Consider the following 144,179-nt stretch of genomic DNA (forward strand, 5'->3'; position numbering starts at 1 on the left):
AAATTTCATAATCTCAGACAGTACACTTTATCAGTGACTGAGTATGAGCGTAAGTTTTATGAGCTCATGTCTTTTTCAAAGTTCGGTGAAAATTCAGCTCAATTGACACAACATTTTATTAGAGGTTTGAATAACCATATTATTGGGGGAGTTAAGGTATTTGAGCCAAAAACCCTCAAGGATGCGGTGCATTAAGCTATCCTTGTTGAGCAAAGTGTCAACCTTTGTCAAGGTGGTTTTGTAGGAGCGCCAACAGCATCAGGATCTAAAAGCAACTACAATTCAAGTGGTAATAAGAAGTTTTCTTTCTCTAAGGGGAAATAGTATTAACAGCAGTCTTAGCAGATACAGCAATAGAAGGGCTCAAATTTTCAAGCTCAAGGTGGTGGCAAAGGTTCTAACACCAAGAACAACCGCAATGCTCAACCTAATAAATAGATTCAGTCCAATTAGCTTGCTCAGAGTAGCCAATCTTTTGTTAGCAAGAATAGTCGCCAGCAATCTAATGTACCACCTATGGGTAGAGGATCTGGGAGAAATACGAAATGATTTTCATGTGGTCAGATTGGACATTATGCAGCTGAATGTCCTCAGCGAGCACCTCAGTTTTTGGGACCTAGACCTACCGTTTTAGAGCCTACAGTTGGTGATGCAGGTAGAGCTCATAGAGTCTTTGCAGTAGTTGATCAATGTCAGGCAGATCATCAGGGAACAGTGGTTGAGACCACAGGTGCTATTAGAGGTATATCTCTTTCAGTATTGTTTGATTCAAGAGCTACAAATTCATTTATTTCACCATCTATAGTTTCTAAGTGTAAGCTGGATGCGGTGAAGCAAGATCATGGTTGGCAAGTGGAACTAGCCACAGGCATTAAGGTCTCCATAGATTCTGTAGTTCATAAGTGTGGGCTTAGCTTAGGAAACTTTGTTACGGCAGTGGATCTTTGAATCATACTCCTTGGTTCCTGTTATGTGGTTCTAGGCATGGACTAGCTTGGATCTCATAGAGCCAGTATAGATTGTAGAAAGAAGGTTATTATGTGCCAAGATGACCAAGGGAATGATGTGCAAATAGTTGGGATACCGAGGCCTATATCTCTGCAGATGATTTTTGCTATGCAATTGAAGTGAAGTTTCCGTAAGGGATGTCAGAAATTTACTATTATGGTAAATGATCTTGATGGGGAAGATCCCATGAGGAAGACTTTGGATCACCCAATTTTGCAGGAGTATGCAGATGTTTTTCCAAGTAAGATTCCAGGCATGCCTCCAAAGAGGGACATTGACTTTAGTATTGATTTGATTCCTGGAGCGGAGCCTATCTCTAAAGCTCCTTATTGTATGATGAAACAAGAATTGGGTGAGCTACGTCTTTAGTTAGAGGAACTTCTGGCCAAAGGGAGCATTCGACCTAGTGTATCACCATGGGGAGCTCCAATGCTCTTTGTGAAGAAGAAAGATGATTTTTTGTGCCTTTGTATTGACTACAGATAGTTGAATAAGGTGACTGTTAAGAATAGGTATCCTTTGCCTAGGATTGATGACTTATTCAATCAGATCAAGGGAGCTATAGTATTCTCCAAGATTGATCTTAAGTTAGGATACCACTAGCTTCGCATTAAGGAAGCAGATATTCACAAAATCGCTTTTTGAACCCGCTATGGGCATTATGAGTTCACAGTGGTACCTTTTGGGTTGACTAATGCTCCATCGGCTTTCATGAGTTTGATGAATGGTGTGTTCCAATCTTATCTGGATAGGTTTGTACTCATGTTTCTTGATGACATATTGATATATTCTAAGATTCAGAAGGAGCATGAGGAGCACCTGCGGTTGGTTTTGCAGTGTTTGAGGGACAATCAGCTTTATGCCAATGTAGCTAAGTGTGAATTCTTCAAATCAGAGATTCAAAATTTAGGGCATGTTATTTCAGGTGATGGTATTTCAGTGGATCCTAAAAAGATTCAGGTGATAATAGATTGGCCTACACTGACTAATGTGTCAAAAATTTGTAGCTTCATGGGTTTAGCTAGTTATTATCGTAGATTTGTCCAAAACTTCTCTAGGATAGCACATCCTATCACTTCTCTTTAGAGGAAAGGAAAGAAGTTCGTATGGATAGAGAAATGTGAGGAAGCTTTCCAGAAGCTCAAGGAGCTTTTGACCAGTGCATCGATTCTAGCTATACCTGATCCAGAAGGTGATTTCATGGTATGTACAGATGCTTCTCTTGAAGGGATTGGGGTAGTGTTGATGCAGAATGGATGGGTGATTGCAGATGAATCACACAAGCTCAAGGATCATGAGTTAAATTATCCTACACATGATCTTGAGTTAGCAGCAGTAGTTCATGCTTTGACTAGATGGAGACATTTGTTGTTGGGGCACAAATTTGAGCTACACAGCAATCATCGTAGTCTTCATTACATTTTTACTCAACCTAATTTGAATGCTCACCAGAGGCGATGGATGGAGTTTCTATGCAAGTATGATTTTGACGTTAAGTACATTCAAGGTAAGGAGAATGTGGTGGCAGATGCTTTGAGTCGCAGGAGACATGTGGTTTCATCGATGACCCTTAGTGTGGATTTGAGGAGTCAGATTCTTCGAGCACTTCCTACGGATTCCTGGTATCAGGAAGTGAGCAAAGAGATTGATTCAGGGAGATCTCTGGAAGGTAAGTTTGCAAGTTACGTTCGAGAGTCAGATGGTCTTTTGAGACATTTGGGGAGGATTTATGTGCCATCTTCGGATGAGCTTCGCACCTTGATACTAGCAGAAACCCATCGTACACCTTACTCAGCACATCCAGGTGTCAAGAAGATGCATGCTGATTTGAAATGTTTGTTCTTTTGGTCTGGGATGAAGTGAGATATTGCTGATTTTGTGGCTAGGTGCCTTGAGTGTCAGAGAGTTAAGGCAGAACATCAGCACCCAATTAGAATTTTGTAGCCTAATCTCATTCCTTCTTGGAAGTGGGATATCATCTCCATGGATTTTATAGTAGGATTACCTATGACAGTCCGTCGTCATGATGCTATCATGGTCACCATTGATCAATTGACTAAGGTGACACATTTTTCATCGATTAGGTCTTCCTACACAACAACTTCTGTAGCTAATGTCTTTATGTGTGATATTGTGAGGTTACATGGTATTCCTAGAAAGATCATTTCTGACAGGGATCCTGTATTCACATCTGCATTTTGGACATCGCTACAGCATGAGCTTGGAGCGCAGTTAAACTTCAGTTTGGCATATCATCCAGAGACTGATGGTCAGATAGAGAAGGTGAATTAGGTTTTGGGGGATATGTTACAGATATATGTGATGGATAGGCAGACACATTGGGAGGATTATCTCTACCTGGTGGAGATTGCTTACAACAACGGGTATCATAGTTCTATTGGCATGGCACCATTTTAGGCATTATATGCATGTCCTTGTTGTACACCATTGAGTTGGGATAGTCTTGAGGATCGCATCCTGTTGGGTCCTGAGATGCTTTGTAATATGGAGCAACAGGTAGTGTGTATCCATGAGCACTTGACTAAAACACAGGATAGGCAGAAAAAGTATGCCGATGCTCATAGGACTGATAAGCAGTTTGTTGTGGGAGATAAGGTTTTCTTGAGAGTGTGGCTGCGAAAGAGTCCAATATTATATGGAAAGGGTTCTAAGCTAGCACCTCGCTTTGTGGAACCATTCAAGATTCTAGAGAGGATTGGCCCAATTGCTTACCGCCTTGCTCTACTGCCCAGCCTATCTCGTATTCATGATGTTTTCCATGTTTTAGTACTTCGATAGTATATTCCTGATAATGTACATGTTCTTGATTCCAATGCATTGCAGGTAGAGGATGGGTAGCTGGCTTTGGAGGCGGTTTGTATTTTGGAGTAGCGGGAGCTGACCCTCAGGGGTCGAACCATTGAGCAAGTAAGGGTCCAATGGGACCCTACTGATGATTCTTTAGCTACTTGGGAAGATGCAGCTAGATTGAGGGAGTTATATCCTTACTTGTTTGTAGGCTTTTAGGAGTAAGCCTAACCCAAGGGGGGGTGGATGTAGTGCCTACCCTCGTTCACATCTTTTCTGGACATTGTTGTTGTTATTATCAGACTATGATCGACTAGTTTTATGTTGATGGTTTAGTGGTATTGTTTTGACACTATCAGACATTATATTATGGATTCAGTGGTTATATGATGAGATCACTTAGACTTTACATTTCATGCATACATGATGATCATTATATTGTTTCCAGCTATGGTTGATGATTAGTTGATGGTTATTATCTCATGTGTTTTATTATGGATACTTACCCCATACTTGCATGTGTATGGTGTGCATGTTTTCTTATTGTATAGCATTTTTGATGTGGTTAAGGAAGGGAGTCATAGTCACCTGCTTAGTCAGGATCTACACAATGCACCACTTCCTGCCATTGTCTGTTTAGCTTAACATTATATATATTGTATGTACATGCATGGTTTTTTTGCAGGTTGCAGGTACTAGGTATCGACTTCCCTGAATTGCCAGGATGAGCGTACCCTATTACACTATCTCAATGATAAGAGAAGGGAGACAAATTCTCAAGTCCAAATCCCAAACCCTTAAGCGAATTGTCCTAATGAGGTAGGACAAGTATCTAGATATTTTACCCACTGAATGTGTCGGATGACATGATTCGTGATTTTTAACCCTTTAGACTAATATTGAGTGATTTTCTCTATGATGGGTTTTCATATTTAATCTTGGAGGTCTATGGTGAATTTTCTATTAATTAAGTCTTAATAAATATATTTAATTAATAAATTAATTATTTGAGAAAATTAAGATAAAATATCATGTTATTTTATATTTTGATTATAATTAATTAAATGTGAATTATTGAGGAAAAATGAATTAAATAAAAGAAGATTAGAAATTAAAATTAATAATAATTATAAAATAATAATAAAAGTAATAAATAAATAAAATAATAAAGGTTACAAAAATTAAAATGAAAGTTATAAAGATTAAAATGGAAGTCATAAATATTTAAATAGAAATTATATAAAAAGTAAATTGGAGTTATAAGCTTGCATGGGAGTTAACGCACTTTTCTATTTCTCATGTGTCAACAACATGGGGGTTAGTGCATCAATTAAGCACATGGTGTCTACAAGCCGATGGCTCATCTTGAAAGTTGGAAAAGACCCATGCTTAGTTGGTGACACCTTCCAGCTGTTTCTAGAAGCATTCTAGATGTTTCTTGAAAGCTCTTTATATTCAGGCATTCTTAGAAGCTTAGACATAGCATTGGGAGTGCAATTGGAGCATTGGAGGACTCAAGAATTCTGAAGAAGGAAGGAGCTTGCTCTGCGGATTTTTTGAGGAAGAGCGATTTAGCATCAAAATTCAGGTAGATTCTTGTGATTTTATTTATGCTATTTCTGAATCACGCATTCCCTATCTTCTTCGTGTCTTCCATATGTCTTCTAAGAAGTTTCATATTTTTGTGCATTATCATAATGGGTAGATTAAATTATTTGAGAATTTTATAAACATAGATCTGAAAGATCATGGGGCTAGGGTTTAAATTTATAGTCAAATCCATTAGGAAAATTAATTGATTGAATCTATAATGCAAGTATTTTAATATTCTTAAATTGTAGATATAATCTTTGTGGAAAAAAAAAAACATACATGTTTATGTATTCAGATATGCATACATATATATATATATATATATATATATATATATATATATATATATATATATATATATATATGTATATGTATATGTATGCATTTATTATGAATCTAATACAAAATTTGAATATATATATACATACACACACACACACACAGAGATATATATACATATGTATATATATATAATTAACCGAATGAGCGATTGATAAATCGCAATGGGGAAAACTTAATAAACCGCATCGCGATTTATATCGCGTGGAAACAATGTTAAAAATGTATATATTAAAATTCCATGGGCACGATTTGTACCTCATGACTACGGAAGGCAGAGGCTTGCCGTCGCAGGTCTACGGTGACAGGGGTACTTGGTACCCGCTGTCGGCGCAGTGCCTGCAACCGCAGGTACTACGTACCGTAGCAAGAGTGGGCGGGGGGGGTTAACTAATAATATTGTTATGTATAAACGTTTATGTTAAAAATTTTGAAACAAACATTATAAGAAATTGATTCTCATATGATATATGGTGTCAATCGAAATTGTTAATTCGATTTTATGAAACGTAATAACTATTTATATATTTACATATGTATGTATGTATATATATATATATATATATATATATATATATATATATGTATATGTATATGTATATGTATATGTATATGTATATGTATATGTATATGTATATGTATATGTATATGTATATGTATATGTATATGTATATGTATATGTATATGTATATGTATATGTATATGTATATGTATATGTATATGTATATGTATATGTATATGTATATGTATATGTATATAATATGTAAATATGTTATTAATAAATTTAAGTTATTATTATTTGACAAAAGATTTATATTGAAGGTTTATTTTCATAATGGTGACTCTTTAATAATTTTCAACTATTAAGATTTAATTGTTTTAAATTATTAAGAATTGATAGTTTGATGGGGGAAGTATCAAACAAATATTATAATTGGAAAATGGATTTTTAGTTCTTTTAAGTTAACTTTTATTTATCCAAAACAATACATGTGTTCCTCTATCCATTCTTCAAACTTGGAAACATAAACTGAGATCTCTACATTTATATTCAAGTTGTAAATTTGGCAAAACCAAAACATGTGTTTGTATTGTGTATTCTTTATGCTATTGTTTTGGGTTTTGGTTTGACTAGTGTTGACCAGTATAGGACATCTACCAGAGGCTTGGGGGTTATGTGTTTGTGATGTCATGATGATGTTTTAATCTTGATCTTTATAAACCCAACCATGGTTATGTGAAGGAATGCTCTATGTATTGGATATGATTACTGATTGTTATAGTTGAGATTCTTATGTATGAGACACTTGACTTAACCATTATTTTTGCTTATCGATCAGTTATCCTTGGTTATTTTCTAGTCACCATGATGGGACCGAAATGTAGATTTATTCTTGATGATGTCATGATGTGACATGTTTGACTCAACCATTTTTGGAGTCTTTGATCAGTATAATTGAGATATATATTTTGGTTATTGAAAACCATTGGATACTTTGATTATCAGTGATACTTCAGTTGCCAATAGAGAGTTGTTGTGTTCATGATTTTCTATGGATGTTTGCTCATGGGGAATTGATGCTTTTATGCATATTTGATGATTTTATTATGGATTATCTTTTGTGATTTTTTGAGATTTATGATTCCATGAGCATTAGGGTAGGATATCTGCATGTAGGAATGGGAAGTGGCTTGCAATGGGGGTCGGGGCCCTAAGAGGCTGCCAGGGTAACTCATTGTAAGTTGGATTAATAAGTGATAACATTCACACCTAATACTAACTGAATGAACCTAAAAAGATAAGTGTTTTGTTCTCACCCATGCCTTGAGTGCTTGTACAGGCTAGGATGGGAGTAGTGAGACACATGGTTGTGACCTTGCATTCTGTAGTATGCCTCGTCAGTATGAGAGGATACTAGTGGCTGCATGAAATCATTATGGACCCATGGAGTTTAGCTAACTTCCAGGGTAACTTGTACGTGATAATTGTGATGACACTTTCCTGCTTGCATAGTAGGTTCCTACATGTCATTGTGTGCCTCTGGGAATTAGATGTCAGATTTTGTGTTTGGAACCTTTGAGTTGGTATACTTTTAGGATTCCTGGACTTATAGATATTTGTGCTATGTGATTTTGATAGCCTTTTTGGGACTTGAGATTATGTCCTTAGCACAGTGGGAGTGGTCCACTTAGGTACCACGCGGTCAAGTGGTAGTGTATTTTCCACTCTTATCATTTGAGATTCATTGAGACATCGTGGCTGATGCGTCCTTCATGATGGTACATATGTATCCTTTTCATTGATGATTAGCATATGTTAGATGATTTTATCTTATGCTTTCATTTGCATGATAGATTACTTTCTACATATGATGTTGTATATATTAGGAGTGACATTCCTATTATGTTAGTACCGATGATCTCTTTGATAGTTTGGAATGTTATCCATTGAGGGATGGCTAGGATCCATGATGGTCTAATGTTGTTATTAATGGTTGGGAGGAACTGCTCACTTAGTTTATTATGTTTGATCTTTATGATGGATGTATATGACTTCTATGATGATGTATCATGTGTATCACGTGATTATCTTTACTTTGATGTATCATGGATTAGAATAGGATGATGTACCTTATTCTACATATGAATATTCTTTGAGCTTGTCATACCCTGTGACATGTACAGTGGATGATTGGGTCTTTGAAATGTAAAGTATAAACATTGGACTTATCATTATTGTTTCATATGGATGTTGTACTAGATGGATTCATGTATGTAATTCAACATTAAGAGATCTTTAAAGAATGTAATCTGTTATGTATGTTATGTTTACTTTCAGATGGACATTGCTATTGCTTCCGTTATTGTGCATAAGTTATACGTGGTATTTACTTTCATGGAAAATAAAATGCTACTAAACTTAGTAAAATTCTAGGTTAAATTCTTTGGATCCCTTGGTGGGGCATTACATAAGGTTAGGTATATATTTTACTAAATGCTTAGTACAATCACATATAGAGTTAGGATCCAAGGTTTTCAATTTCATTTATATGACACTTAGTATTATAGTTAGAGTTAATAAGTGGTAAAATGTAACACTAAAACATGGACATGGTTAAGGTAAGTACAAGATTTAGGTATAGTGTTGAAGTATTTGGTGTAGAACTATGATCAAAATTGGGATATAGGTTTTAAAAATGACTTGAACTATGTGGAAATTTTTTAATCATATCTTTTTCTTGAAAGGGGAATTATAAGTCCCAACACAACTATTTAGATGATGTAAAATGTCTGAAAAAATAGATAAGAATCAATTTAATGGAAAACATTTCTCCATGATTATGTGACAACGTTATATATTGTTAAAATTTTAATAATGCTAATGCAAGTCTTATTGCAATGATTACAAATTATAAATATTCCTATCATGAAGGACATCTATGTAGAATTATGCTTTTCTTTGTTAATTAACATATTTAGTAGCCATATCTATTGAGGATGCCTTTTATAAAAATAAAATTTATTTTTTCTTGTTCTCTTCTTCATGAAAGTTACATAGAACATTGGGGAAACTAAAGTTCCAATACAAGTAATTATAAGAAGTAAAAGTTAGAGGCTAGAGACAATAATGAACTATATACATAACATTTATCGGTAATGGTGTAAATACATGTCACATTCTTCATTGATTAGGACTGCATTGTGACCTTTATTTGAATAATGATTGTGAAAGACTTATTTCGTTATTGAGTGAAACCCATCCACTTTTGTAGTTATGTCACACATAGTTTTTCTACATTATTTCCATTTCTTCAACACAATCAATTGGTAATATTGCATTCTCCTTATCTTTAATCATAGTTTTTCATGACTCTTTAATTATTTATAGGCATTTATCAAACTCAATATGAAAGAAATCATTTGAGGCCACTAAAGTAGTCAAGCTAGTATCAATATGTTTTATTATTTTTTCAATGCATCCATAACTCAAATATTAACCTACAAACTTATACACAAACATCAACATATAGAAATAATCAGAATTAAAAAGGTATTAGAAACTAACATAATTTCTTTCAAATGAATAATGTTCAAAATAAGAAAAATCAAAATAAAAACTATTTTGAATGAAACATTTAGATTGTAATGTTTGAAATATTGTGGCATTGCCTTCCACTTTTGAAACATTACAAACATAAACATTATACACATGTTTATTTTATGAAAAATACTTAAATCAAACACATATGTAATCTAATTAGAAAATGAAAAAATATAAACTAAATATATGATTTGTCCATCTTAAATAAGTTATTAACTTTAATAAAATACAAATTTCATTGATATGGTGAGATTTCCATCCACATCAATTATAACATTTAATTATAAAACATGAAAATTTAAAAAATTTAAAACATGCAAATGTAAAACTACTATGAAATCTACAATTCTAAATCATGCAAACCAAAACCATTTTGAAATATGCAAATCTAAAACTAAAATATAAATATAAATCTAAAACCAATTTGAAACATGTACATTAAATACATGCCAATGAAAAATATTATCAAATATATAAATCTAAATATAAATCAAACATGCAAGGCTAAACTATTACATAGAAATCTAAACAATTTTGAATGCAATTCTAAATCTAAATGAAACTAATTGAAATTTAAATCTAAATCAAAGTAGAATATTATAGCTAACTTTGATAATAAATCTATATCTAAATCTAAATACATAACTAAATCTAAATCTAAATGTAAAAGTAAATTATAGAAATTAAAATAAAAGTAGAAATCTCACCAACAAACAAGTTACTCCAAAACTTCAATCTACTCCAATAATCTCCACTTCTTCTTCCCTCCAAAATGACAAAATGAAAATGAAATGAGGAGCCTTTACTTATAACTTGTGAGAGGCTCCTCATATCCCCCAATGGATGTCTCTTCACATTCCATAAATTTGTTTCAACTTTCACCACTCCCCACAAAAAAAAGAAAGCATAAGAAAAATATACGTAAAAAGAAAATGTTTCGTATTTAAAATTTTAATGAAATTATTTCATTCCTATATTTTTGGGTGTTATTTCTCAGCCCTATTTTTTTGAAACCCTATTTTTTTGGGTCCTATTTTTTTGGGCCTAATATTTTAACCTCTATTTGACTTTCTATTATTTTGGGATTACTTAATTATTTTATTATATAATAATTTTATATTTAATTTAAAATTGTGTAACTGCTCCCTTTTCTTATACAACATAAGCATTTTTATTTATTTTTTATTGGTAAAAGGACGAAGCCCTATTTGCTTATCTATAATAGAAAATAAAAAAAAATAAAAAGAAAGAAAGAAAAAAGGCTGGGGAGAATTACATATAAAGTTTTGGGCTTCCATTCAAATAGGCACCAGTAGGTAAGAATGAAGTAAAAACCCTCTACTATTGTCTAGGGCAAATGTCCTATATATGTATATATATATATATATATATATATATATATACAATTTGAAAGGGCCATACCCTAGTTTAGATTTATTCAATGTACCCTTTATTTTATCTTGTGTTTATCTTGGTCTAAACACAAGTTCCTACTTGGGGATGAATCTTTCATTGCCTTTATTCCTTGTATCACCATGCTTTCTATTCTCTATCAAGTCTTATCACTTACTATCAATTGTTAGTATCATTAGTGCATCCTAAATCTTAAATTTGAAAGAAAATTTCTTTGAAATGAATTTTAGATTGTAATCAAGGGTACCATTCTAGTAATTTATTATCTGGTTTTGAGTTCATTTGAGTTTGGTTCTAACAATATCTAAATGGGTCTAATATGATATCTCATTTGGGGGTCAAAACTTGAACCTACTTATTGGTAGTTCTTAGCTTCTTTGGATTATGTACTTTTAATTAAATAAGGTTTAAGGCTCCATTTTCTTGTGCTTATTGATGTTATCGTGAGTTGGTTTCTTCATAATTTGTTTCAAAATTGAACAAGGAGTTGAGTATATTTTAGGAATCATTTTTCCCTTTTGAGAGGTATAGCAGATTCCTAAGGTTTAAATTTTATTATTAATTTTAAGAAAGAAATCTACTACTACAATTTATCCATGTTTACAAATGAACTAAAAGTGTTTTTTTCTTTTTTTTTCTTTTTAAATAAATATTTTGAAGGTAAATTTTAATTTAAAAGAGGGTTTAATAACTACTAGATGTTAAAATAATTTCAAAATGGTGACAAAAATACTCTATGAAAAAAAAGTAAGGATGGCAAGAAAAGCAATCCTAAACTGAGCAAATGTTATTTGCCCTAACAGGGTGAAACCTTCTTCCATTCTCCCAGTATCCTCTTTGAATAAGCTCTACAATGGTCAAATGCAAGGCTTGTATCCCTCGATCAAATAAATCCACCATCCTGGCTAATGAAAGGAAGGTGTTTCTTGTGATAGATCCAATTTCAACACCCTAGCAAAGCTTCTTGAGGATAGAAACAAAGAGATCAAAATAGGGCAAGGAAAAGCACACATAAACAACAAGGATGAAGAAAGATGGAAACAAGTAAGAAATAGGAAAAATAGGAGAGACAAGACCAAACCAAAACTAATGATTTAGGGTCAAAAACATTGAGAGGCTAGAAACTATGTGAAAAAGCAAGAGGATCTTTTCAACAAAAAATGATACGCTTGGCAATGAATAAGTGCACCCATTATGGAACTAGATAAAAATAGCCCATTAGGAAAACACAAGCCAATCATAATCTCATCAGTAAATAGCATCCCACTAGGTCATAGAAAAGTTCAATCTATTCAAAATACCAAAAGTAGGGCTACGTCTAGCAAGCATCATAACCCTAGTTTATAGCCTCCACCTCATAAATGACTAAGTGATAAGAAGGATACTAAAAGTCAAAATTTGCCCCATCCAAGGTAAATGTAACTAATTGTAAATCATTCTTAGATATACTAATCATTAGTGATAGGTATGCAGAATAAAAATGGAGGGAATGTTCAAAGTTGGGCATATACACATGCTAGAGTGGACTAAGGAAGTATCAAACAAATCTATTAAACAAAAAGGAGAATATTTGTAGCCAAGAGGTATGTATTAGTTGTTAGAAATAGGGAATACTAAGAGGGGGGGTGAATCAGTATTGTACAAAAAAAAATTTCCAACTAAATATTATTAGTTACTTTGAACCATGCATAAAAAAGAAGATAAGTAATGTTGAATAGTAATAATAACCATGCATAAAGAATACTCATAACACCACATTTTGTTAACTAGGGAAACCCTAGCCAAGGGAAAACCCTAGCGGGGATAATACCCACTAGATAATATAATGATATATATTCATAGTTAGAGGATGGACCTTGTTAGGAGTCAATGAGAAAATTCAATATAGAAAGTCACTGTTAGGAGTTGTAGTACAGTGGATGCAAGAAGAGCTCACTACCTAAATATGCACTTCCAATTACAACAAGTGCTCACTGCCCAAACAATTAATTAGTCCTCAAGTATATAGATGTTTTACCTTCTTTCTTGGCTAATCTCTGACCTCAACTTGATCTGAAATCATGAAATTAGGTTCACAAAATTTTTACATATCACTTTTCATATTACAATTGCACATTACTTTACTTCGCTAATGAATTTGCAAGATGTCTTTGTATAAATTCCATGCCTTTTCACAAATTTTTGCTAGGTCGGCTAAGACCAGAATATCCTTTTCCAACTTAAAGTAAACATCTAGGATGTCGGCCCTAATTGGTCAAGTAATTATTTTATAAACAAAATAATTCCTTTCCCTTTACTTATGATGTTTTGTTTGACTGGTAAATTGTGAATATCTCTTTTTCATACTATCCATACTAGTGTTTGAGGTTATACACATCATCATTAGCATGTATACTATCTCCATCTATCTTTGCTAGTCATAATATGATGTCAAAAACATTTTACATATAAAACAATGTACTGTTGTAAACCAATTTCATACTTAGACAATTTTATAAGTACCAAAAGCTAAGTATCTTTATTACCGAGGTTTTCTACAAGTACATCATGTGTTGCCATTAATGATAATAATTAGATCACTACATAAAGCCAATTGTCAACATTAGTACCTTTTCAAATTCATCAATGTATATACACTACAAAATTAAAGATATTAGGAACAAGCTTACTGCAATATCAAATTGTCATTATAAAGGTTTTTAAGTAAAAAATTTAGCGTGTGAACCTTATCGCAATAATGATAAAAGAAATCTAATAACAACATGGTTGGAATGTAAAAATTTCCCACCTAGAATTAAACATTACAAACCCTTGCTAAAATTGGGAAATCTCTTGGAAAATTACTAGGCATTGAATTAGATTATGATCATACTAGAAAAAATAAAATTTTAATAGAAATAGAGTCAGATCAAGGTATATTTAAATCAAGCAAGCTAATCACAAATGGATCCATCTATGAGTCAAAATTTTCAAAATATGATGGGAACATAAAAGGAAACATTAGACCAAATGTAAGCATAGATTACAACATTTAAAACTTAAAAGAAGCTCTAAGGAGTATCAGAAATAAGGAATTAAAAGATCAGAGGGAGAAGAAAGAAAAGGATAATAAGGGTTTAAAAAGTAGGATGGAATTGTATCAGCAAGGGAAGTAACTAAGTAGAAAAGGTATCAGAAGGGTAGAATAAAGAACAAGGAATAGATGGAAGTAACAAGGAAATAGAAAGGAAAATAGAAAATCTACATAAGTTTCACCAAAAAATTTATACCTTAAAGGAATGTAAAAGCTACCTAAAAGATAATAGTATTCTGGTAGAAGTAGAAAGGAGTATACATGATCTGAATAGAAAGACTCATGATATACTACTCCTCCCAATAGATATTGAAAATCATATTATTCTAAGTGAACAATATGACCTTGATCATGGTTCTAGAGCATAGCAAATAGAGGAAGGAGGAAACAAGAAGGAAACTAGTAAATTAGAACTAAACAACAAGAAACTCAGGGATACTATCATCACTAATTCATTACAAGAAGAATGAACTAGTAGAAGCCAAAATTAGACACAAAACAATAAAGAAAATTCAAAAAAAGTAAAAGAAGTGTCAGAATTTCAAAAAATAAAAGGGACATAGAACATGGAGGAAAATTCAGTAACAAAAAATAGAGTTAAAGAAGCTAATAAACCAAAAGAAACAATAGAAAATCAGGAGGTTGGAAATGCAATACTAGCAGCTAATTCAAAGCACTAGAGTAACATAACTATCTAAAAGAAAGAAAAGAAAAGAAAAGGAGCTACAAATTCTAGTAGACAGTGATAGATGGGAAAGTTATCTTTTGGAAAGAAACAAATGTAGAATCAAGTGACTCAAAAGAGTATTTGATCCCACTAGAAGTAAAAGCATTTATAGAAGAACAAAATCAGGAGAATAAACTGATATCTACAGAGGAAAACATAGATACAAAGTTTATGAGAAACAACTAGAAATGGGAAGAATCTGGAATTATACATGATAAACCTATATCACAAGGAGTAGAACAAGTCAGCAAAGAAATAGAACAAGAGACCGATGAAGAAGATAATGAAATAGTTGAATAGATCATTAAGGAGTTAATAGATGAGGATGTAGAAAAGGAGGAATATATAGACCTAAACAATAATAATAAAAACTATTGACAACTTGGGAATCTACATTAATTAGGAAAGTTTTAGTATGCCTAAATATGGTAAATAGAAAATGAAGATAGGAAGAAAATTATTAAAGGAATTAAGAGAAGTAGATGGTCAAGCTAAAGAACAAAAAAAGATATTTGATGTTCTCAAAGAAAGGAAGGGGAAGAGCCTTCCCAATGATCAATGAAGATCAGAACATAGAACGCTAAGGGTCTAAACACCCTTGGTAAGAAACAATTTCTAAAACACAATCTAAGCCTATTCAAGCTAGATATAATATTGATACAAGAAACTAAATTAAATAAAGAAAAAGGAGACAAACTAAGGAAAAGATTAGGAAAATGGAAAGTAGAAAGGAAAGAATCAAATGGAGCATCAAGTGGTATGGGAATCATATGGAACATGCAAACAATAGAATTTTAGAATCTAACAATAATTGGATGGGGAGTAAGGTATTTAGAAATAAAAATGATCTCCAACTTATAGTAATTAATGTATATGGGCCTATACAAATAGTAGATAAGAAAAAGGTATGGGATGAAATCAAAATATTCATGAGATTATATCTAGATGTAAATGTGGTAATTGATGGAGATTTTAATGTCATTTTGGACCTAAGGGAGAAATTTGGAGGATCCCTAATGATTACCAAAGCAATTATAGAATTTAGGGATTGGGTCATAAATAACAAGTTATTAGAAATCACAACTAGTAATGCAATTTTTATTTGGAACAATAGAAGGAAACATTTCAATCACATAGCACATAAATTGGATAGATTTCTCTTGAAAAGAGAACTAGCAGATTTTGATTTATCTATCTCAGCCAAGATACAACCAATAGCAAGCTCATATAACTACCCAGTTAAAATTGAATTCAAAGAACCTAAAAAACTAACAAGGAATCCTTTTAAGTGTGAAAAAAAGTGATTTTTAGATAAAAAAATTCATGAAAAACATTAGACAATGGTGGGAAGAAGGTAAATTTATAGGATCCAAGATGTGTTGCTTTCTTTCAAAATTGTAAATGATAAAAGAAAAAATGGAATAAAACACACTTTAATAATATTTTTAAAGAAAAACTGGATATTGAAGTAGAACTTAAAACAAATGTAAATGATGAAGTAATTAAAATGGTATGGATAATGAGAAATTTAATAAAGAAAAAGAACTGTTAGCCAAGCAAGAAAAATTTTACCTAAGGAAGAGATTTTTTGGAGGCAAAATCTAGCGGGAAATGGCTTGCAGCAAGTGATAGTAACACAAAATTCTTTCATTACAGTACTATACATAATAGATCCATAAATTCTATTTCACAAATTAAAGACAATGTAGGAAATATGGTAAACAACCCAAATAAAATAGCTGAAACTTTTGTTTCATATAATGAAAACTTATTTAATAACTATGATTTCTCTAATTGGATAGCATAGGAAAGAGTACTTTAAAAAATACCAAAAGTAGTAATAGAAGATGATAATAGAGCTCTGAATAAACTCTTTTCTAAGGAAGAAATTAAAATAGCCCTCTTTAATCTCAGCCCAATAAAATCTCCAAGGCCGAATGGATTCCAAGCATTTTTCTTTCAAAAATGTTGGGATATCCTATGAGAAGAATTATGGAATGCAATTGAGGTTGCTAGAAATGGAGGATTAATTCTTACAGAGATAAATCATACATTCTTTGCCTTAATACCTAAAAAATCAATAGTAGACTCACCATCTAATTTTTCACCCATAGTGTTATGTAACACTATTTATAAAATTTACACCAAAGCATTAGCAAATAGAACTAAAACTTTACTCCCTAGGATCATTTCTGATGAACAAACTAGATTTGTACCCAGCAAATCAATTTTGGATGGGATATCCATAATTTGGGAAACCATCCATTCAATTGCTAGTAATAAGGAAGCATGTATGTTTATGAAATTAGATATACAATAGCCTATGATGTAGTGGATTGGAGAATTCTATGTAAATGTCTTGAAGCATTTGAATTCTCCTATCAATGGATCAATAGAATCTTTAATTGCATATCCACACCTAAGATATCCATATTAATCAATGGTACTCCAAAAGGTTTCTTGAATATCTCAAGGGGCATTAGCCAAGGTGACCTCATTTCACCTTTTCCATTTATCATTATGGCTAAAGCCTTAGATGATCAATTCAAAAGGCTCAAGAAAAAGGTAAAATTAAAGGAATTATGGAGACAGATAATATTTCCAATATCACCCATCGGCAATTTTCTAATGATACTATTCTCCCCAGAGTCAGTACTAGGATAGAGATTCAAGATTTTAAGAAAACCATCATAGATTATACTATTCCCTCGGGTTAGAAAGTAAATGTGAACAAGTCAAAAAATTTCTTTATTAATACTACAAGAGATATGGAAGAATATATTTGTAATTAGATGGGTTACAAGAAAGGCTCCTTTCCTTCTAAATATTTAGGGACTCATTTAGAAATAGGGGCAAGGAACAAAAAGGATGAGAAACATTATAAATAGAGTTGAAAAATAAATAGAGTCATGGAAAGGTAAATGGTTAACAAAAGTTGGTAGAGAAACAAAAATTAAATATATTCTTATAGCTACACCTACCTATCAAATATCTTGCCTTCCATTACCCAAAACTATTAACAAAAAACTAGAACAATTACTTAGAAAATTCTTCTAGAGTGGAATATAAGAGAAAAAGAAACAATAATTAATAAAATGGGACAAGATTTTTCATTAAAAAAATAGAGGTTTGGGTATTAAAAATCTCTATTGGAAAAATGAGGCACTGGGAGAAAAATTAGTATGGAGAATGTATCAAGAAATAGAAAGTAAATGGGCCAAGATTCTATATAATAAGTATCTTAATCTAAATGATCCTACTTCTTTGTTTAGGATGAGGAATACCCTAGAAATTTTAGAATCATGGAATATGATTAGATGTTGATCCATGATTAGAAAATATGTAACCTGGAATTTGGATAGAGAAGATGAGGCTCTTTTTTGGGAAAACTCTTGGGATGAGCATCCCCCTCTCATCAATTCAAACATACCTGAAAGTTTCATAAATAAGCTTACAAATCTATGGAGCCCGAAGGTCTTAAACTACAAAACTATTATAAAAATCAATGGGGAGGATTAATGGGTATGGAAATCATTAGAGAATGTAGATATATCTCTGTAAGATAAAACCAACTTAGAACATGTTCTCAAAGAACATATAGTGAGTTATAAAAATTGGGATGATAAACTTATCTGGGGTGCATTCAAAGAAGGAAAATACAAATTTAAGCTAGGAGACAATATCATTATCAACTCTCAAAGGTGGGAAAACATTAACCCTCCTTTGGAATTATGTTGGAATGTAGCTTCCCTACCTAAGGTTAGAACCTTTCTTTGGGCAAGCTTCCAAAACTAAATCCTAACTACAAATTGCTTTATCAAAATGGGATTCAAAGGTACATCTAGATGTAGCCTCTGTAAGGTTAACTATGAGACTTTTGATTATCCTCTCTTCAAACTACCCCTTTTCTCAAGAAAGTTGGAAATGGCTTAGAAATATGCTCAACTAGACTTCTCCACTTCCTGAGAATCTATCTTGTCATCTTTTAGGTTGGCCTATTAGGAATAAGATGAGTATATATGACAAACTTTGGAACATAAATCCTGCAATTTTAATGTGGGAAATTTGGAAAGATGGGAATAGAAGAGTCTTCAACAATTTAGAATTTAGCATGAAATCTTTTCTAAATAAGGTTGAAGCATCTATTACAGAAGCTATGAATAGCTATCTACATAAGATAGCAAAAATTGAAGGGACATTTTCTGAATTATGAAATAAATTGGAAATGTTCAATTAATCCACCACTATTAAATGAGAAAAGGGATCTCAAAGTGAGGGAAGAAAGTGAATGGGAACTTTGATGGAGCATCCAAAGGAAACCTTGGTAAAGCAGGAATGTGATGCATAATTAGGTTAAAAATTGGAGAATGGATCATAAAATGAACCAAACCCTTGGGTATTGCTACAAACAATATAGAAGAATTAGAAGCCCTTTGGGAAGTCTTACATTTAATTCTAAAAAATAAAATATCTAGATTAATTATTGAAGGAGATTCTCAAATCATTATAAATGTTATTAGAAAATGATAGACACCAAACTAGTTGATGAATTCCAAACTTGAAAGTGTATTATGTCTAATAGATCAATTTCAAGAGACTAGATACCAACATATTTTTCATGAAGGTAATATAGAGATAGTTGAGTTATCCAATAAAGGAGTCAAGGGGGAAGATTACATGCTTCAATATTCTACACCCTTCCCTAATTTAAATTGGATTACTTTATATCCTAGGCAATAGTTAGATATGCTAAATTGATTAGAAATAATTTAGTAGATCAACATTTGTCCTAATTCCTCTTGATTATGACATGCATCATCAATAGAGGTGCTATAAATCAGGGGAGTACAATTGTTTAATCATTCAGAGGCATGGTAATCATGTTACATTATTGCCCTCTTTGTGCCTGCTTGTGAGTATTTATTTCATGAGGTGTTTTTCTCTTTTCACATTTTGGAGTTTTGTGCCTTTTGTATTGTTGCCCTTTCTTCTTTAGATCTCTTCTTTTAAGCCAATGTGTGTTCCTTTACCTCTATTTTTCTATGCAACTATGGAGTCTACTATTTCCCTTTTTCACACACTTGAAGTTAGGACTATGGAATTTAGAGGATCTATTAAAACAAAAATATGTTCAATTAAATCCTTAACCCTATAGATTATGTGTCTAGGTTCATTGTTGCATGGGTCATAGGTGAAAATGCATTCAATTATGACCTCACCTGGAGGCCTAAGAGTTCTATCATTGGCTCTTTTATAGGTTTCCTTGCTAGGGTAAACATTGACAAGGGAGAAATCATTAGGCTTTTTTATAATATTTTCAACCCAACATGGTTAGTTGGACTAGAAAATGTTGTTTTTAGCATAGACCAGAAATTGAGAATCTTGTTTCTTGAAGTGTACATGGCATACCCTATAGGTGGTCTTCCACTTGTCAATATATCTAGGCACTCATCTCTATATATTAGAGATAATATTTAGTTCTTCTCTAGCTGGCCCAAAAAGGAGGCTAGTATCAACTTCCTCATTCACTAGAGAGGAATTAGAGAGGACCCAAGTAAGGAATGGCTAGTAAATTTTTGTGTATGTTTGAAGCTTCCATCAAGACAAATATCTCTTTTGAAGACCTCAACAAGCTAGAATTCATTTTTCCCAATTTAATCAAGTCTAGGAGGAAACTTATGGCTTATATTTTTCCACCTAGTTCGAAGGTAGATGATGTGGACAAAGCAAGAGACATCCTCATGGTTTGTAAGAGGAAAGAGGATGAAGCTCAATGCTAACCCAGGTTGGTGTTCTCTATTTTGGTGTTCCTTTCTAGCTTTTTAGGTTTTATGTTAGGGTTAATATGTTTCTTTGTGTATGCCTCCTTTGTATCTTGTCTCTAGGTTCGTCTATGTCTTTAAGGTTTCTTTTGGTGTTTCCTATCCTTGGTTTGGCTAGATGCCCCTTAGGTTCCTTTTGGTTTTCATTTTTGTCTTTTTGGGCCTACACTAGATCTCTATAAATGTAGATAATACCTATCAATGAATATATGTTGTTGGTTTAGCTATTCTTGTTGATTTATTTACTACTACTTTATTTGGTTTTATTTTATCGATTATTATTGATGAGGGAGGCTTATTTAAAGTATCAAGTTGCTCTGTACTGATGAAGGCCTTGTTAATTTAAATAAAGCTTAGGGTTTGTGCACCTGGTTTTGAATGCATTATGGTTATCAATATTATTGACTCTTTTCCCCTCTACTTATTGGTAGTTTGAATTTTATGAAGTTTTGGCAGCTCTAGTGGTTACTCTTGGCAAGAATTCCCCCATGTTTCAAATAAATATTATAACCATAGATAGGTAGTATGCATGGCCTCATGAAGACAATTGATCCTTTTGGTAGTTTAGAACTTCACATCACAAATTCATAATTATTAGGAACTCTATGCTAATAATCAAATGGATCAATGAGTATTATAAATTAATGCATTAAGTTAATATAAACATTATTGTTTTGAATACTTTTCCTTCAAACAATTGAGCTAGGTTGGAATTTTGAATATCTAATCCACTCTAAGTAAAAAAATTTATATGTTTTGAGAAGATAATTAAGATAAGGATACATTTAAAGCATACTATTAAACACTTCTGGTAAATTCTATCAGCGTAGATTAGGACACTTTCTTGTTTGTCACTTATGCCTAACATTAGATAGTTTGAATTTATGTAAATTAATTGATAATTATATTGTGCATTAACTATTAATGTGGAGTTTGAAGCATGGTTAACTCATGATAGGAAGGAAATGGAACCATTATTAAAGGGTTATGTTTTGAAGAGCCTTCCAGTTTGTTGTTTGTTCATCTTAACTCCTCCCATTGTTACTTTTTGTCACTTTGATTTTGGTTACTAATTTTTGTTTTTTCTTGTAGGTGTTAATTAGATCACTACTCCATGGTAGGATATTCGATGCATAAAGTTTGGAATCTAGCCTATCTTCAAGCACTCGGTTCCCTATTTCTAATGAATTTTCTTTGTAATTAATTGATTCATCAAATTACGTATAAATCTAAAAGAAAGAGCTTACATATATACTAGGGTATGCCCCTTTCAAATTTCTATAATATAGGACTTCAATCCCGAGAAAGACTAGAGGTTTTCTTACAATGTTCTTTACCACCAGTGCCCATTTGAATGGAGAACTCTATAATTTCATATTTATTCATCTAATATAATACAAGGCTTTGACCATTTACCGATAAAAAATAAAAACTACTAGATATTAATAGTAGAAGGATTTTAATTAAAAGGATTATTTTTCCTTTTTTATTTTCAATTGTGTTCATTATTATAGAGATTTTGATGTAATTTTCTTTTCCATTCTTAAGACCTTGAGAACCTTTCATTAATTTGCTAATTGTAACTTTCTTTATTCCTTTTGGCATTTTAATGAGACAATTCTTTATTCTCACACTTTATTAATTTGATTTTTGGACAAAGGTTTAAAAAGCTTACTTATTCTCTCATGATTTGATAGCTTGATTAATTATTGTAAGTGTTTTCTTTAATCTTTATTTTTGGATTGCGTTTGTTTAATAAAATTTTATTAAAATTCAATATTTTAATTTTCTTTTTACTTTAGTTTCCTCCTCAAGATTTTATATCTTAAATAAGACTAAGCTAAGAGTTATTTCTCTATCACTATTGAGGATAAGGAATAAGTGATAAAGTAACTTTCACTAGTAGAAATTTGGCAAATAAATGACTAGGTGACTAAAATATTTAGTCACGTGACTAATATTTTTGGTCACATGACTAAAATAGATCAAATTTTACTAATTTCTTATAAATAAAAAGTATAAATGATTAATTTGGTTATCAGGTAAAATTATAGCTGAATAATTAGTCACACAAATAAAAATAACTAAATAAATGACTACTTTTATGACTAAATAGATGAATATTACTCCTTTAATAATATTTCATGTATGTATTTATGTTATTTTTGTATTATCATTTAAATAAAATATGATTTTATTCTTCATATATTTAATACTATTAATATATTACAATTAGGTGCAAATACTTGTAATCACCCCTTTAGGTATAGTAAAATAACTGTTCTCAATCTAAATAATTAAATTAAATTAAAAACTAAACCTTATTATGCATTCATTCAATTTTGTACAATTAAATTCATTATTTAAATCTTTATTCATTTCATTAAAAAATCATTAATTTGATTTAATTCTAAGTTTAATTACCTAATCCTATGTTAATTTAATTAAAAGAACCCATTCTCTTTTAATTAAATTATATAAATCCCCTATTCTAAAATGCACATTAAAATCAATTTCTATAATAAAATAAAATGACACCACTTAAGTGCACACTTTTGGGAAACTTCCAAAACTCTAAGCACATAGATCACCAAACATCCAATATCCACCATTGCTCATTATTGCATCTCAACCATTAACATATTCATATAATCTATAAAAGGGAGACCTCTACCTCATTTCAAAGGATTCTAACTTTGTGCTATTGTTGTGCTATTGTTATGCTACTAGTTTGCACAATGATTTTTCTTTGAGCTTCTTAAAGATTTTAAGCATTTATCTTATTCTTCATTTCTTTGGATGTAAGATTAAATAATATAGATTAAACTAGGATAGATTGTAATATTTCATCTTTGTTAGTTTAGTCTTGATTTTTTCTTAGCTTTTTTTAATCATTTTTCTCATGCATGCATTCATGGACTTCATAGGGTTCTTGCAAATCCATTGCATGTAACTTCTTTGAATTTTCCATCTCACTATACACTTTCCAAATCTCTCATCGCTCTATCGAAGATCACATTTCATATCAAAATAGGATTTTGAAAGATGTGATTAAGAAGTTGTACAATATTTTTCAAGGGTTTAACTAAATATATCTCTTAGATATAATGATCTTCAGAAGCATCCAAATTTTCTGATATAATACAATGGCATGGATGGACACAAGAAGATATAGGAGGAGCTCTTTTTAACAGTGTATGCCCTTTTTTTGATGGTTAGGAATAGGAAAGATGGATGAACTAAAAAATATATAAATATAAATTTTAGATCTTGAAATCTATTGCTTTGTGTGTTATTTTAACAAACTAATGATTAGATTTCAAAAGATTGTAGATTGCTATCAATATTAAGCAATAATAATAACAAAGAGGCCAAATTGGAAACATTTTTTCCTATTCTAATAATTAGATAGATACATTTAGAAACATTTGAATGCACATTATAAATATTTTCATCATAGACAAAAAAAAAAAAAAGGAAATATTTTTCATAAAAAAATTATAAATTTTGCTTTGGTAAAAAATATTTTAAGTTGAATGATTTGTTAACAAAATCTTTTAAAATTTGACAATCTTTAATAATCATTAAATTTAAAAAATAGATTAAATTTGTTAAATTTAAGAATTTTTAATGATTTACAAGAATAATAGAATAGAAATATTCTCTTTTATATAGAAAACTAATAGAATAGTTTTCTTTTAAAATATGTAATCATGTGCATATAGAAAAAGTAAAAATGAAAATAGAAAGATTCCATTTATATGTAAAATATCTTTAGATTTTAATTTTAATGTCTAAATTTAAAGTTTCTTCGAAACTTAAAATAAATAAAAAATTATTATTTAATTTACAACTAATACATATTATACTTAGTTAAATTGTACTAATAACTATATTATACATTACATCAATACCAACTATTTATATACATAATATAATAAATAAATAAATAAGTAAAAATCGTGAGATTAGGGTACAACTCATGCTTTCCCTAGTATATTTTCCAAAGGAGCAACTGTTAAATCCAAGGATGTAGGAATGAAATTTTCAGCAAGCGTGAATTTATGAAAATTTTAGTTCGGTTTTTTTCCACTTTTGAATACGTTCTTCAAAGGAATGGTCGTTGAATATGAATATCTATTGAATTTTAGTGCAACTGCAGGGCATGATTTAAATTTAACAAATCAGATTGAAATGAGACCTGGAAAACTTCTTTATCAAGAAGTCATACAAACAAGAAGAAGAAGATTTTTTATAAGTAACAGAAGTGAGGATAATGATGTAATTACTGGTGAACAGGCTACGATCCATTTTAGAATAAACCAAAAAGAAAGTAGTCTGTGCGCTCTGATTTATGGCACGGTGAGACAATGAGAATTATAGGTGCATCACAAGGATAGATGCTGCGAGTGAATCAAGGAAAAAATGTAGATGAATGTTTTTTATTTATGTATCTGATAAGGAGGTAATAATGTTCAAATATGATGCCCTAATGTGATCTTGTATGTTTTGAAGTTGGCGAAGAGCATGGAGGCGAAGCGGCACTGAACTTCAACTCAAATACTTTGGAGAACTTACAAACCCACCTTTAGAGACAAGTTGATAGTTGGGAGAGAGATTTCGGACATAATTCTGATGGGGAACCCTAAGATTACCAAGGATGACCTAAAACCCCACTTTCATTTGCTTCTTTGCCCCTTGAATTAAGCTACATAGGTATGTGCTAGTGTCGTAGTAATGCTCTTTCACTAGTGATAACTGCATCTATAGGACTACTAGAGGATGTGATGACTATCCCTGTGTAGGTTGCAAGGTACAATGAGAGCATGCAAGTGTTTTAAACAGTTTTTAGAATTTAGGTGAGTGTTTTTTCTCACTTGTATGATTTTTTTTAAATCAAAAGAAAACATTAGCTATAAGAAGGATTTCATCAATCAATCATTATAGAGAACCTGAATATTTGTATGAATTCATTAGCAAAACTTAGCCAGTTATGTATAATGAAGGCTATTTGAGTGAAAAACTAGGAATTAGTGACAATAGTTTTTCATTCAATTGAATTCAGGCACAAAGGGTGGAACTTTTGGCTCTCTACTTCCATGGAAACAACAGAGAATCCATGGAATATTTTGAAGGTAAAGATTGTAGCCTTTTTCAGCTTTCTTGAACGTCTCGCTTATCTCCATGCCATGAATCATTGTTGTTAGTAATAATCAAAGGATTATTTTGAAAGCCTCTATGGTGGCTAACCTCATAAGGGATCATCTTTTGTGGTCATGTATAGATTTTGGTCAAATCCTACCAAATAATGCCTTAAATGGACCGCTCTAATTTCAGTTTCTTTTTGTTAATAGACGAGGGCCTAGTACAGGCCATCATTTAACTAGAGAATAGAACTCCTTACCAGCAATCTCATCAAGCCATTATTTACCCTCAAGTAGTAGGATCCATCAGTGAATTTTAATTATTTATATCCAATTATAGATCCTAATGAATATTACCGTTTTCTTTACAAATAATCCTCACCAGTGTGAGGTTCTAATGAAAGTTTCATAACAGATTTAATAATTTTGTATTTTACATATTGAAACAAAATGAAAATTAAAAGATTCAAGAATTAACTGCATGTAGACTTTGATAAAATACAATGATGATTTGGAATTGAGATGATGTGACTCCTTAGATCAATATGCAATTAAGGTTTAATTTGGCAACGCTTGATTGTGAAATCTTTAAAATTGTTTATAGTTATAGGTCATCAACTCAAAGGAACTCATGCATTGTATAATGGGTTATGTATCCTAAAGATGACACTAAAATGTGTCCTTCCATGTTGAAAGATGTGTCATTGAAAGGATCAGAGCCTGCAGATTTCCAAAAAATCTACACTAGTATTATAGATGAAATTAATTGGAACACCCTAACTGGCCCACTGCTCAAGTGTAGCCTTAACTCGTGCAGTCAATTTAATCACATGTCCAACAGACTGGGAGTGAAGGTGATTTGTAACAATAAAATAATTTAGGCGCAACTCATAACCCAGTACTAGCCAGTTTCATATCCTATTTTTTGGAATGCAAAAGATACTATAAGCTTATTATTTAGACCAATATCCCATTAAATGATTATATTATCCTTACTTTGATTATTTCATCATCTTTTCATAGTCTGCATCAAGTTTTAAAAAGGTTTCTAAAGAAAACAAGAGCTCTGTAGAGCTAGAGCCCCACCTTATAAAAAGGTAAGTATGACACAATGAGATATAAATGATTGCAAACAATGACAATAGTTACAAACATTGAAAATATAATATTACCAATATCAAATTAAATATTTGATAAAAGTATCCAAAATAGAAATTCAACTAAATCCTTTAAAAATAATAAATATTTTGATCTATTTTTACTTTTTTCTTAAATCAAGAACATTAAATGTTTTCATATATTTGTACTTTTTTGTAAGCACCACTCTTTAACAATGCTTATTTTTAAATTTTTTAAATTTTTTTAAACATCATTCTTGAACAATGTTTATTTATTGACTAAACACACTACATGTGCATTCCCATGGTTCTATCATAAGAACGATTGCTTACATTTAAAGAATTTTAAATGTTGTTGAATAATATTCTTATTATAATAAATTCTTGATTTTATTTATTTATTTGTATTGTTTTTCCTATTCGAGACGAATCAACAGAAAGCGAAGAAACTAAAATTGTTGTAGGAACTTTGGTGATGAATGGAATATTTGATATCATTTGAAATGTCCATTTTCATTTCTTTGTAACCCTCTCGATTTAATTTGTAAATTTGGATTGATTTTATTTTTACCAAATCTTTCTTCCTTTTTTAGATAGAAAATCTTCACATTTGCATGGTTAATTGTTCAATTCAAAACTTTGTGGCAAATTAAATGCATTTAAGTGGACTAAAAAATAAGCAAGTAAACGTAAAATTAAGGAGATAAATGCTGCAATGGATGAATGGATACACAAGTTCATATGAGGTACTTTAATGGAGGAGATAAAATTTGATGCAAGAGACATGACAATGCTTCTAAGAACTAATGCTTGGTTGTGCTGCCTGATAAGAAAACAAGGGACTGAACATTTAGCTATTTATTAGAGCATGTCCAGGCTAGCTCGGGAAAAACAAAGATGAGCCACAATGTTAAGAAAGTGTAAAAAATTACAATTGTTATAACCTCACATAAGACTCCATCTAATTAAAACAAAAACCCATACATATTAGGTACTTGCAAAGATTTTGCATACATCTAAAATGTCTATAGCACATGTTTCAAATGCAGATTTATTACTTTTACATTGCGTGCATATGATTCAAATAGAATAATTTAGTGCCTGCAATCAACTTAAATGTAGAAATAGAGAAATGGGCTAAAATAGTGCCTCCAAAGGGAGCTTTGCGATCAAAGAATGCAAAGCTATGATGTTACAGATATTTCTGTTGGAACAAATATCATTTTGACCTACATATTTAATTAAATCCCCATGGTTTAAACAAATTGAAATTATTAATATAGTAAGCCTACAATGTTATAAATAATAGATCGTGATTTTTTTGTACAAAAAGTTGAGAAATAAAACTAAACTATCATTAAATTTATCTGAACCTTCATCAGTCAGGCTAACCATAAACAGAAGATGCTATTCTTTGCTTCAAGTGTTGCCTGCAGCAAAAATCTCATCCCAGTTTTCTTCAATCTCAATTCCTCCACATGCAAGAAAACTTATTGTGCAACCAAGAAGTCTTTAATGAATGATAATACTCCTCATCATGAGGAATGAAAGGCTCTTTTATGAAAATTGTGATTCGGGCCCTTGCACCACCCATATGAACCTAAAAATGAAGTAGCTTTTTTAGATAAAATAATAATAATAGAGGATCTCTAACTTTACAATGATAACAGGTTAATGAAATTTCTCTATCTAGCCTAACATCCTCCTTTCATAAGTGATCTTTGACAAATGTTGTAGCTTGTGCCAAATACAAATTTAAGGCAATCTATTAGCATTATAGGCAAGAAGGAAAATGAATCAGTTATAGAATCATTCTTAAAAATAAGAAAAAATAATAATTATGTATTCCCTGAATACATCGTATTATTCTAATACATACCAAATTTAAAATAAGTAGAAAACACAGAATGATTGACCTAGACAAAACCACACAAAGACAAGAAACATTGATCTAGATAATACAATAAAAAAAAATGCATGACCTTCTCTTACAGCTTCTCAGAAATCTGTGAAATATTGTGTGCTCAATCTGAAAATTTTAGGATTTTCTATAATAGATGCTAGTTTCTCGATTGATGTACTCTTAGTAGATATTACTTAAGGAAAGTTAGGAGGGAAACAATTTCAAAACTTAGGATTATAACACCACTTACCAAACTACTCTTTCCTTGCTTTCCAAACAACATATCTTGTTTTACAATTAGTGTTGATGTAGACAACCACGAGTCATTGTCTACCTGGATTTTTGACTCAGAAACTTAGATTTCAATATCAATTAAAAAACTAGCCATCAAACAAATGTGCATTATACCTTTCTTTAACAAAACTAAGAAGTTATTTCCATAACTAGGATTTTAAAATCCACTAAAAAGTCAATTCATATTGTGCTAGTAGATAACTCTTTCAATTAATATTGTGATAGTACATAACCCTTTAGTATGAGGATTGCATACAACTCAACATTTACAAAACTATGAAGATATCGATGTAGTAATGACTCTAGCACTTCTACACAAACTTATTTGTTTTCGATAATAGATCTACACATGACTCTCGAGCACACTACTCTCGATATATCTCTGTAACTTAAATTGAATGCCCAATATTCAAATTAGCAAATAAACAACCCTTTTATACCAAATTCGCATACAGAATGTTAATGAGAGTATTTTGATCTAACCCAGTCACTGAAGGTTTTCGTGGTGACAAGATTCTCCAAATCTCAAAATTCTTTAGAGACTCGAGGATAATATATTATCATATGGCATTTCCATTTATAAGATGAAATATAAAAAATCTTGCAGATTAGAGGCAAGCTAGGATGTCTCACTATAGGGTTCCGCATTGCAAATATGGTGCAAGGGGCCTAATCTACCTATGGATCCAGTAGAAGACACCCACAATGCCATTATTTCCAGGGTGTTTTGTGCTCCGCGTCAAGGCATGAAACAAGTCAAATGTGGGCCTCTAAAATTCCTTCATTGACTTGCAAGATATAGATAGATCACTGCTTCACAGGTCTTTGGAGGAATGCAGATTGTTATGAATTATGTGCAAGGCATGACACTGTCTACAAAGCTCAACAATTGAGAGAATGCCAAAATGTATGATGGATATAATGCGGAGTTGAGGGAATCTATGATGTTGTAATCAGTGTTGGTTGTATAAGTTGGATCTAGGCTACAGAGAATAACTTGGGTGAAAAGAAACAACATTTAGTAGATGCTTCTACAAGAATAACACAAATGACAAAATATTTATAAAATCTTGAAAGAAAACAATGATTTATGCAATGTATTTCGTCTGAGCTGAATTAAAGCTATTTGCAGGAAAATAGATTCATTTTCATGGTAGACCCTTACCTTGTTGAGAATTCCTCTTAATGGAAGGATTGTCCTACTTTACAAGGTTACATTGAATGGTTTTCATGCAAAATGTGGAAGAGCACAATAGCCATGTGAAATGCTATAAGGTTGCTACCTGTTCATGATGTTCAACTATATGGACTATTTTAAAAAGAGACAAGTGAATTAATATGAAGCCACCATCTATCAAATAATTATAAATACGTGTATTGTTAAACAATTGTCCAAATGTTCCTAAGTAACTTTTTCTATTTTTTGCAATTGAAAAATAAAAAGAACACCGGAAAAATCAGCACTGACCAATCAGAAAATAAGAGTTAAATGACAAATTATCGGCTTTAATGAAATATTTTTACAAAATATAGGATAAAAGAATTACACATTTTTTCAAAAAATGAATTAATTAGTGAAAGCGATATGAAAACTTTAGTCTCTGCCTATAAATAGGGGGGACTAATAAAATGGTACTAAAGTAAGGCTCATCATCTACTCTAGGCTTCTCAAGATCCTCCAACAAAAGTAGCTATGATGCTTGTTTTCCAAAGGTCTTCTACTTTGTTATTTCTTATGTAGTAAAATAGTGTACTCTCAGTAGTTCCTTCTTTGAAGAGACTTTGACAAACTATTGCAGGGAGTGGAGATCAATAATTAATGGTAACCACTAGCTAAGATCCTAGTTTATGTCCTTTATATTTGACATTAATCAATATTTTGCAATTTTTTCTTATTCAATTGGCATTGATTACCTCTTTATTAATCATTTTTAGCATAATAGTTTGTGCAACTTGTCTATATTCTTTTCATTATTCAATTAAGATTAATTAATTAATAAGTTTTTATTAGATCTGGGTCATTCCTTAATTTTCCTATTGTATTACTAAATGCATTTTGCAGTAGTTCATCTCTTATCTAGAATTCTTATTTATGAAATGAAAATGTTAACTCCAAATCAGAAATGTTAGGCATAGCACCTAGATATTGAGCTATAATTTGGCATTTTCTACAAAGGGTATTTGCAAATGAAAGTTGGAACTGAACTAATAAAACCATGCTAAAATAATAAATTATAATAATAACAAATTCCAGCACAATAGTAATGAACCGTGCTACTGGCCTTTGTTGCCTTCTAACATGAAAATTGAAAATTGGCAACAAGTAAAAAAGAAGTGAACCATATATGATATTTTCATTCTTTATTGGCATGTATTGGCTAGCTAGAGCATTTATAATTATTTTATAGTTTACCTGGCTTAGGACCAGTCAGGACAATCTCTTCCATCAGTCATGAACTTATAGTTTTAACTTTCCAACATGTTAGAAATATTAATTTCTACTCTAATCCATCAATAAATGATTCTAAAAGTTTAGGTTAGGTTTAGGTTGTTAGCTATAGTAGTTTCCAGAATCTTGTAGATAATTGTCATGTCAACAAATGTCAGAGATATCTAGAGATTATAAACTTGCCTATAAAAGAAGTGTTGTGTATCCATTTTCAGTCAATCAATAAAAAGGTAATCAAATATTATGCTGCAGCACATTCATTGTGTTTCATATTTTACTATGCCTCTGCCCACCTAACAAGTGGTATCAAAGCCAAGTTAAGAAGAGGAGTTTGAAGGATTGTGAAGGATTGTGCATAAGGAGGACTATAGCAGATAAAGTTATTGTGAGATCTATTAGTTTCTTATTGCCCTATTAAGGGTTTGTTATATATGTGAATTTTGTTTATAAGTTTCTATTAGGCATGGCTTCAAGGAGTTTTCAGGCTTCAATTCCTATGTTCTCTAGAAAGAATTATGATGATTGGGCTTTTAGAATGAAACTTATATTTGATTCATATGAGTTATAGATATAATCTTAACTGGTTATGCTGAATCTATAGATGAGTCTGCTTTAAATGCTAATCAAAAGAAAAAGCTTGATGAAAATAGGCAGAAGAGTAAAAAGGATTTGCAGATTATTGGACAAGCTTTGGATGACTTAGTTCTTGGAAAAATAAAGCTAGCAGTTACAGCCAAGCAAGCTTGGGACATTCTTGAGAATTCATATGAAGGTACAAGTAAGATAAAGATTGTCAAGTTGCAAGCACTTAGAAGAGAATTTGAGAATTTACAAATGAAGGAGTCTGACTCTGTAGAGAAATTTTCAGATCATGTTATAAATGTGGTTAATCAAGTAAGGATGAATGGTGATGAACTTTCTAACTAGAAAGTTGTAGAAAAGATTTTAAGAAGTTTGCCTCCTAGATTTGATAATGTTGTGGTTGCAATTGAGCAATCTCAAGATTTAACAACATTTTCTATAGATGAGGTTTTTGGATCCTTGTATAATCATGAAGATAGGTTGAACAAGTGTAATGGTAATTCACTGGAGAATCCATTCAAAACACAACTGACAATTAGCAGAGGCAGAGGAAGAGGAAATGTTGGATTTAGAGGAAGAGGAAGAGGTAGAAATTATTTTCAAAAAGAGAAAGGAGTCCAGATTTGGGAGGAAGAAGAAATCAATACTCTTATTCAAGGGGAAGCTATAACAACCAGACATCACAAAGGTATGATAAACCAAATATTCAATGTTATTACTACAAGAAGTTTGGACATTTTTTAAATGAGTGTAAAAAGAAACAAGCTGATATGAGTAAACAAAATGCAAATTTTTGTGAGAGTAGTTTTGAGTCATTGTTCATTACTTGCAATGTAGCTCAAGAGAGCACAAATGATTTTTGGTTTTTAGATAGTGGTTGCAGCAATCATATGATAGGCAATGAAGAGTTTTTTGAAAGTTTGGATAGATCAATTAAATCTTAAGTAAAGTTGGGAAATAATGAGATAGTGGAAGTGAGTAGAAAAGGCACAATCAGTGTTATAGCAAAGCATGGTAAGAAAACTATTTATGATGTATACTTTGTACCTGGTTTGAAACATAATCTTATAAGTGTGGGGCAGCTTAGCCAAAAAGGTTATAGAGTTATTTTTGAGAAAAATTTGTGCACTATAATTGATATGCCTCCTAGTAACATGGTGATTGCAAAGGTAGAAATGACAAATAATAGAATGTTTCCACTTTGAATGAAGAGCAATATGTCTAATGAAGTTGCAGCAAGTTTCAATGTAGCAAGTCAAGATCAAACATGGATATGGCACTTGAGGTATGGTCATCTAAATCTTAAAGGATTATCTTTATTGCAAAGAAAGGAAATGGTAAGAGGCTTACCCCCAATTGAAGCATCAGTAAGTTCATGTGAATGTTGTATTTTGGCTAAACATCATAGAGAGAGTTTTCCAAAAGGGATGTCATATAGAGCAAGAGCACCTCTAGAAATTGTACATTCAGATATATGTGGTCCAATGAAAATGCCATCATTAAGGGGAAGCATTTATTTCTTAACATTTATTGATGACTTTACTAGAAAGACATGGGTTTACTTTCTTAAATACAAATCTAAAACTTTTGGAGAATTTAAAGAATTTAGGGCTTTTGTTGAGAAACAAAGTGGTTTACCTATCAAGGTATTGAGATCAGATAGAGGAGGAGAGTATAAGTCAAATGAATTTTTAGATTATTGCAGGGATCATGGAATCAAAAAACAATTTACTACCAGTTACACACCACAACAAAATGGTGTTGCAGAGAGAAAAAAATAGGGCAATAATGGAGATGGCAAGGAGCATGTTGAAAGGTAAAAAATCTTCCTAATGAGTATTGGGCTGAGGTAGTTTCTTGTGCTATTTATATTTTGAATAGGAGTCCAACAAATATTGTGAGGGACATGGTTCCAGAGCAAGCATGGAGTGGTAAGATTCATAGTGTTTCTCATCTCAAAGTTTTTGGTTGTATTGCATATACACATGTTTGTAAAGAAACTAGAAGTAAGTTAGATGATAAGAGTGAGAAATGCATTTTTGTTGGCTATGATGAGCAATCTAAGGCATATAGGTTGTTTAATCCTAGCACTAGAAAATTCATTGTGAGTAGGGATGTTGTATTTAAAGAGGATGAAGCTTGGGATGAAAATATAAATACAAATGTTACAGGTGCTGGAACAATATCATATGATGAGAAGGATAAAAAGGATCATGAAAATCAAGAAGATCAACCAAGTGAGCAAGAAGGAACTCCACCACAAAGTCCACAAGAAGATCAATTAGAAAATGAAGTTGAGCATGGAGAATCTTCAAATTCACAAGTAATAATTCAAACCCTATACTTGCACAACTGAGATCAAGCAAGAAAACTAGAAGGTTGAATGAGATTTATGATCAAGGAAGTAAATTAGATTTGTAATCAAATTTTTCTTTATTTACTCAAGATCCTATATATTTTGAAGATGCAATTAAGGAAGAACATTGGATTAATGCAATGAATGATGAAATAGAATCAATTGAGAGAAATGATACATGGGAATTAGTTGATTTTCCTAAGAACAAAGATTGCATTGGTGTAAAATGGGTTTATAAGACTAATTTTAAAGCTAATGGAGATGTAGACAAATATAAGGCAAGGTTAGTTCCTAAGGGATTTTCACAAGAATATGGGGTTGACTATAATGAGACATTTGCACCTGTAGCAAGACTTGATACTGTTAGAATAGTATTGGCAATTGTAGCTCAAAACAAATAGATGGTTCACCAAATGGACATCAAACTAGCATTTTTGAATGGATATTTGGATGAAGAAGTCTATGTGCAAAAACCACTAGGATATGAAATAAGAGGACATTAAGACAAAGTTTATAAGTTGAAGAAGACACTCTATGGATTGAAGTAAGCTCCAAGAGTCTGGTACAGCAGAATAGATTCATACATGATGGAGCATGGATTCAAGAGAAGCACCAATGTACCTACATTATATACCAAGATAAATGAGCAAGGTCAAATTTTGATTGTTTGTTTATATGTTGATGATTTGATCTTGATAGGTAATCTATCTATTGACATGTTTAAATCAGCAATGAAAAGAGAATTTGAAATGACAGATCTAGGATTGATGAAATATTTTCTTGGCATTAAGTTACTCAAAATGATAAAGGAATTTTTATTTGTCAAAGTAAATATGCAAAAGATATTTTAAAAAGATTTAGATTGATAAATTGTAGTCCAGTTTCTACACTTGTGGTAGTAGGCACCATATTAAACAGAGAAGATACTAAGAAAGATTTTGATTCAACTATATTTAGAAGATTGGCTAGTAGTTTGATGTATCTCACTACTACTAGACCAGACATTATGTATGGAGTGAGTTTAATCTCTAGATTCATGGATTCACCAAAGACCTCACATTGGTAGGTAGGAAAACAGATTTTGAGATATATTGTAGGAACTATGAATCATGGCATGTTGTATTCTACTTTAGATAATGTTCAGTTAGTTGGATATATAGATAGTGATTTTGCAGGAATTACTGAGGATAGAAGGAGCACATCTGGATATGCATTTCATCTTGGGATAGGTGTTGTAGCTTGGGCATCAAAGAAGCAACCTATAGTAACTCTCTCATCAGCTGAAGCAGAGTATGTAGCAGGAACAACAACAACATGTCAAGTAGTATGGATGTGAAGGTTTTTGAAAGACTTAATGCAAGCTCAAGATGGACCTACTACAATCTATTGTGATAACAAGTCTATTATTGCACTTTCAAAGAACCATATGTTTCACAAGAGGAAAAAGCACATTGACACAAGGTATCACTTCATTAGAGAGTTGGCTAATAGTAGAGAAATTAATCTACAACATTGTAGATCAGACGAGCAACTTGCAGATATCTTCACCAAGGCCTTACCACAAGTACAGTTTGAAATTTTCAACGAGGCTCTGAGAATTGTAAATATTAAATAATTTTTGCAATAGTTGATAGTAGAAATTAGGGGGGAGTGTTAGAAATATTAATTTCTACTCTAATCCATCAATAAAGGATTCTAGAAGTTTAGGTTAGGTTTAGGTTGTCGGCTATAGCAGTTTCTAGAATCTTGTAGATAATTGTCATGTCAGAAAATGTTAGAGATTTCTATAGATTGTAAACTTGCCTATAAAGGAGTGTTGTGTATCCATTTCTAGTCAATCAATAAAAAGGTAATCAAATATTGTGTCACAGCACATTCATTGTGTTTCATATTTTACTGTGCCTCTGCCCACCTAACAAACATTAGGTAGCCCACAATTTCTACATGTAAAGGAAGCTTCTCATAACCATCCTTATTTGTATTGTCCTCTCGTTAAATGTATTTTGTCAAGGTGAAAAAATGTAGTTGAGTTAGATAAAGAAAGGTTACCATCAATTAAAGATAATAATTCTATTTATGTGATCTCTACAATTATATCCTCTAATTAAGGAAGAATAGACCATTAAGCCATGACCTCTCAATTTCAACGGATATTGGAATAGGATTCCTAAAAAATAAACTATGAGTTTCTTTATGATGTCATGAGAACCACTGGTATCATCATAAATTGTTTCAAATTTATTCATTTTTTAAATATAGATGTAAAAGCATTCAACTACATTTGTTGTTGATCTTGAAGTTCTTGCAAGAGAATTTCCTAATGTTTATACCAAATATAGACCTATAGAGTCCAATACATGTTGAATCATAAATCTACCAATTTTTCAAATCCCAAATGTATTAAAGGAAAGGGCTTATATTCCCTTTATTAGCCTATTGTAAAAATATGATTTTCCTCCATTTGACTTTCGAATGAGAAATATTGTTGGAACTTGGATGTATCTTAACTTAAACTCTATCATATGAGAACTATATAGTTGGACTGAATCAGTAGAATAGTAATTCATCTGTTGCAAACTATTAAAATCAATTTGTTGAATCAATTTGTCTAGAACTAACTTTTCTATTGACATATTTTCAAAATTAGTAACCACATTGACTTATATTGTGTTTGATATGATTTTTTTTGAGAAGGGAAAATAATTGAATGATTACCTCAAGAGAGCAATGTTTCTTATAAATAAATTATAAGACTTTTTAAAATAGAAATAATTAAAAAGTGAAACAAAATAAAGTTACTAAATTAAATAAACTTATTTTAAACAACTAATATTTCTATTTATGTAACAATAAAACTTTAATAATTTTGGAATGAGAGGGTCATTCCAAAATCTTAATTTAAATAGGAAACAAAATAGAAATTTGTGGGTTATAAACCATTTATGCAGAAAAAATTAGGGTGACACTATGGTTTTTTCTATTAGCTATAGAGAGATCAAAAAGAGAAATACACAGTTCACTGAGAATCAAAAAAGAGGCACAACCTCACTCTAAATCCAAAGTAGCAACTACACAACTAGAATAGGCCATATATAAAAAGAACATAACATAAAAAATAGAGGAACTAGTGCAAAATATCAAAATAAGTATCCACCCATGTGGTCCAACTGAGTGGGCCTTCGATCCAAACAATATTCTTTCGCTCCTAGGTCTAGAACAACATAATGATCTCCTCCTTTCTGGCATTATGATTCATCCTAATCACTTGGTTCAGTCTCTAGCATGTGTGCTCAAACATTCACAAATCATCAAGAGTCCTTTTCCATTGATAGCCATGCTTAAGCTTGTAAAAGAAGAAAACAACTTGTTCATCTTTGAGAAACCCTTTTAGCTTATCCTTTTCAATCATCATGGTAGTTTTAATTTGCAAGAAGATTTTAAAATATGTGAGTTTATGATAAAACTCAGTAAGAACCCTTGGCTTACCTTGATATTTTTCCTCATTCCTACATTTCTAGATCTGCCAAAGAATGTTAGAAGACACCATGTTCTAGAAAAAATTAGCATCCTTACTAAGACCTTTAATGTGACCAGTAACAATTTCAATTATATTCACATTAATAGGATAAAAAATACCCAAATGGCTCCATATTTCTTTAGAAAAGAGGCAATTAAACAAGATATGTCTACTAGAATCAGGAAACCTACATATATTACATATATCATAATGTTGATTATCTCTATTAATTGGAAGTCTATCAAGTAACATCAATCATTTAAAACATTGAATTTTTGGCTCAACGGGACTTCTCCAAATAGTGTCCAGAAACTTATTCCAAGTTTTATTATAAAAAAAATAGTACCAGACTTTGTTAATATGAACAATAATATCTTCATTGTGATAAATGATCTTGTAAATATTCTTAGCTTTAAGCTTGTCTAAGACAATTCCACCTGGCCATTTACATTTAAGATGTCTATAAGAATCAACATGGGAGACAGAAGGAAGGTCTTTAGAAGCTTGTAATATTAAGTTATAAGTCTTTTTATGAGACTAAGGTAAATTAAACTTATTCTTGAGATCTTCCCAAGGAATAAGTGTATCATGTTCAAAAATATTAGCAAATTGAGTAATACTAGATTTAGCCCAGGACTTGGTAGAACAACCCTAGTAGAGAGCTAGGGGTTTGTCATTCATACTCAAATTCCACAAAATGGATCTCTCACCATGAAGTTGATTATCATTATAAAAATCCTTATTGGTGATAAATCTCTTGACATGGTCCCAAGCATGCCAAATAGATTTGAAGATGGTAGGACCTTGAGCAATAACCAAGAATTTACCAACAATAAGGTCATAGAAAGGGAGATTCTTCCAAATCTAGCATTCTTGGGAAAACCTCTCTCAGTGTTGTGTGTAACAAGAACTTTCCAAGGACTATCACCCTCCAAAGATTGAAGAATCCACTTGGCAGAAAAAGCTATACCTTGTAATGTAAGATCTTTTAGCCCTAGCCCTCCCAAGGTCTTATTAGTATGACACCAATCCCATTTAATAGCATGAGTTTTTGTTTTGCCCTTGCCATCAGACCAGAGAAAATGTCTGATAGCCTTTTGAATTTCAACAATTTGGTAATTGTTGAACATCCAAGTAGAAGAATAATAAATACTATAAGAAGACAATAACTTTTGAAAAACTTGAATTCTCCCAACAAGAGATAAGGATCTTTTATGATATTTATTAACTTTGTTCTCAACCTTAGCCTTAACCCAAGCCCACATGTCCTTAAGAGAACAATAAACTGAGTAGGGTATACCAAGATACTTGACAATTTTATTAGGACCTCCCCATTGAAAGTTGTGTTGAAAGAACCTTTCATTAGGTTGATCATCTCAACCCAAGAAAATAGATTTAGCCTGAGAAATGTGAGCACCCGAAATAGTACAAAACAAATACAACCTAGTTTGTATATTTTTAAGGCTATTATTAGTGAGCTCAAAAAATAGAGCAGTGTCATCAGTAAAGTGGCTATTTATAAGCTTATCATTATTAGGAAGGTACAAACCTCTAACTTCTAGGGAAAGGGTGTTATCTCTAAGAATATAGTACAATACTTCAGCATCAATAACAAATAAAGCAGGAGCCAAATGGGTAGCCTTTCCTAATAGACTGACCAAGAGGGAAAGGGTCAAAGAGAGATCCATTAATTTGAATCTAAACACAAGCATCTTTCAAAAGAGTTTGAATAGCATTACATAAATAAGGAGGAAAACCAAAAGATTGCAACATCATAATGATAAACTTCCACTCAACTCTATCATAAGCTTTCTCAAAATCAAGGAGGAGCAAAACAGAGTTCTGATATGAATATTTAGCCCAATCCATGGCTTCCCAAGTAGTGATAAGATTGTCCAAAATGTATCTACCTTTAATAAAACTCATTTGAGTATTACTAACAAACTTAGGGAGAATATGAACCAATCTAAAGGCTAAAACTTTCACTAATATTTTATAAGACATATTAAGGAGACTAATAGGTCTCCAGTTCTTGATAAGAGTCTTATCCCATTCTTTAGGAAGGAGTTTAATAATAGCCCTATTGATCTCAAGCCTGAGTAAGCTAGCATAGAAGGCCTCATTATACAGATTGAACATATCTTTACTAATCCAACTAAGATTGGCCTTATAAAATTCAATAGGAAGCCCATCATGCTCAGGAGCCATGTCATCCTTAAGGGCTTTCATAGCCCCTCTAATCTCATGAATAGATATAGGATTAGAGAGAGAAGTTTCATCATTAGAGTCTAGTTTAATAGGAATAATAGGTTTGCATTTTATTCTAATTTCATCAGCCTCTAGAGAATTTTCAAATGAGAAAATTTTACTATAGTACTGAGAAAAAGCCAAAGTAATGCTTTCAAGGTCTAAAATTTCTTGATTGTTAATAACACGTTTATCAATAGACTCTTTAATTTGATTCTACTTAAGAAGGTTAAAGAAAAACTTAGACCCATGATCCCCATGCTGAAGCCAATTGACCCCAAATCAAATTTTAGCTCCTTGAATTTTTGTTTTTTGTTGCTTACTCAAGGCATCTTTGATTAAAATCACCTAGTTCATGAGATCCAGATTGGAGGGGTCAGCCTAAACATTATATTTAGCATTTTGAAGTTCAAAGTAGAGATTTTTTTAGTGAATCTATAATCTTTGGCACACTTTTGACCTATGGTTTGAAGAAAACATTTCCAAGCAGGAAGATTGGCCTTCCACCTGTCAATCATGGAAAACTACTTAAGATTAAAATAATTGTTGTTTCTAATTATTTGAATGGCACAAAGAGCATCTTCATCCTAAAGAAGTTTAGAATTTAACAAGAATTTGGTAAAGGTGGGTTTATGTAGAACAAGCATAGAATTAATATTAATACGGGTGAAGATAGGATGATGATCAGATAGGTTGGTGGCAGTGACCAAGACAATGTTACCTTTACTATTAGGAAGAAAAGAGAAATAATCCTTATTACAATAAAAATGATCTAATCTAGAATTCATCCTAGATTGACCTTGTTGGAAATTGCACCAGGTGTGCCATATTCCAAAATGTGCATCCTTATTATTAGCAAGTCGATCAAACAAGTTTTTTGAGTTTATAAATTTAGAACAATGCATATTTTCATAATCTTTCCATCTGAATGGATTGCCACCAATTTTTATCAATTTGGTACTCAACCATGTTGAAATCTCCTCCAAAAAGCCAAGATATATCAAGAAGAGTGGATAATTAGTTCCAAAGGGGGATTCTGTCTTTAGTATCATTAGGAGAATAAATAGAACAAAAAAAATAGGATTATTATTAATGTTCATGATAAACTAGATAGTCCTTTGACATGAAGAGACACCATTTTTAAAGATGAGCATCCCCCATTTGGGATTAACGAGGACAAGAATTCCTCCTTTACCCCTGATGTGATTAGTGAAAAAATTAATAGCATCTTTCCAGATAAAATTAAGGTTGGTTTCAAGATTGAAACCAGTAGCTTTAATTTCTTGCATCATAAATAAATCAATAGCGTTAAAAGAATTTAATAAACACTTAACAACATACTTTCTATCTGAAGACTCAAGCCTCCTAACATTCCAAGATAAACAATTCATTGAGACACATTGATAGGGGTATGGCATGCATCTTCAATAGACATTATGGGACTACTGGAGTTATCCCCAAATTTCTTAACTATAGGTTTTTTTTTTACCCAGGTGGCCTCCCATGTCTTTTTGTGGTAAGGGTATCTGATCTGGGAGCCTCATCAGAGTCAGACGATTCCATATCCATGTTAAGCACATTCTAAGACAACTTGGTAGTAACAATAATTTTCAAATCATATTCATCATCAATTTCCTTAAAAAATTTGGGTGGTAACTTTTGAGGATTCAAAATGGGTTTAACAATTTTAGTAATAGGGGTAGGATACTCAATCATATCGATACACGAAGAAGGAGCAATGGTAAGAGGAGTAGTAGGTTTACCATTAGGATTCTTAGGTTTAGGGTTACCAAAGGTATTCCCCTTCCTCTTCTTCCTATTCCTAACCACTATAAAGCCTTCATCAAGATAAGGCCCCAACACCATCTCTAGGGGAGGTAATAGAAGCAAATTGGAAGGAGGTGCATTCTGGGCAACAAAAAAGGTGTCAAGAATTTTCTTAGCAAGATGACTAGTAGATGATGAAATAGCAGAGGGGTTAACTAACAATATGGAGTTGGATGGAGGAATAGGGCTACTAGTGGATTTAGTAGAAGACATTTTGATAATTGGGCAATCTCTTCTGTGATGACCCACTTTCCTACACAGAAAGCAAGCACTTAAGCCACCTAAAATTTTGATAGGGCAAAAAAAATTCTCATTTAAAACATTAATAGTAATATCAAAAGCGATTTCTTTTCTAGGAAGTAGCAAGATGAGAAGCCTAGTATCCATGTGGGGAACAAGTCTAACCATGTCATCCATCCAGATAGTTTTGCCCAAGGGTTCCAATAACTATGATAGAAAATGCCATAGAAAGGGAGGGATATTTTTCGCAAGTATCCATTTAGGAGCTTAAAGAGCTAGAACTTCCTCATGGATGGCTTCAGGGGTCCAAGCCAAAGTGTGAAAAGAGGTCAACCCTAGTGACCAGTACTATTTTTTCAGAACTTCTTTTTGGGCCTCTTGATTAGCAAAAAAGATAACAAATAAGCCTTTTTGAATTTTTCTAAAAATGATATGTGAAACCCTAACTTAATGTTCTAGAAATTATGGAACCAATCAACCAGAAACTTATGAGGAGGGCACTTATCAATTTCAACCTCAACAAAAAATATAGCAGTGTCATTAAGTCTATTTTTCTATTTAACAATTTTGGTAATCATTTCTGAATTAGGAGTCAAGGAAAAGGGTACCGAGGAAGCCAAAGGATTCTTACCATCATGGGCAGCCTCATTATGCTCAAGACCTGCAACAAAAAACCTTGCTTTAGTGTCGATGACCCTAGTCAAATGAGCAACTACCTTCAAAAATGTTCTAGCTTTGAAGGTAGTGTTAGAAGCAAAAGTAAGACTGCCATTAAAATTGGCAATAATAACTTCTTGTGTTGAAAACAACATTATATAGTGATAGGTATTAAATGCCAAATTTTACTTTAAATTTTTAGAAATACTAAAATTTTACTTGTTAAATGCAAAATGTTCTTCCATTATGAATTTTTCTCCTACAATACCATACAGATATGTATTGGTTAAATCAGTCCACCTTAACAAAATAACAAAATTCTTGCTACCTAAGACTGGTAATCCCATCCTGAATTTCTCTTACTAAGGGAAAATTAAACAAATATTTTAGACTGTGGCAAAAAAAAAAAGTATTTGACAAATCATGTGTGTCCACCTAGATCTCAAAGTTTGAAACTAGGTAAGTTATATAAGACTTTAATATAATTTTCACACCATACATGATCTATATGAGAAAAAAGGATAGAATAAAGTTTAAGCATAGAACTATTGAAGCTCTCCATTAGCTAAAAAATGAAACATTTTTAATGGAGTTATTATTTCTCTCATAGCGGATATACACATTGCAAGTACAAGGTCTCCAATACATTGCAAAAAAAAGAAAAGGGAAAGCATGTACCCATTATCAAATCAAATGGTTTGTCAATTAGATCATCTAAATAATATGTTGGCCAATCATGTTGTCAATTACTATCACTTTGATCCATAAAAGATGAATAAATAAAAATGTGTCTATCACATATTAGTTTATGTTATTGCACTAAAAATGGGTGGAAGAATGTTCTTTGATCTATTAGAGTAGATTATATTTTAAAACTATTTTTGGGTGATCAACATTAAGTTTTTAGAAACAAAAATCAACTTGTCATTTGTGAAGGGCAATCAAGTTTCCAGCATTAAAGATAACATCTTAGTAGTATGGTTTGTTAGGATCCAAGAATTGCGAGAACCATGAGAAGTGATCTATGTGCTCCAGAGGTTCTACATCATTTACAAACTTTTTTCCTGCCATAATTTATGCTCTCCAAATCTTGTCATAGCCACATTATTCCTTTTAGCTAGCTGCAACTTATATTAGTCATGGCCCTATAATTTTTGGAGGTCCTATCAGTATTGTATTAGGTATTTGGTAAGTGGGTTCAACCCAAGAAGAGTTGCACCCCTCATCATGCATTTTGTACTAGCATTTGGAAGGTTTTACCATGTTGAATCAAAGGTAAAGACTACTCGAAGTCCACTAGATGATTTATTGGTGTTGTAACGAGTAATTTGGCACATTATTTTATATTGTAGTGTTTTGAATGTGTTCATTTGACTATGTTTAGCTTATAGGCTATTACAATAGAGAAACCTTCTGATAGTGTTAAATTCCTCACCCTAGGAGGAAGGAAAAAGTGATGTTGGTAAAATATTGCTGATGGAGAAACCATCATATTGGGAGATATGTTTGTGAGTGTCTCTTCATGTCAACTTTTCTACAAAGAAGAAAGAAAAATGGGGAAAATTTGGCTATTTAGGGTCTTATGCGGTGATACTACTATTCAAATTTGTGCATTTTCTTGTCATAGATCTAAAGAAATTAAAGGTATCTAAAAATAGGCTTTCATGAAATTTCTTTTATGCCTATTTTAAAATTTTATTTGTTTAGTGTTGTCACACATTTGATTGAAAATGATTTATTGTTATTTCATGCATGACACTCTTTTCTAGATAATATAGAAGCATCTAGTACTAGGATTTATGTGGGGAGTTTGCATTTGATGTGGTGTGATGAAACCAAATTTAGATTCAGATGATCAAACTAGAATTGCTCTTAAATATATTCATAAGGTATCCATTTTATGAAAGCCAATTGCTATTGGAATTACTTTAGAATAACTAAGAGAGGGATGAATCAGTTATCCAAGGTCTAGATGTACTAATAAAAAAATTCATAGCTTAGTGAACCAATAAAAAATTCATACTCATGCATATATTCAAATGAATATGCAATCACTTAAAACTTGTAGCTTATTGTTAAATCAATTTGCAAAAATGTACAGTCTGAAACATAACAGATTCATTAAAACATGCCACACAATGATTTACTTGGAAACCCAATTTGGGAAAAACCACTAGTAACATGCTACTCTATTTTCACTCTTCTAAAGTGATGTCCTATGAAAGGCCAACCCTGTTAAAGGTTACAATACACACTATTAAATGTGACCATGTTAAAGGATTTCAATCACCCTGTTAGAAGTGAGCCTTGTTAGAGGACTTTAGGCCATTCACTTAGAATGCCACCTTGTTAAAGAATTTACTAATGACTATTAGGTCAACCTTAATCCAAAGGATTTACCATAGACTGATACAATTATTAGAGAGTAACAATAGAGCTTTGATCTAATACAACTTACAACTTCTCTTGTAGATTACAGATCTCTATTTAGTCCTCCATTCTACTTAGCCTTCACACTTTGCAACATTGATAGCTTGTTTACCCTTCAAGCATTCATCTCCTTAAGCCTTCTTGATTAACATGCCATTACAAGCTCTTCTCTTAGGTCACTTGAGGAAGCAAGACCCCTTTGACCTCTTGCCTTCCTTGGGTTCTCAAATATGACAACCTTTCTTCATGACCAACCATTCTTATAAATAGGAAATTAAGATATTCTGTAGCTCATTCTACCTCATCCAAATTAGGGTTAAGATGGGTTAGGTAGGATACACTGTATCTACCCCATATCTTATCTATTCTAGAACCTTCCTCCAGAATCCACTTTGAATTCACCGTAAAATGGTTTACCTAGAATTTTGTGCCACTAGCTCATCATCCTTATCTTCCACTTGGTTCAAAAATTCCAAGAAAACAAACTTGTTAGCTTAGATTCATCGAATTCATGATCTTAGAAATAATGTAGCAACTTGGCATTATCAAACTTATGATGCTTAGCATGAACTGTGTTGCTTAGCATCCACTACAAAATCACTCAACATCAAATAAAGTTTACTGGTGCTTGGCATGCACTAAAATTTACTCAGCACTAACTAACTTCCTCAGCATCCATTATAATTTGCATTTACTCAGCTCCAACTAATTTTTTGCTTGGCTTGCACTAACTTTTCTCGGCACCTACTATCCACTCAATCAAGCTTGGAACACAAACTCTGTATCACATGTTCTTCTAAACTTTCTAACTGTAGCCAACATTTTTAACCTCAAGTAGATAATCAATGCATCATTTTACCACTATCTTAATTGATCCTTGTACTTCGTTACATAAGCATAAATCAACCTTTCCTCTAGGTGTTGTTGTTACATCTTATTGATCAAATCCACCTTATCAATCAACTAAGTGATAGTACTTGAATCTATAAGCAATTGGCTTACCAACAAATAGAAGGTTTGACATCAATGACAAAACAATAATTGAAACATATAACAATCTCCCTCATAACAATAATCTATTCAATCAAATTTCAACAATTGCATGATTTAATTATTTGTTCAATTTCTTGAATTGTGACTCAGTTATTAAAAAACAACCTCTTCTTAAATTGTTTTACAAATTGATTGTCTATAGACAATACAACTACTCTTAAATTTTCCTTGTATAATTCCTTACATTTATCTTTCAGCAAATAAAATTCAATTATATGTTTCTGTAACTGAAACCATTTCATATGTAAATATCTTTTAGGATTTTGAGCTCACAGATAGAGAAGTTGCATGATTATGTGATAATGATCTAAAGAAGTTACTACAAAAAAAAAACTCTATTTAGTGTTGGATCTAGATCACACATTGCTCAATTCGACTCTTTTCTTTTAAGTCCCCCATGAAGAGGCAACATATGTCACATCAACTTACTTAAAGGGCAGATCAAATGTTGAATAAGGTGTGCTAGTTAGTTGGTTAGCTAGATAATTTTTTAAATATCATTTTAATCTTTGAAATGATTTCTTCTCTAGTTGTAAGGACTCGTCCTTTAGTTACATATTCCCTTTCCTTGATTACACCTTTTTATGTCTATTAGCAACTCTAATTACATGGGGAAGATTGATACTTGGCTTTAGAAAATAACATTATGCTCAAATAATTATAGAAATGTTAAATACTATAATGTGCATAACTTGAACTACTTGGTAACAAAACCCCCCTTCAGAATCTGGCTATGAAGCATGTGTGATAGCCTCTACCAATTAAACTTTATTGTTGAAAACATATCCCAACTATGATTCAAGAATGTGTATATTTATTCTACTTAAAATACTAGGATGGACAGATGCATGCTGAAATGCTATATTGACTAAACAAGATTCATATGCTATAGGTATATTCAACCAGCTCATGAACTCAAGAGTAGCAGAAAGACCGCCTCCAACTATATACGATCCAATCAATGCCTCAACAGAGGCTATGATTTTAGCACATCCACCAATGGCCTTGGTCACAAATTTTTCCCACTTTGAGGACTTTGTGTTCCATGTCAACAATACCCTTTATAGATCCTTCAATCATTTTTCCATCACAGTGATAGTGAATGATTTTTTTGTAGTGTGTCCCAGGAGCAATGCACCAGCTAGGATTGAATGGTTCATCTCTAATATACCCTTGTAAATACAACACAAATAAAAAATTAACAATAAGAAACATGAAGGGAGGAAAGGGCTTCCAAAGCATCTTTAGACCTCCTTAATTATAGCTTTAGCAACAATAAACAATTGAAACCAAAGTGCAATGCTCATTTAAATTATAAAAATGATTGTAAGCATCAATAAGTCAAAGTTTATATAAAGTAGACCAGTAGTAAGTTACAAGAACAATTTTAAAGTAAATATAACAAAGCCAGCCCTATATACACTCCAAATATAACATCAACTACTAAAATTATAACAAAATGGACAAAGCAAAAATTAACCATAATGACTATTGCCATAGTATGGAAATGAAAATGAACCCCTACAACATAAGTTTTGGTAACAAATATATATATATATATATATATATATATATATATATATATATATATATATATATAGAATATGGAGTAAATAGATAACCCTTCATCCTATCATCCAAGATAATTTAAAATCGGTCGCTTACATCAAATCTATAAAATTTTAAATAGAACTTGGTATTTATAAACTCCATTTTTTATTTACTACATCTCTCAAATGAAATTTAATATTGATATAATACATTAAATATAAATGGTATTAAATGTTCAACTAATATGCAAGATGGGAAATCTTCATTGAAGATTTTACTATGACAAGAATAACATATTTTTAATGAAACTATTTTCAAGTGATACTGCATGTAACCAATTGTGCCTCACTGGAGAATATGTGAATACAAATAATTCCTAATATCTCATAGAAAAGATCGTATTTATTGTTCTATCCTTGCAAAGAACACTTTAAATTCATCAAGATCTTTATGCACCATTTGTTAGATGTATCACTTATGGCTTAAATAAATCTATGATCACACACGCGCGCGCGCACACACACACACACATATATATATACATATATTATTATATTATTATATCTATAATATTAAAATATTGACTTGGGATAAGATTATAATTATAATTTAATATTTTATTTTAATTCTATTCATCATCTTAAAATAGATGATTCATAATATTATGGTATATGTTACTTCTTAATCATATTTTTAGTAATAAATTATATTATGTAATATTATTAACAATATTTTCTTTCTTTATTATAATAATATTTGATAGTATATTATTATTTATTTTATTAACATGATTATTCTTATGATTATGATTATATTTAATTTAATTTTTTTGTTTAACTTTGGATTTTGGCTTTATTATTATTCAAATCTAACTTTGAAAAGGGGACATTACATTATAGTCAAGGATATGAAGTTTATGGTTACAATCAACCATCTCAAGATCCATCAATATATGGTTCTATGACTTATCCTATAATTGGGGTTATCAATAGATGAAGCATAGTCATTGCCTAAAAAACTTTACTAGCCCATTATTTCCTTTTGTTATAGGTTTTGTTAAGAAATTTATCATAAACATATTATTTAGTTCTTTGTTACATATATGAATTGGTACATCTTTTCCTATTACTAGGAATAATTTAATTATAGATCATTGATAAAAACTTTCTTTTCATGTGCCTTATTTTTATCAAATTCCTAATTTTATGTTGTTTGTAGACTAAGGCTCAATAAATCTCAACATTGGAGTAATCAAAACTTTTAGTACCCACTTGAACATAAGGAAGAGGAAATATTTGATCCTTTGGCACCTCCATATGTTAAAAATTGAGTATTTCAATTGATTGTATTTCTTAGTTTTAATAGATGTAAATTTTTAATGGGGTTTGATGTTTTTATTTAATGTAAAGGTCTATTTTCTGACATAAATTGCATAATCATTTATATCTTTTTTTTCAGTGGTTAGCACAAGAAACAATACTTGTGTGTGGCCAAAGTGCTCCAAATTATATTGTATAAGAGTCTATCACTACAATAATTTAGAGAAGTGTAATTTACATGAAATATAATTTTAAAATTATTGAATAGAAGAATTTAAAATTGTTGAATTGTTATTGATAAAGATTTAGATTATTATTTTTCATAATAACTAAAAATTTTGTTCTATGAGAATAGTATATCATGTTACAGTGACCATGATCATGGTAGATCTAATGTTGGAAAGACAAATTTGTCAAATTTTTGCATTATTCTTTAAAGGGTACTACCTCAATGGAAAAGCACCTACTTTATAAGTAGGAGGATGGTGGTTCAATTCCATCATGCCCTAATATGACTAAATTAATGATTAAATAAACTACCAAATATATTACCAAATGTACTACCATATATACTACCAAATATACCACCAAATAAAATACCAATTATACTACCATACATACAACCCAAATAACTACCAAATATACTACCCAAAAAACTAACAAGTAACAATAATAAATGACTAAATCAACAACCTAATCAATGATTAAAATAGTTAAGTCATAAATTTGGTTGGGAGATAATGTTGGGAAATAAACTACCATTGGTCACCTTATCAAAATTAGCGACATATCTACAAATTTTAGTAGTTTATTTAGTAATATATTGGTGTTTTTGTGCTAGTGTTCCCTGCTAGCCAAGTATAAATCTTGAATACTTGAGAGTTTTGAATTAATAGTTATTTCTTGGAAACTAATTAAGTTTTTATCTATTGAAAGTTAAGCCATCAAACAATAAACATATTCATTAAGGAAGGCAATTAGAATAATAAAATGACTTAGAAATTCATGAATCCAAGGAAAACTATAGTAGAAGGAACAAAGATTTTTTTATCTATATCTTTATTCCAACTACACATTCAAATCTATGACAGTGTCATAAGGGTCATTTGGGGTAGTATGCTCCAAATTAATGTTATCTATATTCTCCCAACTACCCACTAGATCATCAGACATGAATTCTTCAATACAAGTATTGTTGTGTGCAGATCTTATGTGATGAAAATTCATAAGAAAGGTTAACATTCCTTTGGATGGTAGATTTCCACCTCCTAAACCATTTTACATTAGCAGTCACCACTAGGGGAAAGAGTGGGATATCTTGTCGATTGTTGAGATTCCCTAAATAATCCTTGGACTTAGGTACTAGGCAATCCTCCAAGATGTTTTCTATCACTAACTCTAGATTGCTTAAAAATTTAGCCTTGAATAGTGTCCTACATAGGAGATCTATATTATGTTTATCAAACTCCTGCACTGAATAGACAAGGGCTAAAAACATAGAAGAAATGTTAGATAGCACTTTTTATCTACCAGAATTGTGAATAAATTCTTTGCCCAAAATATGGTATATTGTCCTCACTATGAGGAAGTATGAGGAGAGTAACATATCCCTAATCATCTCTCCAGTTATTGGACTGTCAAAACCAATTTGAGTTTTTGTGCTTCTCAACTTGATTATCATTTCCATTTTTGAGGGTGATGGCACAATGAATGAGTTGGAGAAGAGGGGTGATTTAAAGGTTACAAGGTCAGGAGAGAAGAAATGAAATAGAACATTCTGAAAGAGGAAGAGAGAAAGTGAAAGGTCTAAGAAAAAAGACAAAAACCAAGAGATAGTGAAGCTAAGGATGAGCCTTAATAAGAGGATATCTTAAGGATGACAAAAGTTTTCTCAACCCACTTGAAGATGACACATAGAGTGGGCCAAAAGGGACTCTGAACTCGAGGGCTTACCCATTAGAGAGTAGACGAGGCCCTTAATCTCACTACATGAGACTCTAATTTTAGAAATTAAGAGAAAGATGAGTTTATTAGAAGGATTTTATGGGGATGATTAAAATAGTTGATGAATAGGTTTTAAAAGAATCTCCAATAGGGAAAACTATTAGTAAAAGTGAAAGAGAGATTACGGGTAACTCAGTAAAATGCCAAAAAGAGGAGAGGACTCAGCATAGAGATTAAGAGTCTTTGAGTAGGTGCTAAAAGGAATTATGGTGTTAGAAGTTATTATGAAGTTGGTTTTGGATTTTGGATTTTTACATTGGAGTTGATCTCAATTTGGATTTAGTTTCTAGGATTTCATTAAACCAAGAGAAATAAGGTGCTAGGAGGTGGTTTTCATTTTGCATACTACTGGGGAGATGTGGGTATTTTTTTCTAATTTGATGAGATTTATGTTTAAGTTTATAAATTTGGAATGATAAAATTAATTTTAAAAAAAGGTTGTGGGGGGGGCGGCGGCGGGGGGGGGGGGGGGCGGGGGGTGGGGTAGGTGGGAAGGTGGGAAGGGGGGTTCTATTCTCTCTAATTATAGGATTGGGTTGAGGGGTTTACTTTACCTAGATCCACTATTACTTAGTTGAATTCAGAATTCTATTTTAAATGTGATTAAAAAAAAACTTCTTAACTATTTAGTTATCTTTCTTAATGTTTATATTTTGGGTTATTTTCTTAATTTTTATATTTTATTGTATGGTTACTTTGCTATGTCGTTTCTTAAATTTCCTTAATTGATTGATTATTTTTCTTCTAAATAGGTCTTCTTAGATTATTTTTCTTTTTCTATGATTTCACATAAGCAAGATTATTCTCATTTGAACCTTGTTTAGGTAATTCATCTACTAAAGCATTTCCTTCCCTACAAATATTTTGAAGCTATCTAAAAGAGGAATAATTTCTTCTAGTGTTGAATTAAGCTTCCAATTGGGTGTGGACCTTTTCCTAGCTATATTTAATATGATTTGAGAGTCTCCTTCTATTATGATGTTTTTCCCTCCTAATTCTTTGCATAAAATTAATCCTTCTTTTAATGCTTCCAGTTCTACCATATTATTACATTCTACTCCTATGAATTTGGAAATTTTTTCTATACACTCCCCATTAGGTGCATGTATAATACACCCTATACCTAATGGTCTTAGACTTCCTTTTGTTGCTCCATTGAAATTCATCTTCCACTAGTTATCTGGGAGGGTTTCCACTTACATGTAGCTCTAGCAGCATTGTTAGTGGCAAGGTAAATTAAAGGGGGGTTGATGATATTACACCAATTTTTTTTCATCTCAACATCTCAAGAGGAGAATGATCCTTTTTCTTTAGGACTTCTATGAAGAACTTGATTAACATTTTTGGTAATACTGGCTTCAACTTTATAGAGTAGGGTTTTAGTGTTCATTTCTAAATCTTGAAAAATATGTCTATTCCTTTCTTTTCAAATTTCCCAAATTAGAATGGAGGGGCTGATTTTCCATAAGCTTTCATAGACATCCTTACAGTTTCCACATGGCCAGCTATTGAGATGGTCTTCAATATTGAGATTACTTGCTATTTTCCAATAATGTTTCTATGTGAGCCAATTCTAGCATGTCCTAGCATAATCACATTCAAACAAAAAAATTTCATAGTTTTCAATGTTATGTTTACATAAAAAAATATTTGCGTGTTCATCCAAATCCCATTTTTGTAAGCTTGGAAGCTGCTGAAATCCTTTTTCCCAAAATCAACCATAGGAAATGCCTAACTTTTGGAAGACATACTAGATCCTAGCAGAGATTGAGTAGAAGATTAATTTCTTCATAGCTCTAAGAATTTATTAAGATTTTATATCCTTTCTTGACACTTTATGATCTATCCTTTGATGCTCTACAAATTAGTTTATCCTCCCTTCCCTTACTTATACACTTTCTAGAATTTATGAAACGATTATAAGCCTTCTTCTCTTTTGAAGATAGATCTATTTCATAAACATATTTCCATTCAACTTTATTCAAGCTTTTGTTGGGGTTGACAACTAGATAGTCTATCACCTTGGTGCCCCAAGTGTCAATCAAAGTAAATTTTATTTTTCCTTGTAGGGAGAGAGAATCTAGGACTAGAAGTCCATCCCTAGAGTCTTCCCAATATAGAGTGGTCCTTCCATTTCCTATGTCCCAGGTAAGATTTTGAGAAATTAATGGTTTATAGTTCATCATAAAGTTTCAAACATTGGATCCTTCTAGGGGATCTAAAGTGTGAAATAGGGATAGAGGATCCAATAAGGTGAGGTATTTTTTATATAAAATCTTTACCCATTTTCTTTCTCTTTCCCTAAACATCCTCTAGACTAATTTTGCTCCTAAAGCCTCATTTTTCCAACTCAAGTGTTTAATACCCAAACCCCCAAACTTCTTAGGCCTATAGATCGAGTCCCATTTAATTAAGGAAAGTTTCTTCTTTTCTTCTAAATTTTTAAAAAGGAAATCTCTCATTATTTTATCTGGGGAATTTTTGATACCTTTAGGAAGGGGAAGACAAGACAATTGATAAGTTGGTATTGCTAATAGGACCAAATTAATCTTAGTTTTTCTTCTAGCTTTTGTGAACCATTTCCCTTTATAATTTCTCATATTTTCCTTCATATTTTGTTCTATTGATTGCCAAATTTTTTTTTCCTTTGGATCCTTTATCTATATGTATTCCCAAATATTTATAGGGAAAGGTGCCCAGCCTATATCCCATGATTTTGCAGATTTTAGTTTCCATTTTTTAATAAGTGTTTAAGAAATAGATTTCTAATTTATTAGCATTAAAAACTTGTCTAGATGATTTTGAGTAGGTATCAATAATGATCTTGAGTAGGTATCAATATTGAACTTTTCCATGGGAGAATATTATCACCTGTGAATTATTAGTGGGTAATGTTGAGAATACCATCTGCGACCTTAATTCCTTTGATACAAGAGTCCTCCTTTTCTTTACTAATAGATATTCTTAGGGCTTCAGCCATGAAAATGAAGAGAAAAGGAGAGATTGGATCCCCTTGACTAATTCCTCTGAATATACCAAAATATCCTTCTGAGGACCCATTTACTAGAATCAAATTTTTTGAAGTAGATATATAGATAAAGATCAAATTAATCCATTTTTTAGAAAATCCAAAGGCTTCCATCATTTTACATATAGAAATCTCCAATAGGCATTATCATATGCTTTATGGATGTCTAATTTCATGAACATACATGCTTCTTTGTTAGATTGTGCTGAGTGGGTGGTTTCTTGAATAATAATTATTCCATCCAAGATTGATTTCTTAGGTACAAATCATGTTTGTTCTTCTAAAATAATTTTGGCTAAAGGAGGCTTTAATCTATTATCAAAAGCTTTTGTTAAGATCTTGTAGATAGTATTACATAAGGCTATAGGAAAAAAAATCATGGGCCTTCATAATTGGCTTCTTTAGGGATAAGAGTAAGGAATGTATTGTTGATTTTTGATAGAATAGAACTGGAATTCCTAGTTACTTCAATGGCTTTCCAAAGATCCTCTCCACTGATATCCCAATATTTTTGATAAAAAAGGCTTGGAACACATTTGGACTTGGGGATTTTTTAGGGTTAAGCTCAAATACTATGATTTTGATTTCTTCCTTGGTAAAGGCTTTGTTAAGATGTTTGTTATCCTCTATTGTTAATACTTTGGGGATCAGTTCTAACATTTCTTTTGGGATATAAGATCTAATGTTTGAAAATTGTTGAAAATACCTGAGTAAAAGCTAATACATGTTTCAACACTCTTTGAGGGTTCATCAATTTCCAATAATATTTCATTCTTTATTCTACTAATTTTGTTCATATTTGTTCTATTCATAGTAATGTTGTGAAATAATTTTGTATTCCTATCTCCTTCTTCTAGCCATAGCTCTCTAGACTTTTGCTTCAAAAAGATTTCTTCTTTTAAGAGAATTTCTTCTTGTTTAGCTAATAATTTTTTTTTAGTTTTATAAATTTCATTATCCATTCCTTATTTTATGACTTTTTTCTTTAATTTTTTTAGATCGTCTTCTATTTCAGCCTTTTCATCATATATGTTTTTGAAATGAGTTTTATTCCATTTAGAATTTTTTCTTTTAGATATTTAATTTTTTACATAAATCTGAACATTTTGGAACCTTCAAATTCTTTCTCTTTCCACCATAGTTGAATATCTTAAATAAAAGTAATATCCTAAAACCACATCTTTTCACATTTGAATGAATTTCAGATTGGTTTGTTTTGAATTTTAAATTCTAATCTGATTGGGAAGTGACGTGAACGTACATTGGGTAAGATGATTGAGTTTATTTCATAATCCATATTTATAATATTGCCCTTTAGCATGAATCTATCTAGTCTTTCAGTTACTTGAGTGAAGTTGACTCTTCTATTATTCCAAGTATAAATTCTATTGGTCAAAGAAAAATCTTGATCGTTTTCACTATTAAAGAACTCTTTGAATTCCTTCATAGGTTGACTAATGATTTGACTTCCTCCAAATTTCTCAGAGTGTTCTAAAATTACATTAAAATCTCCCCCTAGGTAGATATTGGTCGAGTTATGTCTTGACATATAATAGCTTAATTCCTACCATAAATCTCTTTTATTGCCTGTTGGGGTTGGACCATAAACATTTATGGTAATGAAACTCATATCAGTTTTCAAACTCTCAACCTTTCCACTCATCCAGTTATTATTTCTATTGATATTATTATGATCTATTCTTCTTGGGTCTTGAGGGCCCTTCAATGTCTACATATTCTGACTTCCAAAACCCCAATTTTTTACTTAAGATTTTCCCTAAAGCACTTCTTGCTAGGGAAATTTAAGTACCTAGCTTTCCATGATGCAAGCTTCATTGGGCCTTGGGAAGGATCTTCCCCTTCCTAGCTTCAAAGATATCACTAACTTTAACTTGATTAGTTGCAAGACCTATAGTTTCTCTTAATTCTTTCAAAGATTTTATACCCCTCTTTTTAGGTATTTTCCTAGTTCTAGGGTAGGGATTCCCCATCAAATTACATGCTATCCCTAGAGAGTTAATTTTTTCTTTTGTATTGCTTAAGCTAATATCTATACTTGGATCATCCAAGTATTCTAGTTCCTCTATAATTTCTTTTTCAAATTCTTTATTGAGTTTAGTTTTTCTTTCTTTCTCCTTAATGGCTTTATTGGAATTTCTCTCCTTTTCCATTTTACCTTCAACTTTTTTCTTTTTGGTATTTTCACTTTATCCTATCTTCAAAATATGAAATCTACATTCTAATTTGGTAAGTTTGTCCAAGGTCATATTCATCCATCTTTATTTGACTAATTCCAATGTCTAAACTAATGATGGTTGACTCACACCTCTTAATGCTATTTGTTTGCTGAAGATCAAGGTGGTTACTCTCTGAATGCTCTATTCTATCATTTTTTTCCAAATCAAGTGATGAACTAATTGCATCTTCATTATCAATTATAATTATGTCTCTTCTCAAATTATCAAAAGTATAATTGCTTCCCCCCAACCTTCTCACTTTTTCTATTAGCATATTGATCCTCTCTATCCAGATTTCATGAATAGTTTCCTCATTGAATACTTCAATCAATTCTTTAGTAAATGCTTCCAAATATTTTAGTCTTTGATCATCTAATTTTTCTAAATCTAGATCTATTTTATCTAAATTTGGAGGATAGTTAAGAAATTCAAAAATTATTTGTGAGGCAGCTAATTCTTCACACAAATTTAGTTGTATTTTAGATATGGAGGACTAAGTTTTCTTATCTAAAGAGTCCATCAAAGCTGGAGTTTGCCAAAATTTTGATAAGACCTTAGAGTTTTTCTAATTCTTGCAAGAATCCTCTTGATTACACTCATCTTCTATTTCTTTTTTGAGAGAAGAACATGATAAGGCAATAATTTTGTGAGGAGTCGAAAACAAAAGATCATTATCCATTTCTTCTAACTTTGACCTATTCATGAATTCTTGATATGGCATATTTCTACTATTTTCAACATCATTTGTGTCTTCTTTCATAAGAGCTTTTGGATTTCTCAAATTTGATGAAGAACATAAGTCATTTTCTTTAATCACCAAGGGTGAAATCTTTATATCTCCTATGTCATATTTCCCTGTGTATAGAATAGAGGGAGAGTCTATTGAAACTAATTCCTATTCTAAATGAGTTCTTTTTCTTTTAATTAATTTTTGATTTGTCTCTATCTTGATATTCTTGTGTAGTTTCTAACTTTTTTCTTTGAGTGATAATGATCTAAGTGTTTTTTATTGTATTAAATTTTTCCTTCTTTGAAGGAGATGGCAATTTAATCATAGTGTAAGGATTTTTAAAGATTACTGAACAAAGTTTTGATCTAATCCAAGGTTCAAACAAGTATGATTTATTTTTACTATTACTTAAAAGAGAATTTGACTCTTTTATTTCTAGACTTGAAAAAACTTTTTTTTGGATGGAAGCATCTTGCCTTATTTCTCCTTCTTCAAAGTCTAGATCCTTAACTAAATGTCCTTAAAGATTCAACTCATCCTTATAATCATAATGATGTACATCAAAGGAAGGCATGGTTAAATCAAGAAAGATATTATTTGCTCTTGAGTCCCTATGAGTATAATAATAGGGAAACCCTGACTTATAATCATCTTTACTATTATCTTTTAATACTATTTTCTAAATCTTTCCTTTATGGATTGTGTAATTTATCTTATATGTTGATCTATTAGTTATGATCTTGATTACATCTGACTGATAGCATTCTTTTTTAAAATTAACTAAGATTTTGATAGAATATGTTGATGAAAAATTTCGTTCCCATCCATACAACCCTCCTAATTCTTCTCCAATTTTGTTCAAGATACTTATATCACATAATTCTAAAGGAAGTGAGTAAAGGGATATCCATACTGACAATTTCAAAGATTTGATAGTGGACTTATCTAGGCTTGGAATCCATTCAACAAAGTTAATGTTGTGTCCATTGAAAAAAAAAAGGATCTTTATTCGATATTGATTGCTTCTTTTCTAATTTTTCTACTTGAATATAAACTAAGGAATTTGTTATAATTATGATACTCACCTTCTCCTTGTCAAAAGATTCAAACCATATTCCCAGTTTATAATGCTCTAGTCCATCCCAAATTGTGTAAATACCTCTCTTCCTACAGTTATTCCAAAATTCTTCACTTGCATCATTACTTATGATAACTGTGTTAAGAGGATCTACTTTTTCCACAATGCAATTTTCTTTCAATTTATCGATGAGAAAATTTTGAAGTTTCCAAATTGAAACTAAGGTTGGTCAAGAAGATTCTCTAGCTTAGTCTATTCTATTTTATAGTATACTTTGGGAAATTTACCCAAACTATTAAGGAGAAACAGGGATAATGAAGATTTATGTAAAATCTGAGATCCTATCAAGAACCTATCTCTATGATATGGAGGTATATATTTAAGAGGTTTTGAGATAGTATTTATCGAGTCTACAGAATCCTATAGATTCTTTTCACCTTTTTCACTAAGTATGTTCATTTGATTAGTGATTTTAAATTCCTTACTCTTTGTTTTCAAAGATGGATTGAAGTTGCTTGCACATTTAGTCGAATTAAAAATTACTAATTTGTTCATCTATTTTCTTAACCATTTAAATACTATTCTTCAATGTAGGTTTTCTATAGTTCTTAAATCTAGAGTTTTTCATGGAGGCTAAAGATTGGTGGTTGAGGATTATTTGATGAAATTTCATAGTATTTTTTGTAAGAGAGGGATTTCATTATTAATATTTATTGAAGATGATAAGACAGTGGGTTACTCCATAAATGGATGATTAATCTACATTTTAGAATTGCTTGAATCACAGTTTCGATGATAAACTAGGTCTAAGTTGGTTTGATTTACATATTTAGTTAAATTTAAAAAGCCAAATTGTTGATTTAGGTTTTCTATAGTTTGGATTTTAGAAGCAAAATTTGACATATTAAGATCTACATTTAACCCACAAGGGTTTCCAGATTTAAACTAGGAATTTAAAGGGGAACGCTAAAATAGATCTACCTTCGATTGTGGTGCAAAAAAATCCAGATTACCTTGGCTAGTCCTAGCCCCATGATCTTCCTACTTCTTAGGGTTGTAAAAGGTAACCTCCAATTCTGGAACAATAGTGCATATAGAATCTTCAAGAACTTGGTGTCAATTTTTGATAGGATTGCAATCTTTGGTGGGAGTCAAGAAACTTTTCTGATTTCATCCTTCTCCAAATTTCACGATGTGATTCAAATAGCCTCTTTCCATTTATTAGGATACGCAGTTTTAAATTCCATTTTATTTTGCTTATTGTCTGGGGCTGAGAATGCGATCTTCATTTTTTCATACTTACTTAATGCAAAATAACCAAATTCAAGGGCCTGTTTGGCGACCGAAATATGGATGGAATAGGCATTTATAAATTTGTATTTCCCGTTTGGGTGCAACAAAGGTCAAATGTGAATAGGAATACAAGTCAAATTTTGTTCAAAAAGTTGACATACACAATTCCACCTAGAAAGGTGGAATAGGAATACTTATTCCTATTCCATATTTACTCTGTGTTGAAAAAAATATAATTTTGGGTCCGTGGTTCACATTTTGTTTTTGCCGCCGCTCACGTCTGTCACATTTGTCTGTCGTCTTTTGTATAAGGCAAAGCTCTGCATTCTCCATTTTTATCGTGGTCTTCGTATTGGCCGAAGTTGCTATCCTCCTAAGGTATGGGTTTCCATTTGGTATTGGCCGAAGTTGCGAAGTTGCGGTACATTTGTGTTATTTCCATTTGGTTTTCATCCTCCATTTTTCAGAAGATTTCTCATATTTGCAATTTTCTTTTAGGGTTTTGTAGAGGCTCTCTGGAGATACTTTGGACGTCAAACTGGCTCTGTCCTCCTGGTACATTTTGCTTCTGAGGTTTTTATTTTTCGGGCCCGTGTTAATAGACAATTGGTTTTAAAAATTGATGTTATTAGATATCGGTGTGAAGAATTTTGAGATGGGTGTTTTCAAATATGATTTCCATGCGGGCTTTATATGCCAAATTGGTGTTTGTACTAGTTTCCCTGTATTTATTTCCATTTGGCTATCATCCTCCATTTTTTCAAAAGGGTTCTCATATTTGCAATTTTTTTTAACAGTTCACACCAGTAGAATATAGATTAAGGCCAATAATTAAACTCTTTGAAAACCCATTTAGAGGTTGCAGAGTACTGAGGCTTTAGAATGGTATCGGCCTAGCACTTTGTTTAGGGCAAATGAATTGTGGGGAAGAGTAAGACATGGATGGCAAATACTCTTGACTCTGAGTCAATGGTTTGAGATTATGGTTTGGAGATGCCTTCGGAAGAGATCTTGTGAAAGCATCAATTAACAAATGGAATTGGTAAGTAAGAAGATTCATTCCATCTAGCATCTTTAACATTCTGATTTCCAAACACCTAGAGATACAACAAAATGTAGTTGCAAAACAAAATCTCCTTTTGGGTGCGCTAGTGTATTATTATGCCAGCATTAGTTCAGCTACGATAAGAAAATGTCAGCAAAATATCATCCCGGGTAAAGAAAAATGTAAACAGAAACCATGACTATCGACAACAATATAAACCCTTTTTTCTTACAAAGCATTTAACTTCTTACAAACCCTAACCCTAAGTCGTCACGACCCGTGATTTTAATTTGAGGCATGTTCTTTGTCTCACCTGATAGAAATGTCTTAAATGAGCAATTCCGTTGAGTTTCTGTTCGGTTTCTCTTCTGTGAAGTTATGTTAGGCATAATATTTCTGAGCATAGTAGTTTATTAGAGTTGGTTTCTTTAATACTGTCCTTACTAGTAGTAAAATCTTTTACATGGTATAAATTGTTGTGATTCATTTGCCAATTTGAATTTTTAATTGCTATGGTCTCTAATGTGTAAAAAACATCTATTTTTAATTTTGAAATAAAATGCAACCATTGTTGCAGAGAAGATTCATGCAATGCATACTTGGATCATTATATTGTCAAGGTCTCTAGTAGCAAAACTTCTCCAAGTTATTTGTGATTTAATGCAACTTGGTGCTTTATATAGCTTCTTATGTTTGCATGGCTAACCTATATTTTTCTAGAGGATGTCATATGTGTTTCATTTTCGAATAAATGCTTAAAAACCATATTTTATTATATGACATGGCTATAATTTTATAGAAAATAATGATTTGATTGAAGTCTAAGAGTTTCTTAATTAGTCCTTTCTGCTAAAAACAATTGTTATGTCATTTTATTTTTAATTCTTAATTGATGAAATATGTTTAATAAAAACTACAAGGTATGTGCACAACATTATTGTTTTCTAGGAAATTGAAGATGTTTAACATCAATCCAGAATAATTAAGATAAGCAATTATTAGTTCTAGCCCTTAAGCTCCAAGAATTATCATCTGTCGATCATTCATTTCTCAAAGGATGCTTAAACTTCCCTTATGAGACTGATCCTTGAAATAGAGGGTTAAATTGATAACACATTTTCATTTGGTCAACTAAGGAATATTGAGCAAGAGAGGGGAAAACAGTAGTCACCAAACTCATTTTAATTTATTTAAGCAGGGAACATAAAGTAAAATAGCAATAATGAGATGTAATTAGTTTCATCCTGAAGTATTCCACAGGAGAATATTGAAGAAGATAGAGGTGAACTGAGGTAATTAGCCTCAGTTTTCCCATTCTTCCTGATCATCCAATTAAGCAAAAATTGGTAAATAATTCCTCCTTTCAATTTATTGTTTGAGAATTCATCACTACAAACTTTTACAATTTGTTGCATTGGGGAACATTAAATTCTGAGACTTGAGGTTGTAATTATTGCATTCCATCTTTGTTGAAGTCATTTGGACAAGTATTCTTAAAACTATGTAAATCTGAAACTAGAGTGTTGAAACATTGAAGTAAATAGGGTATATTGGGTAATTAACTATCATTTCCCCACTTTCTCAATTCCCTATTTTAGCAAGATCGGGTATATAGTTGTTCAAGAAAGCTTAATCTTACAAATTTCTTCTCCGTTATCAATTCTAGTTTGTTGAAGTAGGTATAATTGGCTATGACAGGCCCTGTTTTTATCATTTTTCCTAGTTCCCCACTTAAGCTAGAGTTAGTCAACTATGCAGTTTCTCATTATTCTCATTCTGATGATGGATCGCAGAAGCATGATCCAAAACGTTGAAAAAAAATTTTCCAAAATTTTTTAAGTCTGTCTCATGGACTATCAAACCCTTATGTTCATTAACTATTAACAGCTCAACTCTATCTTATTCCTTACAATTGACCTAGTATTTCAGCATAAACACTCTGATAAATGATTTTTAAAGAACTCCCTATTTCAGGGCACCTTTTATTTGGGCATTTAAGTCTTCTTGAATGGATTCAACCTCATTCAAGAAATAAGCATGTCCACTGCGATTCAAGTACATATGTAAATTTCCCTCTTGGCCATTCACAGATACATCCACAATCATTTTGGTGCACCTTATGACACCAAGAACCTTGTCAAACTTGACATACCATGGAGTTCTTCTGAAGCTCCCATCTGGTTGTTCCACCACAATTATGTCTACTACTCCCGCAAATGACTTCAGGGGCCCTGCAACTGTACCTACACCCTAGATTATGTAATCACCAAATCTATCCATCTTTGCTTTCCAAAATGAAAATCAATTGTACCCAAATAATGTTCAATACATGGAATCAACCAGGTCTGTACATTTTCACTATCCCAATTGTAGATCACTTGGACCTAGTTGATATCCAATGCATAACAATAATAACCTGCATATTTCAAAGCAAGAAATTCTATACATATCAATAGTGTTGAAGATTAATAGTTACTGAAAAATGTGTTAACATCCCACAGTATGTGTCTGGTATATTTTCAAACACAAGGATGGTTCAAGTAATAAGATCCCAGTAATGCAAGAATTCATGAGCTTCTAAAGAATCATAGTAACATTCAATCTTACAACTAACAAATGAATATGCATCTAGATTTCAATTGCTTCGTTATGAGGACTTCCTGCAGCTGAGGAAAAAGGGAAAAAGTTATATACAACAATCATCTAGAGAATCCAAAGCCTGGGCCAATTACATTCAACATTTTTGTACTGTAGAGAAATAGTAATGACATGTAGACCATCTGATAGAATGCCTCATGACTTAAAATGATTGCAGGGTATGTGCAAATAGGAATTGTTGGAATGTTTTGGAAACTGTCAAGAAAAGTGATTGGCAAGTGTTACATGAAAACATGAAAAGCGACAGAGAAAATCTGCCAAACCTAGGTCGCCTCAAGGTTGCAAATTCATGGATAACTTCATCCCAAATTCAACAGAAAATTCAATGGTCATTGCTCATCTCAAATTTTAAAATCAATGTTGGAGACAGCAACATTAAACTCACTAGTAGGAAGGGGACAAATGAGTAAAACCCTATTTTTGATCTATCTTTTTACCATATCTAGGGATATACCTAGCATGGTGCAACAACAGAGCCATGGGTCATTTTGCTGCACTAAAAGCATAGTAGGTATAGTAAAATAGGACATAGAGATTTTTATGAAAAGGCACTCATATATGATTGGCATGATTTTCCATAATAAATATTGGATGATTTTCCATAATAAATATTGGATAGTTTTCTGAAAAAACCTATGCAAACCCTTTGCAATAGATACATCTTGTGTCAAATGTGTTAGACATAGTCAAGAACTACACCCAAGTTGTTATAATTGAATTGTCAGTCTATCACACATTTCCTATTATGTTGCTAATAGATATGGATGTTGTCCTTGATACTATGTCATACAACTCTATCCCCTTATCCTCTAGAATCATCTTCTATTAATGCCCTCATCTCATAGGTTCTCTATATATAGAGGCCATTGCATAGCCTCAAAGCTATCAATTTGTGAATAAAATTTGCTTCTCTCTTAAATGTTTATTTCTAATTTTTTCATTGCCTAGTGTTTGTGTTTATTTCAAATCTTAGTAAATATTAGATCTCTTATTTTTATCATGGTATCAGAGCAAGGTTTAGCCAGGTTCAGCTGGAGATTCATTTAGAAGTTCAACTAGAAATATTGCTAGAAGGTTTTGTTGCAGGAAAATATATTGCTGGAAATGGTTTGCTTGCAAGGTTGATTTTTTTTGAAGTGATACTTTGTTATAGGGCTGTTATGCTAGATTTGTTTGAAGGCTAATTTTTTTTGCTAACATGAGTTCTTCAAATGAAGTTTTGCCTATCTTTGATGGAAGTGGTTTTGTAGATTGGAAGATTGCAGTCAAGAATGCTCTAAGAGAGAAGGCTTTATGGAGGTTAGTAAATAAAGAAATTGGGGAACCTCAACAAACTGATAGAGAAAAGGAGTTGTGGAAATGCAAGTTGGAGCAAGCTAGAGGTATTATTGGTAAAGTTTTGAGCCCCAATCTAAATAGACGATTTGTTGATATTGATAACCCAATAGAACTGTGGGAGACTTTAGAAAAAGATTATAAAGATGCAGACATTGTTAGCATGTTTAGTATAGAAGAAAAATTGATGAATTTAGATACATCTGATTTTGAAAAAATGTCTGATTACTTCAATGAAGTTACCTTTTTAAATGCTCGGCTAAAAATACTAGGTGTTGAATATGCAAAAAAATATTTTTAGTTGATTGTAATGGTTGAAAGTAAGTTTCCCCAGCCATATAAATTCTTTAAGGAATCAAGGAAAAGGGTTCTTCAACTAAATCCTAATACCCCCCAGCAAACTTTTGATCAATTTTGCAAATCTATTTTAGATGAAGTTCATCTTATTAAAGAAGGGCATATTAAGAAGAATAATGCATATACAACCTAAAGTAAAAATTTTAGAAATGATGGAAAAAAGAATTGGAAAGGAAATAATAAATTTCAAAATCATGAAGGTTTTAATCATTTTTCTAGAAATGATGGTGCAGAAAAGCAAGTTGGAAGAAAATCCTTTATTTGTAGGTATTGTGGAGATGAGAATCACATGGAGAAGTTTTTCTTGAAAAAGAGGGACAATGAAAGGCATCAATATAAGCCCAAGCAAGAAAGGTTTAAGGATTGAAAGAAGGATAAACATAGTTTTGTAGCTATCTCTTTAAGAAGGCAAGAGAAATCAAATGAGGAGGTAATTGCTACACCCAAGAGTAAATCTAGTGTTAAGGGGGGATACTTTTCTTTAGATTCTAATAAAGAATGGATTTTAGATTCAAGGGCATCATCTCACATGACTGGGGATAGATCTTTGTTTATTGATTTTTATGAAGGGAAGAATTCAGATCAAGAAATTTCTATTGGCAATAAAATGAAACTTCCAGTTTTAGGAACATGATCTGTTAATGTTACACATGGGTCTTTAAAAAATATTTTATTGGTTGAAGGATTGGGGGTGAATCTTATTTCAATATACAAAATAGTTCAAGTTGGATATGAGTTTGTTGTCAATGATGATCAAGTTATTGTTAGAGATAGAAAAGACCCAAGCAATATAATTGCTATTGGTAGAGTTGATCACAAAGAGAATCTATTTAAATTTGTGGGGTTTCTTGATGATAAATATACACTCTCTCATGCTTTTATTGCCCAGACTGATTATATGTCACAACTTTGGCATGCTAGACTTGGACATTTAAATTATAGAAAATTACAAGATATGGTTAGAATGGATATGGCTAGAGGATTAACAAAAAATTTAGCTTGTGAAGGTGTGTGTGAAGGTTGTGTGTTAGGGAAACATCATCGAGATCCTTTTGATTCATGTATAGCATGGAGAGCTAATCATCCCCTGCAACTTATTCATAGTGATTTATGTGAACCAGGATATCCTTCACTTTCAGGTGCCAGGTATCTTCTCACTTTTATTGATGATTATAGCAGGAGAGTATGGGTTTATTTTCTTGAAAGGAAAAAAAAAGTGTTTCAAAAGTTTAAGGCATTAGTTGAAAATCAAAGTGGAAAAATAATTAAATGTTTAAGGATGGATAATGGGGGTGAATATTGCAATTATGCATTTGAGTCATTTTGTGAAAATTATGGTATTAAGGTGCAAAGAACAGTTTCTTATACTCCTCAACAAAATGGGGTGGCTGAAGGAATGAATAGAACTCTTTTAGAAATGACTCATTGTATGTTGCATTTTAAAAGTTTGCATAATAAATTTTGGGGTTTGGCTATTTCTTGTGTTGCACATATTATAAATAGAATCCCCACCAAAGCTCTCACAAATATCAACCCTGAAGAAGCATGGAGTGGTAAGAAACCTCACATTGGATATTTTAAAGTATTTGGGTGTATTGCTTGGGCACACATTCCTGATGCACAAAGGGAAAAGTTAGAACCAAAGAGTCATAAGTGTTTGTTTATGGGTTACAGTGAAGAATCAAAGGCTTATAGGTTATATGATTTGATAACAAACAAGGTCTTTTTTATTAGAGATGTGAAGTTTGATGAGCATTCACAACTTACAGCCACTCCTTCTCACTCTTCAACAACAAATGCTTCTCATTTTTCAAATATTTTAGGAGGAAATGGAGACTACATTGATGAGGATGAGTTGTGCACTTCTAAAAATGATGAAAATACTAGTGAAAACAACACAACTAATGCTTCTAATCAGACATTTTCTGTAGGTAGTGATGATGAAGAAGATGACTTTTTAGCTAGACAAAAGACAAGGAGTGTTGAAGAAATATATAGGCAAGGCTCAAAGATCCAAGGGAGGAATGGTAGTTCTCTCATGGCCGAAGTATTACAAGTAAATGACCAAAGATCATATGAGGAAGCTAGAGGGAAGAAAGAATGGGAGCAAGCTATGGAAGAAGAATATGATGCTTTGGTGAAAAATAAAACATGGGTACTTGTGCAACTTCCCAAAGGTAAGAATGTCATTGGTTGCAAATGGGTTTATAAAACAAAATTTGAATCAAATGGTGCTATAGAAAAATTTAAAGCTAGATTGGTTGCTAAGGGATTTAATCAAAAAGAGGGTGTTGATTATGAAGAAACTTTTGCTCCTGTCATTAAAATGAATATAGTTAGAATTATTCTTTCTTTGGCTGCAAGTCTTGGGTGGCATATTCATCAAATGGATGTAAAAAGTGCTTTCTTAATTGGAGATTTATATGAAGAAATATATATGGATCAGCCACCAGGTTTTGTAGATCAACAACATCTTAATCTTGTTTTCAGATTAAAGAAGTCACTTTATGGGCTTAAACAAGCACCAAGAGCATGGAATGAGAAGATTGATTGGTATTTTTAGCTTCATGGGTTTCAAAAATGCAAATCACATCCAAATCTTTATGTGAAGAGAGTACAAAATGAAATTATTCTTGTTGCAATTTATGTGGATGATTTATTCATAGCTGGACCAAATATTGGGTTAATTAGTGATTTGAAATTAGATCTTAAAGGGGCATTTCATATGAGTGATTTGGGTGAACTGAATTATTTTCTTGGCTTGCAAATTAGTAGACTTCATGATGGGTTATTTATCTCTCAAGAAAAATATGCTTTGGGTCTTTTAGAAAAATTTAACATGCTTGAATGTAAGCTAGCCCCTTCTACTTTTCAATCTAGAATTAAGCTTCCTAAAGAATGTATTTCCAAGAAGGTGGATGCTACTTTATATAGACAGCTTGTTGGTAGCCTAGTTTATCTAACATAGTCTAGACCAGACATTTGATTTGCAGTCAATTTGGTATCTAGATTTATGTAGGAACCAAAAGAAACTCATTGGTTGGCTGCCAAAAAAATTTTACAATACATTCGTGGAACCATTTACTATGGCATACATTATAGTTACAAGTCCTTAGTTTCTTTGATTGGCTTCATAGATTCAGACTGGGGAGGTGATATAGATGATAAAAAATCTACTAGCGGTTATATTTTCTAGCTCAAGTCAGGGCCAATTACATGGAGCAGCAAAACACAAACTACTACATCATTGTCCTCATGTGAAGCAAAATATAGAGCAGCAAAAGAAGCTGGAAAGGAAGCAGTTTGGATTCACAACCTTTTATTTGAGCTTGGTTTTGCACAAAGTTTAGCTACTCCTTTGTATTGTGATAATCAAAGTGCTATCCAAGTTGAAAATAATCCTATTTTTCATACTAAAACAAAACACATTGAGATTGATGTTCACTATATCCAGGATCTTGTTCAAGAAAATTTTGTTAATCTTCTATTTTGTCTAAGTGAAGACCAAGAAGTAGATATATTTACTAAGAGTATGCTTGAGGCCGAATTTCTGAAACTACGAGGCATGCTTGGCATGATTGAGGTGAACATTAAGCAGGGATAGTCATATCATGTTCCCCTCTCTTTCTTTTTTTGTAAATAGGTACCTAACAAGGCTCAATGCCAAGACCTATCCTATCTAAAATATTATTGTAATTTCTCCCACACATTATCATTAGTGGTAGAAATTAAGCGGGGATGTTAGACACAGTCAACAACTACACCCAAGCTGTTATAACTGAATTGTCAGTCTGCCACACATTTTCTATTATGTTGCTAACAGATATGGATGATGTCCTTGATACTAGGTCATACAGATCTATCCCCTTATCCTCTACAATCATCTTCTATTAATGCCCTCATCTCAAAGGCTCTCTATATATAGAGGTCATTGCATAGCCTTGGAGCTATCAGTTTGTGAATAAAATTTGCTTCTCTTAAATGTTTATTTCTAATTTTTTCATTGCCTAGTGTTTGTGTTTATTTCAGATCTTAGTAAATATTAGATCTCTTATTTTTATCAAAATGGATACATCTTTACAAACCCTTTGCAATTAATACATCTTCTACAATGAATGCATATAAAATAATATATCTTGTTAATTGAATGTTTCATTTTATTTGTATTTGTTCATATTTTATACACGATTGATGGATTTAAATTTTCCAATGTGTGAGTGTGGCACTGCCATGTAGTACTGAAGACCTCACACAGAACATAAATTCTATTGGTGTCAAAATGCAAGAAAGGTTATTACTAATTTTTTTTGTATGAACTTACATTTTTGTACAAACTAATTGTTTTTGACACTACTAATTTAGAATTCATATTGCAGGGGGATAGTGGTTGCAATTTCTTTTAATGGGTCGATGATGTTCCCCCAATGTTTGTCATAGCTAAATTCATAGCACATGAAAGTACTGATTGCAAGTTGTGTAGGATCCAAGAGACTGAAAATATGTTTCTTCAAGGCATGTTGAGAATTATAATTGTTTCAATCATACTAGTCTTTTGGGACCATATGCATAAATGCAGTTAAAAGCCAAAGCAACTATTGTAATTTATTTTATGATTTTGAATAGAAATGGCAGACATATTTAATAACAATTTGACTATTTTGTTATTTGGAACTTGTTTCTAATTGTATTGTGATGACTAATTCTATTAAAATGATGAATACATTATACTAGTTTCATTACTATTTCAATTGATTGACTATTTTTTTAAAAAAAATTAAAAAAATCCATATTTTAACTTGTTTCTTCACGTTTCCTTATTTTTGAGAGTTGAGTTTTGATTAAGAATTTGTTACATTAGAAAGAATATTTTTTATTAAAAATAATTTAATGTAGGATTTTATTTTTCATAAGAAACAAAAAAGTTTCACGATGAATATAATGGAAAAATGGTGTTTTTAAAAATATTTTATTAATAGAAGAATTTGACTAAGGATTTCATTGTTTTAATATAATTACTTACCATAATGTGTTAATGAATTTTGAATCTTACTTTGTAAAATTATGATATAATAATCTTTGTAAAAATTCTTTAAACAATTTATTTATTAGCTTAATAATATTTATTATATTATAGGTTGTGCACAAATGATAAGGTCATAAGGTTCTAATGTTGGAGAGCTATCCAAAATGATGTATATGTGATCTTTGTGACTTAAATTTAAAAATTTAAAAACATAAAAATAAAAAATCTGTAAAAGTAATCTAACTCATTCAAATGTATAATGAAAAAAAATTAAATAACAATTAAAAAATCTTATTCCAATTTTGCTTTTGCACAACCAAATATAGAATAGGAATACGTATTCATATTCCCTCTCAAATTCTAGGTGACCCAAACAAAGAATAGGAATACATATTCCATATTCCCTATCAAATTTTGGGTGACCCAAACAAAGAATAGGAATATGTATTCCATTTTTTAAATTTCTGAAATAACAAAACTGAAATAAGTATTCCTTTTCCTGTATTCCTATTCCGGTTACCAAACTGGACCTAAAGTTTACAGAGATGGGACTAGATGATCTCTTGGAGGCCGTCTGCTTTTTCAAGGGTATTGTCGCAGAAGGGTTTCCTAAAATTTCAAAACTATTTGAAGTTACAATCTCCTTAACCGTAGGATCCAAAAGTATTTTATTTTGGAAAATGTTGTTGAGCCCTTAGTGAGGTTCTCCTTCCATCTTTGATTGTGGGCGATGCGATTTTTTTTTCAATTTTGAGATTCATGTTTATGCGGTGGGCCAAAACCAGATCCGCAAAGGATAACCTCTGAAAGCCAAATCTGAGTGAACGATCTAAAAATGGAGGTTGAAAACTTTTTCGGTAAACTGTAGTTGATCTTCCTGTCGTTTACTGTCGACAAAAGAAAAGGAGAAGTATTTGACCGAAGAGCAGAATGCCAATTTCCATTACCGTGGGAAGTACTCGAATGAAAATCAAGTAAAACAACATGATTCACACCAAACGCGGAACATTCCGGGACCAGAACCTTGATTAAAGCTACAACATAGCCATTTTTTAATAAGAAACGAGAAATTAGATTTATACATTAATGATTTATTTTATATTTTTAAAATAAATTATATAAAATTATATAAAAATATAATTAATATGATTAAGGACATGTATAATATTAATATAACAAAAAGAATATTGAAATATCTTATTTATCTAATTCATAATAAATGTTTCTTTATTTTCTTTCTAAAATTGCGATTAGAAACATCTTTATTTTGAAATAGGAAAGTGAAAATAAAATATAGAAACATCTTATTATTTTTTAAGTGATTTGGAACATATAATATTAAAAATGTATGTTTCTATATGAATATCTTATTTTAGAAAAGTTTATAAAATATTTCTTACATGACTAAATTAGAAAAATATATTTAAAAAAATTGTTTTAAATTGATTTATTTTAAAATTTACTATAAAATATTTATTTCTTTCTATTATTAATATGATTAAAAGAGGGACACACACACAAATGTGTGTGCGCACGTGCGTGCATGCATGTATGTATGTATGTGTAAAGAAATATGCGAGATCAATGGATGACCCTTATTTAATATTTTTAAATATAATATTAACAATATATATATATATATATATATATATATATATTGCGTGAGCTCTTTGAAAGTAATGGGAATACCATGGACAATAAATTTTAGACAAAACAAATTCATTATTGAATATATTTAATATAATTTATCATTAAAGAAACGAATCATCAAATTTTTAAAAATATAATTTTTTAATCTATCATATATAATTATTTAAATCAATTTTGAAATATAATTATTTAATATTTTTTAATTAATATTTCAAGTCCTAACTTCTCACTAAATTGAAATTTACCTCTAATGCTAAATTAAGTTGAACCAAATTGTATTATAACCCTAACTCTAATCAAGTAATTAAATATTAATAATTATTTATCGAATATGTTAGATATTACAATTCACATTTAATAAACATTGAGAGAGAAAGAAAATGACGTGAGGGAGGGGAGAGAGTTAGAAAGTGTAATCAATGGGCACGCGTGCACACACACACACACAGATGATGGTGAGATGGGGGAGGGAGAGTGAGAGATAAGGTGATTAGGAGGTATATCTAGAGATAGAGAGAGTCAAATTATATTTTTAATTGAGAGAGGAGGGATAGAGGGAGACTTGAGTAGGGGGATAGAGAAATGAATAGAAAATAGGGGACTAATGGAGAGACGAGAGTGTGAGAGGTTGATAAGGGGTCATAACTAGAGAGGTCAAGAAGATTAGTGGAGGGGGAAAGAGAGAGGCTCATATGATGTTTTTATTCTATATATATATATATATATATATATATATATAGAGAGAGAGAGAGAGAGAGAGAGAGAGAGAGAGAGAGAGAGGCATATATAGAAAGAAATAAGAGCTAGGGGAAGAGAGATTGATAAATTATTGTGAGATAAGGAAGGGAAAAGAGTGAGAGAGAGAGGTTGTGTGTGTGTGTGTTTGTGTGTCTATATATATATATATATATATATATATATATCGAGAGAGAGAGAGAGAGAGAGAGAGAGAGAGAGAAAGAGAGAGAGAGATGGAGAGATGGAGAGAGATGGAGAGAGATATAAAGGGGGGAGATGGAGAAGGAGATATGACAGTGAGATATAGAAGGGGAGAGAGTAATTAGAAGGCAAAGAGAGAGAGGGGGGTGATTAGGGGGCATAGAGAGAGAGATAGAGATCCTATTATGCATTTTTATAGAAAGAGAGCTTAGAAAGAGGGGAAGAGGGAGGGATAGGATTGTGAGATAAGGGAGGGCATAGATTGAGAGAGTTGATGATTAGGGGGTATATATATATAGAGAGAGAGAGAAAAGGGATAGGGGAGGGAGGCAGATATTAAGAGAGATGATGGGAGGGATAAAAGATATAGGGAGATAGATATTAGTTAGCATATCTAGAGCATGTAAAGGGGGGGAGAGGGATAGTGAGAGGAGAGGAGGAAGAGGTAAAGCGAGATGGAGAGAGAGGGGTCAAAGAGAGATATTATGGTGAGATAAGGAAGGAGATAGAGTGAGGGAGAGGGTGATTATGAAGTGTAGAGAGGGAGAGAGAGGATGGTGGGAGAGAGATAATGGTGAAAATAAGGAGAGGAGAAAGTGAGAGAGGGTGTTTAGAGAGAGAGAGAGAGAGAGAGAAGGTATCTTATTATGTTTTTCCATAGAAGGAGACTTTAGAAATAGTAGAAGTAAGTCCAAGATATAAATGTGAATAAGGGAGGGGAGAGAGTGAGAGAAAGGCTGATTAGGGGGTATATGTATAAAGAGAGAGGGAAAGGATAGCAGGGAGGAAGATTTGAGAGAGAGACAAGGGAATGGATAAAGAGAGAGGGAGAGAGGTAGAGAGAGATTAGGGTTCATATAGAGAGAGAAGGAAGGGATAGGGGAGGGAGGGAGAAAGGGAGGGAGGGAGAATACTAAAATGAGGAGGAAGATAGAGAGAGAGAGAGGGGAGGGTAGGTAGAGGGATATGATGGTGAGATGAGGGAGTAGAGAGAGATAGAAGGTTATTAGGGGGCATATCAATAGATATACGGAATAGAGGGAGAGAGGGAGATGGGGAAGGGGTGTTTAATAGAAGGTATATTTAGAGGAATTAGGAATTGATAGCAAGGAGATGGGGTGAGAGAGAATTTTATTTTAGAAACTTCGTTATGTATATTAAATATAAATAAATGGTTACGTAATTCAAATTTTAATAAATTATTATCATTATACTACAATGAAGAAAACCAATCATGTGGTGTACAGTTATATTTATGGGCATTGATTGTGTGCAAATTTTTAACCATCAACATTTTGGATCATACTCTATAATTGATAATTAGGATGAAAGAGCGTAAGAATGCAAGTTATGTTCTATCTTCAACCAATCATGTGTTCAAATTGTGCAACTAAAGAACTCCATATACAATATTGTTTAAATAAGTAATAGAATAATTTGATACTAACCTTACAAAAAATAAGGACATAGATCTCTATCTATTCTTCTCTTATGTTCAACATATTTTGCTTCATCCTCAGCCATTGACTTATACTAATGGTTTTATATAAGTGACTAAACTTAGTCACGTGACTAATAGTAGTTAATATCTAGTCATTTATAACACCACTAAATTTACTACTAAATGACTTTAGTCACCCATTTGGTCACCGATTCTGATAATTGATTTAGTCACATATTTAGTAGTATAATTAATCACATATTTAGTCATATATTTGATAGTTGATTTAGTCATATATTTAGTGGCATATTCAGTAGAATATTTAATAGCATAATTAATCATTTATTTAGTCACATATTTAGTAGCATATTTAATAGTATATTTGGTCATATGTTTAGTAGCATATTTATTCAAATATTTAATCATATATTTAGTAGCATGTTTTATCATAATAGGGTAAAATGGAGTCGAACCACCATCCTTTTGCTTGTAAAGCATATGCTCTTCCATTGAGCTAGCACCCTTTAAAGAATAATCGTACAATGTATAACTTTTTTATATTATCTTTGTTCATATCTTTTGAGTTAACCTCATTATCATTTCTTTTATGATTTATACCTAGTTTCTATTTATAATTAGTGTGTACTTTTATTCTCATTTAAAATCACCTTGAGAATGGTCAAATGGGGATAGTGCTAATCGAGTGAAAATTTTGAAATGTTTGGATGAAGGATAAAATTATAGATGCATAAGATAATGATATTGTATGAGAAGATAATCACCAATAATGATAACTAAGAGAAGCATTGAGCATAAGGACTGTAGAATCCTATAGCTAGGAAAAATTGGCAAAATTCATGTTAAAAAGTAAAATATGACAAGACTTGCAAAAAATGCCATAAGGCAAAATGGCCAAAAAATTGAAGAATGAATCTTCCCAAATGAGCTTTCCACTATGGCTTCTACTAAACCCATATCCATGTAGTCACCACCTAGATATTTATACCAAATACATTTCTAATCATAAAAAATATATACTTTACAATTAATTTATTCATTTCCCTATATAAATATCTAGTTACATAATTTTGGGCACCTTGTGAATCACTAATATATGAAAGGTGACATGTGGAGTAAATAATATTTATTATTATACTAATAATATAATAAGAAGCATAAGGGAATATCTAACCAATCATATTTCAAATTTTTAGTGATTTATACCTAGTTTCTATATATAATTAGTGTACCTCTATCTTTATTTTTTCTTAGATGGAAGTATAATTGAGTATTGTACATAGAAATAGCTAAATTTCCTCTATCTACATGATGTATATTTCTCCTTAAGTTCTACATCATACAATTACAAATATCAATCAGCATATTGAATAAACATCACCATTGTCAAAAATTGTTTAAACATCTAATCACAAAACTCACAATTAGTCTTAATCAACACTTGATTATAACACTATTCATTTTTCTCTAAAGTTCAACCTTTAGACCTAATTAGACCTACCAATGATGACTTCATCTTTTGTTGAAAATTCCATATTCCTTTAATACAAACTCATTAACCTTTTGTTATTCAAACACCCCATTCTCTGATCACATTAAAGATTTACAGTCACATACTATAGATGAAAACATTCTAATGGTACAACTTAAGAACTTACCCATACACATCACATCATGTTGCTTGATCTTACGCAATCTCCTTAGCCATCTTACACTATGTCATCCAATGCTTGTATGATTACATTAACTTCCTTTAAGGTCTTTGAAACATTTTATTCCTAAATAGACCTTGTCAAAATTATAGCTCTTCATCTTTAATCTAAAATGTATATAAAATTTTTGCATTTAGAGGTTTTCCTTAGCCCCTTGCTGAAGATTGAAGATGTTGTATTCTACATGGGATATATTTTTATGCCATTTGAATTTATTTATAGTATATGTATCTCACATAGTTATTCAAATGTATGTGTTCTTGATGCTAACAAATCTCCACAATCCATGAAATATCTAGCTATTATTTCTAGATGTCATTGTGTGAAAAATTTGGCATCAACATTTCAAATAACACTCTATGATTCATCATCAAGATAAAAGAAAGCAATAAATTGGCTAATCTCACTCATTAGGGGCCCCAAATTTGGTTTTTTTTTTTTGCACTTTTAAAGTGGCCATGTCGCCTCCATTTTAAAAAAATTGGGACCCATACTTAGGCCAATCACCAATAATAATAAAGAAGTATTTGTATTTTAGTGATGACTTTGTCAGTGCAATCTATTTTTTCCACACAATAAATTATAAATATTTGCCTACAATTTCCAATTCTTATCTTAATCAATGCCATATTAGCCAATATTTTGTAAAAATTAAGTTAGGTTACCCTTTAAGTATGTAGATTTGACTTGCATCTCTATTCTAGAGACTTTCCATGAAACTTCTTATCATTTCTCACTTTGGCCCAAAATAGATTTGATTGGGAGCACATGCCTTTACTTTTGGGACTTTTTTAAAAACTCGATATCCTTTTAAAATTTTGGCCCAAAATAGGACTTAAGCCATTGATTTAGGATCCTCCAATGATCATAAATAATAGGCATATTGCCTCCATACCACCATTCAATTATTTGGAGGGAAACTATAATGATAAAAGTGAGATAATTTTAACCTTCAAATTTGATAATAAATTAGGATCCATATAATAATAATATTAAAATCATGGCTTCTAGGTATGTGTATTTTTGTCCATGATTTTCTTCAATAATGAAAGATTTGCCATGATTTTATAGAATTTTCATATAGTTGAAAAAAAATCACCAATAAAATTAAAAAATTTCCTACTAAAAAAAAATTAATTTGCTAATAGAAATTAATTGTTTTCCTCTTAATTAATGTTTGATTCACCAAAATTTTATACATTTTTCCAAAGGTGGTTTTCTTAAAGTTATCCTTGGTTGTAGGTGGTTGTGTTGATTCTAAATATCTAACAAAAAATAACATAATCCAGTAACATAGAAAGAATATCAAATTCTACAAATAAAATTTATAATATCACATTTTTATCTACCAAAGACGAGAAACTTATAGTGCAAACTTAGAAGAAATGTAATATTTACCCTTCATGCTTTTATTTTTGTTTAGTTTCCTTGATAACATCCGCCACCTAACCAGTTACATAAAGCATTATAAGATATTATTGAAAAAATGAACAACATTAGTATTGGATATCCTTAAACCAAGGTGGCAAAATTTTAATTGTCATTCTCATAATGGTATTTAGAGAAAGAACACTTGCTAAAGAAATGAGAGAATTAAAAAAAAAAATTCCTTCAATCATTTATTTCATATTGAACTAATAATAAAAAATCACATACATTGTGAAAGTCAATGTAACATAGGAGATGCATTCTATTAGCTACTTTGGGCTCTCTTTCATGCCCTTATGTGTCAATTATGAAAGTTGTGTCTTATAATCAAAATATTAGGTAATTATTATTATCATTGTACTTTTTGTGCTTATTGGCAATTTATTACCCAAACGTGAAAAGTTTTTTATTAGCTCGAACAAAGCTACAAGTGATGGTGAAAGAGATGAGCTTTCAAAATCTATGTGATCCATGTTGGAGTCAAAGGAATACTTATAGTTCAGCCCAGTGATAAATGGTTTTGAATTTTGTTCTCTTTCTTGTACATTTCACCCTTCTAGATATCATATTATCCATGTAAGATAACTTTGAATGTAAAGGCTAGTTCTTGTTATTCAGTGGAAGATTTACTAACAAATCAATTATGAAAATGATTTCTATATTGCATTCTTTTAATGGGCATATGTAAGACATAACAATGTTGTTTGGAAAAGAATAAGTTACCTGAATACAATTAAGAACATTCCAGTACTATAGTTGAATAGTTAACATGCTTCAATATAAATGCCCCATAGTTGAGTAGTTCACGTGCTCCAATATAGATACAACTTATTTAGACTTCATATTTTTGCAACTACACTATGAGTTTGACCTAAGGCCCTATTTATATTTGAATTTCACATTAATCATCATGAGTACAAATCGACACAAGGTCTTTGGGGTTTCAGAGTCGTGCAAAAATTTCTATGGAAGTCAGATTACTCTCCTCATAGGTGGAGCAATAAAGAAGAACCTACACATGTGTCCATCTACACTACCTATGAGAAAGGAGGAGGATTATACGCATTTCTTTTTCATGCAACCATCAACTACAACACCCATCTTCATCTCCATCACAAAAAGAAACTAATTTCCTTGTCACCCACTTCTTAGTGTTCAAAAAATAGAGTTTAGATCAGACTGAGTAGAATTTCTCTCTAGATTCCTCTCTTTAGTAAGAAGGCCACCTAGATCCTCTCTAATGACATACAAACCTATACATAAGTTTTTTATATATTAAAATAGTAGCAATCAAGAATATCAATCACTTGAAACACAAAAAAACTATCATAAATTAGTAAACTTCCTATAGGTCGATGCAATACTAATCTAGATGGAATAGATGGTACAAGTAAAGGATGTTAAAATGTTGCCCTATGGTCATTTGTTCTACCAAGAAGTATATAAATTGAGGTAGTGTGTCACTTCCTACGATTTGCACCAAAAACTTCTTCAATTGGCATCACATAAAAAGGCTTTTAAGGAAAATCATCTTCATGACCTAAAAATTCAAAATTATTGAACATATCAATCCCATCTTCCAATCTAAATATGAAGTTATTTTTTTCATCATCATCCTCTTCATATTCCAATAGGTCATTTGCATCTTCATCAAAATCATCACCGAGCTTATGAACATCTTGGTCATCCTAGTTAGCATCAGGGTGTGATAAGTGATGAACATCATTCTCTTCATCTTCATCATCGTCTTTTACATTTTCTTCTCCACCATTGCCACTCATCTCCTCTTCTTCATCATCATTAGTAGAACTATCTTGTCCACCATTAACCATGCTATAGTTAGAAACCACACCATCTTCTTCAACACTCTTGTGTGTTAAATCCTCCTTAGACCCCATTATCTAATTTCTAACACTTCAAATGTGGAAAAGTGCATCATGTGAGGATTCTATTTGGTCAAAATCTAAATCATTTTTTCATGGTTGATCAGTTGTATCTAAGGATGGCCCTTCTTGATTTTCTCCATTGTTTGAAAGATGATGATGACTATTATTATTGCCAAAATAAGCATTGAGAAAATTAACAATCTCCATAAATATGCATCTACATCCTCTAGAATAGACACACTACCAACAAAAAATGGCTAGCTTTTTTTGAGAGCATTTGTTTCCATTCAATATTTGGTTGCTTCTCTTTTGAGTGATACCCACAATAAGGAAGAAGCCTATTAAGGGTTTGGTACAAAGGTCCACCATGGCCCATTATTGTAGCCCCTTCTTGTAATGGACCTTTGAAGTTGCCACTTTTTGTATCACATTGAAGGACAACATTTATTGCTGATGGATACATTAATAGTATTTCTATAAGTACCTTCAAAATAAAGCAATTCTTGCTAAAGTAGCCGAAGATTTGCATTCAAGCTCCACATTATACTTTCCAACAATAGCCTTCCCTTTACTATCTAAAGGGTTATCATCAACCTCCATATCTATGGTAGAACCCAAACATTAAGATTTTCCTCCAACATAATCTTTAGTAGCAAGCAAAAATTGAATAATTATGTCCAAAATTTTCTAAATCACACTTGCAAAGTTATGGGATGATCTCATATGGCTTATAGTTTTCCCTTCTACATCAAAAATTTTAATAGATCCATTACCTAAGTTTCCAGGAAAGCTCTTTTCAACCTAAATGGCCTTATCCTCAGTAACCTTCTTGCCTTTTTCCAAAAGCTTTTCTTTTTCTTTTCTCAATCTTTTGACAAAATAATAGGCCTCTCTCCATGCATTTCAATTTGAAAAACCTAGTCATGCAGCCAAAATAAAAACCACAAGATCTCTTGAGATAATAGGAGAGAATTTTGACAGGAAAATGTAAGGACTCACTCTTCCACCAATATTTCAAGTTTAAGCTACTACGATACTATGGTGAATTTCAAACTCCATGGCTAGCTGAAGGGTATGTGGATCTTCAAGAATGTGATGAATTAAAGTAGTTGCAACATTGTCAAATCCAAAAAACAAGCACTTAGTTGGTAAGTTTAGCAATGTAGCCAGTCCACCCTTTTCAAGGAAGTGCAATGCTATAGCATGGACTCTTGTTATTGTTGCATAGAGCTGAAGAAGAGCTTGTGTGGTAGTAGAGGGAAAATGAATATGAATAAAAGTATAGAAAATTTCAATTGCTCTTTTCTTCTCTTCAATTGTCATGTACCCTTCACCCACACTAAGAGAATGTTCTAGACTCTTCTACTGGTTATCACCCACATTTTTAGAATTATGATAGCTTTCATCTCTCCTCTTCAATTGATTAGTAATCAATACAATAAAATTTGATTTTGGCTTGGCCTGAACCATATGACCTAGAACTAGTAAAAATGTTGTCACATATTTTAATTCTAGCATCTTCTCTATTTCACTTTCTACTGGGAAAAAGTTAGAGAGAACATCCAACAAAACACTCACTAGACCATTTCAAAAGCCACTTGACAAGCTACATTGTTCTCATGTAAAATTAAAGCCAAAACATGTGACGTCAAGGAGAATAAACTATTATGGCTTCCTTTACTTCCATTGCAATTTTTAATTGGTCAACAAAGAAAGAAATAACTCTTCCTCTATCCTAACCATCATTGCATGTGAAAAAAATTATTAGCAAGTCCCTCAAAGGGAAGGCCAGTGAGTCCTTGGCCTAGAGCAAGTTAACTTTCATCTTGAGTAATTGGGTAGATGATAGTCAGTATCACATTAAAATTGGTATGACTATCCTCATCCTTACTAAAATCATGATGTAGATTAGTGTAAGTACAAAAGATCAAAATGAGATGTTATAAGGTGTTTCTGATTATTTAGTTGATATTTATAGCCATTTGGGGTCATATTGTAAGGTTAATAAGAAAAATTTACTTTGTAATTATCAATAGGTCAAAATGGTCAAAAGATTAAAATACAAAGGGAAATACTATTTTGGGTTATCTAAAGCTGTTTTTGTCACATTGGAAGTAATATAGGACTCATTTAGTGGTTAGATCAATTAGATGTCAAATAGCGTAAGAAGTTGCAAAGTTGCTTGACAACTTGTAGAACTTTTGCATTAAAATTTATTAATGGTTTTTAGACCAGTCAACATCCTTAGAATTAGGGTTGAACTAGTTGTATCCAATTGAAAGGTATTTATATACCCTATAATGGTTGATAGGTAGGCAAAGTCAATGGAATAGAATGTGGAAATTTAGTAAAAGAATGATTCTCAGTAATTTTCTAGTGAGTTTTGAGAGTTAATGTGGAGAACAACATAAGATCTTTGTTTTCATTAATCTTTTTCTTTATGAGATAGAATGTAGAGCTTGAAACTTATGTTTAATGATTGCAACCCACAATACATAAACTTCAAACCTAAGAAAGATATCAATCTCTTGGCTAACTAGACATCATCTATAGAAATAAGAATTGCTACTCCATCTTGAGTAGAGTTTAAAAGGATTAGTGAATGGAATTATTACACCTTTCATTGTAGCTTCTATGGTGACTAAAATGTATGACACCTAGCACCTGTAGGGGAATATTACATTTATGGGATTAAATCCCAACATTTTTATCCCCCAGTCCTATTGCTTTACACAACCCAACTATTTTAATGACAATTTGAGGTCATGTCTTGCTTTCATGCATGCAAGCTATCTATCTCATGCTAAAGGTCCTTTCCACTATTTTCTGCCTTGTCCATTTTATTTTCCACTATATTATTAGCTTGGCTATTAATATACTCATCATTACCTAATATTGGCTAGAAGTTTGATCATTTATGATGTTGGCTGATTAAATTGTAGTATAGACTACATTGGTTCTTCCATTAGAAATCTCTTTCTTAGAGAATTTAGAAGAATTTCTTTCTATTTAATGAATTCTTGCCAAATATAGAAGGGTACAATTTTTTCTAAAATATCTTTTATATGCTAAATTTTTTGGGCATGATCAAATTTGACTTTGGTATACATGTACCCAACACATCCATTTTATGATGTTAGATGGAAGTTCTCAAGCATTAGAGAATTCCAATGCTATGATAACTACATGTGAGGACATTTCTTTACTAGATTACTTTAATGGTCTGTACCAAATTCTTGCATTTTTGAGTGTCTATGTTATTGACAAATTACTATTTCCTACACAATGTATAATCTCCTTCAAAGGTTTTATGTGTCAAGATGGAATCCTTGAAGCAAACTATATTTCAAGCAGGTAAGCTTGAATAGGGTTTCATTGGGCCACAAGGTGTTGATAGCTACAACAAATTTCCTTTGGGGGAGCCATTTTTCAAGGATGGGAAGGGAACATTCTTGTCAGATTATGGGTAGTTCTTCCTAGTATTTCTAGTTTTCTTTTGAATTATAAGCATTTTTATGAATTTATTTTGCATTTATATACTAGTAAAATGCATATTGTCTTTGAATTTGTTTAGAAGTACTAATGAATAAAATAGGAAAGTATGATACTTCAATTGTGGTCATTTCCCACAGAGATGATGGTTTAAAACTTTAAAAGAAGATCATATAGGGATTTAGCTATTGGAAATATAGATGGAGTAAGTAAGAGGGGGGGTGAATCAGTTACCACAAAAGAAAATCCATAGATCCCTTATATTTCTTATAAAACTAGTTACCACTATCACTCGGTAGCCATACAAAAAAATGTTGTAACTTGGTAGATGTACTATATGTTAACTTAATAGAACTTAAACATTCATAGAGATTTAACATGCATGCATAAAAGAAATAACATGAACATGAGAAACACCAGATTTAATGTGGAAACCTAATATGGGAAAAACCACCAAGTAACTAGCTACTAATTTTCACTCTTCTGAAGTGAGCCTTGTTAGGAGCCAACCCTATTAAAGGTTTAAAAACACATTGTTAGGTGTCACCTTGTTAGAGGATTTAATCACCCTGCTAGGAGTGGCCTTGTTATAGGACTTTAGAAAAATTCAATAGAACTATCCACCTTGTTAGAGGATTTACAAAATGGCTATTAGGTCAACTCTATTAAGAGATTTGGAAATCACTACTATATTTGTGAGAAAGTAAAAATGAGTTGACCTGAATGAGATGCAACTAAATTGCTGATATAGATCTTTTTTTTGCTTCACTAGATCCTCTCTAATCAAATACAACTTTACTACTACTCAAGGATATCTGATCCTTCTTCAAAATTTGCTCACATCTTCTTCACAATCAATACACTTGCATGCTCGCTCATTACACTTTAGAATTCACAACTTGACCTTTTATTTATACCTTAAAAATTGTCAAGTCAGCTCATTTACAAATTACAATTACCAATAATCATTACATTAGTCAGCTACAAATATTACATAAAACAATTAAGCTTTATTTCCCAAAGAAATGAAATCTTTCATTGGTTTTCCCTGCTCAGTAGACACTACTCTAGAAATGATTTCAAGTGTTAACCAACTGAAGCTCAATGAATACTGCAAACTTTACAGAATCCCTTGGAGACCAAGTGAACTCAGTAAACACTAACTATCCTTCACTGACCTTGTGAGCTTAGTAGAAACTAACTTCTGCCATAGAAACCTTTGACGCCTGAGTGAGCACGGTAGAAACTATTTCTCTAGAGTATTTTTTAGGAATGCTTGGTAGACTTTGTAATTCACTTTTCTGACCAACTAAGCTTGATAGACTCTATAATTCTCTTTGCTAACCAACTAAGCTCAGTAGACTCTATCAGATAACTGATATGGCATTTCTGTAACATCAAAGACAACACACAATTGAACAATTGTATCCAACAATCTCCCTCTTTGGCATTGATGGCAACACAACATGTCATAGAAGATGAAATTTGAAAACAAGTCTTTTTTTGTAGAACATTTATCCCTCTTATATTATATGCCACAAACTTCTATAATGTTGTAATCTCCCTCTATGAAGGAATTACATAGCTTCTTTTCCAATAGAAAACTTTCCACAATCAAATTCAAATTTTAGAAAGATATGACAGTACATTCTCCCTCTTTGACAACACATGCCAAAGACAACACAAGCCAAATGAGTAACAATGTACCTTGAGTACTAATTCATATGCAATGTTCCCATGACTATGCTGGATCAATTGATAAATTTTCAACTTTGTACCTATTGATGCATCACTAAAACTTCATTTTAGTGAGCTTCAGATAGGGGAATGACCCCTAACTTACCTCTTAGATACAAGAATGCATCCTTAGGTAATGGCTTGGTGAATATGTCAAGAATTTATTCTTTTTTATGGACATATTCCAATCTAATCTCCTTATCTTGTACCAATTCTCTAATAAAATGATATTTAATTGCAATGTGCTTTGTTTTGGAGTGTATCACTAGATTCTTAGATATGTTAATTGCACTTGTATTATCACAAAACATAATAATTGATTCTTTGATTTCCACCTTCATGACTTCTAACAACTATTTAAACCAAACAATATTAGAATAGTTCATTGCTATAGCAACATACTCTAATTCTACTATAGATTGGGATGTACAATTTTTCTTTTTACTTGTCCAAAAAACCAACATCTTTCCAGGAAAGAATGCTCCACCGCTTGTACTATTTCTATCATCAATGTTTCCTGCCCAATCAGCATTAGTAAACACTTTCAAGTCCGGATTACCTCCAAATTTGTACCATAATCCATAATCTTCAATGCCTTTCAAGTATCTCATGGTCCTTGTGATTGCCATCATGTGATTTTCTCTTGGTTTTGCTGAAAATCTTGCTACAATACCAACTGCATGAGCAATATTAGGCCTTGTATGAGCTACATACTACAAATTTCCAATCATTGATCTATATAAGGTTTGATTCACCTCTTTTGATTCACCATCTTTGGTAAGCTTTAGTCCAGTACACATGGGAGCCCCAAGTGGTTTACAATCTTCCATACCAAACTTTTTGAGTGTCTCCTTGATGTATTTAGACTAAATGATGTAGATACCATTCTTGCTCGACTGTATTTGAAGACCAACAAAGAATTTGATCTCGCCAAACATTGACATCTCAAATTCTTTATTCATTTACTCTAAAAATTCTTTGCATAGATCATCATTTCCTGTAAACAAAGTATCATCCACAAATATTTCTACCAAAATAATTTTGTTATCTAGTCCTTCCTTGATATACAAGCTACCTTTATCATTAGTTCTCTAAAAACCAATCTGAATAAGATAGTTATGCAATCTTTCATACCATGCTCTAGGGGCTTATTTTAGACCATACAATGCTTTGTGTAATTTGTAGACCATGTCCTTCTTGTTTGGATCAACAAAACCTTCAAGTTACTAAATGTAGACTTCTTCATCTAGAATACCATTGAGAAATTTTGATTCGACGTCCATTTGATAAACTTTAAATCCTTTGTATGTAGCATATACAAGTAGGATCTTGACACTTTCCAATCTTGAAACAAGAGAAAAAGTCTCTCCATAGTCTATCCCTTCTTCTTGAGAGTAGCTTTACATATCAGTCTAGCTTTTTTTCTTGATACCTTACCATCTTCATTAAACTTATTTTCAAATACCCACATAGTTCCAATCACATTTTTTTCTTTAGGCCTAGGTACAAGAGTCCATGTTTTGTTCTTTTCTATTTTCTCTATCTCTTCATTCATAGCCTCAATCCAACTTTTATTTTCCAATACATCTTTGACATTTCTAGGTTCAAAATCAGCAAGTAAACAAGTACCTTTTAGCTTACTTCTTGTCATAGTACCTTTATATCTATCTCCAATAATCTAATCTAGTGCATGATGTCTCCTGACATACTTGGCCAATATAGGTTCCTTTCCTTTTGACTGAGTTCCACTATCTTCATTTTGAGTTTCAACTTCAGGTTCTAGTTGATCTAAATATTTCTCAAGTTCTTTAGACTTGGTAGGCATTGGCTTGATATGATCTAAATGTGACTCAAGTTCTTGCAACTTGGTTTGAACTTCTTACAATTTAGTGACTAAGGACTCGAGAGTAGAAGTTTCCTAATTGACAGATGTGTCTAGCACTATATCAGGTTCAATGAAAAAAAATCTCCTATAATCTTCTAGTTCCTTTTTTCTTTCTTCTTCAATCCTTTCTAAAAACCCATCAACTTTCACATGTGCACTTTCTATGACTTTGTGAATAGACAAATTCAAACATCTATATGCCTTACTCTTGCAAGAATATCCCAAAAATATGCCTTCATCACCCTTCACATCAAAATTTTCTTTTCTAGATTCTTTCAAGATGTAACATTTACTTCCAAATAATTTTAGGTAACTTACATTGGGTTTATAGCCATACCATAACTCATAGAGGGTTTTGAATGAGTCCTTCTTCAACTATACTCAGTTCAAGGTATGAACTATAGTGCGGATAGCTTCATTCTAGTATTTGATAGCAATGTTCTTTTCAATCATTAGAGTTCTTTCATAGTCCATGATAGATCTATTCCTCCTTTCAGCTATTCCATTCTACTCAGGAGTTCTAGTAGCTAATACCTATCTTTTGATTTCTCTTTCAATACAAAAGTTATTGAGCTCATGGGAGATGAATTCACCACCTCTGTCTAACCTCAAGAATTTCAATATTTTCCCTATTTCCTTCCCTACTCTAGCCAAATACCATTTGAACTTCTCAAATGCTTTTAATTTCTCTCTCAGATACATGACAATCATCATTCTAGAGTGTAATCATCAACAAAAAGGATGAAGAACTTTTCTCTAGTATAGCCCTAAATTCCGATAGGTCCACACAAATCAGTATGCACAATTTCTAAAATTTCTTCAGACTGATAGTTTTTACTTTTAAAGCTAGTCTTTCTCATCTTACCAATCTGATAGTTCTTGCATAGACCAACATTAGGTTTCTTTATACTGGGAATGCCTCTTACTTTCTTGAATTTTCTTACTTTCACCAGGTTATCAAAGTTCACATGACATAACCTTCTGTGCCATAACCAACTTTCTTCAACTTGAACAATAAAATGTGAACATTCACCAAGTTCAAGATAGAACAAGTTACCTTTTATCTATATGCCTAATCCAATTAGCTTTCCTTTGTGATCCAGCAGTCTTGCTTTTCCATTCATGAATTCCACCTTGAATCCAATATTGATTGGATATGCCACACTCAATAGATTATGTTTTAGTCGTTCAACCCAATAGGTATGATCACATACAAGCTCTATGTTTAGTAAGATTCTTCCTCTTCTTTTTATGCAACAAGGTTCATTATTACCAAACCTCACACTACGACCATCATAGTCTTCAAATTGTTCAAACTTAGTTTTTTCACCAGTCATATGATGAGAGTAACCACTATCTATAATCCATGTATCATTTTTTCTTACATGATAGATAAGTGCCATCTTATCTTCCTCATCATTATCAAATTCATCTTTCACAACATAAACAACTTCATCTTCACTATTGTCAGGATCCTTAGAATCTTTAGCCATGAAACATGTTTTCTTACCTTTGTCCTTGAATGATTTGTAATCTTTCTTGTCATTGCACTTATGACCTTTCTTCTCATCCTTTTTTTTCTTGTTTGGGCACCTAGCAACAATATGACCAATTTCCTCACATGAAAAATAGATTAGAGGAACTTTACCTGTGTATTTTCCTTTGCCTCTAGAATATTTCCTTGCAAGCAGAGCTTCAACCACCTCAAGATCACTGTCAGAACTCTATTTTGATTCTTCTTCACTTTTTGACTAAGAATCTTTTATCTTTTTGCCCTTTTCTTTGAGTAAAAGCTTGGCTTCAAATGCTGATTCAATGTTCTTGGAAGTTGGAACATAGTTTTCATAGTTATTTAGCTCAAATGTAGTCAATCTTCCTACTATGTCCTCTAAATTTATATTATGATTTGCTTCACATCTTCTTTCTTGAATTGTAGAAACTCTAATTGCATAAATGGGAAGCAATGTTCTAAGAACTTTACTTACAACTATTTCATCCTTGATATCTCCTTCAAAAGCCTTGATTGCACTGACACTTGCTTTGACTCTTTCAACATATTTAGCAATGTTCTCATCCTCTTTCATCCTCATCTAATCAAATTGTCCTCTTAGACTTTCTACTTTGGCTCTCCTCACATTATCATCACCACCATAGATATCTTTCAACTTGTTCCACATAGCAAAAGTAGTTTTTCAATCCTTGATATCATCAAATTCTTCATAGCTTAGGGTTGATGCAATGTCTATCATCATGGTGTTATGAATCTTCTTCTCAGCAATGTCAATGATAGATAATGTACCAGTAGGAGTTATACATTCTTCATCAAGATATTTCAATCTTGTATCTCCAATGGAAACTAGATGGAGTCTCATAAGACCTTGCCATGCTAAAAAGTTATCCCTATTAAGCCTTGGAATTTCCCTCTTGTAAGACATCTTGATCTTTAGCTTAGATCCTTGAAATCCTTCCTAAAAGTACCAAAAGCTCTGATACCAATTTTGGAAATACAGATGGAGTAATTGAGAGGGGAGGTGAATCAGGTACCACAAAAACAAATCCATAGATCCCTTAGATGTCTTATAAAATTAGTTACTGCTGTTACTCAGTAGCCATATAGAAAAATGTTCTAGCTCAGTAGATGTACTATATGTCATCTTAACAAAACTTAAACATTCACAGAGATTTAACATGCATGCATAAAAGAAATAACATGAACATGAGAGACACTAGATTCAACATGGAAACCCAATATGGGAAAAACCACCAAGTAAATAGCTACTAATTTTCACTTTTTTGAAATGGGCCCTATTAGGAGCTAACCTTGTTTAAGGTTACAAAATGCACTATTAGGTGTGACATTATTAGAGGATTTAATCACCCTACTAGGAGTGGCCTTGCTAGAGGAATTTAGAAAAATTCAATTCAACTATCCACCTTATTAAAGGATTTACGAAATGGTTGTTAGACCAACTCTATTAAAAGACTTGGAAATCACTGCTACAATTGTGAGAAAGTAACAATGAGTTGACCTAAATGAGATACAACTGAATTGCTAATACAAATATTTGTTCTACTTTACTAGATCTTCTCTAATTAAATACAACTTTGCTACTCCTCAAGGATATCCGATCCTTCTTCAAAATTTTCTCACACCTTCTTCATAATCAATACACTTGCATGCTTGTTCATTACACTTTAGAATTCACAACTTGACCTTTTATTTGTACCTTACAAATTGTCAAGTTGGGTCATTTACAAGTTACAATTACCAATAATCATTACATCAGTCAGCTACAAATATTACATAAAACAATTAAGCTTTATTTCCCAAGACAATGAAATCCTTCATTGGCCAACCCTGTTCGGTAGACACTACTCCAGAAATGATTTCAAGTGTTAACCAACTGAAGCTCGGTGAATACTGCAAACTTTGTAAAATCCCTTAGAAATAGAGCGAACTCAATAAACACTAACTATCCTTTGTTGACCTTGTGAGCTCGGTAAAAATTGACTTCTACCATAGAAACCTTTGATGCTCCAGTGAGCTCAATAGAAACTATTTCCATAGAGTATTTTTCAAGAATTCTCGGTAGACTCTATAATCCACTTTGCTAACCAATTGAGCTTAGTAGACTATTTAATTTTCCTTGATAACCAACTAAGCTTGGTAGACTCTATCAGATAACTGATATGACATTTTTGTAACATCAAAGACAACACAAAATTGAACAATTGTATCCAACATAGGAACATTCTAAAAAATGTTCTTTTATATTTTAAATTATTGATTGAGATGAAGTTATTTGGGGATGGAAGAGTTGATAACATCTCATATTTTCATATTGAATGTAAGAAATAATAGAAAAGCTTGCTTTAAGCTTTTTGCTTGAGTGGCATAGTGGAAAGTTGGTTGAACATACTAATTGTATCCTTAGTAAAGTTGTTAAGGTATTGAAGACACACCAAAGAGATGCACTAGACTCAGTTCTATTAGTGGAAAAAAAAATTGCAATACATTGGTGGTATCATACAAAGTCTCATGTAGCAGAGCTTACTACTGGGTATTATAACACTACCTACAAGAATGGTTATGACTCAATAGTGGTAATCTTTGCAAGACATGAGGAAAGAAGTTAATGTCACATTCAAAGCCTAGTTTACTAATAGGTATTGGTTTTTTTTTCATGTTTGGCTGACAAGGAGTCATTTATGCAATGCTTTTGTTGTTATTTGAATCAAGGTGTAACATTTGATAGTCTATGGTAGTTCACAGATTAGTTATATGCTGGATATTATTAAAGCTTTTAATTATTTTAATTTTATTTTAGTTTACCATGGAAATATTAATGGAGCCGATAGCATCTGCATAATATCACTTGGTTTATCTTAGTTATCCAAATTTACTACAAGGCTACATATTGGAAGATAGTTAAATCTGTACTTATGGGATGTTGCATCACTCTTATTTAACATAGTTCATTTTTATTAGTTTTCTATCTTTTAAAATTTCAACACTAGTTTTTTTACATTTCAATTGAATCTTGAATTTGAGGCAAGTTGTTGTTCATATTATACCAAAGTTGCATGGACAAAGAACGTAAGGACACAATCATATTTTAATACTCCCAATATGGATATGGATATGGAAAAACATGGTATAACCATAAACAATATTTTTATTGTTGGGTGTATAGAAATAATTACAAGGAACAAACTCATTTCTTTATCTTCACATATTGTTCAAACCTATAAGGCATTCACCTGTCATCTTTTACCAATATCATTGTGCACTATTAGGGGAAGTTTTGTCAAGATTAATATGGAAAATGAATCATGTTTGATAAATAAAACATGGAATCATTTATCATCTTTACAAATTTCAACTGTCATTCTTATAATTTTTTATAATAGGCCATTTCCATAGCCTACAATTTCATTGTTGCTACTAATTCCTTCATGGGTCCGTTCCCTTCAGAGATAACCAATGTTGTAGGATTAAGATCCTTCAACATCTCAAACAATATCTTTGTTGAAAATTTCCCCTCCAATTTCTCTAGATTGAAAAACTTGGAGATTTTGGATGTTTACAACAATAACTTCATATGACCATTGACTTTTGATGTTTGCCAAGTTCCTAAACTGAGGCATCTCCACCTAGGAGGGAATTATTTCTCTAGAAGTATACCTATTGATTATGGTAAGTGGGAACACCTAGAGTACCTTGCAATATCTAGAAATGAACTTCAAGGGAAAATACCCCCAGAGCTTACAAATATTAGTAAGCTTCGTGAGCTATATGTAGGCTACTACAATTCTTATGATGGAAGAATCCCTCCTAAAATTGGAAACTTAAGTAACCTTCTTCATCTAGATATGTTAGATTGTGGGTTGTCTGGTCTCATTCCCCCCAAGCTTGGGAATCTGAAGCATCTTAATACATTGTTCTTGCAAGTGATCAACAACTTATCTGAGATTATTCCTCCAAATGTGGGGACTCTCATGAGCTTGAAATCCATGGATATTTCTAACAATGAGTTGACAAGAGAAATCCCACAAGATTTATCAAATCTTAAGGAGTTGACACTATTGAATCTCTTCAAGAACAAGCTTTATGGCGACATTCCTTCCTTCATAGGTAACTTTCCCAACTTTAATTTTTTACAGCTATGGGAGAACAACTTTACCGATGGGATTCTGTAGCAACTCAAAAGGTATGGTAAGTTGTTTCAAATGGATATTTCCTCTTAAAAACATATTGTTTCATTCTTCTAGATCTATGTATTGGTGGAAAGTTGCAAACACTCACACCGCTTGATAACTTCTTCTTTGACCTCATTCTTGAGACATTGGGCAACTACATGTCTCTTACCAGACTATGTATGGGTCAAAATTTTCTCAATGGATCCATTCCTAAATGTCTATTGAACCATCCCAAGTGTAACATGATTGAACTTAAGGATAACTATTTTAGTGGCAACATTCTAGAGTAAACCATAATCATAATGGGCTTAGGTTAGTTAGCCTTATCCAAAAATAGCCTTTTAGGCCCTCTTCCTGCCTCAATAGGAAATTTCTTAGGCCTCCAAAGTCTCTTGTTGAATGGCAACAAGTTCACTAGTAGCATTCCTCTACAAATTCGTAATTTGAAACATCTGTCTAAAATGGATTTAAATAGTAATAGATTTTTAGGAGCAATTCCTCTAGAGATTGGATGTTGTAAGCTTTTAGCCTTTATAGATTTGAGTAGAAATTGTTAGAGTAATAAAGTATTTTCTTATTAATTAAATCTTATTGATTTAATTATTAAGTCACTTATTATCTCTAGTTTACTTAAGCTAAACTTTGGGCATATAATAATTAATTCTTTTATTAATTATTTGATGAAGGGTGCTCCCCTTAATACCATAAACCATAATAGAAACAAAGAAACAACATCAAATGTGAGAACAAAATATGGACTTCTTATTTGTGCCACAAATGTGGAATTATAGAATTCACAAGTACAATATGCTAACCGACATGGGCACCTTCATTATAGTAATCTGCAAGACTAAGTTGCGAACTACACCCAAAGCTATCCTAGACAATGTTTTGACCTATCTTAAATAGGCAATTTTATGCCACTCGAGAAGCTTCTAGACATTGAAACTTATCTACCTAGGGTAGATGGACCCTAACAAAACATATAGAGTCAACCAAATACATCTTTGACAATTATTTTAGATATTTTAGGTAGCCCAACTTCGAAAGACCATAACTCTCAAACTATTGCTCCAATTGGCTACTATAACCACTTTTCAAAAATGCTATCTCCTGAGCTATAGGCTTGAGATAGTGTTACCGTCTTCCATCAAGTTTTTGAACCTCATCTGGGCACTCTAAGGCCTCTAATAGTGAGGCTAAAGATTTTTCTTCAAAATTTTCCACCAAAAATCTGTAATAACTTCTCTAATACTTATGCTTGAGCAATGAGATTTTATGGTAGGCTTAGAACTCTAAAATGAACCTTTCCATAGAAAATGATAACATTCCAAGCTCACATGACAAACTTACTTAAAATAGAAAGCTCCCATAAATAGTAACCACCCTATCTACTAGTCCCTATTAAAATAGAAAATACTAAAATGAAAATAGTTTTGGGTGATGCAAGATTGCTCTTACATCCAGGATGCTACTACATTAGACACCTGAGGTAATTTGAGAAGTGACTCTATCATGTCTCAGGTGTTTATAGGAAAACCAAGATGACTAATCTCCTCCCTTGCTAGCTATGATGAATCCTCTACTAGCCTCCCTTTCTATTTGACCAGGTATTCTTCATAAGTTTTGTTGCTTTTACTTTTTCCAATATGACTGTCTAGTATCTCCTCAATTTCATTTGTAGCCAAACTAGCTGCTAAAATACTCCACTGTGCTTCTACAACTTCATCTCAATCACCTCCTTCATAATACTCTATCAAATCTAAAATATTAAATACTGATGAAATCTTCAATTCAACAAGCAACTCCACTTCATAAGAATTTCCAAAATCATGCCTTTTCACTATCCTACATGGTCCAAACTTCTTCATCTTTAACTTATTATATGTACCCACTAGAAAACACTCCTTTCTTAAAGTAACCATGACTTCATCTTCAATCTAAAATTCCTTATACCTCCCTTTCAAGTTTTCCTTAGCCTTGTACTATATATTCATCTTTATGATGTGCTTCCTCACCTTGTCATGGATGTTCTTCAAATGTTCAACAAATTCTTATGCTTCAGCACTACTTATCTCTCCTTTATCCAACTGCCACAATTCGGAAGCATTTCTAGGACTACTCCCACATACAATCTGGAATAGTGATTTATTAGTACTCCTATTGATAGAATTATTATATGAAAATTCTGCCTATGGTAAAATCATATCCCATCCTTTTGGTTTGTCTCCAACCAAACAACTCAGCAAGTTTCCCAAACTACAATTCACAACTTCTATCTATCCATCAGTATGTGGATGATGTGATGAACTAAACTTCTAATCTATCTTCAACTTCTTCCATAATGTATGCTAGAAATACCCAAAAAATTTGGTACTCAATCTAAAACTATACTCTTTGGAAAACCATGTAGTCTTCCCATTTCTCTGAAAAATAACTCTACCACATGAACAACATCACTAGTCTTCTTGCAAGGAACAAAATGTGTCATCTTTGAAAACCTATTAACCACCACTCAAAAAAAATCATGCCCTTGATATGTCCTTCATAATCCAGGAACAAAATCCATGCCGATATCCTCCCATGACTTCTCTCGTACATATAATGGCTAATACAACCTTATATTCTGCTTCACTCCTTTCACCATCTAACATACTCTATAATTATGTACAAACTTCACATCTTGCTACAATTGTGGCTAGTAATAATTCTTAGCAACCAAAGCCATGGTTTTATCTCTACCAAAATGTCTAGCCAATCCTCCACTACACTTTTTGTTGATGATATTTTCTCTCATTGAACTTCTAGGAATACACAATTGGTTTCCTTTGAACAACATACTATCTTGGATCATGAAATCCAACCACTTTTTCCTATGAAGTCTAACAAGTTCTATACAAGCCTACCATGCTTCACCAAAATCAGGATCATCTAGATACAAAAGTGTTGAGTTCCTTGAACCCAACCACCTCTATCTACATTTTTGTTAGTAAAATTTTTCTTCTACTAAGAGCATTTGCATCTCTATTAGTCACCCCACTCCTATGTTTCAAAAAAAATGTATAACTCTACAAAAACTCAAGAACACTTCAAATGCCTTTGGTTAAATTTTCCATGACTATTCAAATATTTCAAAGCTTGATGATTAGTATACAAAACAAACTCCTTAGGAAGAAGATAGTGTCTCCAATTATTCAATGCTTGAACTATAGCATAAAATTCCTAATCATAAACAAAAACATTTATTTTTGCACCGTTCAACTTCTCACTAAAATAAGCAAAAGGTCTACCTTCTTGGCTCAAAATAGCTCCTATTGCAGTACCACTAGCATCACAATCTACTTGAAACACCTTGTTAAAATCAGGAAGTGCTAAAATAGGTTGTTCAATAACTTTCTATTTCAAAAAATTAAAACTCTTATCTTCTCCTATAGTCCACTTAAATTCTTTCCTATCCCCTCTCATTGTTTTAGTCAAGGGTCCACAAATACTGCTAAAACCTCTTATGAACTTTCTATAAAAACTAGCCAATCCATGAAAAGATCTTACCTCTATCACACTCCTTGGAGTAGGCCATTCAAGGATAGCCTTCACTTTCTCTAGGTCCATTTTCAGACCTTCTACTAAGACTACAAATCCTAGGTACACCAACTCCTTCTTTACAAAACTACACTTCTTTAGGTTTATCAACAAATTTTCTTCCCTCAATTTATTAAACACCTTGTGAATATGGATGAAATGCTCCTCCAATGTTTTACTAAATATCAACATATCATCTAGGTAAACAATGACAAAATTACTCAAAAAATCCTTTAGTACCTCATTCATGAGCCAAATGAAAGTGCTTAGAGCATTGCCTAGCCCAAAAGGCATGACTAACCACTCATACAATCCTTCTTTGCTCTTGACAGTAGTCTTCCACTCATCACCTTCTCTGGTACAAATCTAATGGTATCCACTCTTTAGATCTATCTTTTTGAAATATTTAATCCACTCAAATAGTCCATAATATCATCCATCCTTGGCAATGGAAATTTGTACTTGATTGTGATCTTGTTAATAGCACAAGAATCTATACACATCCTCCATTCTCCATTTTTTTTTGGTGCTAGTACAACTAGTACAGCACATGGACTCAGACTCTCTCAAATCAACCCCTTCTATAACAAATCATGAACTTGTATGTTCAACTCTTCACTTTTTTTTGGTGTCATTCTATGTGCTACCTTGTTTGGAAAATTGGCTCCTAGAACCAAATCCATCTGGTGACTGATCTTCCTCATTGGGAGCAAACCATCAAGTACATTATCTAATACAATATTAGAAAAATCTCCCAATAGATCTCCAAATTCTACAGGTACCTCCTCTACTTCTTCTTTACTATCTTTAGGAGTTATAGAAAAACACATATGCTCATGTTTCATACATTTGAGAAACTCTTTTCCATCAACGAAACATATTCTAGCAACACTACATACCTTTTCTTCTTTCTCCTTCAATGGCTTCAACTTATGCTTCATTTCATCCTTGGTTAGAGTGTAGGTATTTTCTCACCCATTGTGTACAACATGCCTATCAAACTACCACAGCCTACCTAGCAACATATGACATATGTCCATAGGTATGATATCACACAGTACCTCATCTTGGTAACTTCCAATCTTGAACTTCACTGAGAAATGCTCATTGACCATGACCTTGTGGTCATCTTGCACCCAAGCAATATGGTATGGACACAGGTGTTTCTATCTCTTCAGCTTCATCTTTGTGACCATCATTTATGATACCAAATTGTTAGTACTTCCACCATCAATGATCACATCACAACACTTATCTTTACATCTACACCTTGTGTGAAACAAGCTCCTTCTTTGATCAAGTTCATTCTCACCACTCAACAGAACTCTTTTGTTAACTAGGACTTCTCCTCTTTTAGCATCTTCAGAATGTGAGGATCTGGCATCTTCATCAATGTGTGCAACTCTAGTCTGACCTTCTGTTCTTTGATCTATCCTTCCTTGGCACTGGGAACATTCAAATGCTTTATGTGCTTCTCCATAGTGAAAACATTTTCCACAAAAGCCTCCTCTTCCAAATCCTTGTCCTCTACCTCTTCCTCTCTGATCTCTATTATTCTGATCATGGAAATGATTGGAATTGTTTCCCTTCTAGTTCTAACTACTGCCTCTAGCATCATCCTTCTTCTGATCATCATTATGGCCACCATACGATCATCTGCTAGATCTTCCACTATAACCTCTTCCACTATTCTTATTGTTAAATTTCTTGCTTAGTTTCTCCTCAACTCTTAGGGAAAATTGGTATGCCTCCTCAATACTATTCATTCAAACTAGACTCATCTCATCATGAATAATTGGCCTTAACCCATTAAGATAATGAGTTGCTTTCTCCTTATCAACTTCTAGATGGCCAGTTCTAATGAGAACTCAGTAGAACTCTTTGATATACTCTTGGAAAAATTTTCCTACTTTCTTCAACCCTTGCATCTTCTTCAAAAGATCAAGCTCATAATCCATGGGATTGAATTATCGCATTCTATTTTGCTCCAACTGAACCTCCTGCTACCAAATCTTTGCATGTCCCTTCAATTTCACCTTAACAAACTTGACCCTATTAAGATCCTAAATATTTTCATACTTAAAGTACTCCTCTAGTTCATTGATCTAATCTATGAGCTCCTGTAGGTTAAGATTTTCCAAAAATGTGGAAACTTCAAACTTAGATCTTTTTCCAATCTTGGAGATGGCCCTAAAAGGCCTTTCTTTCTCTAGGTTTAGAACTGCGTCTACTTTGGCATTTTCTTCTACTTCATCCTCATCTTCACTTTCATCTCTTATAGGAATATTTATTCCTTTGCATATTTTTTCTTCCAATGCTTGCATTTTTCTTTGGAGGGCTCTAAAACCCTCAAGTGTAACACCTACAACTCTTCTGCCATGCTCTCTTAATGGAGCCATTTTTGCACTTCTATTGAAACCCTAGTGCAAACTACCTCACAATCAGTGATCTATCTACACAATTAGCCCAAATCATGGTCCTAGTGCAAACTGCCTCATAGTCGATGATCTATCCACACACTCAAGAACACTAGCTCTAATACCACTTGATGAAGGGTGCTCCCCTTAATACCAAAATCATAACAGAAACAAAGAAATAATAGCAAATGTGAGAACACAATATGGACTTCTTATTTGTGTCAAAAATGTAGAATTATAGAATTCATAAGTACAATATGCTAAACCACATGGGCACCTTCATTACAGTAATCTGCAAGACTAAGTTGTGAATTACACCTAGAGTTGTCCTAGACAATGTTAAGGTCTTTGTTAAATAGGAAATTTTATATCACCTAAGAAGGTTCTAGACATTGAAACTTAATACCTAGGGCTGACAGACCGTAACAAAACATATAGAATTAGCCAAATACATCTTTGATAATTATTTTAGATATTTCAGGTAGCCCAACTTTGGAAGGCCATAAATCTCAGACCGATGCTCTGATTGGCTATTATAACCACTTTTTAGAAATGCTAGCTCCTAATCTATAGGCTCAAGATGGTGTTACTACCCTTTTGTTGAGTTTTTGCACCTCATTCGGGTGCTCTATGACCTCCAATGGTGAGCTTGAGGATTTTTCTGTAAATTTTTCTACCGAAAGTATGCAATAACTTCCCTAATACTTATGCTTGAGCAATGAGATTTTTATGGTAGGATTACAACTCTAAAATGAACCTTCCTATGGAAAATGAAAATATTCTAAGCTCGTATCACAAACATACTTAAAATTGCAAGCTCCCATTAATAGTAACCACCCTATGTACTAGTTCTTATTAAAATACAAAAGACTGAAAACAAAATATTTTTGGGTGATGAAATATTGCTCTTACACCCAAGATGCTCCTACATCATTATTATCATGCAACCTAGGTTTTACCCTATTAGGGTTTTGATTTCCTTTTATAAGGATTGATTTCTTTGTTATTTATTAATTCACTTTTGATATTATCAATCTCTATTTTTTCTCATCAAGAATGTTTCATCTATGGATCTTGGCATTTCAACCTACATAGCTTTTTCTTCTCTTTTTCTATGATAGGTGTTTGCATGTAGATGATTCTTAGGAGCTATGAGGTTGATCTTTCAATCAACTTCATCATGGTATTAGAGATCTAGATCTGCATGCCCCTGTTCTATCTATGAGAGGTTTAGCCTAGCTTTCATATATGTGTTTTTTCTTTCAAAGGGTTTCATTTTTAAGAGTTATATTATATTGAATCTGGGGGGTCATTTATTTTTTGTTGACTTTGAACACAAATGGACATCACTGTTGCACTCAGAGTACCCAAAAACCCTTATTTTCATATTAAATTTGTCCAATTTGGACAAAGTTAAAATTTGAGGCAAAAAAAATATTGTACCCAGATTCGACACATTTCCTGAAGTTGCGATTTTGTGATTTTCAAGAATTTTTTGCTCAAAAATCAAGATTTTTAATATGGAAATCAAGATTATTTTACACAAGAATCAAGATTTTTTTAGCACAAAAGTCAATATTTTTGTATGCAAATCAAGATTTTTGACATGCAAATTGAGGCACTTTTGTATGGAAATTAATGCATTTTGGCTTGAATCCTAATGTAAATTTTGGTGTTGTTGGACACACTTCCTAGTGCATTCTAGCATGGATCCTGAGGTGATGATTTCTTTTCTACTTTCAAAAACCTACATGTGGTGTTTTGGCCATAATTTGCTCATCTAGACTCCATTTTTCACAAACGACATATCATCAAAAAGATAATTTTTAGCATTTCATAATAGTACAATTTATTTGGACATTTAATGATTTTTGTTTTCCATTTTTTGTATTCAAATTCAAAGGTTCTATTTTGCACTTTGGGAGACATATCTTGAGACATTCTATTTTCCAGATTCTACTCCATGCATATCCCATTCAATTTTTTACTTTTTTGCATTCTGGTGGATATCTTGGTTATTTTAGGTCTGGTGATTGATTTATTTATTTTTAAGAGGATTTTTCATAGGTTGTGCTATATCTTGTATCATTCTTATGTCTCTTTTGATCGTTGTTGATATCCTTTTGTATTATTTTTGCAAACACACTAAGATAAAGTGGCACTCTATTGCATTTCAGGATCTTGCACATCTTTTTGTTTTTTTGTACTCACACTACATTATAAAGTGGCTTGGGTGGTTTCATGTTGGCATATATTTGCCATATCCCTTTGTTAAGTGAGTGTTCCTTCCATGACATTAGCTTCATGATGCATCAATGACACACGCCATTATAGGTGTTTGTACTTCTTTTGTACTCTCGATGTTCATGGTTCTTCTTTCTGTAGAAGATTTTGTATTTAGTTTTAGTGTTCATATCTTGCCTCTCAACATTATAGGGGATTTATGTATGTTCTATTACTTTCTTGGTTTTATGGAGTAAGCTATGTATTTAGTATTTGATCTTATGTACTAGATGGTTATAGTGGCTAGATACTTATGCATTTTGGTGAGATGGATCATTTACCATATAGACATTCTTTCTTTCCTATTTTTGGAGGCCATGAAGATATCTTCCATCTTTGATTGATTAGCTCTTCAGACTTATTATTTTCTTCCTAGTCATGTTCTATGTAGTGGAGGTACTTGAGATCAAAAGTTTGGCAATGTTTGCAACTTCATGCTTCAGTGGTGTTCTTCATGATCATCTTTTGTTCCTATCTTCTAGAACATTCTCTAGTTTGGAGGCTTCTTTAGTCCTTCACTAGTTATTTTTAGAATTATTTCCATCTCTTTCTGGAGTAGGGTTTTTCCCATGTGGTTTTCTCTATTTTCTCCTCTTTTAAAGATTTGGTTCTGCTTAGGTACCTCATAAGGCCTTGTTGTCGCGACCCAAATTTACTTTCAATAGTAGTTTATAGGTTTTTAGCTACTCCCTAATTTTATCTTAAGGGGGCATGTTAAAGTAATAAAGTATTTTATTATTAATTAAATCATATTGATTTAACTATTAAGTCGCTTATTATCTCTAGTTTACTTAAGCTAAACTTTGGGAATATAATAATTAATTCTTGTATTAATCATTATCATGCAACCTACGTTTTACCCTATTAGGGTTTTGATCTCCCTTTATAAGGATTGATGTCTTTTTAATTTATTAATTCACTTTTGATAATATCAATCTCTATTTTTCCTCATCACGAATGTCTCATCTATGGATCTAGGAATTTCAGCCTCCACAACTTTTTCTTCTCTCTTTCTGTAATAGGTATTTGCATGCATGTGATTCTTGGGAGTTGGGACATTGATCTTTCAATCAACTTCAAGATAAATGAGATGACAGGACAAATCTCCCTAGAGATCACCAAGCTATGGATTCTCAATTATCTCAACATCTCTAGAAATTATTTGGTTGGAAGTATTCCAGGAAGGATTGAAAACATGTTGAGGTTAACATCTATGGATTTCTCCTACAACAATATTTTTGGTCTAGTTCCAAGTACAAGATAGTTCAATTACTTCAATGCAATTTCCTTCATTGGCAATGCTACTTTGTGGATCAAATTTGAGTGGACATTCTATGACAACTCTTCTCCAATGCAAGCCCATGTGAAAGGTTCATTATCCTCAAGTTTTAAGCTACTTTTAGTCATAGGTATTCTTATTCGTTCCATGACATTTGCAATTTCTCCCATCATTAAAGAAAGAGCTCTGAAGAAGGACAACACATCAAGGCAGTGGAAGTTGACTACATTCTAGACGCTTGATTTTTCTTGTGAAGATGTTCTAGAATGCATGAAGAAGACAACATTATAGGAAAAAGTGGAGCTAGAATAGTATACAAGGGCCTCATGCCCAATGGAGAGGAAGTAGTAGTAAAAATGCATCTTGGAAATGGTAGAGGAATACCCTCACACAACCATGGTTTCCAAGAAGAGATTGAGACATTGAGAAAAATATGCTATCAACATATAGTGAGACTTCTTGGCTACTACTCTGACTAGGAAACCGATTTGTTGGTATATGAATTCATGCCAAATGGGATTCTTGGGGAGATTTTCCATGGTATAAAAGGTTGTCATTTGCATTAGGATAGAAGGTACAAGATTGCACTTGAGGCTGCCAAGGGGTTATGCTATGCTCACCACGATTTATCTCCACTTATTGTTCATAGAGATGTCAAGTACAACAACATACATCTAGATTCCAACTTTGAAGCCCATGTTGCTGATTTTGGGCTTGTAAAATTCTTGCAAGACTCTAGAGCATCTGAATGCATGTTTGCAATAGTAGGATCCTATGGCTACATTGCACTAGGTAACTTGTTTTTAGTGTTTTACATGACACTTTCTCACATATTCTTTTCAAATGTATTTTTCTTTCTTTCACTATCTTTGATACCTGCAAGATTTATGAACTAGGATTTGATGCACAAAACTTGGTGGGTTCATGAAGTATTCATGTACAACACTGTTGATATATCAAATGTTGGTCAGTAATGTACAATGTGCCTTTTTTAAGAGTTAATCTATAACTGTTGATTCATGCATGTTTTATCCATAGTATGTGTATACATTGAAAGTGGATGAGAAGAGCGATGTATATAGCTTTGGTGTGGTTCTCTTAGAGCTAGTTACAATAAGAAGGCTAGTTGGCAAATTTGGTGATGGAGTGGACATTGTTCAATGGGTGAGAAAGATGATAGACTCTACAATTGAAGGAGTTCTCAAGATCTTAGATACAAGGCTCACTAGTGTTCAACTGTAGAGGTCATGCAATAGTTTACTTGGAAATACTTTGTGTTGAGGAGCAGAGTGTGGACAGACCAACAATGAGAGAGGTTGTGCAAATTATTTTTGAGCCTCCAAAGATAAAGCCCACCAATGTCAATGCCAATGAAGTCATGAAGGTAACTTCACCAATTGAAGACATCATGGAGTTCAAGGATTCCACAACATCTCTAGTCACTTCCCCACCTACAACTCAGCCCCCTCCTAATCTTCTTAGCATATAAGATATACCAATACTAGTTTGTTTGTTTTTTTTTTTTTGTAATGTGTGGTGGAAGTATTAAAAATTTTGAAGGAAAGGAAAGGAAAGATCTTTCTTGTAAAAATGGATAATGTGCATTTTGAATTTTCTAGTTGGTATTATTTTAATGTTGAGTCAAGGGGGGATTCATAGGTGCTAGTAGGAATGAGGTCTTTTCTTTGATCAAATAGAACCAATTTGAGAAGTCTTAGTGGTATTGAGAATTGTTTTTGCACAAAATGGTAAAATACTACCTATATTATACTAGCAATTACCTTTTACTTTAGCCTCTTCTACAACACATTGACTTTTTCACTTTCTACCATGGGTGGACATCGATCTCTCATCTCATTCATGGGTAGGCCAGACACAAAGAGCACATTATCTCGCCATTTTGTCTATAGAAAAAATTTGCATTATTCATCACAAAAATACAAGTACGGATAACTTTAAGAAACCCCTCCTAAAAAAAAAGCCTAAAATGCTAGCGAATCCAACACCTTAGGGGTAGGAAAATTTTAATATCGAGGGCAATTTTTTTGTTCCATATAGGGAAATAAAATATTATATGTTGGCAATATTTTTCTTGCCCTAGCAAAAATCATTTTAAATGTGGCAAATTTTAATGTTTTTTTTCACTGACAGATATATAAATGATGGCTATTTTTTCCCTTGCCAAAAATGTATCAATAATGTTAGAGGCGAATTACTTTTTTTGTACGAAAATGAATAATAATGGTCTTGGCTAATCTTCAGTGGTAAACTTAAAAATTGTTTAATCTGAAAGTGAAATTTGCACATGTATTGGCTAGTGACTGTACTGACTACTGAGTAGTGACTTTCATGTTTCAACTTGTGTACTGTCTTAGGTGTGTTTTTAATAATGTCGTAACATCATTATTTTAGTGTCACAATTACCAAGTCAACTATCACCACTTTTGATACATTAATAGTAAATACAATAGTTTTATTGACTGCTAATTAGTTAAAGATCAATGATAGTAGATGCATCTCAAGGCCACTCACTTGAAAAGACTTGGAGTCACACATAATTCTTCGAAATGGAGACACGTGAAAAATTTTTCATGGACATCATTAATCATTTTAGGCACTATTGACTGTCTGACATTAATGTTAGCACATTTTGGCATTTCACACACTTGAAAATTAGTAGGAATACAAAAAAATAAGATATGGAAGATCGTGAACGCCAAAGAATTAGATGCAAGTTGCAACTGTAGTCTACCATTAAATAGGCTTTTCAATTCCTCTTTCAATATCATTTCTCATATTCTAAATTTGGTTTGTAGCTCCACTTTGCAGAGTTTTTAGTTTCTTGAATCGTAGTCATGGATACACCAATTCGCCTAAAATGCACTAATATGGCTCTGCAAAAACTCTTTCTAGGCAAAATTCTTGATGATGTCCTTGCCATGGTTTGTAAGGTAGATGGTCAAAGTCCTTTTATCCGCCATGCTATATACATGGTACTTGGCCATGAACTCTTAAGAAATGATAAGAGGTACCATGTGTCCACGGATATTACCTGCCGCTTCCTCACGTCTCTTCTCGACCTTGGAGGCAAGCAAATAGAGATGCTGATGCTTCTGCATAATATTTTTAAGGAAATATTTTTAGAAGACGATGTCAAAATTATTATATTGGCCGAGTAGGTACCAAGGCCAGCTATTGGCATCCCTTTTATAGATGTAGCAGACAAGTGCTGGGAGGAAGGCATAGGGTGAATTATACATAAGTATCCTTTCTTTCTTGGCATGAACGAATGGCAACTGACTCGCCATCGAAAGTGGGTGCGGCTCGGAAAGGATTTTTTGTGAAAAAGGTTGTTGTTGGATGATGATGTCAGTGAGACGAACTTCACATGGCTAGACGAGTTCAGTGACATCATCTTCTCCAATAGATTCCTTGCGGACGGAATTGAAGATCTTTCTAATTAAAGGCTTCAATCCCTCGGCCGCTTAGCCAACTCATGCTTCTGGCCTCCCTGGCTCCCTAGTTCCCTATTTAGTGTTCCCTGTTCCCTTGGCCCTTTAGGGAAAAAAAATGTTTTGATTAGGGAAAAAGTATTTTTCTTTGGATTGGGCCTTGCCCTTTTTAGTAAATTATGAAATCGTAAAACCAAGCTGATTAGTGATTTAATCAACTATTTTGAATATGTAAGCTATGAATCAGTATTATGTACATTGTACAGTCTAACATATTATCAATGAAAAAAATAGTTTTTGGCTTCTCAAATTATTGTTCTTCTTAGTCTATGACTTTGTAAGTTTGCTTCAAATTTATGTGTCAAATTTTTATTTCATACCTATCTTGTCACCTATTCCTAACTTTTTTTTCATTATGAAATCTTTTAAATGATGAAGAATAGTCTATAAACAATTATCAGAATTTTCAATATATGTTAAATTTTATTAATTTATAGATATTATTTAACTATATTGTATTTTAATTTTGAAACTAAATAATAAATATGAATAAAAATAGAACATTTGCAATTATTTTTTAAAATTGTAATTATAACCATATCATATACATATAATATAATTAATTATACTATACTATATTATAATATAATATAATTATAATTTATAACCATATAATATTTATATAATATAATAATAATAACAATGAGTATGACCATCTCAGATAATCATGGATTCCATGACACATGTCATGATTTTGAATGAATCTGGGCAGATGGGAAAAGATTCCCCAAATTAGCCCAAACTTCATCCAGAGCCATCGATCTATCAGATTGAGTCTACTGTTTGAGATGGTCATTATATATTTTATTAAATTTATTATTATTATTATTATTATATTATTTTACATGGTTATATTTATATTTTATTATATGGTTAAGATTATATCATATGGTTATAATTATATTATATTATATTATAGTATAAATAATTATCGTATATGTTCTATTATATAATAAATAATTATAACATCTAATATTTATATAATATAATAATAATAATGACTCAAGTCATCAACGGCCTGGGAGGAATTTCGGACCGATTTGGGGAATCTTTCCCATCTCCCCAGATTCATCCATAATCATGACACGTGTCACAATTTCGGATGAATCTGGGCAGATGGGAAAAGATTCCCCAAATCGGCCCGAAATTCCTCCCAAGCTGTCAATGACTCGATGGTTCTTATTATTATTTTAATATTTATATAATATAGTAATAATATTTATTATTATTATTATTATAATAATATTATTATTATAATAATAATATTATTATACCATATAATATTTATATAATGTAATAATAATAATGACTCGAGTCATCGATGAAATTATTATTATTATTATTATTATTATTATTATTATATTATTATTACTATACCATATAATATTTATATAATGTAATAATAATAATAATAATGACTCGAGTCATCAATGGAAATATTATTATTATTATTATTTATATAACATTAATATTATATTAATAATAATAATAATAATTCTGTCAATGACTCCAGTCATTATTATTATTATTATTACATTATATAAATATTATATGGTATAATAATAATAATATTATTATTATATTATATAAATAATAATAATTATTATTATTATGTTAATGACTCGAATCATTATTATTATTATTATTATTATATTATATTATATAAATATTATATTATCTAATATAATATAAATAATATTATATATAATATTATATTAAATAATATAATATAATAACAATAATAAATTTAATAACCATTTGATAGTCTACAGATCGATGGCCCGAGATGAATTTTGGGCCAATTTGGGGAATGCTTTGCCATCTCCCAAGATGCATCCGAAATTGTGACACGTGTAACTTATGTACATCACTACATTATTTAATATTGATTTTGAGTCTTGACAATTTATTACGGTTAGATGTACATTGTATATAAAAGATAAAACCATTAATTTCTTATTACTTTCATTTTAACTATTAAACTTCAAGTATTACCTTTTTAGAGTATGAAGTTGAGAGTTCTGGATCTGTAAGACTAGTGTCCAATAGAATAGCCATAGGGTTTTCAAATTTTAAATTTTCAAAGACTGGCAAAATTTTATTTTGTGTTCTGATTTTTGAAGACTGAAAGTGTGAAACTTGGGTATCAGACGACAACACCAATTATCCAATCTCAATTCTAGGTATTTAATTTTTTTCAAAAATATTCCATTGCAATTTGCAGCAATAGAAATCTTGATTTTATTTGTCTTAGGTTTGCACTTTACAATTATTTATAATAGGGTCTAAAGTCTAATAACCAGTAGTAGCCAGGTATGGGCAAAACAAAGTTAAAAACTTCCCAAATGAGTGCACCCATAAAGGAAAAGAACACCATTATACAACTCAGACAAGTGCTACAAACCTCAAGTTTCACCGATGAATGTCATGATATTTTTTATCCTGTTATCCATGGAGATTCTGGAATCATGGCAATTAGATATTCATTGTTTAGTAAGTGGAAAGATCCCTAGAAGGGGAGAATTTATTACAAATATAATAGCAGTATTGGTGCATATACAAATAAACTAGCTGCTTTGGTTACTGGATTAGTAAACCTCACTATACCTGAAGTATTCCCTTGCCCTAAAATTATAATGCTATGCACTCAGAATTACGATGAAAATAGAAAGGCAATTGTAAACCAAAACACTTTGGAGGAAATTTTATCAATAACTGAGAGTGAATTTTTCACTCTGTTAGACCTAGGGTTAGGGTTTAGAACAAAAAGCTCTGATGAGTGCATTGACTTGGATAAACTAACTTAGACTTATGACAAGCTTGAAAGAAGTTTTCAAGATTCATATATTAAGGGTTTAATACCCTCAGCGTCCAATAGTAGTGTAACTGTTACACTGGACAAAAACCATAAGCCTCCTTATTAGTATGATATTTTTGTGCCATGGGTTCAGAATACTATTTCTTTGTTATCATTTTCCCTGGGATTGGATAGTAACAAGGAAGTGGGGGCTAGTGTTCTTGAAATGATTTATAATATCCATTGTCGAGGTCAGTCAGTTGACAATGTAGCAATAAGATATGATTTTGTTCAGTACATTGTTGAATCTATGCAACATAAATTACTAATGATTAAACAAAGTACAACTACAGGCAAGATGAAGACATTTAGGTTCACAAGTTACTTGTGCTACCTTCTTTTAGCAAAGCATCATCCAATATTTGAGACAGAGAACAACAAGCTTGATATTGAGGTCTATAAGTTTGATGAGAAAACCCAAAAGAAATCAGAGACACCAAGTCCAGTATATGAGTGGACACATAAGATGAGGATGACTGGTAACAATAAAAACTAAAACTATTTTGTAGACTTCTTTTTGGCACCTATTTACCAAAAAATCATAGGCACTACAATGCCTAGATTGCCTGTGTCTTGTAAAGATTGCATTCAATTGGGAAGTCAGATTCAATTGGCTGACTGGTTCTTCATGGAAGAGTACACTATCTTAAGGTTTTACAATTCAGTTGTTGAACCCTGCAAACTTCCAATGCATGTTACAGAAAGGGTTTTTGCACTAGAATATGTAAGCCAGATGGAGAGTGCAGATGAACTTTTTAGTGGACAACAAAAGAAAATGATATTTCCTTCCTTCTCTTTCGTAATTGGAGGCCTCACATTTGAGAGAAATGCTTTCAAAGTGGCAAATGAATTGGTAACCTTTTTTGGCTTTCATTTTGTTAGTCACTAGAATTATGATCCACTAAACATAATAAAAAAAAGACTTATTGCCAATGGGAACTCTGTGAGAAAAAATCAACACCAAGAGATGCCATTGATAGAAAATTTAAAAAACAAGGATTTGCGGGATGAGGTTAGGAAAGAGATGGAGAAACGTGCAGCAGAGAATAATATTTCAATGCAACAACTGTCATCCCAAATTATGACATTGCACATATTAGAGTCACACAAATTACGGCCTCTGACACACTTAAATTTCTACGAGAAAGCATCTGAACCTTCTAAGAAGTCTATGCTGAAAGCAATTAAAGAGGCATGCATATCTAAAATGTGGTGTCAAACCAAGATAACTAAGTTTTGAAAAATGAGGCAAAATTTGGGTGAACCAAAAACATCAGCAAATTTTGAGGAAATTGATGAGGATGACCTTTTCAACACTTATTGGGATAAAGAGCATCCAACTATACTATATCAACTTGAGAGTTGCAGTGACAATGATAGTCAAAGAGAGGAGGACCTCTAGTCTGATGCTGACATTCAAGGTATTGACAATTTCGGGTCAACCAGTGGTAGAGATATTATTAAACTTCAAATGAGTGATTCTACTAAACAAATGTATGGTAGAGGAGCAACTATGATACAAAAAATGGGTTATGTAGGTATAAGGCTCATTGGTGCAAGTGGTGATGGGATTTGGAATCCAATTCCAATGCCAAACCCACCCAAAAGAGGAAGTAAACCAATCATTGGAAGCTCTAAGATTGAAGATGATTCATCTAAAAAGGGAAAAAAATATTATACTTCTACTTTTGAAGGTCATCCCAACACATTATTTATTGAATCTTCAAATCCAGTTGTAGTTGATCCCACTGGCACTGGCACTAGCATGGATGAACCTTGTGCAAAAAAGAAAAAACTTATGACAATTACATTGCAAGAAATGTTAGCGGTTACTTTAGCAATGTATGCACCAGTGGCTTCTGTACAAAACCTTGAAAATAGTCCTAAAATGCCAGGATTTGGAATGAGCCATCTTTAGTATGTTGGCAATCCTCAAAATACAGTTGTAGGTGGAGTAAGTTTAGCTGGAGATGGAGGAGCATTAACATTCAACAATACAGTTGATAATTCACCTTTCAAACACTTAATTATGTCAGAAAACCTAGATTTTAGTTTGAACGAGTTTGCATCAAAGTTTGAATAGACAAGCAAAAGAAATAGGCAAATTATGAAGACTTTGAAAAGTGATGCAGTTGCTGAATGTCAAGGATCTACTAACAGAATATTTCCAACATATGATCCAAACAATGAAATGATGAACTTCATGGTTGTTATGCCCTTAGGTAGAGATAATAATCTACCACAAAATGTAATAAATCGTAACAATATACAAGTTACTAGTCTTCAAATGGATTTGTCAAAAGTAAAAAATATTGACAAAATCAATATATCAAAAGAGAGCAATAAAATGGTCTACTCTACACTTCTGAAAGTGGAGAGGGAAAACAAAAGGCTTACAAATAAAATAGAAAAGTTATAGGCAGACCTTGATAATGTGAAGGCGAAGGAGAAAGTAGCCAACAATAGGTTCAAAGAATTGCAAAACTAGATAAAGAAATCTTCTCCTACAGAGGCAACTGTCCAACAAGAAAAGATGAATGAACAAGTGCAATATTTGACTAAAGAATTGGATGAGTGCCAATAAAGATTTAAGAATGAACAAGCATCTACTGCACAATTGTTCAAGTCTGTAGAGAGTAGTGCACAGGTCATCAATCAATTGAAAACTGAGCTAGAATATGCTACCAAGGAAAATAAAATTTTGAAGGATGGATGGGAGAAGGAAGAGAAAAAAGTGGAGTCTAGGGCAAGTATGATTTTTAATTTGCAAAAGGAATTGGTGAATGAGAAGAAAAAAGAGGAGTCTACTATAGACACAATCCACAATTTGAACAACCAATTGGAGAATATGAAACAAAAAGAGTTGTCAACTACAAAAACTATTAGTGATTTGAAGGAGGAATTGGAGAATGCAAAGAGAATGGAGTCTAGTATTACTGCAAGCACTAACACAATCCACAAATTGAGGAGGGAATTGGAGAATGCAAAGAAAAAAGAGGAGTCAGCTACAAATAAAAACCTCAATTTGAGAAAGGAATTGGAGAACACAAAGAAAGAGGAGTCTACTAAAAGTCTTCATGATTTGAAGAAGGAATTAGATAGTGTGAAGAAAAAAGAGGAGTCCACTTCAAAGACAATCCATGATTTGAAAAGTGAACTCGAGGAAAAGAAGAAAAAAGAGGTAACTACTACAAATAAAATCCAAGATTTGAAGAAGAAATTAGAGGATGAGAGGAAGAGAGCAACTGATTTCCAAAGGAAACTAGAGGAAATGTTAAAAAAGAGTGAAAAAGAGATGTCTGAAATGAAGAAAAAGGTGGAGAATGTAATGGCAGAAAGTAGAACGACCTCTTCCGAAGACTATCATGTGAAGGATACTATAATAAACACATTTAAGCTTATCAAACAAGAAATTTGGGACAAAATAATGATGATTAGTGATGGTTTGGTTGAATGGCTTGATTTAAATAGAAATCTCAGAGTTGTCTTTGAAAATGTAAAAATTGATTTTTAGGCTAAAAGACAAATCTTCGCTAGTTCCTTAAAAGATCTTTCTGAACAAGTTCTCAATAAACTAAAGAGATCCAGTGATAGGGATTTGGAAAACCATGGAATAAAAACCACTTGGATTCTTGTGTAATTTCTGTTAATGTCTCTCAACATTGTGAAGAAGTAACGCGAATTGGTGAATCACTCAATTCTACTTCCAAAGAGTTGATGAAGATGAATAACACTATAGTGAACTTGCTTAATGTTGGATTACCAAATCCAGCTAACTTAGAAAAAAAAGTCATTGGAAACATAAATTACATGAAAAAGTTGCAGGGTAGGATGAATTCTGATTTAGGGGAATTGCCTGAGGAATTCACTCCAGAGGGAATTGCAAGTTGCAGCAAACCACTGTCAACAATGAGTGATGTTATAGATAGATTCCTCCTATCATATGATTCTATCTCTTAGAAGTATTTTTTATTGACGAGACTACAACTAATTAGCTACAACCTCAAAAAAATGGGGCTTCCAAATGATGCAGAATGGAGTACCCTAAAGAAATTTAGTGAAGCTGGGTCATCTTCTCAAATTGTTACTATTGCTATCAGTGGTAGTCATAGCTGATAGCACTAAGTAGTAACATTGTAAAAACTTAGTAAGTGATAGAACTATAATCATTTTGTTACTTGTTGCTCTTTAATTTCAAATTTTGGATTTAATTTCAACTTTGTTTAATATTAATTGTTACAAGAATCAAGAGCTAGCATATCAGGATAGCTAGGCAGTCAGGCACTAGCATACTATGGCATATCAGGAATCAAGACTCAAGAGCCAGCATATATGATCATATATACAATTACAAACTGGCCTATAGCTATTGTTTCTCCCTTGTATTTGCAAAAGGGAATTCATGATCATTGCAATTTGACAGAGTCATTTGCAAAGGGTTGTAATTGTTTGTAATTGACAATCGTTAAATGTATTATGTTATAGGCTGATTTTTAATTATAAATTATAATACAATTTGTTTTAAATAGAGCTTATTCTATTAAATGCATTATGTTACAATTTCTTAAAGAAACTAGAATCAATGAAAATCTTCACATATAAGTACTAAGCTTGTAACATCAACATGTTCAAAAATAAATTAAAAAAATTAAGCATCTTTAAAGGGACAATGAATGAAGACTATAAATTAACTTCTACAAACATGTTACATAATTAATTAGTAGCTAGAGTCTTAAATCAGAGCTACTAGCCTACTACTTGACTCGCGTAGAAGGTTGAGAAGCTATCGTAGTTTCCATTCTACTTAGACCGGCTCAGCATCACTATCATCAGAATCCTCCTCATTTATTGCATATAACATTTCATTATTTGTTGTATTTTCTTCAGATTCACTGTCAATGTCAAACTCACTATGCATGCCAAATTCAACATCTTCTTCATTGCTTTGACTTTCAATATCATGATATGAACCACTACCACCACCACTACCACTACCACTACCACTGCCACTACCACTACCACTTGTGTTTGAAATGTTGGCAATCCCTCTTCTTTGACATCACTTTCTCCAAATGCTGACGACCCTATCATAAGGGAAACTTTCTACCTCATACCTAGAATTATAGAGCCTCAGACAATTATCCAAATTTTTGTCTAATTTATTTCTAACCTTTGACTTAAGGAAGCCCAAAGTACTAAAAACTCTCTCATCCTCCACTAAACCCAATATCATTGTCAAACATAAATTGGTAAGCTTGAAATATTTTGGTATTGCTTCTCTCAACTGATTGCTCTTACCAAGGTTTTTCCAAAGCTTTGTTACTGCTCCCTCTTCATTTGGGTTCTCCATAATAGCATATTGTTCCCTCATTATGTTTACAAAAGAGTATGATTGATCTCTCAGTCAAGTTTCATCTAAAATTTCATTTATGGCAACTCCATTGATTACTTTAGGTGTGCAAAAATGCTGAATCAAAGTCGTCATCCTTCTTCAAAAATCAGTTGGACTATTTAGAGACCAATATTACAATTGACATTGCTTCCAGCAGTTCCTCTAGAGGGAATCTGAATCTAATTTCTGACGACAGATTGTAGAAAACTCGCTTGATAGAGTCAAGCATAGAGTCTTTGATCTTCTTGAAGGCTTCACTTGTAACACATGAAAGTACCTTCTCTGGTTCTGATTCAACTTCACTTCCTGCTTCATTAGGGTTGGAGTTAGGGTTGACGCAGGCATACTACTACATTGGTATGTCAACTCCATGTACCCTGGCATATACTTCATCATTTGCACCAATATGTAAAAAGTTCCCAGGATTATTCAAATCTGAGATTTCTAACTACTTTGCAAACTTTGTTTCATCTAATGGTAATAATCGGTACAGAGTATCCAGGCTACTACATGTCATTTTATGTAGCTTATTATATTCTACAATGTACATAGCTCTTTGTTGAACCTTTTTTATAATATTTCTCATGCCCTGTAGCATGGGGAGAATAGCTGCTAAAGTTAAGAGTACCTTAACATTAGTTAGGCTTGAATATAGCTGAGGGAATCTATCTCACATAGAGTGGATTAGTCCAAGAAATGATAGGTATTCAGACATTACTCGATGCACTAGTCCATCCAAAGAGATCCATCTGGTATTAATATCTTTAAGAAGCTTCTTCCTATCAGTAAGTCTTGTAGCAAAGTGTTGAAATTCCCAGACTCATTTCAGACTTCAACAGAAGTATTGGTAAATCTCTTTGATCAAAGATTCCACTTTACTTACACAACCAAAATTGCTGATAATTCCAAAAGCTAGATTCATTTGATGGGCCATGCAATGAATGGGAATAGCATAGGGTGTCAAATCATTCTTGATCTTTTTGCAAAGACCGACTTTATGACCTTGCATAACCGAAGCACCATCTGCTCCAACATAGACCAACTTTTTGGCAATCTCCATGCTATCAAAACCTCCAAATTCAATTAAAGTAGTCTTTAATAATTCATATAAGTTTTCATCTGTCACACTATAATTCAATTTAGCAACAGATAGTAGAAATGGTTGACGAAAAAGATTGTTTACAGTATAAACATGCATCACACCCAGGAAGTTTTATAAATTGTTTGTAACTTCATCTAGAGACAATGCAATGAAATCTAAGTTTTTTATAGATTTCTTCATATCTTCTATTTCAACCTGTGCAAGACATTTATCCCATTCCCACTTGCTGTTTATCGACCAATGACTGTTAGGATAGTTTCAAGTTTTTAAAAAATGCAATAATGCACTCATTGTAGGGTAGTCCATCATAGAGCGTCCTCTACTCAATATATAAAAGACCACATCTAATTGAACTATTTTTCCCATATTTTTCACTTCCGTTGCTTTCCTAATGAAATCTTCAATGGAACCTTTTATTGTAGAATGCTTATCCCGTATTTGCTAGTGTAACTCATATATTTCAGCATTCCTGATATGCAGATAGTTCTCCTTTGTTTTCCAAGTTAGCATGGATTTTTTGACTCCATCTATAATTTCCTTCTTGTAAAATTTACCGACATGCTTTTCTATGGTATCAATTTTAAGTTACAGCCTCTTCTCCTTCTTTTTTATCTTTGTGCAAATCTTACATCTACATTCTGCAGGAGGCTCACCATCATTTGGTTTGGGCACTAGTTCAATGAACCACTACTTTTCCACCATAACTGAAAACCCCTTTTGGATAGATCCTAGTGAGATCGATCTTTCTTTGATTCAAATTTTCTTTTCCCCTTTCGTGCATGAACCTGATTTATGGAATCAATTTTGGTTTTCTTAATCGACTAGTCTAGGACTGACTCCAACTCTATTATCTCAGTTTGTGACTCCCTACTCAGGGAAAGTTCCTCCAAATCTTGTTCAAGTTTGTCTTCGACTAAGATATCAGGTTCACCAACTTCAACTTTAATACTATCTAAGGGTCCAACTTGTAATGAATCTCCTTTTTCAGTAACCATTGGAGATCTAACTTGTGAATCTTGTTTGACATGGCAAACTGATAAAGGCTGCAAAAAAATATCAACTTAGTTGTTGAACAAAAGACTTAACTACTTAGGCTACATATAATAACAATAATATGATTCATTCTCAAAAAAAGGGTACTACTAATATAGTACTACAGTCTACGGTATTGCGTGATATAATTCGCAAACCTAATACCTATAGGCTATCTTAGCATGTGAGATGTCCAGTCACCAGCAGACACTAGACTGTGAAACTAAAAAAGCAACTAGTACCACTTACAAAATAATTTAAAAATCACTTGCCTTTCACAAAAACCAAGGTCCACAAGTCAATGGCCAATGCACTCAGCACTCTAAAAGTTTGGCAACAATAAGAAATGCCAGTCTCCAGACCAGAAAATAGCGAATTGTGTAGAATAATAATTTCTTATAGTCCAATTTAAGTTGGTGAATTAGGTGGGATTAACAAGTGGGAATGTCAAATTTAGGCAAAATGCACCGTTCAATGCAAGCCTATAGTAGGAAATAGTTGGCTAAATGGGGCGGGTGATCGACACACGTTAGTAAAATGGTTGGTGACACCCAACCCAAGGGAAAATTTATATGTTTTTAGTAATGGTGAAATAATGTCGGCCAATAAGAAACAATATGCAAAGGTTGGCTATATGTTTAAAATAAATGTATCCAAACTATATATCGCATTGGCGATTGCACCGATATCTTTGACCAATCATGTGATAACTAATGGGCGACCACCCTGGGCATTGGACCCGAATATGATAAATATCCAACGATGCGGTTGGACCCAAATATGATAAATATTCACCAAATGACGATTGACTTATCAGATAGGATCGCCAAAAGGCAAAGATTCGCTGCTAAAGTAATCCCTGAATACAAGATGCCCCTCCTTCATCAATTGCAATCATAACAATATTCTAAAAGCTGGTTAAAATAAGAAAATTACACTTCCATTTGTAACTATGTATATAGGATACATTTTGTTGTAGCTCATGATAGCATTGTGCCCAAGAGAAAGAAAAATTATCTAGAACAAACCTGATTTCATGATTTTCCATAAAAAAAATTCATCATTGAACGATATAATGAAATTGGGGACCAAGAAAAATTGAAGGGAATTTCATCAATTTTTTAGGGAAAATGGATAAACATCATTTATTCATACTTATCCTAGTGCACATAAAAAAATTCCATTCTTTATATTTAACTTAGAGCATGTGAATATAATTTCTTTAAAATTTATTTAGGGAAAATAAAATAAGAATACCAGTTAGAAGCTGGAAAATGATGATTGAATTGTGCAACAACAAAATTATACTTGAGATATTGTTCCCATTAAGTTAAGTCCATCCCTCTCAATCTTGGGAAGAAACAATGATAAATGCATTAAATAAGAGTCAATATTGAAAAGAATTTTCCCACATCCCTTCAGAAGAGCTTCATTTCTTGAAAAGATGAGATGTGTGTGGAAGGAAAGAGTCGAAACAATATTATGAATATAACTCCCAAAATAATATCCTTTATGGTGTAGCCACTTTTTCTTGAAGCTGTGCCAAAAACATTTGTTTCCTTCTTTCCTCATTTTGTCTTAACTTTTAATTTTATATAGCTAAAATGATTTTTATTATAATTTTAAAATATTTCAAATACTAACTTAAGTTTTAAAGAAAATATTTATTTTGTCTTTAAAACATGTCTTAAATTGCCCCCTTATGTAGTAGTGTGTTTACTATATTTTTTTCTATTAGTTATAAAGTTTTAGTTCTTTTACTTGTGAATATTAGAATAAACAATTGAGAATCCAAATGAGTGATATAAATAGTAGATAACTAAATTACAAAAAAAGAAAAAAAAAATTAATCCTCCCATTCATTGATATACTTCTTAGAGGAAGAATTAGTTCACAATATTGATCAAAGAGCCCAAACTATTAAATAAAATCTCCCAAGGAATTTAACAAAGTGTCTTGTATCTTGGAAGATGCAAAGTGAAACCACAATTAGTATGAGAATGAGAAGATCCAAGGGCAATGAATAGGTAATGGAAAGTTAAACTAACCTAATCCATTAATAAATAAATCTTACAAAAAGTGAAGAGAAGAACTACAAATGACTAATTATTAGTGACTAATTATCCGGTCACTTATTTAGTCATTTATTTGGAAGTCTATTTAGTCATTTCTATTTGATTGATCTTTTGATTTTACTTGATGACCGAATTAGTCACTTATTTAGTCACCTATAGAGGTAAATTATAAAGAAATAGTTGAATGTGATCATTTTTAGTCACGTGACTAAGATTTTTAGTGGTGTGACTAAACTTTTTAGTCACATGGTCACATATTTGCCAAAATGTACTAGTGTTTCCAAATCAAACTTTTTGTTACTTTCTAACCATTATATTAGTTTGAAATCCTTTAATCAAGGTTGACCTAAAAATAATATATAAATCCTTTAATCAAGGTGGTATTCTATTGGAATGTTCTAAAGTCCTCTAACAAGGCCACTCCTAATAGGGTGATTAAATCCTTTAACAAGGTCACATTTAACAATGTGTTTTGTAGCCTTTAAAAGGATTGGCTCCTAATAGAGTTCACTTCAAAAGAGTGAAAGATTGGTGACATGTTGCTAGTGGTTTTTCTCAAATTGGGTTTCCACATTAAATCCTAGTATCAAACTTGTGTGGATGTTAATTGTGATGATTTTCTATTAATATTTACATTCTGCAAGTCTATTATATTTAGGATAGTGGACTACTAATTTATGTTACTAAAAGTTTACGATGGAGACCAAGCTAACGGATGTTAAGATCTAAAGAAGTTTAAGTATTTGTGTGTTTAATTGGTACATTTGGACCTTGGATAACTAATTCATCACCCCTCTTAGTTATTCTAAACAATCTAACAATCGATATCATAGAATTAGTCCTTATAAAGAAAATTTTGAAGGTACTTGAAGCTAAAGATCAAGATGTACAAAAAGGAGATGTCAAGGTTGAACAAAGAGAACTTCCATGCATGGAAAAGTTTGATGAGGCTACATCTAGCAAGAATTGAAGAGGGTACAATATATTGTGTGGACAATGCATATATGGAAATAACAATAGTTCCCTTGATAGCTTAGCAACTAAAAGAGAAGCAAGAACACAACCAAGCTATGTTGGAGATTGCATCAGCCCTAAGCTATGTCTAGTTTGATGACAGTAAAAGATGTAAGATTGCTAAGGGAATAGAGGAGACAAGAATTTCTTGAGAGCAAAACCAGAGAGCTTGAGAGACAAGTTTGATGAAATGAGAATGACAAAAGGTGAGAATATACTCCAGTATTGTGGAAGAACTAAAGAGTTTGTAAATTCTATAAGATAAGATAATGGAAAGATTGATGATAAAACTATAATCAACAAGGTATTAAGAACTCTACTTCCTATTTATCTTATTAGAGTGTCTATAATACAAGAACTAATCTATGTACTCCAAGTAATGGCCTAACTCTAGTAGTGTGATTGGTAGGCTTATTTCTTTTGAGATATCAAATTTTGATAATTTCACCCCTACTTCTATTGAATTTTTTTTTAAATCACAATTAGTTCTTATTAATAAAGGAAAATAAAAATGTTTGAAAAGTAAAAATGATACTTTTGATGATGAACTTAATGAGCTTGAAGCATTACTGGCTAGAAGAATTTTAAGAGGCAAGGGAAAATACAAAGGTAAACTTCCCATAATTAGTTTTTTATGTAACAAAGTTGGTCATATTATTGAAAGATATTTTGAAAAAGAAGATAATGATTAAAAGAGGGAAAGTAAGTTCAATGGAAGAAGAGATGACTGAGATAGCAAGAGAAGCAAGGACTACAAAGACAAAGGTAAGAAATATTGTTACATTATTGAAGAAGATACTGATAATGAATCTAAAAGCAATGATGAAAAATTTGTATATGTTGCTATGAAACAATATTTTGATGAAGATGAGAAAACTACATTAATCTCTCCTATAAATAAAAGTGATAGGTGGATAATTGATAATGGTTGTTCAAATCACATGATTGGTGATAAAAGTAAATTTGAGAATATTGGACCATTTAAGGGTTGCTCTGTTAATTTTGGTAAAGATGTACCATGTCTCATGAAAGGTAAAGGGTCAATACAATTTGATGATAAGATCAAATGTGACAATTTTTATTGGGTCGAAGGACTTAACTATAATTTGTTGAGTGTTTCATAGTTGAAAAAATCAAGATACAGAGTTTAATTCCATCACATGAAGGAAAAAATATGTGATGTTAATGGTGAGCTGATTGGAAGTGGTGATCAAACAAGAGGTAACTTGTTCTATCTAGATTTATCTAATGATACCTTTTTTTGCACGGTATGAAGATATATGGTTATGCTACAAGAGGTTATGTCATGTAAATTTTGATAATTTGGTCAAAATTAGTAAGATGAAAAGAGTAAGAGGATTTCCTAAACTAAACAAACCTAATAATTCTATGTGTAAACAATGTTAATTGGGAAAAATGGAAAAGTCTAGGTTCAACAAAAAGACATATTCATTAGATAATATTTTAGAATTGGTTCATACTAACATATATTGACCTATTGGTGTTCAAATCTGTTGTGATCAAGACAAATATTTCATTCTATTTGTTGATGATAATTTTAGAATGATTTCTGTGATGTTTCTTAAAGGAAAATATGATGCTTTTCAGTTGTCTAAGTAGTATTTGGCCAGAGTTGAAAAGGAGACAAGAAAGAATCTAAAGTTCTTGAAATTTGATAGAGGTGGAGAATTCATTTCTAATGAATTTAACATATTCTATAATGATAGAGGAATCATAAGGTAGATATCAACACCAAGGACCCCTCCTCAAAATTGAATAGCTAAAAGGAGAAATAGATCAATCATGGATTGTGCTTGAACATTGATGAATCACAATAATATTGGAGACAAGTTTTAAGTACAAAAATGTATACTTTGAATAGAGTGCAACTCAAGAAAAGTACAAATGTTACACCTTTTGAATTATGGTATGGATATGCACCTAATGTAAAGTATTTTAAATTTTTTGGAAGAAAATGCTATATACTAAAAGATAATAGAAATGGAAAACTTGATGGTAAAAGTGATGAAGGCATATTCCTAGGTTATTGTAAGAAATGAATAATGTTGAGCAAGGAACGAGAAACAATCCAAGTAAGTTAAGTGTGAAACAATGTTACCATGAGATAAGCAACTCCAAGAGCATACACCAAGATGGTTCAACAATGGAGACAAGGATTTATAAGGGGAAAGCAAAGAAAACCCCTTGTGATTTATTATTAATGAAGGCAAATGCCTAAAGAAGAGAGAGAGAGAGAGAGAGAGTTGGAGCAAAGGTAGCTCAATACAATAACATCAAGTGCTTAGAGTGGTGTGTAGTTGTGAAGAAAGAAGGAGGAGCATCTCTTATATAGAGATGAGAGAGGAGTTGCATTTGTAACTCCCATTTCTATGAATGCCACATTCATAATAGGTGTGTGCAAAGTGTCACAATCCTCTTAAGGAGGATAAACTAAATAAAGAAATAAACAAGAGTTGTCCTTACATGTGGAATAATGGACAAATAATGACATGTCCTCCACATGTGTACAAGTGGAAAAATTACATGTAGGGACCCTTGGAATATCCTAATTAAAATATATCCAAGGAAAGATTAACCTTTCTAACACCCCCCCTTAAGCTTTACTTGGGGAGTGTACTTCAATGGGTTGCAAACCCAAATTTTTACAATGGAACTGAAATCTCTCTTTAGAAAGTGGTTTGGTTAAGATATCAGCCACTTGATCTTCTCCTTTACAATAAAGAAGAATAATTTGGTTGTCTTCAACTTGTTCTCGAATGAAGTGATGTTGAAGTGAAATATGTTTAGTGCGAGCATGATATACTGGATTCTTTGCCAAGGCAATAGCACTTTGATTATCACAATGTATAGGTGTAGGTGATTGTTGAAGTAGACCAAAATCATCAAGAAGTCTTCGAATCCACAAAGCTTCTTTAGCTGCATTGGTACACCCTTTGTATTCAGCTTCCGTTGAGCATAGGGAAATAGAGTGTTCCTTTTTGCTTTTCCAAGAAATGGGACCTGAACCAACAAAGAAAACATAACCACAAGTGGATTTCCCATCATTGGGATCTCCACCTAGATCGGAATCAGTATAGCCATGTAAAATGAATTCAGAGTTTGGATCATAAAATAAGCCTATATTAATAGTTCCTTTAATATATCTTAAGATGCGTTTAGCAACTTTAAAATGAGTTTGTTGAGGTTTAGACATAAAACGAGACACTAAACCAACACTATAAGCAATATCGGTTCTAGTAAGAGTTAAATAATTTAAACTTCCTACTAATTGTCTATACAAAGTTTCATCAACAAAAGGAGTATTCATATCATTTATTAATTTAGTTCCTAATTCACATGGAATTGAAACATGGTTAGAGTCAATCATCTTAAATTTTTCTAAAAGATTATAAGCATACTTGCTTTGAGAAACAAATATACCATTAGGAGTTTGAAAAATTTGCATACCTAAGAAGTAATGTAAGATACCTAAGTCGGTCATTTGAAATTTTTGTTTAAGTTGGAATTTAATATCAGAAATCAAAATGTCTAAACTAGAAGTGAGAATTAAATCATCTACATAAACAATAATAATGATAATATCATCGGTAGTATGTTTAATAAACAAATTAGGATCATTTTCGCTTCTAGTAAAACCTTGAGAAATGAAGAAAGAATTAATTTGAGAATACCATTCTCTAGGTGATTGTTTAAGGCCATAAATAGATTTGTTCAATTTGCAAACTAGATTTTCACTACCTTTCTTAACAAATCCAGGAGGTTGAGCCATATAGATTTCTTCATGTAACTCACCATTTAAAAAAGCACTTTTAACATCCATTTGATGAATGGGCCAATTCAGTTTAGATGCTAAAGAAAGAACTAATTTGATAGTAGGCATTTTAGCAACAGGTGCAAAGGTTTCATTATAGTCTAAGCCTTCAATTTGGGAAAAGCCTCTAGCAACTAGTCTAGCTTTAAATTTACTAATTTCATTATTAGTATTCAATTTTGTTTTATATAACCATTTACATGAAACTAGGTTTTTGCCAGGAGGTAATGTGACTAAGTCCCAAGTGTGATTAGCAAGTAACGAATCATATTCCTCTTGCATGGCTTTCTGCCAATGAGGTTGAGAGTTAGCTTGATCAAAAGACTTAGGATCGTTAGAATTCATAATAGTAGTCATCAAAGCATAATTACAATAATTAATCCTTCTATGTTTAATTCCACCAGATTTAGAAATATAATCATCAGCTTCATTGATGAGGTTTTGAGCCCATTTAGGTTTACGTTTTGTTGTAATGGAATTATCACTAGAGGAAGAATCATGAGTAAGAATGGTATCATTAGGATCTATTTGAGTATCATGAGATGGAGGAGTAGAAATAACCTGTGGTACTTGATTAAAAGAAAGAGTAGGGTTAAGAGAGGGAGGTTGGTCCTCCACTAGCACAATTTTAGTGCTACTGAATTCTTCATCCGTTGTAGTAGAGAAGTCATGAACTCTAGTTTCTGCAATACAGACATCTCTAGCAACTTGAACTTTGTTAGTAGTGGAATCATAAACTCGATAACCCTTAGTGTGTTCATCATAGCCAACAAAAATATAAGGAGATGACTTAGCATCTAATTTATGCCTTTTCTATTTAGGCGTATGGACATAAGCAGTAGAACCAAATATCCGTAAATGATGTAAATTTGGTTTCCTACCAGACCAAGCCTCTTCTGGAGTGATAGCTTTGAGAGCTTTGGTAGGAGTCCGATTAAGAATATAAGTTGCACAAAACATGGCTTCAGCCCAAAATTTATAATGCAAATTCTTAGCATGCAACATGCTTCGAGCCATTTCAACAATGGTCCGATGCTTTCTTTCCGCTACACCATTTTGTTGTGGTGTATAAGGAATAGTAAGCTCGTGCTTAATTCCACATGATTTCAAATAAGAATGAAAAGCATTATTCACATATTCTTTCCCATTATCAGTTCTAAGAATTTTAAGTTTATACCCAGATTGCGTTTCCACATATAACTGAAATTCAATAAATATATCAAGAACTTGATCCTTGCTATGCAAAAAATAGATCCAAGTTCATCTAGAAAAATCATCAACAAAGGTAAGTGCATACCGAGAACCTTGGATGGAGGTATTCTCCATGGGACCCAAAAGATCACTATGGACAAGATGCAACTTATGAGTTGCTCGCCATGATTTTCCACTTGGAAAGGGCTCCCTATGCATCTTACCACTCATACAGCCTGTACAGGTAATCTTGGAAGGAATAATGTTAGGCAAGCCATCAACCATATTATGCTTTTGCATGAAAGTAATATAATCAGAATTTAAATGACCAAGTCTTTCATGCCATATATTGAAATCAATAGAAGTATGTAAAGAATATCGTGAACTAGCAAATTCATGGAATTTAAACAAATTGTCATTATCCATTTTAGCATAAGCAATTACTTTAAGAGTTTGAGGATCTATAATATAACATGTATCTTTGTAAAATTCAACTTTATAGTTCTGACATAGCTGTGAAACAGAAATTAGATTAGTTTTCAAGTCAGGGACATATAGAACATTATGCAATTTACCATTAGGAATAGTAACATCACCTAGTCCTTCAACTTTACAAGTCTGATTATTAGCTAACTGAATAGGAATGTTAGCAATATCAGGTTGTAAGGAATCAAAAATTTCTTTATGAGAGGTGACATGTTGGGATGCATCACTATCAACAATCCACTCTAGAGGTTTACAAAGATTAAAGCTACAAGTAAAAGCTTGACGAGAATTAGAATAAGTTGAATTACCTTTTCTATGGTTTGAGGTTTGATGATTGGTAGTATGATTCATAGGTTTTCTATCATTTTGTTTTTTAAAACAATTATTAACAAGGTGACCATCTTTGCCACAATAAGAACAATGAGGTTTGGGATTGGAATGGCTCCTCTGATTAGGATTACGAGTATTATTAGGGTGATGGGTATTATTATATTTGGGATGAAATTTATTGTTAGTGTTATTTGAATTAGATGGCTTGTAATTATGATTATTGGAACGAGAATTATTAGTTGAATTTCTAGAGACAAATGCATGTTCAGTTGATTTGAGAGTACCAAACTGGATTAGCTTAGCTTCTTCTTGTCTCAATAAAGTTTGGAAAATAACATAAGTTAACTGAGAAGATAAGGTAGGAATAGCAAGTTGTGCATGAATATTGGTTATAAACTGTTGAAACTGTCTTGGAAGACATTTTTTAAGAATAAGATGGATTAAACGAATATCCTCTAATTGAATACCTAAAGCCATAATTTGACTTTTAAGAGAATCAAATTTTAAGAGGAATTCATCCATACCTTTAAAATCTGCATACCTGAGATCTTCGAGTTGATCTTGCAATTGTATTTTGCGATATTCATCGCTACTGTCATACTTGGTCTTCAAAATGGACCACGCATCATGAGCTTTAAAACAGTGAGCAATTAAGACATATAAATCTGGAATAATAGAAATACCAATTAACCCTAAAGCTTCTTCGTTTTTAGCTTTCCAGGTATTTTTCTCATCTTGAGTAGCTGCTGAACTAGGCTCAAGAGAAGGGTCAGTGGCTATTTCAAAGAGATGTTTAAAACGAAAAATAAATGAGATATGAGTTTTCCAAGAATGATAATTTGAATAATTAAGTTTGATTTCTGGAATTAATGTTGACATGATTAAAAAAAATTCTTTCCTTCTTTTTTTTTTGAAAAAAATGCCCTTAATTTTAAAATCAAATGATTTGGAAAGAAAAAATTAAAATTTTTATGAATTGAAAAAAATTGTGTTTTTTTTTATTTTATATTTTATTATTTTATGTTACTATTATTATTATTTTTTTTTTAAGAATATTTGATTTTTTTAAAAATTATTTTAATTATAATTAATAGTGATAGTGGAATTTAAAAATAATTAAAGTTTAATTAAAATGAAAAAAAAGAGGGGGAAACGGATTTAAATCAAAAAATCAGGGAAGCAAGCGGTGGCTGCCGCGTGGCAAGAGAAAGCGGCGGTCAGTGGTCGCCGCGTGTGTGGAGCAGCGAGCCGCAGGCGGTGGTTGTCGCGTGGCGGGAGCGGCCAACGTCGGTGGTCGCCGCGTGGGTGGAGCGGCGAGCCGCGGGCGGTGGTGGGGGGTTTTAAAAAAATGCAAAGTGCGCGGTAAAGGTGCAGAGGTGGTGACGGCGGAATGAAACCGTCGGCGAGGATGATGGCACGGCGGCGCAAATGTTTGCGTGGCGGCGGGATTGTTGGCGCGGCGGCGGGATTGTTGGCGTGGCGGCGCGATTTGCGCGGCTGAAAATGCTGCAGCGAGCTCGGGCCGAAATATGAAACAGCGCCTTCGGCGGGTGGCTGAGGCACAAGGTGGCGCGCGGGTGGCGCGGCCGCCTTAAAAAATAAAAGAAATTTTTTTATTTGTTTTTATATATATAAAAACTTTGTACTATATTTTTTGTTGTTTTTTTTTTGAAAAAAACAAAAAGAAGTAAAATATATATATATATATATATATATATATTTTAAAATAGTAAAATATATTATTTTTCCTAAAAATTTTGATAAATAAAGTGAGAGGAAAAATAAAGAGATAAAAAGCTTCACTTATTGTAATATGTTTTGTTTTGGCGGCATGCCGTCCAAAACAAACCAAAAAAAAAAACTACTAAGAAAACTCTTTGGCGGCAAGCCGTCCAAAGAGGGTTAGAAAAGAATAAGAAGCTTTATAAGAAAACCCTTTGGCGGCAAGCCGTCCAAAGAGGGTTAGTAAAAAAAATGAAGCTTTGCAAGAAAAACCCTTTGGCGGCAAGCCTTCCAAAGAGGGTTAGTAAAAAAAACTTGCATGCACAAGATTAGTTAAAATGAGCTAAGATCCCAACACAATCTTCTTCTCTCAATAACGTCTCCAAATAAGGTGTGCTCCAATGAATGGCAACCTTCACCACAAAACTTAAAACAAGGATTAGATAACCAAGCTCTGATACCATGTAAGAAATGAATAATGTTGAGCAAGGAACGAGAAACAATCCAAGTAAGTTAAGTGTGAAACAATGTTACCATGAGATAAGCAACTCCAAGAGCATACACCAAGATGGTTCAACAATGGAGACAAGGATTTATAAGGGGAAAGCAAAGAAAACCCCTTGTGAGTTATTATGAATGAAGGCAAATGCCTAAAGAAGAGAGAGAGAGAGAGTTGGAGCAAAGGTAGCTCAATACAATAACATCAAGTGCTTAGAGTGGTGTGTAGTTGTGAAGAAAGAAGGAGGAGCATCTCTTATATAGAGATGAGAGAGGAGTTGCATTTGTAACTCCCATTTCTATGAATGTCACATTCATAATAGGTGTGTGCAAAGTGTCACAATCCTCTTAAGGAGGATAAACTAAATAAAGAAATAAACAAGAGTTGTCCTTACATGTGGAATAATGGACAAATAATGACATGTCCTCCACATGTGTACAAGTGGAAAAATTACATGTAGAGACCCTTGGAATATCCTAATTAAAATATATCCAAGGAAAGATTAACCTTTCTAACAGTTATTCTACTAAGAGAAAAGCTTATAAGTGTTTGAACTCTAATGCTAACAAAGTTGTGGAAATTGAAAATGGGAAAGTTGATGAATATGTAGAAAAGAATGAAGTTGAATGCAAGAAAAAATCTAAAGACTATAATACATTCATATATGTGAATTAGAGAACTCCCAACACACCACCTAAACAAGAGAACAAAGTAGAAAATCAACAACAAAATGGGAATGTTGAGTTGCAACAACAAGTTGTCAAGTAAAAGATTGTGGGTGTCGAGAAACAAAAAAATGATGCTGAGTCACAAACATAAGGAATCAAACATCAGGTAGACAATGTTGATCAAGAAAAACATGAACCATAATCTAAACAAGAGACAAAACATAAGGTTGATATCATTTTTCAAGATGAGCCTATAGAAGAAGAAATAAGGAAAGAACATGTACTAGCAAAATATGTGAGAAGACATCATGCACCTAAAAAAATCAGTAGAGATAAAGAGTCGGGTGTTATGAAAAGGAAAAGACTCAGAAGTGAAACATGTTTACTTTGTGAATTTGAGCCCAAATTAGTAAAAGAGGCTTTGGAGAATGAGGATTGGATACAAGCAATGAATGAAGAAATTGAGTAGATAGAAAAGAACAAAACATGGAAACTAGTGCCTAGACCTAAGGACAAAAATGTTATTGGAACAAAGTGGGTATTCAGGAAAGAGTTGAATGAAAAAGGAGAACTCACAATGAACCAGGCTAGAATGGTATGTAAAGGATATGCACGAGAAGAAGGAATTGACTATGGGGAAATTTTTTTCCCTATTATAAGATTAGGAGTCTGAACACTACTTGCATATTTTCTACCAAATGGATGTCAAATCTACATTTCTATAATTAATTTTTAGTAAAAAAATAATCGAGGAAATTCATAATAGAATCATACTACCAACAAAATTTGACCTCCATTATTTCAAGAACATTAAAAGAAATTCTATTTATAATTTTAATTAACTTCACCATTTGATTTGACCTTCTAAATATGTATACATACATACATACATACATACATACATACATACATACATACATACATATATATATATATATATATATATATATATACTTGAAGAAGAAGTATACATAGAAAAGCTCAAAGGATTTGTTGACCCTAACAAGAGGAATATGATATGTATGTTGCACAAAGAACTATATGGTTTGAAGCAAGACCCTAGAGCATGGTATGAAAGATTGCACAATTATTTGGTGAAGATTGATTTTGCAAGAACTAATGATAACAATAATCGATACTTGAAAACTAGTAACAGCAATGAGTTATTGTTATTTAAAATATTTGTTGATGATATCATATTTGGAAGAAAGGAAGCATTATGCAAATCATTTACAGATGAGATGAAGAAGGAATTTGAAATGTCTATGTTTGGTGAGATCAAATTCTTTGTATGTTTACAAGTATATCATATGAAGCAAGGCATCTTCAATACTCAATCCAAATACATCAAGGAGATATTGAAATTATTTTGAATGGGAGATTCAAGACTAGTTAGTACAACTATGGCCACTAGACAGAAATTATCTGAGAATGATGATTTGATGTGAACCGAATAATGTATAGATCAATGGTTGGAAAGCTATAATATGTTGTTCACAATAGACCTAATGTTGCATTAGAAGTTGGGATAGTTGCAAGATTTTTTGCAAGTCCTAAGGAGAATCACATGATAGCAGTGAAAAGGATACTTTGATATTTGAAAGGAACATAAGATTATGCATTTTATTAGTACAAGAAGAATGATAAGTATGAACTAAAGGTGTTCACTAATTCATATTGGGTAGGAAATGTTGATGATAGAAAATGTACAAGTGGAGGAGAAATCTTTTTAAAAAAGAAACTAGTTTCATGGACAAGCAAGAAGCAGAACTACATTTCTCAATCAATAGTGAATTGTTTAAATATCAGATGGATCAAGAAATTGTTGAAAGCAATGAAGGAAGAGATTATTGATCTAGTTGTTCTCTATTGTGATACCACTAGTGCTATTAACATATCCAAGAATCATATAATGCACACAAAGACTAAGCATATTGATATCAAGTATCATTACTTGAGAGAGCTAGTTCAGGACAAAGAAGTGAGATTGGAGCATGTGAGTACTAAGGAGAAAATAGATGATATATTCACTAAATCCTTACCTAAGGATATCATGTCCCCTATCCAAATAATTAAAAAAAATAAACTTTGTTAAGGCAGGCAGGCTCCAAAAAGGTGAAATTTCGGAAAAAAGGGTTAATCTTTGGAAACTAATGGACTAATAAATAAAAATTATTATTAAATTATATTTTATTAACCCCTCTTGGACGTGAGTTAGGGTTATGCCCTCTTTAAAAGGGGTTTGGAGGCATTTTGGGCTCATTCTACATCTTGATTCTTGATAATTTTCTTGTTGTTCTTCAGAGGCTGCCAAACCTGTGGAGAAGGAGACCCAAGAATGGGAGTTTTCAGGTTTCTAGGAAGGCTAAGGATGGGAGTTTGAAGCCATTCCATGTGCATGCTCATACAGAGTTTGCCCTTGTGCTGAATAGTGCCGATTTGGGTGTTTTCGAGGTTGTTTTTGGTTTGAATTTGGGTTTTCAATCTTTGTAATATTGGTTGTTTGATTTTAAAGTTCTGATTTAAGGCTGGAAATATCATAAAAAATTAGTAAAGGGACATTACAGTGGTATCAGAGCCGTGATCTTGCCAGCCTGAGGGTTTATAGAAGTTGCATGTCAGTTTTAACAACTACCCAGATCTTGCATGTCAAGTTTTGATAACTACCCAGATCTTGCATGTCATATTTTATGATTGCATGCAACTAAGTGAAAGAGAAAAAAGATATTTGCAGCGAGAAAAGAATAAAGAAATTTTGATCAAACCCCCAGTTGAAAGCAAAAGTACAAAATCCAAGGAAGAAAAAGGTATGGCTGATCCAGATGAGATGGCAAAGAAATTCTTCCAAGACATCCAAAATACTCAGAAGCAAACAGTGGATGGTTTGGCGGAAACTAGAGAGGCTTTGCGAATATTGACAGAAAAATTACAAGGAATTGCATCTATTAATGAGAAAGGGAGCACTTTAGAGGAGCCGAGAAATGGGAGATCCACACCATCTAAATCAACCAAATCTATTTTCTTGCCTGCAGATGAGCCACCAGTACCAAATTCAGCCATTAATCCAGTGGAAGAGGTTACAGGTAATTTGATTACATTAAGAGCTACTTACAATGGCTTAGATGATGACTTTCGTAGTTCAGTTCCTTTTAGAGAATATGTGGATATGATGAACGCTTTGATGCCCAAGAAAGAGAATAGGAGGGAGCATGACACAAGTGGAAGAGAGCTCAAAAATAAAATAAGCAAGTTTACAGCGCCTACTTTTGATGGAACAAATAAAATTTCAGCTAGAGCATGGCTACAAAAATTACAAACTTTCTTCACACTTAACCCCATGAAAGAGAGTGATGCTATTCAATTTGCAAGTCTACACTTGGAAGATGCAGCCTATGATTGGTGGTATCATGGAATGACTACTCAAGGTCATGATCAGGTAACTACATTTGAAGATTTCAGTCAAAGGGTGATAGATAGATTTGACCTCAAGGATGATGAAGAGTACTTTAAAGAATTGTCAAAGTTGAAGCAAACCAAATCAGTTAATGAGTATATAGAAGAATTTCAAAAAGTGGCTGTTATGGTACCTGATATGAGTGAAAAGAGGATTGTTTATCTTTTTCTTGATGGTTTAGAAAATTCTGTTAAGGGTTTGGTTAAGGCTTTCTCACCCTCAACCTTACAGGAAGCTATCAAAAGAAGCTTGCAACTTGAAACTTGCGTGCCTATGAAATCAATCACTAATCAAAAACCCCCAAATCTTTGGCAACATAAGGGAAATTTTCAGAAAAAGACTTTCCCAACACTACCACCAAAAGATGTGACAAATGTGGCAAAAAAGAAGGTAGATGAAGAGACTAGGAGTGAATTACGAAGGAAAAAGCTTTGTTTTACTTGTAGAGAACCATGGGTTCCAGGACACAGATGTTTGGGGAAAGGTCAAGTGCACTATATTGAAGTTGCTTTAGAATCTGATTCAGATGAGCATGAGGAATTTCATGATACTAAGGAGGAGGTAGAAGAAGAGAAAGTAAAAGAAATCAGCAAGGATGGCACTTTAGCAGCATTATCAGGAGTCCCAAGATACCATCCCTTCCGAATTTGAGGGGTACTAGCAGGGCAAAGGTTGACTGTTCTTCTTGATAGTGGGGCAACTCACAATTTTATTGATGAGGGATTTGTCATGAAAAGAGGGCTTAAAGCAGAAGATTTTGAGGGATTCAATGTTACTGTAGCTGATGGATTCACTATGCCTTGCACACGGGTGGTGAAACAACTCAAGATGACCTTAGGAGATTATGAGTTATGTGATGACTTCTATGTGGTTGGTATTGGGGAGACAGATCTTGTATTGGGTGTTCAATGGTTGCACTCTATCGGAGGCTATTACATGAACCATCAAACTATGGAGTTTAAATTTCATTCCAATGGGAAAGAAGTCATATTGAGAGGGTTATCAAATGGAGCACCTAAGGCGGTCTCTGCAAAGAGGATGGAGAGGACTTTTCGAAGAGGACAAGTAACATGGGCAGCAGGAGTCATAATCCAACCAACAAGCTCTCCCAAGAATCAAGGTAATTTCCATTTTGAAATTCAAAATATTCTTGATAAGCATAGTATAGTTTTCAATGACTTGCCTCCAGGATTACCACCAGATAGAGGTTTTGAGCATGTTATAGAGTTAGAACAGGGTGCCAAACCAGTTATAACAACCCCATACCGCCATCCAAGAGGTTATAAGGAAGAAATTGAAAAAACTATTAAAGAACTCCTGGACATGGGATTCATAAGGCCTAGCTCTAGTCCATTTGCATCATCTGTGGTACTTGTCAAGAAAAAGGATGGTACAATGAGAATGTGTATAGACTACAGGGCTCTAAACAAGAAGACCATAAAAAATAGGTATCCCATACCACGCATAGATGAACTCATTGATGAGTTACATGGTGCTATATACTTCTCAAAAATTGACTTAAGATCAGGCTACCATCAAATCCGAATGAGGAGTGAAGATGTGGAAAAGACTGCTTTCAGATGTCACTATGGGCACTTTGAATTTCTTGTTATGCCATTTGGACTCATTAATGCACCAGCAACATTCCAATCTTGTATGAATAAGGTATTCAGTCAGCATCTTCAAAAATTTGTTTTGGTATTTTTTGATGATATCTTGATATACAGTAAAACATGGGAAGAGCATCTAAAGCACATAGACACTGTTTTGGGAATCTTGGAGCAGCAATCCTTCTATGCTAAGCTATCTAAATGTGAGTTTGGTTTGACAGAGATCCTATATTTGGGACATAATATAAGCTCTAAAGGAGTACAGGTTGATCAACAAAAAATCCAGGCAATTTTGGATTGGCCTCCACCCACTAATCTTACACAGTTGAGAGGTTTCTTCGGGTTGTGTAGCTACTATAGGAGATTTGCCAAGGGATTTTCTCAGCTTGCTGCCCCCTTGACTGATTTGACAAAGAAAGGAGCTTTTGTTTGGACAGAAGAGGCACAAAAAACATTTGATAAGCTTAAGGAGGTAATGAGTTCATGCCCTGTGCTTGCAATTCCAGATTTCTCTTTACCTTTTGTTGTTGAATGTGATGCTTCGGGAGAAGGTATAGGGGCTGTCCTAACTCAAAGAGGACATCCAATAGCATTTGAGAGTCAAAAATTAAATCAATCAGAGAAAGGGTACTCCATCTATGATAAGGAAATGTTGGCAATCATGCATGCACTTCATAAGTTTAGACAATATTTGGTATGTGGGAGATTCATTGTAAAGACAGACCATAATAGCCTCAGGTTCTTCTTGAACCAAAGGGATTTGAATGATCATCAACAAAAATGGGTAAGAAAATTGCAAGCTTATGATTTTGATATTGAATACATGAAAGGAAAGAATAATGTGGTTGCTGATGCTCTCTCAAGAAAGCCCACTTTGTGTTCCTTATCATCTATCTCTGCTGATTGGAAAGTCTCCATAATTTTAGAGTATGCTAAAGATTCATTTGCCACCAAGATTTTGGATAAGTTAGTGGATGATAACAGGTACAAGGCTGTTGATGAATTGATTTATTACAAGAACAGGATCTTCTTAGTGCCAGGGTCAAAAACTAAGGAGAGGATATTGAGGGCCTTTCATGACACACCTTTGGCTGGTCACCAGGGATACTTCAAGATATACAGGCAAATTTGAGAGTGGTTTTCATGGAAGGGTATGAAGGAGGATGTCCTTAAACACATTAAGGAATGTATGGTATGCCAACAAAGCAAGAGTGAGCAAAATTTTCCTGCAGGGTTGTTGCAGCCACTTCCTATTCTTGAACAAAAATGGGAAAGTATTTCCATGGATTTCATCACTAGGTTGCCCAAGGTTCAAGGTAAGGATTGCATATATGTGGTGGTAGATAGACTAACTAAGTATGCACATTTCTTTCCTATCACATCTGATTTCAAGGCATCACAAGTGGCCAAATTGTTCTTCAAGGAAATTTTTAGATTACATGGTTTGCCTAGAAACATTGTTAGTGACCGGGACAGTAGATTCCTCAGCTCTTTTTGGAAGGAGCTCTTTCATTTGGCAGGAACTGAACTCACTCCCAGTACTAGCTATCACCCTCAAACAGATGGACAAACAGAGATAGTTAATAAATGGATAGAAGGATATTTGAGGAACTATGTTTCAAATCAACAACATGCTTGGGTGAAATGGTTACACCTAGGGGAGTATTGTTACAATACATCTCATCACATGTCTATTGGTATGCCTCCTTTTCGTGCTCTTTATGGTTACGATGCCCTTTCCTTTGTTGATCTAATACTTTTCGATAGCAGAGTACCCGCAGCAAGTGATTTCATCAAGCAAAGCCAAGACATAATAAGGTCCCTCAAGGATAATCTACAACATGCACAAAACCAACAAAAGATATATGCTGACAGGAAAAGGATTGAAAGATCTTTTGAGGTGGGAGATTTGGTATTTGTTAGGTTGCAGCCATATAAGCAAAGCACCTTGAAGAGAAGTGGGGCAGAGAAACTCAAGCCAAGGTTCTATGGGCCTTATAAAATCATCAAGAAGGTAGGAGAGGTAGCTTATGAATTAGAGCTCCCACCAAACAGCAAAATACATAATATTTTTCATGTATCTTGCTTAAAGAAGGTTCTAGGCCAGCAAACCATAGTATCTACAGAATTACCACCTCTTGATGATGAAGGGAAATTAGTTTTGATACCAGAAGAGATTTTGGATACAAGAGAGAAAAGGTTGAGAAATAGGAGCATCACAGAGCATTTGGTCAAATGGAAAGGATTACCACTAGAGGATGCAACTTGGGAAGGAGAACATATTCTTGAGAATTCCAACCTTCATTGCTTGAGGACAAGCAATATTTGGGAGGGGAGGACTTGTCATGTCCCCTATCCAAATAATTAAAAAAAATAAACTTTGTTAAGGCAGGCAGGCTCCAAAAAGGTGAAATTTCAGAAAAAAGGGTTAATCTTTGGAAACTAATGGACTAATAAATAAAAATTATTATTAAATTATATTTTATTAACCCCTCTTGGACGTGAGTTAGGGTTATGCCCTCTTTAAAAGGGGTTTGGAGGCATTTTGGGCTCATTCTACATCTTGATTCTTGATAATTTTCTTGTTGTTCTTCAGAGGCTGCCAAACCTGTGGAGAAGGAGACCCAAGAACGGGAGTTTGTAGGTTTCCAGGAAGGCTAAGGATGGGAGTTTGAAGCCATTCCATGTGCATGCTCATACAGAGTTTTCCCTTGTGTTGAATAGTGCCGATTTGGGTGTTTTCGGGGTTGTTTTTGGTTTGAATTTGGGTTTTCAATATTTGTAATATTGGTTGTTTGATTTTAAAGTTCTGATTTAAGGCTGGAAATATCATAAAAAATCAGTAAAGGGACATTACAAAGGATGCTTATGAATATCTAAGAGGTAAATTAGGGGTGACTCCCCTAGACAAGGCTACTTAAGCTGAGATGATGTTCTACAACAAAAGTGTTGATCATAATATCTTACATGTTGATGCAGACTATCCTACTTTAGGAGTTTCTTAAAGTAGTAGTGAAGGAAGAAGGAAAAAATCATATTGTATCAGTCATACACATATGAAAGATGATGAATTTAGTACTGACATGAAGAAATCTACATGACAAGATGCATGAGCTAAATAAACTTTCTTTTGCATTTTTGTTAAAGAGGGAGACATTGTGAAGTAGTTACCATAAGAAAGAGGGAGAATCAGTAATTTAGTTACCTATGCTATGATGAAAAGAGGGAGAGATTGACTAAGAAAGTAGGAGTTCATAGAACTTATAAAAGGTGTTGCCAACAATATAGGAGAATTTGATTGATTTCATGATCTAATATGATAGAGGGAGCTTATGTGTTGAATATCAGAATTGTATGGATGAGAATCAAAATGAAACTAAAAGAAAGATATTGTTGGACATAGAGGTGAAAATAAGAATGAAACTAAGGATACTAATAAATATCTAATACTGGTCATAGAGGGAATTTTCTCTATTTAGTACATGTTTTGGATTGCATGGTAACTAGAGCCATTTCCATCAATGACAAAGAGGGGGATTGTTGCAAACTGAATTGGAACAATTGTTATGTTTTCATTTATCTCAAACATTATTGGTAAGATAATTTGCTATCTAATTTGAGTGTCATATCTTGATGATTGATGAAGAGGATTTGAGAAGTTGGTCATAGCAAAAGCAACTAGAGGCAAGGTTGAGTTATGAGAAGCAACTATAATTGACAATTGATTAATTAGAATTTGACAAGATAAAGTGATTGTTTAAATCATGCTACTAGTAGAGAAGAAAATTGCATTGAAGCCTTGAAGTAGAGATCAAAGATTGACCAAATGCATAGGCTTGACTGAGTAACACTATAGAAGATTATGAAACATGCAATAGATGTTGAGTGATGTTAGTGTTAATCAAATGCTAGTACAAGACAAGTAGAAATAGTGTTGACTAGGCATTAGTATTGATTGAGTGGTAATATATGTACAAAATACAAAATTAGTAGCCACCAAGTAACCTAGTGATGACCCAATATCGAAACGCAGTGTTGGTCAAGGGACAACATTTTGACAGTTTATGAGAAATCATAATTTCTAGCAGACATAGTTAATTTCTTGGAATATGTAAAGTGTGTTGAATATAAGGATGGATGACCTAGAACATTTAAATCAAGGGAAACTATGTTTAAATTATTCTATGCAAGGATTCAAGAAGCAGTTTTGAGAAGTTTCAAGAATGGAAAAGAAGAGATAACATGATGGAAGGATTTGATGAATCTAACCTAACCCTAAGATCTACAGTGGTGTTTTAAGTGGAAAAGCATCAATATTGCCTAATTAAGGAAGTACAAGGACTAAGCTTGGAAGGTTAAAGGTTGGAGCATTTGTTGATTCTATTGATTGGCAAACTTAAAAAGAAAGCTAAGAAGAGTTGAGAAGAGGAGAAGAGTGATTGCTTGAAGGGTTGTCCTACATATCAAAGATTGAGATCATAATGAAGGCTAGTATGTAGATCAACATTTGATCTGAACTGAGATTTATATTTGCAAAGTGAGTCGTATTTTCAAGATCAAACCTATAGTTACTTTCTAATAGTGTGATTAAATCATTTAACAAGGTCACATTTAACATTGTATTTTGCAACCTTTGACAAGGTTGGCTCCTAACAGAGCTCTCTTCAAAAGAGTGAATTATTGGTGACATGTTGCTAGTGATATTTTTCCAAATTGGGTTTCAAAATTAAATCCTATTGTCAAACTAGTGTGGATGTTATTTGTGATGATTTACTACTAATGTTTACATTCTACAATTCCATTATATTTAATTAGGACAATGGACTGCTAGTTTATGTTACTGAAACTTTACTATAGACGTTGAGCTAATAGATAGTAAGATCTAAAGAAGTTTATGTGTTTGTTTTTTTAATTAGTACATGGACCTTGGATAACTGATTCACTCCACTCTTAGTTATTTTAAACATTCTAACACTATCAAATTACTGGTAAAAGTATTTCTATTGAAAGAAATAGGAAGGAAAATGAGTTATAAACCAAGCTTAATGAGACTTAATCTAAACTTCAGAGTAAAGGAGAAGATGCCATGTTGGAACAAACACTAATTTCTACCAAAATTAAACTTAGAGTTATAAAAGGATATAAGATTCAAGGTCAAAGAATTCAATCTAAGATGAATTGGTTGAGAGATGGAGATGTAGGGTCAAGATATTTCTTCAATATCATTCAAACTAAACAAAAGAATGAGTTGATTGAGGATGTGCAAATAGGAGAGGATAAAACTAATGACCCCAAATTTATTAGAGGAGCATTCTATGACTTTATGTTGAACTTATGTTATTTAAATTTAGACAGGAACAAAAAGAAGCTCTAAAATGTCGTTGTAATATCATCCCAAAAAAACTCTCTACCCCTGATTGTGATAGTCCTAGTAGAGGTATCTTTGTAGAAGAAATCAATGATGTGATTAAGTCTATGCATAATGAGAAATATCTAGGATTAGATAGGCTCACAATAAAGTTTTATGAAGATAATATTAAATGGATAGGAGAGGAACTATTGTGCTTTTACAATGATGTTTTTCAGTATGGATCCATAGGTAATAATGTGAATAGAGGTGTCACCAAGTTGCTTCCAAAAAATGGGGATAAATCTTTGGTTAAAAACTGGAGACTAAATACCCTCCTAAATCAGTCTTATAAAATCATTTTCAAAGTGTTAGCTAGAAGAATTAATGGAATTCTTAAGGAATTTTTCTTAGTTACTCAAACTAGCTTTATTAATGGAAAATACATATTAGAAAATCTAATCACCGGTTGGGAAGGAATGCAATGGGCTAAGATTGATGGGAAAAATGTTACAATGATCTTACTTGATTTTGATAAGGACTATGGTAGGGTGGAGTGGCAATTTATTATGTTCATGCTCAAAGCATTTGGTTTCCCTTCTTATTTTTGTAAGTGGATTGAAATCCTCTTCAAAGATTCTTCTATAGATATAGATGTTAATGGGGAACTATCTAGTCCTATTTTTCTACAAAGATCTATTAGGTAAGGTTTTCCCATTACCCCCTTACATTTTTTTGTTGTGATTGATTCCCTTCATTATATTCTTAGAGATAAAATGTTTGGGAATCCTATCAAGGGAATTATTCCTCCTAATTCAGAAGAATTGATTAATGCACAATTTGCTGATGAAGCAACTTTATTTTTTAGAGTCTCTAAAGAGGATTTTTCAAAGACCATCGATAGACTTAATTTTTACTTCTTTTCTTCTGAAGCCAAGATAGTCCCAATGAAGTCTTATGTTTTGGAATGGTAAGATACCCCTCCTAATTGGTTGAATAATATGGGCTAGATCTAGGTTGCTCCCAAGAAGATTGTTAGATATCTTGGTATCTCCTTTTCTATTGACCTTTCTATCTCTAACATGGGGGATTGGATTTAAAGAAAAATCAATAAGTAACACATCAAGTGGAAAACTCTCTCTCTCTCTCTCTCTCTCTCTCTCTCTCTCTCTCTCTCTCTCTCTCATTGAGAGAGTTCAAATGGTCCAAAAAGTACTTTCCTCCCATCATCTTTGTATTGCTTCTACTTGGTTGTCTACTAAATATCATAATAATATGCTCGAAAAGATTCTGAGATACTTTTGGTTAGATGGAAAGGGTTCTAAGAAGATACACTATGTTAAATGGTATTGGTGTTGTATTCTAAGGAAGCTTGGAGGTCTTGGGCTGAAAGACATTAAATTCATTAGCTAGCTCTTGCATCCAAATGGATATATAAAGCTGTATGGTGGAATGAACCATGGAAGGTTCTTGTGAGGAATAACATTGAAAGGTCAGTATTTTAAAAGAGAAAACACTTGTCAAATATACCTCTATGGGATATCATTATGGGAGACTTCAAAATGAAGATATTTAGATCTAAGGTGTTTAGTTCCTTTTGAAATGCTTGATCTCAAGTGAGGAGTTATATCTCTTGTAGGGGCATTGTTGATGGCCCTCCAAAATATATTGTTACTAAGAGTTCAATATGTTGGGGTCTGTATCTTAACAATAAACCTCTAGCTTTAACATAAAGTTGCTATTCTAAGAAGTGGAATAAAAGAAGCATTTTTTTTATTAACAATCTACTTGTTAATAATAAGCTAGGGTTGTGGGATGAGATATCCACCAAATTTGGTATTCCTAACTCCCAAAAGAAAATATACACTCTTCTTTCTAAGGTGATTAATAAAGAGAAATTAGGAAAAGCTATGAACAGTGATGAATATGATAGGTTTGTAACATTGGCTGGTCATACTTCTCTTAAATATGCCTCTACAAAACAGATTTATCGATTTGTTAAGGATGACCAATCTGTGCTCACATGGGTGACCCAATGTTGGGGGTTTGAATGTTCCTTCTCAAACTGGCATTTTTTCTTTGATTATTTTTGGAAAGGTCCTTGTGAGAAAAAGAAAGTTCATTTTAGATGGCTTCTTCTTATTAAAAAAATTGTTATTGGTTTTTTGTTGTCCTTCATTAATGTGGAACTTGTTATCTGTGATATGTGTAATAAGCCTAAAAATTTTGAGGACTTATTTTTTTATTGCATTTATGCCAAAAAAGTTTGGTCTATTTTTCTTGGTTTACCTATTGAGTGGAATAAGAAATATAGATTGTATTTGAGTGAGATTATTGTCGGTTATATTAAGTCCTTTATTTTTTTCAAAATAGATTCTAGTTTGTGCTAACTGGTGAAATCTTATGGCTTCATTGGAAAGATAGGAACAAAGCATTATTTCAGAAAGTTAGAAGATGTCCTAGTGAGTTTAATTTTTAACTGATACATTTTAACTTATGTCATAGGTTTCTATTTTCTTGGATATCCCCAAGCAGGTTCATGAAGATGGTGTATGAAAGGACTCAGTTGATAGACAAAGATGAAGTGAAAGCTTCCAAATGCATTGACAACTATCAAATTTTTCTTACACAAGTAGAAATTGATGATCTCACCAGCCTAATGGAGAGCACTCACTTGGACTTGGATGGAAACAAGGGAGGATCCATTCATTAGGAAGAGGACACTTCTTTTGCAAGGAATGGCCCAAGTAGTGTAATATATGATGCAAGTGTTGCAAGTTTCCTAACACATATTGACTAGCACATATTTTGGAACAATGCAGATTAATATTGTAGCTCATTATGGAGGTTTTTTTGCTTTGTAATGTTCCCTAGAGTACACTATAAAAATATTCATTCTAGATATAGATGGCTAATGGTAGATGCTAAGTTACTTGTATAGGCTACCTCTCCCAATTTTGTAAGTGTTTATATTTATGGGGTTTGGTTGTTACTTAATGTTCCCTAGACTTTCTATGGTCTAGTGATTGGTTAAACTATATTAATAAAAAAAACATATTAAGATCTAACCAAAGTAAAGTACATTCAATATAAGAGGAAAAGATATGTAAAATAATCCAACACCAAAAAGACAAAGGGTTCAAGTCAAGTTTACCAAAATGTTTGGCGGTGAAATGGAATAAAATTAATAGGACTGAGGCATTCAAATAAGTGTGTGTAAGACAAAGAGGGGAATTTCCAGGTATGATTCCATTTATGATCCAAATTAGATTAGCTAGGACCTAAAGGAAGAAGGGCGTTAATACTAAATTTTGGTTGTAAAGAGGAATGTAATGCCAAGAAATACACTCTCTTAAGCCCTTGATAGGATAATATGAATGTGAAATTGAACTAATTGCTTAGGAAATGTAAATCTAGATGCTATGTGAATATAGTCAGCCCAACTAAGATGCAAATCAAGGGTAAAGATATGATGAAATGTAGAAGACTCACCTTGAAATGTGTAAAGGAAGATGTTTTTATGCCCAATAAACTTTGGATCTAAATCTTTTCTAAACTTCCATCTACGAATTGTGGAATGAAACGATGCCAAAACCTAGAAATCTCACAAAAATATGAGACTAGAGGACTATGTCAACATGGAAGGATGTCCTACAACCATGTTAACATAGTCCATGACTTTGAAAATGATTACTCGAGAAAGCTTGTGAATTGTAGGTTCTAGATCTATAATTCTTTTTGCTCCCAACTTGCAAATCAACATAGAATAGAAAGGTTTGCAGTTGGGATTTGATGACGGCTTGCCTTTATCAAGTCCTTCATTAATGAATCAATCGTAAATGAGAAATGAAAGTGCAAATGAATGTAAAGAAAAATATAAATGTTAGGATTCACCTTTCCCTTGTGTATGTAATCTGTATGTAATGTAGACCTTGAATTAGGAATGTAGGATATCTCTACACTTTGCAATGGATCAATCAAAACTTTGTCATCGTGTCATGGATATGGATGTGCATCAACGAAGAGGATGAATGCTTCAATGTGGATCTCCTCCCATGATGGCCAAAAATACATTAGATCATGAAGAGGAAATGCTCACAAAGGATTATCTAATGCTAGATAAAATCTCCTTGCTTGAATGCTTGAAAAATTATTAAATACTTGAACTCCTTGAATGTAAAAGGTTGAAAATATTCACTAGAAAGTGGAGCTTGGATGAATGAATGAATGAGTGAGTGAGATATGAAAATAAAGCCTCCAAATCTCCTTATATATGATTTTTTGTGTAGGAAAATAATATAGGTTGACTTGATAACAGTCATAAACTAATTAAACCCTTGAGGACTTTTGAGCCCCAAGATCAAAAATTGTTAAGGACTAGGTTGACCTAGGTCACCGTAGTCTAGGAAAATTTTGACCAAGGAGGACTAGGTCAACTTGGGTCAACCTGGTCCAAACTAGCTTGACTTGAGTCAACCGTGTCGAAGAGGACAAGTCCTAGCTACCACATGTTCCAGGGTAGATGCCAGAGAGATAAGGTGGAAATATGGAAGAAAGAAGAGGAAAAGGAGGAAAAGAAGAGTGAGCATGAGAATATCCATGGTTTGAAGAGAGATTCATGAAGAGGAGGGAGCTCGACAATCTTAAAAGGAAAGTGTGTCCATTTTAAGATGGTACACATATGGTGGCTAGAATGTTGGTTAAATATCTCAATATGCATTTGGTCTACAACAAAAAAGAAGCCATATTTACATTTTAACAAATTTGCATCTCGATGTGTGCTATTTATCCATTTCCATGATACTAATCCAACACTTGGCCATTATGAGCCTATTTTTTCAAGGGTAGGCAAAGAGATTAAACTTCAAAAAGTGCAACTAAAGATACTTTAGGAAAAAAAATCTATTATAAGTTCTTACAAAATTGAAAATGTTCCATATATAGACTTTCTAATTTTCAAAACTTTTTAAAAAATTCTTAATTATTATGTTTCTATTTTTATTTTATTTTTCCCAAGAAAGATTTTCCTTATCATTTCAAGTCATATTTCAATTCTAAATTTAAAATTTAAATTATAATTTTTTTATTAATTTTTTACTATTTTAAATAGACTAATCTTGGTACAATTTCAATTAGTAAAAAGATTGTTTCTAAAAAAAATTATTGACATTTTCATTCATTTTTAGTGATCAATTAATAATGTTTGTTTTAAAATTGTGATTATTTTTTAAAATGTAGAATATTTCTTTCATTAATTTTCTCTACTTACTCTAACTATTTTATATAGACATTTAAATCTATCACTCAGAAGAGAAAAGAAATAAGAGTGGAGTACAAAGATTCAATATCCATGAATAAATTTTTGACATAAATTTTTTAATGAATCATTAAATATTCTCTCACTTTCTTAATAGATCATAATTTTTTTATTAAATATTAAAAAATCACAAGAACTATATTTACAACTACCACCAATGATATTGACACCTAGATCATCCAGTAGAGCCACGTGCATCTTCAACTTTAACAAGAGCCAAAATACTATTGGTAATCAGTCTAGAGCCACACTAAAATAAATTTCCAAAGCCTAATATTAAAAGGAAAAAATTTAACTATATGCTTGACGAAGATGACTAGCAGGTGTTACTAGAAGTTAATACTACAACATTAAGAGAAATGGTTTGGCATTACGAAGAAGAAACAAAGAACATCACATCATAAATGTCCAAGAATCCATATGAAATCATTGACAAAATTCATTAAATACTTTCTTTTACACAAAAACATATTATGCAATTTAAATCATTACTGTGTACAAATATTTGTAGGAAGCACAACTTGTTGAAAATATAAGGTAGTCAAGCTTACTGAGAGGGGAGGGGTGAATTAGGAACCAATAAAACTTTTAACTTATTTCACCAATTAATCCTTCATATAATATTATGATCTAATTGCATGCATGAAAGAATGAAAGCACTAAAACATTCATAACACTTTGACACAAGATATGGTGACCCAAAAACCTTCCAAATAGAAAGTAAAACTGGGGTGGGAATGATACCCATAAGCTTTAGTACTATAGTATAAATTTGTCCTATTAAAGCTTACAATTGATCATTTCTAGTGATCTATCCTATTAGGAGAAATAAGGACTACTAGGTCCACCTTGTGAAAAGATTTACAAAACATACAATGAAGTATGCACTTGGTAAAGAGATTTGTCAAAGACTATTAAGTCTATCCTATTAAA

General features: G+C 32.4%; 1 pseudogene; it reads left to right on the forward strand.

Moving 5' to 3' along the window:
• Nucleotides 1-6,009: 6,009 nt before the first annotated feature.
• On the forward strand, nt 6,010-103,295 carry LOC149555685 (uncharacterized; annotated as a pseudogene).
• The last annotated feature ends 40,884 nt before the right edge of the window (nt 103,296-144,179 follow it).

The sequence above is a fragment of the Cupressus sempervirens genome, chromosome 5, assembly GCF_028749045.1.
Source record: "Cupressus sempervirens isolate cs-2001-9-10 chromosome 5, ASM2874904v1, whole genome shotgun sequence".
Lineage (NCBI taxonomy): Eukaryota > Viridiplantae > Streptophyta > Pinopsida > Cupressales > Cupressaceae > Cupressus > Cupressus sempervirens.